We start from the raw sequence: 137,826 nt of genomic DNA, 5'->3' as shown, positions 1-137,826 counted from the left end.
TAGCCCTTGTGTGATCACTAATCTGAGTAGTCAGCGCTGCTTTGTTTAGGCCAGTGAGCTTCAGGAGAGCAGGGCTTTTGTCCACCACTGTATTTTTTAAAAATAAATATGGATCAGGTGATTGGCTGCCGGGCACTCAAGTGTCTAGGTCCCCAGCTGGGCAGGTGCCACATACTGGGCCCTGGCCTCCTCCTGTCTGCAGATCATTCACAGCCCCAGCTCTTGGGCTGTGACCCTCTGCACCGCCAGCTTGAGCAGAAGTGTCTGGGGATGAAGCATTTGTCATCCAACCTGTGTTCTACAGGTGGGACAGTGGGAATTCAGGGATCTTCACCCAGCCAGTGTTGGGTGCTCAAGAAGGGGATTATCTGGTATTACTGACCCTCTTCTTTGCTATTTCTTGTTCCTGCACTCCAACTTTCGCAGCCTCGCCCTACCTGCCACTGATCCCTCATCCGTCCATTCATTCTCTCACACACTGGCAGGAGTGCACAGTAACACTGTAGAATAGTCCACTTGGGCCAACAGTAAAGAACAGTCAGGGACATAGCCGCTGCCACCCTGGGCAGAAGCGAAGGACTAAAAAGGATCATCAAACGAGGTGTTCCTGAGCCACTCCCCAGGGACAAGGTCTGGCAGACCGAGGCATGAGGTCCAGGGTACAGTCTTTCCCATGTCTGTGCCCTTAGCTGGGCAGATGAGCCCTCAACCTGGTTGGCTCCTTCCAGACTTAGCTGAATTGTTTGTTACCTCCTCTTGGCAGTTGTCCTGACCCAAGGCTGACCCAAGTCTCTTACCCTGGGTTTCTATGGTTTCTTGGTCACTCTCCTTTTCTTGAGAGCCTGGCTTTTCTTGGTGCACTCCCCAGCCCTACAGTTCCTCAAGGACCAGAACCCTGACCTTTCTCCTTAGCCCTAAATCTCCTGAGTGCAGATTCCAGGAGAGTCAGGATGCTTTCTTGATAACAGAATCAGAGATGGTAAAGTCAGCATGCTGGGATACAACCATGGAAGGTGGTACCTGAATGTAGTCTCTGAAGACGGGGCCCTTGGGTGGAAAGGCACAGTGAGCGGCAGTCACATGTTCTTCTGCCCATTGATTCCACTGGACTGTCGGTGCTCGGGCTTGGGGCTGTCCAGCAGGAAGTGGAGGGAAGCCTTTCCCATGTGCTCAGATCCTTCCTGACCCATGCCAGTTGCAGGGAATAGTGAGGGGAGACAGAAATGCCACTGGCCTCACTAGCTCCCTCTGCTCCTGCAGATAGAGCCACAAATCCCCTGAACAAGGAGCTGAACTGGGCCAGCATCAACGGTTTCTGCGAGCAGCTCAACGAAGACTTTGAGGGGTAGGTGGCTCCTCTTGGTTTACACACTCAACACAGCACACTGTGTCCCTGTCAGGCAGACTCAGAACCTGGTCTTGGGCAGGCTAGAAGCCTAGTTCATATTCTATATGCAGTCACAGTTAACAAGGACAGTGGCACTTTTTGCTGGAGGCTACATATGTGCCACCCTCTTGAGGAAACCTTCCTGGACCTGTTTTATACATGAAGAAAGGCTAAGCTGTTTGCTCTTGACTCTCACCAGGACACTGGCAGTCCTAAGCTTGGTCAAATCTAAGCCTAATATGACTGATGATTTATTGGGGGCCTTTAAGAGGGCAGGCTACACTGTCCCTAGCAGGCCCTTCATGTAAGAAAGAACTAGAAATGTACATGTGACCGCCCCAAGGGCTTGGATTAGACATGCCTAGGTTCCCTGGTGCTGCTGGATCACAGCGACAGAGTCACAGTGCACTGCCTCTCTCTAGCAGCCCTTGGTTTGGGGTTCATGGGCATTGGGGCAAATGAGCCCCACCTCTGATTAGTCCTGGGGAAGTCATTTACCACTCTGAGCCTCGCTCTCCTCAGCTGGCACTGGGCCTGGCACTGGCAGTACTGCATATGCAGGGGTTACTGGGGGGTTTCCTGCCACTGAGGAAAGCAAGGAGTGGAGGTGCTTGTGAGCCACCTTGCATGGCCTTAGCTCTCAGGCTGCGGCCACCTGTTCTTCCCTTCCCTTCTGCAGGCCAAGGACTTAGCAGCTTTTGCTTTTGGTGATGAATTTGAGCTCAGGGTCTCACTCACCTATGCTGGGCAGGTGCTCTATCAATAAGCAACATCTCCAGTCCCATGTCATAGCTCTTAAAACCAAAAGGGGCTAAGTTTATACCTCTTAAAGGTCCCTGCCTACACTGGTTGCCTGGCACTGGCTGTCACCATCCCAGGTCCTGTTTGATCTGGAGAGAGATGGGCCTTTGTGCTTCACAGGGCCAGTAGAGTTTAAAACTACAGTGGTCCCGTCCACGCTACGGGAACGAGGCTGAGAATTTAAAATCATACACACACATAGACAAAGACAAACAATAGATGGGGCCACGGGGACATCCTTGAAGCAAGAATGCCCACTTGACTGCTCAGGGGCAGCTTATAAAGGGCTTTGGCCACGCCCCAGCTCTTGGGATCTTTCAGCGGCAGACTCATGTGAACCCACTCCCCTGCCATCAGGGTCTCTGCTCGGAGCAGCTGCAGGCTGAAACTCAGGGTCTGGTGGTCCACGGTCCCCAACAGCAGAGGGCTGAAGTGCTGCAGACTGACATGTGACTGTCCCTTTGAGTGAATCAGGTACCATGTCAGTCACGACTCTATTCCTTCCATCCAGGCCTCCGCTTGCCACCCGCTTGCTGGCCCACAAGATCCAGTCCCCACAGGAGTGGGAGGCCATCCAGGCTTTGACGGTAAGAAAAGATCCTGGGGTTCCATGAGCCTAGGGGAATTGTGACACGTGATCCAGGATATAGGTCTGGGCCGGCCCTCAGGGTTCCCAGCAGCAGACACTGGGCTAGCCTCCTGTCACAACTGGGCCTCTAATGGTGGTGGCAGGTATTCTCCACTTCAGCTGCCTAGTGGACCCCTCCCCAGGATACATGTTAAATACAGTCAAGGCCCGTAGCATGCATGGTTTTGGGTCTGTGTTTGTAAAGTTCCCGGGTTCTCTGCAAGGGTCACCCAGGCCACACAGGATCTGCAGACCCTGGGCAATACCATCCTCTTCAGTGAGAGCAAGGCTCAGGATTGAGATTTCATAGCTATACCAGGAACAAAAGAGGGGGGCTGCTGTCTGTGACTCCCTGCACAGCCCACATACCAGCTACCTTAGAATAAGCTTGTCTGAGGCCAGGTGAAAATTGCTCTAAGTAACTACACATGTTCCAACATGTTAGTTTTTGTTTGGGGTTTCTTCGTCAGGTATGCGAGGATCTTGTGATTTCACAGGTTTGGGAAAGGCCAGAGTAGTGCTAAATTGTTTTGTAAAAGAAGGAAAAATAGCCAGGCAGTGGTGGCACACACATTTAAGGCCAGCACTTGGGAGGCAGAGACAGGTGGATCTCTGTGAGTTCGAGGCCAGCCTGATCTACAGAGTGAGTTCCAGGACAGCCAGGGCTACAGAGTAAAACCCTGTTTCAGAAGAAGAAAAACAGTAAAAAGGCCATGTACAAGTGATACATGGCCCACGCCATGGAGGAGCCTGTGGTCATCCTGCAGCTTGAGCAGAGCTTGATGGTGGGGACTTCTGATACCGTGCTCTAGGGAGTGATGAGCAAGTGCAGAGACCTCTGAGCCTCTGCACCTGAGCCCTCAAGGGTCCTTCCCTTACTCTGGGCACTGACCAGGTCAGGAACTCCCTCACTCCTCCCTTCCCAGGTTCTGGACACATGCATGAAGAGCTGCGGCAAGCGGTTTCATGACGAGGTGGGCAAGTTCCGCTTCTTGAATGAGCTCATCAAGGTCGTGTCTCCCAAGGTGCGTCCTAGCCAAGGCTTGAAGTGCTGGATCTGATGGAGGCTGCAGAGAAAGGTCCCTGGGACCTTCCCTGTTAGGGACCTGGCTGAGTCAGGACAGCCTGGCTGCTGAGGAACCACTCAATACAGAAAGAGAGCCAATCCCAGGGCTTACACATGCTGTCATTGGGTGTGCCCAGCCCAGGTTTCTTAGGTGTTTGACATTTCTCTTTGTCCCCATCACCTAGATGTGGTTTTCTTGAGCCTCAGCATCTGAAGCCACAAACCTGAGTCAGTTATGTTAGCAAATGGGCCACACCCTGGCTACTGGCCTTTGGCCTGAGAAATCCTCTCATAGGTTGAGTGCATATTTGATGCCCACCCCCTTGCCTGTCCTCTGAACAGAGCTCCAAGTGGGCCGGGCAGCCCCATGTCTCCCAGTAGAGAACTGTGCAGTGAAAGTCTCTTGGCCTAGTTTGCTGCTGGAAATGCTGTGTGGGGGCTCATGGCTGCACATGAGCTTTCCCTCTACACCTGGAGCCCTGGGCCCCTTGCTGGGGTCACAAGGTTCAGGTCTATGTGCTCTGAGCAGGATTTCCTGCTCTGGGCCTTCAAGATCCGCATGCCCACAATGAGGAACCTGAGTCACAGACAGCTGACACAGCCAGTGGTGGTTCAGCCAAGAACTGATCTCAGTTTACACCAGGCTGGTTGCATGGCATTTGAAGGCATTGGTGGCACCTGGGAGGCATGGGGCTCGAGTGGGGCTGAGCAGTCTCAGACAGCTCCCCTTTTGTATGTCTCTGAAGTACTTGGGCTCCCGAACATCAGAGAAGGTGAAAAATAAGATCTTGGAACTGCTGTACAGCTGGACAGTCAGCCTGCCTGAGGAGGTGAAGATTGCAGAAGCCTACCAGATGCTGAAGAAGCAGGGTGAGCGTACTCCCACCCCAGGGTATCAGGAACCAGAAACATGCCACACCTGCAGTCTCAGGGGCTCTGTCAGCAAGGTCACGGGACTTCCCTTAATGTATCCAACACAAAACCAGCAACCAGCGGGGCTTCTCTGTGGCTATGCCCAAGGCCAACTTGAATGAAAAAAAAGGTGGTATGGGGTCAAGCTTACCTTCAGAGGGTGTCCTCAAAACATGGGTGCCCAGGAGCCAGGGATGTAGTTCAACTGGTAGAATGCTTGCCTAGCATATATGAAGCTCTGGGTTCCATCTGCAGCACCAAATACTCCAGGTGCAGTGGTACACAGCTGTTATCCCAACACTTAGGAAGAGGGCAGGAGGACCCGAGGGCCAAAGGCCACCCTGGCTGCATAGTGAGTTTGGAAGGATTACATGATAGCCTTTCACAAAATGTATGTATAGGGCTGGGAGACAGTTCAGTTAAGAGCACTTGCTGCTCTTCCAGAGGACCCAAGTTCAGTTTCCTGTACTCCTAACGTGGCTCACAAGCACTTACAACTCCAGCCCTAAGAGAGTTGACGCTTTTGTACTCCACATGCCCATACCCACATGGAGACACAGACATCAATCACATCATACATAATTAAAAATAAATCTTTGAAAACTAAAAAGGAACTATTATTTAAATTATATTTGTATAAATTACATATATATTAGTATATATTGGACCCAAACCATCTCTGATGGAGTTCACTGTGCAGGTCAGAGGTAGTCCCATTGCCAAGTGGTGGTGGTGTACGCCTTTAATCCAGCACTCAGATGGCAGAGGAAGGTGGACCTGTTTGAGTTCAAGGCCAGCCTAGTCTACAGAGCAAGTTACATGGGGGGCTACAGGGCCACACAGAGAAACCTTGTCTTGAAAAAGAAAATCAAAAATAAGGGGGGCTGGAGAGATGGCTCAGAGGTTAAGAGCACTGACTGCTCTTCCAGAGGTTCTGAGTTCAATTCCCAGCAACCACATGGTGACTCAACAGCCATCTAGAATGTGATCTGGTGCCCTCTTCTGGCATGCAAGCATACATGGAAGGAATGTTGTATACATAATAAATTAATAAATAAATCTAAAAAAAAACTTTATAAAAAAAAAGAAAATAAAAAAAAAAATTAAAAAAAAAAAAAGGTAGGGCTGGAGAGATGGCTCAGAGGTTAAGAGCACTGACTGCTCTTCCAAAGGTCCTGAGTTCAATTCCCAGCAACCACATGGGGACTCCCAACCATTTGTAGTGAGATCTGGGGCCCTTTCCTGGTGCTGCAAGCAGAATACTGTACACATAATAAATAAATATTTTTAAAAAAAAAAAAAAGGTAGTCCTGTCTATTAAAGTCCAGAGCCTGGACCCTGTCCCCACCCTGCAGAGTAAAAAGCCCCATCTCTGAAAACTAAACCCCACCAATCTCCACCCTGGAAATCTCCACCCTGCAAAGTTCCACCTGCTTCCCAAGAAACTCTGTATAAGTCCTGTATCCTGTTCAGTTTGCTGCTCTTTCTCACCTGAGCAGAGGCAGCCACCCTCCTGGTTCTTTCCCTCCCAATAAATCTCTTGTGTGAGGTTTGTTGTTCCATGTGACTTTGTGATATTCCTTGGCTCCTGGCTGCCAGGATACCTTTCCGTGCAAGCTGTAATGCTTACATTTGGTGCCGTGACTCAGACTCCCTTTGTTACACCTTTGACCTAGCCACCCTATTCTCATATCCCCCACCTACTACCCTTGGTCCTGACACCTACTGACAGCCTTCCTAACCCTGTCTTCCCCAGGCATTGTGAAGTCTGACCCCAAGCTTCCAGAGGATGCCATCTTTCCCGTTCCCCCTCCACGGCCCAAGAATGTGATCTTTGAAGATGAGGAGAAGTCCAAGGTAAGGCAGAGTGGCAGCCTGCGTGTCAAGGCTTCTGCCCTCTAGAGTAGAGGCTCATGCCAAATGTGATCCCTGTGGAGGTGACAGTGGGAGGAAGCAGCACTTAGTGCCTGCTGAATACACTGACCCATGCAAGCATCTGCATTCAGTAAGCACAGTTTATGATCCAGGGTTGGTTGAGGAGCTGCAGTGCTTTCTGTCTTTCTATACCAGTTGACTAGCTTTTAGCTAAAGAAGCATTTGTTTGGAGGGGAGCTGTTGAAATAAGGATTTCAGCCCTTCCCTACCCAGCTCCCAAGGCTACCACTGTGGTTTCTGGTGTGTCTGCCTGGAGGTTTCCAAAGCCACAGTGCTCTAGGGAGGGCCATGTGCTGAGGACATCCTTCAGTGCTCTGTGGGGAGTGTGTGCAGTATCTTGCTTATCTGAATGGACACCCATCAGATGTCAATCAGTTTTCACCATTTTACCCAGAGCTTTAGTATCATTCCCAGGTCCCACATACAGTCACTGAAGGGTCGGGTTGGCTGGTACTGCCCTCAGTCACTTGTTTGTCTCTGCAGATGCTGGCTCGCCTGCTGAAGAGCTCACACCCTGAGGATCTCCGGGCTGCCAACAAGCTTATTAAGGAGATGGTGCAGGAGGTGATGGCTGGCCTGGGGTACCAGGGAAGAAGGGATGGGTGTGGAGCTAGGCCACCAAGCAGGAGGAGCTGTGTGTGTGTTTACATATGAGGCCCCATAGTGGCCCAGCAGGACAGTTGCCACAGCAAAGAACCATCGGGTGCTAAAAGGCTGATGTTTAGTGGGAAGAACTGCCCAGTAGTCTGAGTGAATCTGCTATGCATGAGCTACTGGGGGCTAATATTTGTTAGTAATGAGGCCAAGAATTGGTGCTGTGCACTTGTATATAGTCCTGGAACTCCAGAGGCTGAGGCAGGAGGATCATGAGGTTGAGGCTAATCTGGGCCATGTAGCAAGACCCTGTCTCAGAAAAAAAGAAAAGAAAAAGAAATTTGAGAGCCAGCAAGATGGCACAGTAGGTATAGGTATCTGCTGTCAACCTGAGCTGGATACCTGAGGATACACGTGGTGCAAAGAAAGAAGCAACTCCCACAAGTTATCCTTACTTCCACATGCACACTAGGGCACATGTACTCCCACATATACACACATAAGTAAGTAAATGCACACATTTGAAGAAGTACTTTGGGAACATATTGGGCCTATAGCTTAGTAGTAGAACTCCTTTCTGACTTGGATGAGTTCCTGATGTCCATCCTCAGCATATACCCCCAAACAAATTGAATCATAAAGTATTTATTAAATATATATGTAAGTATGTATGTATGTATAAAGATGTGCATAAACAGAGCAAAACACAGATGTTAATATGATTAATGTGTAAATTATATATTTTGGAAGTGTACACTGAAACTTAATAAGGCCAGATCATCCAAAAAGATGTTCAAGACTGGGTGTGCTGGTGCACACCTTTAATCCTAGCACTTGGGGGGGCAGAGGCAGGTGGATTTCTGTGAGTTCAAGGTCTATATAGTTCCAAGACAGTCAGGGCTATATATAGAGAGACGAGACTCTCAAAACAGAAACAAAAAATTTAAAAAGTATTCAGGATGTTCAAGGTGACTCACACCTCTAGTCCCAACACTGGGAAGGTCAAGACAAGAAGGTAGCCTTGACTTGAATTCCAGGCCAGCCTGATCTACAGAATGAAACTTTGTCACAAACCAAACTAAAGATTTCAGATTAGCACTTAGTAGCACAAACAGAAGAGGCCAAATATAACACAGCTCTCTAGGCTAAGGATTGGCAGCTGGGAAATAAAGGCTCAAGGCCTCAAGGCAGATACCTCTGAGGCAGAGACAGCCCATCTTGTACCTAAGATGACTACTCACCTGCAGCCCTGTGTATCTAGATCATCGGGTGATTTTTTTTCTATGAAAATGTAGACTTCAAGCCAGGCATAGTAGCACAGGCCTTTAATCCCCGCACTCAGGAGACAGAGGCAGGCAGATCTCTGTGAGTTTGGGGCCAGCCTGGTCTACAGAGTGAGTTCTAGGGCTGTTACACAGAAAAACCCTGTCTCAAAAAACAAAAACAAAGAAGAAAATGCAGACTTCTACCTCAGGTCTCCCGGATCACTAATGACAGCAGCATAGAAATTTTCAAGGTGCTTTAAAAGTGTGTTCCTCACGGAAATTGCTAGTTCACTCTTCCTCAGAGGCAAGATCTAGTCATGCAAGTTAGTCAGGCTAAGCCTGGGTCCCAGATTGACTGTCAGGGGCTACTCTTTGGTCCCCTGCAGCAGGAGAAGGTGTCACAGGCTTATGTTCAGGTTGTGATAAAGGGGCAGGCCATGTGAGACCACCCTGAATGTCCTCACCCCCTGCAGCGGAGAGACATAGATGGTCTGGAGAGAGTGAGGTGGCCTCCTACAGCTGCCTTTAAAGGCTGTGTGTCCTCCACACTTGCCAGGCACCTACAGACACAAGGAAGGACACCATACTTGTTTCTAGGTTGTGAGTGCTGACCAGGACCCTTCGCTTTCACTGTCAAGTGTGGGAACGTGGTCTTCAAGAGACAGACATAAGGAGGGCAAGAACAGCCCAGGACCACAGGCATGAGTCTGGAAACTGTTGGGGTGATCTAGGGCCACCCCTGGATTGGAGACTCTGGCAGAAGAGTAGGCAGTGGCACAGTAGTGGTGGACTGCTTCTTGGACAGGTCTTAGCAGGACTTGGCCACACAGAGCTGAAATCCTGCCCATCCAGCTCTCCTCCCGCACTCACGTCCCATCTCCGGGGCCAGTGGCAGACCTGAAACAGCCTCTGACCATTTGCTGCTCCTCAGGACCAGAAGCGGATGGAGAAGATCTCAAAGCGGGTGAATGCCATTGAGGAGGTCAACAACAACGTGAAGCTGCTGACCGAGATGGTGATGAGCCACAGCCAGGGTGCCGCATCCAGCAGCAGTGAGGACCTCATGAAGGTGGGCCTGCTCCAGCCCCCTCCCAACCTGCTCCCGAGCCCCCTGAGTACCCTCATCCACTCACCCTGTTCCCCCAGGAACTGTATCAGCGCTGTGAGCGCATGCGGCCCACACTCTTCCGATTGGCCAGTGACACAGAAGACAATGATGAGGCCTTAGGTGAGTCCCCAGATCACTGAGAGCAGGTCCAGCCCTGTCCCTTCACCTCCTCCCACTTCAGGCCCTGCTAGACACCCGCAGTTGGATAGAGCCACCACGAGGGGGCCCCCTTTCTCCAGCACTGACTTGAAAAGGCCGCAGACAGCAGAGACTGCTCTTGCGGACTCCATGAACAAGGTCCTGAGCAGGCATCTCATCTCCTGCCCAGGAGGGGGAGCTCTCTCCATTTCCCAGCTGGGGTTCAACAAACAAAATGGCTAGCTCAGGTCTCAGAGCACCAGTGTGGCAGCTCATCCCCCCTCGGCCTCTCAGGCCCTCTGTTACCTTGCTGTCTCACTCTCCTCCCTGCCTGACAGTCCCCTGCACATTCTGGGTACATTTCCACCTATAAGCCTCAACACCAGCTCCGCTCTCTGGACCCCATAGATGCAGTGGATTGCATGGCTCTTCCCCCTCACATACCCTTTGGGGTGGATGTGGGAGGCTCCTCTTGCTTCTCCAGAGGCCCCACCACTTCTTCAGCCTGACCTCTCCCCTCCATTCCTATTCCAGCTGAGATCCTGCAGGCTAACGACAATCTCACCCAGGTGATCAACCTGTACAAGCAGCTGGTCAGGGGAGAGGAGGTCAATGGCGATGCCACAGCCAGCTCCATTCCTGGTGAGAAGAGAGGAGGGGTGCTGCAGGGGCCCAGAGTGCAGGGTGGCATGACCTTCAGTGTGACTCTGGCCCCTTAAGACCGTGAAGGTCCCAGGAAGGGTGCTGAGGCATTCTGTGGCAAGCCTAAAGCTGTTGGGGAAGGAAGCCCAAAGTTGTCATGGAGCAGAAGGAAGGTTTTCTTTGATATATCCGGTGCCAGCTGTGTGGAGCTGAATCATACCCTAGGCCTGATTGTAGAAAAGGAAAGAGCTTTAGACATAGACATGCAGACCACTCGAAAATGACAGCGTGGTATATGAGGGTGGGGCACAGGAGATGCTAGCGGTGAGTGGCCCTTGGAGGGTGGGAGGACCTTCCAGAGGCAGTCAAGCACGAGTGGAGCCTTCGGGTATGAGAGCAGCAGCGATCTAAGGCTGTGTGTGCCAGAGTCTCGGCTGCTCAGTTGGTATCACTGCATTCATGCTGATGGCACATTAGAGGCACATCCCTGACCTTCAGCCTAGCTGATTGCATTCTAAACACAAGTGCCATCTGCTAAAGAAAGGGCTTGGCAGGCCATTTGAACGGGGCTGGAGTGGCCACAAGGGCCCAGGAGGCCTGTGTAAGGAGTAGAGAATGAAGACAGCTGTCGCCACTCCTGCTGTGCTGAGTGGCCCCCAGCACTTGCCCGGCTCTCCTTTCCACTCAGGGAGTACTTCAGCCCTGCTGGACCTCTCAGGCCTGGACCTCCCTCCCTCGGGCACCACATACCCAGCCACGCCCACCCACCCTGGCAACCAGAGCAGTCCAGAGCAGCCCAGTGCCTCAGTGTCCCTGCTTGATGATGAACTCATGTCTCTGGGTAAGGAAGAGGGCAGTACAGGGGAAGAGGGCGGTGCAGGAGCAGCCTGTGGGCGCCAGCTCTGCTCTCCACTGGGAAGCTGGTGGAGGCCATGGGGCAATCAACCTGCCTTCCCTGTACGGGGTAAAGCCGAGGCTCACAGAGATTAAGAACAAGGTCAGCCTGGCAGAAGGCAACGCTGGCCAGCTCTGGCTGCCTGGCAGAGGAGGGTAATTTCTGAGTGGAGCTGTCCTGTGGAAGGATCAGCAGGTTCTCCAGACAGGAAGGACAGGAAGCTCCACTTTTGAGACACAGTTTCTATGTAGCCCTGGCTGTCCTACAACTCACTCTGTAGACCAGGCTGGCCTCCAACTCAGAGATCTGTCTGCCTCTGCCACCACAAACCCTTCTCTATGGTCTTAAAGGAATACCACAGGGAAGACCTGCCAGTTGCTGGAGACAGCTTGCTAAAAACAGCGCTTCTAATCTTTTCTAAGTCAAATACAGGGCAAGCATTGCTGAGGTGTTCAGGATAGACAGGGCTCATGCTGACTTTCCTGCCAGTCAAGGGATAGTCCCTAAGACCTCCAGCACCAGTTAATTAGCCTTGTTGACCTATGCCAGGAGACTTCAGAGTCTACCTGATCTGCCGTGCCATTGCCCACGTGGACACGGGCTCTCCCAGGGTAGCAGTGGACACGGGCTCTCCCAGGATAGCACTTGCCCATAGATGGGTCTCCTGGACCTGTGAGCTCAGAGACTCTTGCCCTCCTCACTACCTCAGTTCCCGCTCCTAGCTGCTGAGGGACAGAGGTTAAAGTTCCAACTTCTGCCCATAAGCTGGCTTCTGTGAGGCCTTGCCAGGAAGAGAGGAAATAAGTGTGGGCTGCAAGATGGCTGTTGGGACAATGGTTTCTATTTTTGCTTTGCCACTAGTTCCCTCTGAAAGCGTGGGTTTTACTCCTGAGCCTCTAAGAAAGGGAGGGATCAGACATTGTTAGTCTTTAGCTCGCCAGTCCAACCCCCTGTCTTGCTTTCTCCGCAGGCCTAAGTGACCCCACTCCACCTTCAGGCCCCAACTCAGATAATGTGGGATGGAACAGCTTCCAGGTAAGAATGCTGAAGCTGGCTCAGCCTGTGAGACACCCAGGGGTAGAGGGCTAGAGCCAGTAGCCTGAGGGGTGACCAACAGCCAGGTGGGTACCAGGCAAGGCTCTCTGGGGCAGGACAGTTCCACCCTAGGGAAGAGCCCAGCAGTCTCTTCTAACCTCCAACAGAGGTGCCTAGGCCTCAGTCTCTGGTCCCTGACAAGACCACAGCCCAGCCTTCAAGATTAAGCTGGGGGCTCTTCTTCCCTTAAAGGTGACACGGGGTCACACTGTGGGGGTTTCACAGGGTGGAGCTCCAGCCAGGCCCAGTGGTCTGCTGCAGCTTTCTCAATTGTCACCTGCAGGGAGGGGAGGGCATCAGGGCCCAGGTGGTAAATGAGAAACTAGAGAGGGTCTTACCCTGTCTCCTCCCTCAGTCATCAGATGGCGTGGAGCCCTCAGTCCCTCCTCCAGCCCAGGCCCTCAGCATGGACTGCCGACCTCCGGCACAGGCACCCCCACCAACAAGCAGCGGCTTGGACGACCTGGACCTCTTGGGGAAAACCCTCCTGCAACAGGCACTGCCCCCAGAGGCCCAGCAAGTGCGGTGGTGAGGGCTGCTGTTGCCAGTGCTCTCCCTCTCTCCACAAGCCAGCAGGGGATCCTCCATCACCCTAGTTCCTGGGATCCCAGCATGTTGGATCACCCACTGTGACAAGGGTTTCATGCCACAAAGTTGATGGGAATGGGGCACTGTGCCCGCCAACATGCCCCCTAGAGAAAGATAAAAGGGGGGTCGGTCAGCATGAGAGGATGGGGAGGCAAAGGTGCTCTCACTGCAGGTGAGGGCGCCCAAGGTGAGAGACACTGACCTGCAGCCACAGAGCTGCAGCTCGGTCCCCAGGGCCCCTACCAAGAGCACCAGAAAGTCACTAGCTAATGCACTGTTCCCATCAAGGGAGAAGCAGCAGCCAGCCCCCCGGCTCACCCTCCGTGACCTGCAGAGTAAGAGCAACTGTAGCTCGCCCAGTCTAGGAACCACCAACCTTCTCCACAACACATCCCCAGAGCCCCCTGGGCCTCCACCACAGCCAGCACCCACCGAGCTCTCTTTAGCCAACATCACTGTGCCCCTGGAGTCCATCAAACCCAGTGAGTGGGGATAGGTGGGGCGGGAGGGCCGGGCCGGGTCAGCTCTCGTCCCCAAGGCTTGCCACTGCTGACTCCATGCGACCCTGTACTAGGCCTCCCCTTCCTAGAGTGATGCGAGGCTACTTTCTAATCTCTGGGTCACAGAGGAGGGGACTCCTTAGAGTTGAACCCTGACCCTTCCTTCCTAGAGAAGGCAGGGGCCAGAACTAGAAGGTTCCTATAAGATTATAAAATGGAACCTCAAAGGAACATCCAGGCCTAAGCCCCAGGCATTTCTCACCCAGGAGCAGGTGGTAGCCCTGGCTGACACTTGGCCTGAGTTGACAACTAGCCAGGCTGCCTTGACATTCTCAGAAGTTGTGACCAAGGGCATCACACCTTCCCTATCCTCCTTACCAGTAGAACTGACCTGGAGCCCAAAGAGTGTATGACCCAGACTGTGACAGGAGCTCTTGACCCCAGCCTGGGAGGGAACCTTGCTGTGACTTGACTTGGCTCCAGGGTGGGCATCCTGCCTTCATTGTCTGATCCCAGTACACTTTCACCTCCAGTGGAGGCCAAACCCTGGGTGGGGGCAGATAGGCTCCACCCATTCATCACCCTCCAACCTTTCTCCCAACAGGCAGCATCTTGCCAGTGACCGTTTATGACCAGCATGGCTTCCGCGTCCTCTTCCACTTTGCTCGGGACCCTCTGCCAGGGCGCTCTGACGTGCTGGTGGTGGTGGTCTCCATGCTGAGCACCGCTCCCCAGCCCATCCGCAACATTGTTTTCCAGTCAGCTGTCCCTAAGGTGACAGGGCAGACCAGGCAGGCCTTCCTCCCTCAAGGCAGGGTGACCTGAGACTTGGTGGGCAGCCAGATGGCTGAGCATGGTGGGGGACAGGATCTCCCTCACTGGGAAGCTGGGGGAAGGGCGGTGGAAAGCCAGAGGGGAGATCCCTGGCAGGGGAGCTGGTTCCTCAGCAGCGGCAGCCTGACCAGCTGTACACTTCCTGCCCCCAGATCATGAAGGTGAGGCTGCAGCCACCTTCCGGCACAGAGCTGCCAGCATTTAACCCCATCGTCCACCCCTCAGCCATCACCCAGGTCCTGCTCCTTGCTAACCCCCAGAAGGTGAGGGCCCAGCCATGACAGGGCAGTGCCCCAGGGTGGTACTGACCTCTTTTTCCTGTTCTAACCCCTGTCCTTCTGCCATTTGTGCCCAGGAGAAGGTTCGCCTTCGCTACAAGCTCATCTTCACCATGGGCGACCAGACCTACAATGAGATGGGCGATGTGGATCAGTTCCCCCCACCAGAAACCTGGGGGAGCCTCTAGGACAGGGGGCCTGGAGAGAGGAGAGGCAGCAGGACCTATTCCTGTTCAGCCTGGTGCTTCTCTCCTTCCTGTGGCCCCCAGTGACTCTTCCTTCTCCCTAGGCCTCTTCTCCTGCTGAGCCCAACCCGACAGGAGGCTGGGCCTGGGCTTGCCATAGCTGCAGGGACCCCCATCACCAGTGGGAGCCTGGGACAGGGAGGGCCTCTGTGCCCTAGAAGGACTCTCGGGAGTGAGGGAAGAAGCATGGCCATTAGGCCCAGCCCTGACCCCAGCCTGAGGTGGGGTCTTTCCCACCTGTCTTTTATGCCTTATGGAAAGGCCCAGCCATAACTTGGAGGCCATGCTGGAGCTGGGGCCAGCCCAGGCCGCCTCTGTGGGAACCCAGTGACTGGGGGTGTTTCCCATGCCCCAGCTGTTTGCACTCGGTGTGTGGTTTGGCTCTTTGCTTTTCTTTTGGAATGGCCCTGTGGTCACAGAGCTGAAGGAGCTCCACTCAGCTCCCAGTCCCTGTGGAGGCCTCCTTTTGCTCTCGGGCCTCTATGGGGCAATGGCAACGTAAAAGCAAAGCCAGAGGACATGTCCCCCTGGAGGGCCATGGAGCTCCCAGAGTTCCATGCTTCATTTATCAGTGCTGGGGTCTCCTGTGAGCACCTCACATCTGCCCACCCATCTGTGGTCAAAAGTAGGGTCAGTATGGGTGACAGTGGGAGTATTTATGAATAAAATGACCTTTTCCTGAAGTAGCCGTTCTTGTCACCCCTGTGAGATTGAGGGAGGCAGGGAAGGTCCAGGAGTCGGGGGCCTAAGGACTGCCCTAAAGTCTTGTCCCCATCTCCCACCCGTCCTAGCCCCTTAGCTCTGCGCCAGAAGAGGCCCTGCTGGGGGCCTGTGGTTGCCGAGTCGCTCAGGAAGCCTTGGTCTGTGGTGACCCAGAGCCGTCCCGGCTGGAAATGAGGAGGCCACTAGGAGGTTCAGCTGCTGCAGAAGCTGCAGGAAAGCCCTGGCTGCTCACTTCCTCCTGCTGCAGATTCTCTTGCTAGGCTCTCGCAGCCCCAGGTGCTGCTCTGGGAAGCAGGACCCCAACAACAGAGCGTTCAGCCTAACCCAGGAACCCCGCACTACACCCACTCCTTGCTATCCTCACCTCTCCTGACTGGCGTGATAAAGGGCTGTACCCAAGTAGGGTGCTGAAGCCACATGGCTAGGAGAATCTGCCAGTGGGGTGCAGTGAGGAGCTGACGTAGAGCCCCAGAAACTGCAGGAAGAGAGCCCCTGCACAGTGCAGGCAGCCCACTCTCCTGTGAGCAGCTGATTGTTGCAGACTCCAGGAAGTCCCACATCTGAGAAAACACTTTCGCTTTGTCTCATCTGCCAGTTCCTAATCTGAAGTTGGCTACTAAAACCCTTTCCGTAGATCCTATGAAGACCTTCTGCATGTGACACAGCTCCCGAGTCCCACGGGAGGAACTCCTGGCAGGCCCACGCTGCACATACCCAGTGAAGGCATCTGGGGCGGACCGTACAGCAAAATGACAGGAGGCAACAGCCCCTCTGAGCCTCTTCCTACCAGACTCCAGTGCGTGACAAAGCTGATGGCCTGTCCTAGCACCTGCCCTTCCTGCAAAGGGCCTCAGAGTCATGTCCATTATAATCTTGTTAGATGATCCTGGATGGGTGAGGGTTAGCATGAGGTCATAGGACCGGGAATTGGTGTACTGGTTCCAAAGTCACTCACTGGCTTGTTCTCCCTTCTAGGTTCCTTGTGTAAAAGGGTCACAAGGTAGAGGCCCCTTTGAGGGATCTATAGGCCCAAGAGCCCAGGCTGTCGTAGGGGTATCCCTTCAATTTCCTGGCCCCACGCTACCTCTGACCTTGGCCTAGTTGTCTAGTGCACAGCTCTTGAGCAGTCCCATGCCTGATATGGCCTATCAAAATCTGGTAGGAACTGGAGAGACTGGAGCCCAGCATGGCACTCTCAGGGAGTGGGGGACAAGGGGCACCCCTGGAGGTCTGCATCTGTCTTAGCATGGGGACCCTGGGAAGCATCTCCTCTGTCTCTTAAAAGATGAACTCCATCACCACACCAAGCCAGCGGGACTTCCCAGACCTCAAAGCCACACTTCCACTTATGGGACACTAGCCAGAGCCAGCAGTTAATTCTTTAGTAACCACAATGCAGGCTGCTTATCTTTTAGCAGAAGCCAAGAGTGATGGAGAGGCTTCTGCTGCCCTAGGGCACCCTCTGTGGCCTCTACTCCCAGGGCAGGCGGAGGAGCCATCTACCCTGGCATGCTGCTGGGCCTGCTGCCTGCAGCCTCCCCTTCCCCCTGCCTTGAGTCCCTCAAAACTGTCTTGTGAGCCTGAGACTGGTCCAGCAGAGGAGGAGGTGGTCATCAAGACTGCAGATTTTCCGGCCACCTGGGCCTGCTCTCCAGCTTTGTCACCTGCTCTACTTTGCTCCCAGCTGCGGCCAAGAGCACACATTGCTCCAGGGCTAGCAGTGGCAGGTGGAGTCCTGCCCCAGCCCCACCCCAGGGTTCCTGGAAAGGCTTTTCAACCTGTGGGAGTTGGAGTGGGCAAGGGCGTTATCAGAGCCCCAGGAAATACACCTGTGCTGGCTGCTGTGGGCAGAAGCCTCTACTTGGAGGCTTTCTAGTATTGCCTCCATCAAGCCATGTGGCAAAGTGTCTCAGCTGGTAGGATGAAACCAACAGCCTCCACCCCAGCTTGCCTACTGGCTACCCTGACCACATCCGCTCAAGTAGTCTCACTAGCAGATGCCAGGCAGACTGTCACAGGGATGGCAGGCAAATGTGTGTGGAGGCTGGTCGGTCCTTCAGTGGCCACACTGAAGGCAGGAGCGAAGGCCTGAGGGAGTTTCCAGACAATGCCATGTGTGCCGCAGAACGGCTATGGCTCCTAGGCTTTAGGTCTGTCCTCTGACCTCGCCTCCACCACACAGCCAACTGGTGTGCACATCTGCTTGAAGAGCCTGGGTCTGCATGGCTGCCAAACAGAGGCAAAGACAGCATCCTTAGGGGAGGATGAACTCTGCTGTCTTAAGGCAGCTGGACGTATTTCAAGAGCGACTGAGGCAGGGATGGCCAAGGCTCTTGTCCCTCCTGACTTTCGGTGGTTGAATAATGACTAACAGCAGGTAGTGCCAGGCACTTTTCTGAGAATTTTACATGCTTAATTCTTGTAATCCTATTAAGCTTGTGCTGTTTGTGGCTGAGGGGTGAGCTGTCTTATCCATTCAGTTAGTGTGCTGCTGAGAGACATTCCCCCCAAGTCCCATGGCTGTTCTTTGGGGATCCAGGGAATCACTGATCTGATATCCTCCAAGTCAGTCATGACACCATACTGCTGAGCTACTGCGTCCCAGAGGACTCAGAGCCGTGAGCTGGACCAGACCACGCTGGGTGGCTCTCCACTTGAGTCAACAGGCCCATAGTTTAGGGAGGGGTTAGCTGGTGACCTTGGAAGTACTTCTTCTGTACTGGTCTAAAGTCTGTGGTCCTTTACAGTGGCTCCTGTCAGCCTATACCTGTAATACCTGCTAATGGGGAGATAAGAACATTGCAAGTTCAAGACCAACTGGGTAGTTTAGCAAAACTTTCTCCCAAAATGAAAGGCTGGCAAAGTGGCTCCGTGGGTAAAGGTAGCCACCATGAAGCATGAGGACCCAAGCTCGACCCCTGGCACCAACATGGTGGAAGAAGAGAAGTGACCTCTGACCTCCCCATGAGAATAATGTATGCACATGTGCACACATGCAGGCACTAAATTTAAAAATGTGGTTAAGGGAGCTGAGGTAAAGGTTGCTCTTCCAGAGAACCAGGTTCAATTCCCAGCAACCACATGGTGGCTCACAATGATCTGTAATTCCAGTTCCAGGGGATCCAACACCCTTTTCTGGCCTCCACAAGCACTGCACACTCACGATACATAGACATACATGCAGGAAAAACACCTGTTCACATAAAATGAAATTTAAATTTTTTTAAAATTTGCTTTTAAAATTTAAAAATTTGCCTTTAACCCCAGCATTCAGGAGGTAGAGGCAGGTGTATCTCTGAGCGTTTGAGGTCAACCTGGTCTACAGAGGAGTTCTGGAACAGCCAGGGCTATAAAAGAGAAACCCTGACTTGAAAAACAAAAATAATGAGTTCGAGGCCAGCCTGGTCTACAAAGGGAGTTCCAGGACAGGCTCCAAAACTACAGAGAAACCCTGTCTCGAAAAACCAAAAAAAAAAAAAAAAAAAGAAAGAAAAAAAAGAAAAACAAAAATAAATTAAAAAAAAATTTCTTTTAAGTAAAAAGAGATCTGAGGCTGGGACTCGGTGGTGGAGCCCTTGCCAAGCAGCACAAAGCCTTGGGTTTGATCCCTAGTACAAAAACCACAAAACCAAAACACTGAGCCAGGGGGTGATAGCACGTGCCTTTAATTCCAGCACTGGGGAGACCGAGGCAGGCAGATCTCTGTGAGTTCGAGGCCAGTGTCTACAGTGCAAGTTCCAGGACAGGTTCCAAAGCTACACAGAGAAATCTTGTCTCAAAAAAATAAAAACCACAAAAACCAAAATACCCACCCCCATGAAAGAGAAGCCATCCCGCCCATGATCTTGGCATTTACTAATCAAAACTTTCTGATTACAACACCCTTTGAAGGAATAGCCTATGGTCCAACCTCTGGGGCTTCCAACCGTCTATGATTCAACAGATGTGACACAGGAGGGCTTTATTACAAGGTGACCCGGCCAAGAAGCACAACGGCACATCTGGCTGGACCCAGAAGGGCCCTGGGTCTGGCTGCAGGGAAGTTAGAGCTGGGGACTGGGGGCTGGGCAAGAGTTTGAATGGCTAGGGACTCTGGTCATCTCTTTAAAACAAAACAACCTGCTTTCTAGCCCAGGGAGCTGTCCTGTCCCCAGGCTAGAGTTAGGACTAGGCCGGGACAAACCTAGGAGGCATAGGGTATAAGCCAGGCCTGCCCTCGGGAACTTCCAGACCAGTCAAGCCACCTGATAGCCTGACCAGCCCTGAACTCGAAGGCAGAAGCACCATGGAAGCATCATGGAGTTCAGAAACCTCCCTAGAGGCAAGAAGATGACACCTGGAGTCAAGTGCTCATTCACCTAGGGGGAGTGTGCCCATTGCCAAGTCAGAGAAAACTGAATCACAAGAATGTTCTGGAGCTGGGCAGTGATGGTACATGCTTTTAATTCTAGCACTCAGGAGGCAGAGGCAAGCAGATCTTTGTGAGTTCGAGGCCAGTCTGGTCTACAGAGTGAGTTCCAGGACAGACTCCAAAGTTACTCAGAGAAACGCTGTCTCTAAATTAAATAAATAAAATAAAAAGAATGTTCTGGGTAGGACCTGAATGGTGGGAAAGAAAAGGGGCCAGGATCAGAAGCTAAACATTCCAAGTCTCACATCAGGAGCCCAGGTCTATGCCACTCTGGTGTCTCCATCAGTGTACCCCAAGGCTGGACCCCTCTCAAGGGGTCTTCTGCCATTTCTTTTCCAAACACTGGTCAGCAGCCTTCCCACTGGAAAAAAAGAGGTCGAGAAGGAACCTGGCCTATCTCGCAGAGCCAGGATTCCAGGGAGGGGCGCTGTTCTTGCCAGCTGCTCTGGCCCTTGCAGCACTAGCTGCTGGGACCCCTGGGGCTCCTCCCAGCTTCAATAGGACTTCCTGAATGAATAAAGGGGCTGCCTGCTCCCAGGGAGTGCCCGAGTGCCCACCAGGCGCCAGGCCTGTGCTGGGGATAGGGTATGCAGAGGTGGCTGTCTTTGAGAAGCTCAGCGGCTGTGTACGCCCCACACAGTAGGTGCTCAAGCGGTATGGTCCTGAACTGAAACTAACAGAGCAAAGTGTAGTGTGGTGCTCAGGGCTTCCTGTAGCCTCCCTCCCGCCTCCCCATGGCTGAAGGGTTCACACGGGAGTCAGCCTACTGTTGCCCAAGGGCTCTCTTGCCGCGTAGAAACTACCAGTTATGAACACCTACTGTATGCGGCACGTTCCAAAGGGAAAGCTTCTATCGGGTTTGGGGGTTCAGAGCAGCACCCATATCAGTGCCTGACAAGAAGGAAGGTTAGGGAGCAGGAACATTTTCCAAGAGGGACGAGAAAGCTTTACAAATAAAGGAAACTATGCAAACTGAGGACCCTTAAAGTGGAGGACCTCTAAGGCCAAGAAGCAGATCGGGGTATCTTGTTTACCCTGTGGTATGGGCTGGTCCAGGACATTGTCCCATCAGGCCACTATACACAGTAAATGAGAAATTTTGGGGACCGGTCCAAAGACATTAGTCTCTGGTGGCCCCAGGCAGCCCAGGTTTCCCAGTCATGGTCTAGCAGGCCTAAGGGATGGCCACTGGATGGTATGGAGTAAGAAATCTCCAAGGAGCAATCCCTGGTTACTGGCCTGCACAGGTTCCTAAGGCTTGTCCCCCGCCTGTCTCTTCAAGGCACAGAGCCTTCTTTTCCCTTTAAGAGAGCAAAGGTTGCTTATGCCTAGGGCAGCCGTGGCAGGAGCGGCTTACCTGCTTCCCGCCACCCGTCGCCGCAGCGGGGCAGGGTGCGGGAAGAAGGATCCCGCACTCAACCTGCATACTGCAGAGAGACAGACCGACAGACACTCGCCAGGCGACCAGCCGGGGGTCGTTGGGGCCCGGAAGCCGCGAGAAAGCGAGACTCCAAACTTGGAGAGAGGAGTGACCTGGGGGCCGGGGGCGGAGTCGTGAGCGGGGGAGGAGAGCGCCAGCGCCAGCGCCAGCCAGAGGAGCGCGGCGGCCCAGGAAGCCAGAGCGCCGCCCACCCATCCGGGGCGAAGCGCGCGGAGAAGCAGGCTGGGCCGGGGGTTGCGAGCCTCGACCCCCCACGGTGACCCCTCGGCCCCCAATCCGGCCCCAAGATGATGAAGAGGCAGCTGCACCGCATGCGGCAGCTGGCCCACACGGGCAGCTTGGGACGGTGAGTGTCACCCCCTTCTAGCTCTGCTGTCTCCCCGCAAGACCTGTGCGGGCGCAGGAGAGTCGGGAACCGGTCAGAGAGGTCGGGGACATCTGGGCAGCGGCCCTCTAGCATGCCAGAGCCCCGACCTCGCTTCCTGGCGTCTGAAGCCACTGTGGTCGCACAGGCACTGCTGGCCTTTGAGGGGGGAAAAGGCACCTCCATTGGTTGGAAAGGCTGCGGGGAGCAGAATGCGCCCTGAGCCGGAACGCTGCCCGGAGCCTCATTTGTCCTCTCTGGACAATGGGAACAATTAACCACTTCTAACTGCTGGGTTGGGGAGGAACAGAGCCAATTGGGGGCCCCAGACCCTAGGGGAAGGGACTGGCAGTGTTCTAGCCTGGGGAGGAGGGGCCTGCTCTGAGCTGGGTGTCCGTCCCCTCCCCCAGCCTAGGGGCCTCCTGCAGCAAAGTCTTGCTTCTGCTTTTCGCAGGCTCAGGTAAAGGCACCCCCTGTTCTCCTCGGTCCCCAGCTCCGAGAACTAGGGGAGCGGAAGTTTGGGGAGTTTCTCGGAGCTTTTCTCTCTGCTCCTCTTCCCCAGCCTGGGAGTTCCCCATTCTTTGGGCCTTGGGAGGGAGTATCCAGAAACTTGATCCAGTCCTCCGGTGACATAGACACCTGCGTGTACCTACGAAGCCAGGCCACTATGCTCTGAACCCATGTCCCTATGTGTCCCTGGCCAGAGTCTCGGGACCTGCCCACCGCTGCAGCCCAATGTCGTGTGCTTGTGGGCCTGACCACCCCGGAGGCTAGCTTCCACACTTCCCGTTCTGGGGGCCAGCTTAGACCTCCTCTTTCCGGGGCAGGCAAACGATTTGGGGGATGGGAAGAAGAGAAACTTTTCCTCTGTGTCCCAAAGCTGAGCCCTGGGTAGCTCCCTCCTGCCCTTTCGGTGTCACGGGTCCACCCTTTCCCAGGGCACAGCCCTGGGTGGAGGAGGAAGCAGGCATGCATCCTCTAAAACCTAGGGAATGTGCTCCAACTGCGGTGGAGACCGGCCACCCAGACTTGGTGGGTCCTGGAAGGAACTGGGGCCCAAGTGCCATATGCTGGGGACAGAGGGAGGCGGTGGGTTTCCTAACCCAGACTGACTCAGCAGAAGCCCCCCTTCCCCCGCAGCACCTCAGAGACTGCCGAGTTCTTGGGTGAGGACCTGCTGCAGGTACGTGCCTGGGCGGGCTGGACTGGGAGGCAGGTCCGTGCAGGCTGTCAGTATAGAGGCTGACAGGTGGGGACAGCAGAGGAGGGCCTGGTTGAGTCATTCCCTGCTGGCCAGGGGCGCTCCAGGAGGGAAGAGAAAAGTGATTCTTGCTCTGGGAGAGACAACAGAGCAGTCACCCCTTACAGTCTACAGTGCCCCCCACACACACCCTCCCCTCTACCTCCCAGGTGGAGCAGCGCCTGGAACCTGCTAAGCGAGCAGCCCACAATGTTCACAAACGGCTGCAGGCCTGTCTACAGGGCCAAAGCGGGGCTGACATGGACAAGCGGGTGGTAAGTGGGGGTCTCCAGGAGGAGGGAGGGGCCTGAGCGATGAGGGATGGGGTGGCAATGAGGCCCTCTGGTTCGGCTGCAGCTTCTCCAGTTTGCTCCAAACCAGCACACCCCCAGGCGTTCTAGGTGGGCGGAGCACCGTGTGAGCTGGATGGAGGATGCTCACTGTTGTTACTCAACAGGCTGCGTTTATTGACTCCTGCCAGACTGTTGCTAAGACTGCCAGTGCATTGTCTCCCAACAGCGCTGGCAAGAGTCCCTTGTATAAGTCGCTCGTGTTTAATGGGAGACCAGGACCTAAATTTACTAACCTGAGATCACATAGCTAACAAGTGGCAAAACTGACCCTGTGGTCCCTCTGGCGTGTTCTCCGTAACTCCAGGTGGAAGTATGGGGATGATTAAAGATTCATGTGACTAGAGCTGGAGGCTTGGCTCAGGAAAAGGACTTGCTCTTGAAGAGACCTGGGTTGGGTTCCCACAACTATCTAGTCCCAATCTCAGGGATTCTGACACCCTGTCCAATGCCCTGAAGGCGTCAGTCATTCTTGGGCCTGGCTATAAGGCAATAGGCAGCCTTGGAGAGCTTGAACTAGATGGTGACCGGATTAAACCACCTACAACCCAAGGCAGGGAATGAGTTCAGGCCACCCTCCTCCCAGCCACAAGGCCAGCTCTCTCTTTGCTGTGGTGTGACCTTGGAACAGCTTCCAGCTCCCTTTTCCTGGGATTGATCATTCCTTCTTGCCTAGTCAAGTAACTGGAGAGGGAGGAAGGGAGAGAGGAAGGGAGAGGGGGACCCCAGGTAGGCTGGAGATCTTCACAAACACACACAAACCGTTTCCACGCTTTACCTGTGACTGTGGACTTGATTGGTTGGCTCCTCCCTCTGCTGGAGTGTGGGTGTGGCCGGGTGCTCTGGGCTCAGGTTGGGTGGAGGAGACTGGTAAACTCACGCTGGCTCACCCCTCCCTCCCTGCAGAAGAAGCTTCCTCTCATGGCTCTTTCCACCACGATGGCGGAAAGCTTCAAAGAACTGGACCCCGATTCTAGCATGGGGTGAGCATGGACGGGGGTCTGTGGGTCCCAATTCTAGCATGGGGTGAGCGTGAATGGGGACCTGGCCTTCACTAGATGCCAGCAAACAATGAGGGGACCATATCAGCCACAGTGTCTACCTCAAAAGGGTGGCCAAGCTGGCAGCACTGTCCAGGTCAGTAAGACCTGAGAAAGCAGGAAATGGAACGACAGGGACCTTCAAGTATTTCTAGGTGGAGGTGAGGGGCCAGGGAAGCCTTGACCTATTGTGTTCTCTGCACACAGGAAGGCCTTGGAGATGAGCTGCGCCATCCAGAACCAGCTGGCCCGAATCTTGGCTGAGTTCGAGATGACCCTGGAGAGAGATGTCCTGCAGCCGCTCAGCAGGCTGAGCGAGGTGACCCTGCCGGGCAGCCCCAGCCTCCCTGACCTCCTGCTCCCCCTGTCCCACCCACCCAGGCCCCTGAACCCTCCCTGTGCCTACCCTCAGGAGGAGCTGCCCGCCATCCTCAAACACAAGAAAAGCCTGCAGAAGCTGGTGTCCGACTGGAACACCCTCAAGAGCAGGTGAGTACCTGAACCTAGGCCAAGCCATAGTAGGGCTCTGCCAGGCCCGTTGGGTACTTGTGGCCATGTTGGTCCTTGGGAACACATGTGGGAAAGACATATATATGTGAAGGTGTGCATGTGCTCCCCTGTCCCACAGGTGACCCCAAAACTAAGAAAGCCACTCGTTTCCAAGATCCTTATATGGTTGTAGGGCTCCTATTCTGCATTCTGGAGCTGGATTGCTGTGATCACCAGGAACACCACCAGAGGGAGCCCTACAGCACTTTGGCTTAGTCTGGGCAGAGGCCCAAAGAATTTCTATTTTGCCTCTATAAACCCTAGAGTCCTGTGTGATTACGTGTATGGAGGGGACACTTAGCTCTGGCCATGCAATGGGGCCAGTGACCACCCACCTTGGGACCTTCCCCAGGCTCAGCCAGGCAGCCAAGAACTCAGGGAGCAGCCAAGGCCTGGGTGGCGGCCCAAGCAGTCACAGCCACACCACCACTGCCAACAAGATGGAGACCCTGAAGGAAGAAGAGGAGGAGCTAAAGAGAAAGGTGGAGCAGTGCAAGGTGAGGTCACTTGGGATCGCCCCACAAGGGGCAGGTGCGGGTAGCCTGTCCGTTTGACAGGTGGGAGAATTAAGCTCAGAGAAGGGACAAAGCTGGCCTCGGCAGCCCTGAGTTTTAGTTCCAGGCAGTTAGGGGTCAGCATCTACGTAGTGGAGCACAACCCAGAGCCCCTGCCATCCTTATCAAGTGCGTTAGCAGCTGGGATGTGGTTGTTGGGACTCTCGGTGTCTAGCGAGTGAATGAATGAATGAATGTGTTTGCCGAATGAAGAGCATTTGTACAAATGAAGAGCATTTGTATGATGAGTGATTGTTAGAGAGAGTTAGAGAGAGCGTTTGCTGGGTAAGTGAACAAAGCGAGTGGTGCTTGCCGAATGAATGAATGAATGAAATGAAATGAAGGGTGGGTGAAGGAATGATTGCACGGTGAATACGAACAGATTGTGCTAAGGATCTGAGGACCCAATGTAAAGAACTGGAAATCATAAAGAACAAAGTGTAGATCCTGGCCGAGCGAGAAAGCTGACTGGGACCTTCCATGCACCTCTGATCAGCTCTGGGCAGCTAATCTTCCAGTAGCTTCCCTGCCAGCCCCCAGCCTCACCTGCCCTCTCCCCTCTGTCTCTAAGGATGAGTACTTGGCCGACCTGTACCACTTTGCCACCAAGGAGGACTCGTACGCCAACTACTTCATTCATGTGAGCCCATGACCCAGCTCCAGCTACCTGAAATCAGGGCGAACGCCACAGGGAAGGAAGAGCCCTGGGGAATTCTCCACTTCCCTCATTTCACCGGGGGACGTCCTTTGTCCCCACAGCTCCTGGAAATTCAGGCTGATTACCATCGCAGGTCGCTGACCTCACTGGACACGGCCCTAGCGGAGCTGAGAGACAACCACAGCCAATCAGGTGGGGACATGAGTAAGCCAGCCTCACAACTCCTACCGTAGAATACTTAGGCAGGCATGGTCGCTAACACCTTTAGTACTGGTACTCGGGAGGCGGAGGCAGCTGGATCTCTGAGTTCAAAGCCAGCCTAGTTTACACAGAGAGTCCCTGGACAGCCCCGTCTGGAAAAACAAACAAAAAAAGTTTGCTCCTTACCCAGAAGGGCAGAAGGGAGCCATGGGTCAGGTGGGAGTTGGCAGAGGAGTGGATCCGGTCTTCGTGGGTGGGCTTCTGCTGTTATGGGGAAGGAAGAGGACAGGAACCAGGAGACCTTCTAGAAGGTTGGAATCTGGACAAGGTAGGGCAGTGGAAGTGGGCAGACTCAGGAGGTAGACTAGATGGCTATGTGTGCCATCTAGTAGGTTGGAAGGCAGATTCCTGGAGGTGCCCGGTCTGCCCTGGCCCCTACTGCATGGGGCGGGAAGACCCAGGCCGCTGATGTGTCTCATTTCCACAGATCTCTCCCCCTTGATGACGGCTACCCCCATCTCCAGGGTATATGGGGTATCCCTGAGAACCCACCTGCAAGAGCTGGGTCGTGACATTGCCCTGCCCATTGAGGCCTGTGTTCTAATGCTGCTATCAGAGGGCATGCAGGAGGAGGTGAGAGCTGAGGCATGGGGGTTGGCAAGGCCGCGTGCCTCCCCCTCGTTGCTATCCATAGTTCCCCTCTCAGGGGGGAGGCGTAACCTCCCATTGCCAAACTGACTCTGACTCATTGATTGACATTTCAGGGGCCTGGCACTGTGCCACAGGTAACTGAGCTGTCCTTACTCCACTTACTAATCCCAGTGGCCCTGGGTGTGAGTGGGGCTTCTCATTGGCTCTGTTTGGCAAGGGGGAGACAGAGGCAAAAAGTAAATGTGCTCAGAGTCACATGAGGAACTAGATGTCCCCAGTCCAGTCCTTGTTAGATGCTGGTCCTTTCCTGAAGATAGACTGCTGGGTGAAAAATTACCCAACAACGAGTAGATTGCAGGCTCCCCACCAATCATACTGAGCCTTCTCTCCCCCCCATGAGACTTCTGTTCCCTACTGTTCTCCCAGCCCCCGCTTCACACACACACACACACACACACTCACTCACTCTCACACACATACACACACACACCAAAAAAAAAAAAAAAAAAAAACCACTGCCATTTCCCAGCCCTGCCTTGTGCTCAGAATTCCAGACCTTGACATTGGGAGGTTGACCACAATGCCATCTCTGACCACCAGGGGTGTGAGATACTGAAGGTCAGCAGCCTGCACCTGCCCCCCTCTCTGTGACACACAGTATGTCCCTTCTTGCCCCCCAGGGCCTCTTCCGTCTGGCTGCTGGGGCCTCTGTGCTGAAGCGCCTCAAGCAAACAATGGCCTCAGATCCCCACAGCCTAGAGGAGTTCTGCTCGGACCCCCATGCTGTGGCAGGTACCTGATCCACTGGGAACTCTAGGCAGAAGGTGGGACTGGGCAGAGCTGCCTAAGGTAACACTGTCAGAGTTTGGCTTTAGGCCTGATATGCTACCAAAGAGACACCTTGGGGCATGTAGGAGTTCCCGATGCAGATCTGTGATGAACCCTTGAAATGTATGTGCATTTATTTTTAGGACAAGCTTTCTAATTACTGTGCTAAAAGGGCCTGTGACCCACAGAAACTATCAGACTTAGACATGTTAATAGTAAGAATACAGCTAGAGGTTCTTTCCAAGTGGAGAGCGCTGGGTCCTCGGGCACACAGAAGGGGAGTTGGGGGGTCTGCCTTACACCTTCCCCTGGCCTTGTTTCAGGTGCTCTCAAGTCCTATCTCCGGGAGCTGCCAGAGCCCCTGATGACCTCTGACCTCTATGATGACTGGATGAGAGCAGCCAGGTGAGGAGGTGGAGTTGAGGGGTATGGGGAGGTGAAAGCACCAAGAATGTGGCCCTGAGCTGGCTCACTGGTGAGTCTCCCTTTTCCAGCCTGAAGGAGCCTGGGGCTCGCCTGGAGGCCCTTCATGGTGTTTGCAGCCGCCTGCCCCAAGAGAACTTCAACAACCTCAGGTGAGCCTTGGCCCACCCCTGCACACCCAGCCCCACAAAGCTCTGGTTTCGACTCTAACCCTGTGTTGTGCCTGAGCACAGAACCTTACCTGTGATGTCCTGGTCCTTTGTTTTTTTTTTGTTTTTTTTTTTTTGTTTTTTTTTTAAATATTTATTTATTATGTATACAATATTCTGTCTGTATGCCATTTACAGATGGTTGTGAGCCACCATGTGGTTGCTGGGAATTGAACTCTGGACCTTTGGAAGAGCAGGCAGTGCTCTTAACCTCTGAGTCATCTCTCCAGCCCTGGTCCTTTGTTTTATATTAGACTGTATCCCACAAGACACAAATGTAGCCAGCTTGTGCCTATAGATGCTGGCACAAGGGAGGTTGAGTTTGAGGCCAGCCTGGGCTACAGAGTGAGACCCGATCTTAAGCAAAGATAATCTGACTAGGGATGTAGTTGTTGGTAGAGTACTTAACTAGTACACCTACAGTGTACGAAGCCCTGGGTGTACTCCTCAGCACGCTATAAACTGGAGGTATTGATGCATGCCTGCAGTTAGAGAAAGCGTAAGGATCAGAAAGAACTTCAGGGTCATCCTTGGCTGTAGAGAGTTCGAGGCCAAACTGGGTTAGGAGACCTTGTCTTAAAAGCCAAACAAAGAAGCCAAACCTCTTACACTTGTGAAGCTGTGTTGCCTGGCTTCAGACCCCACCCCTGCCACTCTCGGATCCTGGGCATTCAGTCCGGTATCAGCGCTGGAGACAGTCCCTACTGCCTGTGGCAGCCAGAAGATTCTCAGCTTAGCTTCTCCTTTCACATACTATGACCCTCAAAAAAATAGATCAGGGAACTTAGCTGGTAAAAACGTAACCATACCGTGTGTTATCTGTTCCCCTCTGGAAACTCAAGGGTATGAAGTTCTCAGGCCTTTAAGGGCATTGGTAAGCATTTCTGACCCTCTGCCACCCACCAACCCAGGTACCTGATGAAGTTTCTGGCACTGTTGGCAGAAGAGCAAGAAATGAACAAGATGACACCCAGCAACATCGCCATTGTCTTGGGGCCCAACCTGCTGTGGCCTCCTGAGAAAGAAGGGTGAGGGCCGTGAGCACAGGAACCTGTCCCCAGCTAGTCACCAGCCTCTAATTTCCCTAAGCCTCCATTCCCTATCTCTGTGGTGGGCTGAGAAGGTCTTATTCCTGAAGCTGCTGTGAGAAACAGCCTGAGGGACCAGGGTAATAGAAGTGATGGGGCACCTACGTGGTGACCTGGTGCGGGTGCTGGAAACCATGGAGGATGATGGAAGCCTTACTCCCAGCCCTCCACACATGGGCCTTGGAGGGCTTCTATGCATTCTAAGGGAGTTGCTGTAGGAATTAGATGGGCAATGCTTTACACACTGTAAGGTGTGGTGACTCAGGAGCATCATCATTGCTCTCCAGGCCACAGACAGATGACAAGATGTCATCCCGTGTGCTGAACTGTGGTTGCTCAATGGGGGCAATCAGTTCAAGAACTGTGGAGAGAGAGCCCAGAAGTGATGAGTGATGTCTGTCATAGGTGAAGGAGTGGGAGATGGGGAACAGGAGGTATACGTGTGCCGTCAGGCATGCCCAGCGGAGTCACATGATGCTAGGATCACTAAAACTCTTGCTTCTCTTTTGTGCCAGGGACCAGGCCCAGCTAGATGCAGCCTCTGTGTCCTCAATTCAGGTGGTGGGTGTGGTCGAGGCGCTGATACAGAGTACAGACACCCTCTTCCCTGGAGGTGACGTCCTTTCTTCATATCATCTCTAGGCGCCCCCACACCCCATTCTTGGACTCCATCCAACCCAGTCTCAGTCCTGTTTCCCCCGCAAACCCTCCTTGTGGCTTAGAAGAAGCTGCTTTTTCACACTGGGCCTCAGTTTCTCATCTGTGAAATGGGAACAGTCCTGCCTGGCCCATGGGACTGAGAAGGCCAAGAGCAATCCCGTCATTTCAGGGAAAGCGAGTAGCCTTGGGTTAGGCTGGCGAAAGCTCTGAACTTGACACCTGTTCATTCTGCCTCTAGATATCAACTTCAGTGTATCAGGCATCTTCTCAGCCCTGGCCCCCCAGGAAAAGGCCAGTAGCCAGCGGATCTCTGAGGAATTGCCACCTGCTGTACCTGTGCCAGCTGCCAACCCAGGTCCAGCCTCGATGCCCGTGAAAGAAAGGTAAGGGCTAAATAGAATGACTATCTTTTCCCTGGCCACGGGGACTTTCGCCTGGGGCACTGTCTCTGAGGACTTAGGGATGGAATGGCGGTATTTGTCCTGCAGATCTGGTCCCACTGGTTGGAGTAGATGAAAGGAGCCTGCCCTTAGCCTTCTTCGTTGCATGGCTATTTCTATACCACCTACTATGTGCCAGGCATTGTTCATGCCCTGGGAATTTAGGGAATTGGGAGGGGATGGTTGGGCTTTATAACTATCCTGTATCCAGTTCTCTAAGTCTAGAAGGGTTTTGTGGCACCGACAAGGACCTCAGTGGCTCACACCATGGCCATGTACTCCCTCAGATGAGGCAGACATATGCCACTCTCAACCCTTGACATGGGTGGGCAGGGAGAGTGGCCCTGTGATGATGCCAGGCTGGATGCATGCTCTGCTGTGGGATGAGGCAGTGTATGTGCACTGTGAAGAGCTGTAGCAGTTAGGGAGGAAAGGAAGGCCGCCCTGGAATCCAGGCTCTCATGGATTATTTCCTTCAGCTCGCATGCTCTCTGACTTCTGTTGGCAGAACATTCCCTAAAGATCGCATGGAGGTCTGGGGGTGCACCTTACCTGGTAGAGTGCTTGCCCAGTTCCAGCCCCAGCGTTGCATAGCATGGACTTGGTGCTAACCTATAAGCTCTCCCTGGAGAGGTGTAGACAGAAGGATCAGGAGCTCAGGATCACCTTTCCTACATGGAAAGTTCAAGGCCAGCCTGGGCTGCACAAGGCAAACTCAAAAAAGAGGAAAAGACCACCTGGGACGCCAAGGCAGGGAGGTCACCTGGCATTCCACCTCCCACTTCGTGGGTTGTCCGCCAGATTATAGCTCAGTCGTGGTGTTGTCCTAGATGCTCTCTGCTGCTGTGGTGAACAACTTGGGAAGAACAGGGCTTATTGGGCTTGCACCTCCAGGGAGCAGTCTGTGACAGGTCTCAACCAGGAGCAGGGTCAGGAGAATGTTGATCACTGCCTTGCTTGCCCTGACTGGTTCTCAGCCAGGTTGCTTGCTTGCTTCCTTCCTTCCTTTCTTTTTCTTTCTTTTTAAAAAGATTTATTTATTATGTATGCAGTGTTCTGTCTGCATGTATGCCTACATGCCAGAAGAGGGCACCATATCTCATTATATTATATATTATTCTTGTATTTTATTTTATTTTATTATTATATAGTTGTGAGTCACCATGTGACTGCTGGGAATTGAACTCAGAACCTCTGGAAGAGCAGCCAGTGCTCTTAACTGCTGATCCATCTCTCCAGCCCCAAAGTCAAAGTCTCCTGCTCTTTGGAGCTGTTTTGTTTTCTGGGTTTTTTGTTTTGTTTTGTTTTGTGGGGGCATGGTTCAAGACATGAGTTCTCTGTGTAGCCTTGACTGTCTTGGAGCTTTCTCTATAGTCCAGGCTGGCCTCGAATTTACAGAGTTCTGCCTGCCTCTGCCTCCCGAATGCTGGAATTAAAGGCTTGTACCACCACCTCCCGTCAGCCAGCTTTCTTATACAGCTCAGGACCATCAATCATCCAGGCACTGCACAGCCCACTGTGAGCTGGGCCCTCCCCCATCAGTTAGCAATGAATACAGTTCCCCACAGACATGGTCACAGGCCCATCTGATTTGGTCAGTCCCTAAGTAGAGACTCCTCCTTTGCATGTGACTCTTGGTTGTGTCAAGTTAGGACACAGACTCCCACCAATCCCAGAAGTATCTACCAAGGGACCGAGAGTGAGGACAGAGTCTCAATACAGCCATAGGCAGTGGGGAGCAAGTCCTTCTACCCACCAGTTTGGAATCATGCTGGACTCTAGAAGATTGCTAGGAGATGGCCAAGCTTGACTTTTGCCCCTCTCCTTCCCTTGACAGGACAGAGTCTGAACTGCCCAAGCCAGCTTCCCCCAAGGTCAGCAGGAGCACCACAGAAATGGCTGCTTCAGCAGAGGACATGACTCGGAGGAGTAAGTTGGGTGTGGGAGAGAAGAGCCGGAGAGCTGGCAATCCTAGTCCTCCCATGTCTTTGGACCACCAGAAAGGCCAGCAGTAGCCAGAGTGAGATGCTCTGGGTTTGCAGCCTGGCACTCTGGACCCAGCTCTTATCCCTTGAGCAGGTGATGCTCCCGTCTCAGCACCCTCCTGTGCGGTGTGGTAGAAACTATAATTGCCCTGACCCTGAAGAATTGCATGGACTGGGAGCTCAGGGAGCGTGCCGGGCTCCGGCACACAGAAAGGACAATAGAAAGCTAGCCAGTGTGAGCGTGATGGGTGTTCCAGCCCTCCAGAAGCCCAGAGGACTACAAAGCATGGGGCCAAAACTGTGTTTAAGGGTAGAGGGAAGAAAGGTTTGGAAGGAGTCCTGGAGGCTCCTGACTTATATGTCAACATGGTTGAGAATGGAGAGGTAAGAGAACAAGGATCCTTGTGGGGGCTGGATCACTGGGAGCCCCCACCCCAGGCCCTGAGGACAAGGGGGTGGAGCTGGCTGTATCAGCAGAGCTAGGAGAGCAGCAGCAGGAGCCTGCAGACCACATGGGGACCTGGAAGACAGGGATTGCTGGAGTCACCGGACCTGGCCCTGGCAGCTGTGGAAGGCTGGGGCTCTCAGCCCCTCTTACCAGTGAGGAAATGGGCCCCAGGAAGTAAATGAGTCACCCCAGACAGCCCAGTGTAGAGAGCCAGGGAGAGATTTGATCTTGACTCCACTTAGCCCCCAAGCTTCCTCACAAGGTCAAAGCTTACCTGAGGACCTGAGGCTTCTGAGAGGCACGCAGGACCCGTGTGTTAGCAGGGATGGGTGACATTTATCTAGTTAACAAATGTGTTCCCACGCTTGCTTGACACCTAGACTGTGATAACCAGTGGCCATGTTGGGTCTATGTTCGAAGGAGAGGCACAAGTAAGGGCCAAGTAAGATGAAAATGGACAAGATAGTTGCAGAGGTCAGTGAAACTGGGAATGGTGACGGCGTTACCGTGGTGGAGGCTGGGGCATCTTCTGTAAGCTGAGACATGGAGGACAGCAGAGGAGGAGTGAAGAGACATTTACTAAATGACAAGAACCCACTGGGGAAAGTGGCCCACCCCCACCACACAGGAGGAATACACACGAACCCATAACTTTCCTGTTTTCCTTCCTCCACAGCCAAGCGCCCCGCACCAGCGCGGCCTACCATGCCACCTCCACAGCCCTCCAGTGCACGCTCATCTCCTCCAGCTCCATCCCTGCCCCCTGGCTCTGGCAGCCCTGGCACTCCCCAAGCTCTGCCACGCCGTCTGGTGGGCACCAGCCTCCGGGCCCCCACCGTGCCTCCCCCATTACCCCCTGTTCCTCCACAGCCTGCCCGGCGCCAGAGCCGGCGTTTACCAGGCTCCCCCAGCCCAGCTTCCCCTGGCCTGGTCATTTCAAACATGCCTGCTCAGGTGGACCAGGGAGGGGTTACAGAGGACAGGGAAGGCCCTGAGACTGTAGGTGGGCATCCCACTCCCCCAGTTCTGCCACCCCAGCCCCGGCCCAGGGGTCTCACCTCAGAGACAGATTGAGCAGGCCTTCCTGCCTGAGGTATCCTCAGTGTGCCCTCCTTCCCTCTCTCTCTCCCTCTCCCTGCCTCCCTTGTCCTCCCGGGACAGCCCTTGCCCTGTGCCTGGGTGCCTGCTGGGTCGGTCCCCATGGCTAGGAGGGCTCAGGTCAGCCCTCTACTTTCTGACCTTTTCCTCTTCCACTTTGAGCTTGGGGGCTCCCACCTGACTCCCCACTCTCTGGCGGGGGTCTCAAGGGAGCTACCAGAAGGAAGGACGGACCTGCCCATTCCCTACACGACTTTTATTTTTCTCTTGCCAATGTATTTTTGTAAGGCTCGTAAATAAATTATTTTTAACAAAACTGGAGCAACTGGCCAAGCAATAGCTTTCTCTCCTGGAGATAAAGAATAATCTGCTTCAGCCGGGCAGTGGTGGCGCACGCCTTTAATCCCAGCACTTGGGAGGCAGAGGCAGGCGGATCTCTGTGAGTTCGAGACCAGCCTGGTCTACAAGAGCTAGTTCCAGGACAGGCTCCAAAGCCACAGAGAAACCCTGTCTCGAAAAACCAAAAAAAAAAAAAAAAAAAAATAATCTGCTTCCACAAGGAGGGATGGGGTCATAGTTTCTGCCTCCTTCCTTTCTCGGGCCATGTGCTTGCCACTTTCTCAGAGCTGCTTGTACGGTTCCCATATAATAGTTTCTCGTCAAGGTAATGGCACCATCGCCGGTGAAGTTACTGAGGCCAGTGAGCAGAGACTGCACAGATCACAGCTAGCAAAGCCTGGGCCTGAGATGAAATATCTAAGATTAGCTCTGAAGCCTGGACTCCTTCCTCCCACCCAGGACAGTTTGCTCAGCTTCTTAGGATCGTGGGTTCCTCCTCTGAGACAGTCGAGAAGTTTCACGCTCTGTTCTGAAGACCAAAGCACTTGTTGGCACACAGGGATCCGCCTTCCCATTACCTTCCTGAGTTGCTCTGTGCCAGACCCTGGGTAACGGCCCATTCAGCTCTGCGCCTGAGGAACTATTGGGAATGGGCAGGCAGAAATGACAGACTCGGTGGATTTCCCCTGGGCTCAGCTTCATTTTCTCTGGAGGTTGGACAGCTCTGCTTAGAACCACAGTATAGGTCCCGATTCATTCCTGGTCCCACACTTTGAATTACTGGTAATTCAGAGGCTCACCAGATTTTAAAGTCTCATCTACAAAATAGGTATCCAGGCGGCCGGGTCGCCCCATTAACAATATGAACGAACAACTAACACCTTGGCAACCAAAATAATGCCCAGGGTAGGTCCCACATAGACAAGCCATAAAATCAGATTGTGGGCTCCTTTCTTAGGGCCGTGTATTAGATTTCTTTTTAGCACTTATTTGAGTTGTCTACATGAGGATGCGCATGTGGAGGCCAGAAAACTTGCACGAGTATGTTCTTCACACCGTGAGGAGCTGTTAACCTGCTGACCCTCTCACTGACCCTGCATTCGTGTTTTGAAAAGCATTTATCTAAAGCCATCGAACTGTACATTAAAGATTACACATCTTACTGAATGTAAATTATACAAACAAACAAAACACCAAGCTCCCCCGGGGACTCTACAGCACAACCAGAGGGCCCCAAGAAGCACTGGCTTGGCCCAAGAGCTCAGAGTCTAAAAAGGCACGGGTACTGTGGCCTGGCTCCACCACAGCCACACGTTTCTCGGGACTGCATAGAACCACAGCGGCAATGGTTCCGAGGGCAAAGTCTCTCCGCCTGTTTTCCTCCTAGCAACTAGTTGGCCTATGCTTCTAATTGGCTGAGAAGCGCGCGGCGATTGGCTCCAGACCTGGCAGGCTCTCCATGTCCCGCCCCTTTCTCCGAGCTCCTTCGGGAACGGCTCGGGCCCTCGACTAGATTCTCGCCGCCATTGGCTGAGGCGTGCGGCCGTAGCCCCGCCCTCGGCCCTTCCTGCGCGCCAATTGGCAGAGCTGACCCGTGGCCGCGGAGGGAGCGCGGCGCGCGCGTGCGAGCGGCCAGCCGGCTGCATGGCGCGCTGCGAGCGGCTGCGCGGCGCGGCCCTGCGCGACGTGCTGGGCCAGGCGCAGGGCGTCTTGTTCGACTGCGACGGTGTGCTGTGGAACGGCGAGCGCATCGTGCCGGGCGCCCCCGAGTTGCTGCAGCGGCTGGCGCGGGCGGGCAAGACCACGCTTTTCGTGAGCAACAACAGCCGGCGCGCGCGGCCCGAGCTGGCGCTGCGCTTCGCCCGCCTGGGCTTCGCGGGGCTGCGCGCTGAGCAGCTCTTCAGCTCAGCGCTGTGTGCCGCGCGTCTGCTGCGCCAGCGTCTACCCGGGCCGCCCGACGCACCCGGCTCCGTATTTGTGCTGGGTGGTGAGGGGCTGCGCGCCGAGCTGCGTGCCGCGGGGCTGCGCCTGGCGGGGGACCCCGGCGACGACGGCTCGCGCGTGCGCGCCGTTCTCGTGGGCTACGACGAGCACTTCTCCTTCGCCAGGCTGAGCGAGGCGTGCGCGCACCTGCGCGACCCCGATTGCCTGCTCGTAGCCACCGATCGCGACCCTTGGCACCCGCTTAGCGACGGAAGCCGGACCCCCGGTGAGCGTGGGGCTGGGCGCGGGGACATGTGTGCAGGGCCCGACGTGCGTCTCACAATTCCTGCACCTGCCGCCCGTGGAGGGTAGTGACCGAGGCTCACTGTGGCTTAGGGAATTGCAAGTGGTATCCTAGTCTGGAACTGGCCTCCTGGGCCGGTTTGTCATTAGCCCTACCCACTTTGCAGGTGGGTTTGGAGAACCGCTCTGGAAGGATGATCCGAGTGGAGAGCTGGATCCTCGCGTGCAAAGGCAGGATGGAGGCCGATGTGGAGCCTGGAGGGTCGTGAAGCTTGACCTCACTTCTAGTTCTGAGCCCACTCGGTTAACCCTCTGGAGTTACATAACCTCGGAGCATCCCTGCCTGGGTGCGAGGGGGGCTCCTGACTGGAGGTTGATGTAGCCAACCTGCCAGTCCTTTGATCGCTTTCTGAAGCCACTTAATGCTGTTTTTAATTCTTCCTTTCCAGATTGCTCCAAAAATAAGAATGTTGGCCCATTTCTCAGTTACAGATATCGGGGCTCAGAGAGGGGAAGTGAGCTTCCAGAGTAGACACTCTGAGCATAGAGTAGGGGAACCTGAACGTGGCCCTGGGAACGCCCCACCCCACCCCATTCGTCCATCTAAGGGCACTCCTGGCTGTTGTTACCTGGGGATGCTCAGCCCTGCACCTAGGTCGGAGCAGTGAGGGTTGGAGTGAAGCAGCAGAGACTCTTGGGTAGTGAAGAATGGGGTAAGGATGGATTCGGTACTCCAGGATGTGGCGTGGACATACCTGCCACTCCACTCTGCCGGCCTTTGGCCCAAATAGTCCTTGATGCCAGATCCTGGGAGGCAGTGAGTGGGCTTCTGCAGGGTGGCATTGCAGAAAGTGAGGTGGACACAGCTTGGTGATGGGGCAGTGAGGCAGGTGTGTGTGGAGAGGACCTGGGGGCCTTCCTGGAGGAGGTGTGCTGCAGCGCAGGGTGACGGTGCACAAGGAGATATTGGCATCCTGTTAGGATGGTGTAGCCGAAAAGGATGCTAGGGCTTTTCCTGGTCTGCCTGAGACCTACGTGCCACCCAGTATGTGCGCCTTCTTCCTGTAAATCTGAGAGAGGTCACCGCTGCAGCATCCCTTCCCCCACCCCGCTACCATCAAGTCAGATTTCTTTCTGCTTGGGTTGAGGCTGTGGGACAAGGCTTCTCCAGGGTCTCAGAAAGTGGTGTGAGGAGCCTGAGACAGACTGGAGCTATCCCCCAGCCTCTGCTGGACCCCTCCTGACTTCTGTCTCCATACCTACCTAGCTGTGCTCACCCAACCTGCTGGTCACGCCTACTGCCTGGAGGGGGAGACAGATTAACACAGATTCACCACCACACTTGTGAGTGATGCAGCCTCCAAATCACGGGTTTTAACTGCTGGTCATGGCATATGCCTTTAATCCCAGCACTCGGGAGGCAGAGGCAGGTGGATCTCTGTGAGTTTGAGGCCAGCCTGGTCTACAGAGCTAGTTCCAGAATAGCCAGAGATACACAGAGAAACCCTGTCTTCGAAAAAAAAAAAAAGAAAAGAAAAACAAAAACCCTGCTGGTCGTGTGCTAGTAACCCAGGAGCAGGAAGCGCTATGCAAGCATAAAAATGAATGAATGTCCCCATCAGGCATCAGATTTTGCAATAATTGAAACCGCACCTCTCGCCCCTCATCACAGACCTCTTAAAGAATATTATTGTAAGGTGTATGACTTTGGTTGTGCTGCCTTTGTTTAACTCTGTGAAGCTGTGATTCTTTTTTTTTTTTTTGGTTTTTCGAGACAGGGTTTCTCTGTGGTTTTTGGAGCCTGTCCTGGAACTAGCTCTCATAGACCAGGGTGGTCTCGAACTCACAGAGATCCGCCTGCCTCTGCCTCCCGAGTGCTGGGATTAAAGGCGTGCGCCACCACCGTCCGGCAAAGCTGTGATTCTTGCCTGTCTAAAACACCTGATGGTCCTACTAAAGAGTTGAATGGCCAACATCGAGGCAGGAGAGGGATAGATGGGGCTGGCAGGCATGGAGAATAAAGAGAAAGAGAAACAAGGAAGAGGGTAGGAGCAAGAGAACGAGGAGAGGAGGATGTCAGGGGTCAGCCACCCAGCCAACCACAGAGTAAGAGTGAAAATAACATGTATAGAAATAAGAAAAGGAAAAAGCCCAGAAGCAAAATGTAGTCGGGATAATTTAAGAAAAGCTGGCAAGAAACAAGCCAAATTAAGGTCGGGCATTTATAACTAAGAATAAGCCTCCGTGTATGATTTATTTGGGTGGCACCCCCTAAGAAAAGTCAAAAAAGAGCAAAAACGTCAACACAGGCATATGAAATTGTGTGCATGTTTACTTGAGCTAGGAAGTAGAAATGGTCACAAATACAAGAATATGCCGTTGTACACAGCAGTCTTGAGTGAGGTGTTATCGTCATGGGCTTCCCTACTGGGATGCTTGCCCGGCTATCATGGTTACTGCAGGGAGACTCAGTAAAGCTTAGTTGAATGACTGGCATGAGATATGAGGACCAACAGGAACCAGCTCTGTCCTGGGAGCTGGGAAAAGAACAGACTCACAAGCTGGGGTCAATCTTTTTGTTTACTTTTGTGTTTTTGAGACAGGGTCTCAGCCTTGACATGCCTGCCAAGTGCTGGGATTAAAGGTATGGAACCACCCCCCCTCCAGCAAGACTGGATCCTAAGGTTACCTGTACTGGCTTTGAACTCTTGATCCTCCTGCCTCAACCTCCTGATCGGTGGGAATATGATTATATGCCACTGTGGCCAGCTTGGGCCTGTTGCACTGAGGAAGAAAAAAAAAAACATCTGAGGGTGACTCACAGAAGTCTCCCATTCTAGAAGGAACCTCTAACCAGGGACTGGGATGGTGGTAGACACATGTAAAGGAGGTGCCTGATTCTTTACCTGTGCCCTGATCTGATGGCTGGGGCATCTCCTTGTCTGAAGGCCTTGGGGCTGTGGCTCTTGCTGTCCTACCCACTCTCTGAGGCTGGCGGAGTGCAGTGATGGATCCGTGAGAGTAATGAGAGGTGGCCCCGAGTGTTTGGGGTCAGGCTGAGGTAAAGTAAGAGATTTTAGTCACAGGGAGGGCCTTGATTTATATCCCCAGAATGATATCTGGTAGAAACACTCCCTCATTGGCTGGTGTGCCAATTGCCACAGTCACCTCAAGAACACGGCAAAATTAGTGGAGGTCGCAGGTTTTCAGAAGATACTCTGTTGTAAATAATTCATCTGATTTGTTTTGTTTTTGAGACAGGGTCTCGCTGTGTATGTAGCCCAGCGTAGCCTCTCACTGAGCTCCTGCTCAGGCTCCAGAATGCGAGTCTTTGTGCTGCTCCCGAGTATGTTAGGTCCTTTTTTGTCACTGTGTGAGACACCGTGACCAAGGCAACTTACAGGGGTTACCAGACTGAGGGGTAATTTCATCCAAACCACCACACTGAGGAAGCTCAGCTCTGGCCAGTTCTTTTCTTTCCCTTTTTTTGGGAGTGGGTGGGGGTAGGGGTTTGAGACAGGGTTTCTCTGTATAGCCCTTGCTGCCCTGGAGCTCATTCTGTAGACTAAGCTTGCCTCAAACTCAGATATCCCCCTGCCTCTGCCTCCCAAGTGCTGGGATTAAAGGTGTGTGCCACCACCACCAGGCCCTCAGGGCAGGTTTAATGTCACAGCTTTCTTGTCCGAGAAATGGGCTTTCAGGGGTACACTGAGTAAGTGGTAGTGCTTCTCTTCGTTTAGTTATGGCTGTTGGTGTAAAGGCAGGATGTTCTGGCATGAGGACATGCCTGTGGGCAGGGATAGCAAGCTTGTGCCACCAGGATGGTGCTGAGGGTGCGGGTACCAGGACTGCTTTTCTAAACAGACCTCCCATTGTCGGGCTCCTGGGCTCCTTCCCCAGCTTTGGTTTCTTCCCGTGGTCACTGTGGTCGCAGACATCTTTAAGCGTGTAGCTTTTTGTCTCCAGCTGGAATTTTCTCTAGGGGATCATTTTCCCCTGTAGGGTTGACTGGGTCAGAGGTGTGAACGTTTCTGTGCCTTGGTGCATTCCAGGCGGGCTGTGCCAACTTTCCATGCCAGGATCGTGGCTTCTCAGAGCAGTAACCACCACGGCTCTCTAGATGCTTTTCCGTTTACAAAGTGCCTCCCTGTGAGGCCCACAGCATCCCTCCAGGGGAAGTGTTACTTGGTTCCCATCTTACCACAGTTCAGAGAAAGTCAAGGGAGGCTGATGGGATAGGCCCGTTCACACATAGACTATACACAGGAGGGGACGGCCATTGCTACCTTCATGTTAGACGGAGAGACCAAGCACACAGCGTACCCAGAACAGTGGTGATGGATTCTGAATTCAGGTGTCTGGCACAGGCGGCACCCAGCCTTTAGGTCAGACTTAGCCGCTACCCTCCTGTTGACCAAGTGTTCCCTCCCCGCAGGTACCGGAAGCCTGGCTGCAGCAGTGGAGACAGCCTCAGGACGCCAGGCCCTGGTGGTGGGCAAACCCAGCCCCTACATGTTCCAGTGCATCACTGAAGACTTCAGTGTGGACCCCACCCGCACACTGATGGTGGGTGATCGCCTGGAGACCGACATCCTCTTTGGCCACCACTGTGGCATGACCACCGTGCTCACACTCACAGGGGTCTCACGCCTCGAAGAAGCCCAGGCTTACCTGGCAGCTGGTCAGCATGACCTTGTGCCTCACTACTACGTGGAGAGCATTGCAGACTTGATGGAGGGGCTGGAGGACTGAACCCACCTCCCCCATTCCCCGCTCCCATAGATGGAGGCTGCAGGCCATGAGTCACATTCGGCAACATGAGCTGCCTGGCCCAAGTGTCTACCCCAGTGAAGGGAAGCTGGAATCCAGGAAGGTTTGTGGGCCCTCATACCCCTCCCAGCAGTGGCTGGACACTCTGCTATTCAGAAGCTGTCCCTCCACCTCTTGAAGGTTCACCCTGGCCTGACCCCACCAGGTAGCCTTATTTCCTGCCCTGTCACCTACCCTTTTTGAACTATATATATATATATGGGACCCAAAGCCAAATGAAAATTTTCTCCAACCCTGAGTACTTAATTAAGCTCCTTCCCTTCTCTGGGAGCTGTAATGCTCTGTCCTTAGGTCCTTGTTGACCAATCAGAAGTCTAGGGAACTCCAGCTATTCCTGGCCTGAACAGGCCTGTGGAAGGAAAGATACCAGTAGTGACTGGTATGTAGTGTCTCACAGTGGGCCCTCTGGACCAAGTAGGATCTTAAAGATCACCTTGCATATCCTGGAGCCCCAGAGCACCAGTCAGAAGGCTAAGTGACATTGACCTCTGGATGTCCATCAGGACAATGATCCACTGGCCTCTTAGATCCCAAACAGAACAATCTGCAAGTCTGCGACACAGTGGCTTTTCCATAATCCTGGGCTGACTGGATCAGCCAGGAGACCAGGTCCTAGCAGGACAGGATGATGAATGCCAGTACTTACAGCACTTGGGAGGCTGAGGCAGAAGGATTACTCTGAGTTTGATGACCCGGGTTGTAGAGTCAGACCTCATTTCAAAAAGACCAACTTGAAATTCAGCCTCCTCCAGGAACTGATCCGTGGGCCCTCTGTGACCCTGGGTGGGATGGAGAGGCTCGCACCATAGTACCGTCCAGTATTGATGATTGCCACAGCTTGGAAGGGGCCCTTGTGTCCCGCCCCTTGAAGTCAGTGTTTGCTGTGCCACCTCTCCAGCTGCTCATTCCCAGCTACTTGTTTATTTATTTATTGTGTGCCAGTGAAGATGGGGGCAGGGTGGGACCTTCCCACCACCTCCACCCTTGTAAGCAGTCCTTGAACTTAATAAAATATAAGTGGGAGTGTGTACCCCAGTCTGTGCAGTGGGGAGTCCTGCCCAAGCCTGAGCCTGCCTCCTTGAAGTACCGGCGCCTCCCACTTTTGTGTTCTCAGCACAGATGTACTTTGACTCTTGAGCTTTTAGCAACTCTGAGACCTTATGTGTCCATTTAAGTCCTTTAAAAGCCCAGTGTTGGGCGGGGGGGGGGGGGTTCATGCAGTTGGTAAAATGCTTACTTTACAAGCACAAGAGCCAAAATTGGCTCCCTAGAACCCACATGAAAATGCCAGGAGTGGTGGCATGTGCTTGTAATCCCAACATGGGAGGTGGAAACAGGTGGATCCTTGCGCTCGTTGGCCAACCCGTATAGACTACTACGGGATAGTGAGAGCCTGTCTCAAAAAGCAAAGTGTATGTTGCCTGAGGGGTGATACTGAAAGGTCTCTGGCCTCCACACACATGGGCATCCACAGGGACATGCATATACAGAGCTCAGTGCTTGCATTGCTCTTAGGAAATAGGTATGCGATGCTGAGGCCAGGGGTGTGGCTCTGGGAAATCAAAGGCCTCCCATGCCTCGGGTACAGCACCATCCAGCACCATAAAGAAGAAATGTGATGTGAACTCAGACCAGGGCGGACAGCTGATCTTGGCTTTGAACTAGATTGATGTTTGTGCAGAAGACCACAGCACCCTCTGGAGAGCGTAGGAACAAGAGGGCACTGGATGAAATCACCCTCGGGTTGTCCCGCCATGCCCCTCCTTAGCTTTTAGATAGTTTAGCATTATGTACTCCTTAAAAATGTGTCAGACTGCGATTTCTTTAAAGGATGACTCATTCCTGACTCCCTCTCATGGCTCTGCAGCCTTCAACCCTTCTATCACTGCAATTTATCAGAACAGACGCTATGAATCCACAATCCATTTGCTCTCTATCTCCCATGAATGATACATTTTTACACGCCACATATGACACCAGCATTCCTAGGGCACTGCAGGGATTTAGAGCTTTCTTCAATTTTTCAGGCAAAGTGCAGGACCTTAGGGGGGTGGGTGGGGCTCAAAACAGCTGGAGAGATGGCGCAGTTAAGAGCACCGACTGTTCCTGTACACATATTGACAACTCAAAGCCACCTGTAACTCCAGCTGCACAGGATCTGACACCCTGTTCTGGCCTCCGACAGACAACATTTAAAAAAAAAAAAGTAACATCTTTGAAGGTAAATGGAGCTCAACAGGAGAGAGATGATGTAGAACATGTGAAGACGCAGCATGTGAGGGAACTAAGAACTCCTTTATACTTTTGTTTACATGCTGTTGAGGGGCGAAAGAAAGAGTGTAGCCCTCAGGAGCCAGTGGGCTGACTCACCCCAGGAGTACTTGGAAATTCCGAGAAAGAAAAGCCTAACCTGCAATGCCACTTTCAAATGTAATGGAAGGTTTGAGACTAGTCCAGTTTGAATACAGTAAACAATTTCAGCAGTGCAGTAATTTTGCTTTTTACGTGTGTTTAACCCCAGCACTTGAGAGGCAGAGGCAGGTCTACAGAGGAAGTTCCAGGACAGCCAAGGCTGTTATACAGAGAAACCCTGTCTGGGGGTGAGGGGAAGACAAGTTTGTAGGCATTTTGCTTGAGTGTATATATTGTGTGTGATGTGCCTAGTGCTCATAGAGGTGAGAAAAAGGTATCGGGCTCGCCTGGAACTGGAGTTACAGGCAGTTGAGAGCCACTGTGGACGCTGGGAGGAAGACACAGCTTGGAGGATGTGTATGCCTGTCCAGACGTTTAACTAAAGAAGGAAAATCAACCCTGAATGTGGGCAGCACCATTCTACAGGCTGGAGACCCAGACTGAAGAAAAGGAAGGAAGAGAGCTGAGCCCAGCATTCATTCTCTCTGCTTGCTGAGAGCAAACACATGACCAACTGCCTCACACTTCTGCCGCCATGTCTTCTTCACCATGATGAACCAGACTGTTTCCCTTCAACCATGAGCCAAAGCACGCCATTCCTTCCTCCATTTGGTTACTTACCATGTAGTCACAGCAGCTAGAATCGGCACAGAAAAGTCTCTGTTGGAGGTGGGAACTGGTTTATGGGGCGCGGGGAATGTGGAAGAGTCTGGAGCTGCTGGCTAGAGAAGCTCAAATGCTATAAACAGCTTAATGGACCATTCTGGTCCTTTGAAGACCAAAATACAAAGAAAAAGATGAATAGTAAATACCATGCTCATAAGGTATTATAGGGGGATGTGGACTCCATCAGGAACTGGGCTAAAGGCCATTCGTGTTCTATTCTAGCCAAGAACTTAGCCATATGTCCTGAAAACTTGTAAGAGGCTGTATTCAAAAGCAATGGATGAGTCTGTTTAGAATATTCAAAACAGCACAACATCCAAGCTGTGGCATGGTTGTGGCTCACTGTTCTTGGGTCTAAAGTGAAAGCACAGAAAGTTGCAGAGAAGTTGGGTACGGAGAAAACAGTTACAATGGTTAAAAAATATTAGTGCCAGCCGGGCGGTGGTGGCGCACGCCTTTAATCCCAGCACTCGGGAGGCAGAGGCAGGCGGATCTCTGTGAGTTCGAGACCAGCCTGGTCTACAAGAGCTAGTTCCAGGACAGGCTCCAAAACCACAGAGAAACCCTGTCTCGAAAAACAAAAAAAAAAAAAAAATATTAGTGCCATGACAGAAGAGGAAAGATCTCTTGATACAACCTCTGAAAGAGATTCAACTTGTGAAAATGCTGTCTTGAACAAGGTAGTGGTGGCTCACACTTTTAGTCCCAGCACCCAGGAGGCGCAGAGGCCAGCCTGGTCTAAGGGAGTTCTAGGACAGCCAAGGCTACACAGAGAAGCCCTGTCTGGGGGGAGACGGGGGCTGGACCTTGAAGCGGCCCGACCGAGACTGCTGGAGGGATCTCCTGCTCAAATGCCACCCCTAGGGAAGGGTTTTCTAGGCCTATCCACCAGGGCACACAAAACACACTACACCTGTGATCCAGGGGCCCAGAGCATGCATCAGGCTGTCAGCAGAACCTCAGAGCATCTGCATGTACTAGCTTTACAAAAATACAAACTGCAGGTCGCCAAGTCATGGAGGCTCCATAAAACTATCAGGCAACGTGCAAGAGGCCATCCATGATCACTGGAAGCTATGAAAGCGAGGCTCCCATTAACTGGGGCTGTAGGGCCCAAAAGAGTTTCCGTGTGTGCTGTAGGCCACAGAATGGAATGGGTGGGGTGACTAAAGGACATGAGAGCCCAGGTGACACCGTTAAGAGCTCCAGATGCCAGACACGAAACTCCAGGGCTGGTATTTTCTCTGATGGGTTTCAGACTTGTTTGCATCTGATCCCATTCTTTGGGGATAAGAATGTTTAGTGTTGTATACTGGAAGCCGCTTGTTTTCCAGTTTTTCTGAGTTCATGGCTAAAATTGCCTTGAGTCTCAGGAGAGATTTTGGACTTTGGGCTTTCAAACAGTGTTAGAACTGTTTGGGCTTTTAGAGATGGACTAAATGCTTTTTGTGATAAGAGATAAATTGGAGACTTTGGAGCCAGAGGTGGAGTGTTGTGTATTCAAGCATTTGAGTATCAGGTTGACAAGAAATGGATTGTACCGGTTCATTTTCCCTGTCGACTGGACTTAAAAGCACCTAGGCGACACGTCTCTGTGCACACCTGTGAGGACGTTTCAAGAGAAGTCTTAACTGATGAAGCAAGTCCCATCCCGCACCATCCTCTGGGCTCGGAATACAGGAGACAGTGAGGTGAACATCAGCTCTCTCTCTCTCTCTTCCAGAGTGCAGACACCATGGGACTGGCTGCCTCCACTCCCCCACCATGACTTTCTTCATATGATGGATGGTGACTTCAACCATGAGTCAGACTCTCCTCCCTGAAGCTGCCTTTGTCAGAGCCATGAGAAAAGTAACGAATACAATCATTTCAAAGCAATATGCTGAAGCACATAGAAGGCTTAGGCCTGAGTCCTGGAGGTTGGGGCTTGTGATCAGAGAGGACGGACCCCAGGGACCCTAGGTGACTACATGGATGAGAAGGTGGCAGCCTGGAAAGGTGAAACAGTGGGCAGTAGCAAGGAAGTGTGTGTGTGTGTGTGGGGGGGGGGTGTACCAGCACAAGCTAGCAGAGTTGGAGACACCTTCCACACACACCCTCCTACCCTTCATGAAGCAGCTTTTAAAGTCAAAGTTCCCAGGTCCACACTGTTTTCTCAGCCCCAGCTCCCTGTGAGAGCAAAGCCAATCGTCCTCCCTCTCTAGTTTCCACATGCTTAACCTGCAGTAAAAGATGTGGGGGAAGCCGGGCAGTAGTGGCGCACGCCTTTAATCCCAGCACTCGGGAGGCAGAGGCAGGCGGGTCTCTGTGAGTTCAAGGCCAGCCTGGTCTACAAGAGCTAGTTCCAGGACAGGAACCAAAAAGCTACGGAGAAACCCTGTCTCGAAAAATAATAATAATAATAATAATAATAATAATAATAATAATAATAAAAAGATGTGGGGGAGCAGGTCAGGCACAGCATCTCTGGGGTCCCTCCCCGCTCTCTCTTCAAGGACTCCATGTGGGAGCCAGCTTGGTAGGTGCCGTGGATGGTACCCGTGTGCTCCATGGCTTGCTGCCAGCGCTGACTGAAGGAGGTACAGATTGTGTCAGGGCTGAGGAGGAGGGAAGGGCCCTGCTGGTTAGGATCTGTAAGGACAAGCTAAGCCCAGATCTGAGGGCTAGGCTGGCTGCTGCAGGACTTAACCTGAGGGAGAATCCCCAGGGCTGGGCTTTGGCCTTGGGAGAGGAGGAGGAGAAAACATTCAAACTCAATACCTGCAATCCTCAACTCGGCAGGAATGGCCGGCATCATTCTTGATTCCAGGATTGGAACATAATTGAGAGTATCCAAGGCCCTGGGCTACAGCCCCCCACTCCTTGCTCTCCACTGCCCCTCCTGCCTCTGCTTGGGGTCTGGGCACAGCTGCTGTTCCCTGGGCTGACATTCACCAGGTGGGCAGACACTACAGAGGAGATGTGCTCAGATGACATAGGCTATGAAAGCCAGGCGCCGGGCATTGAGCCTGACAGATAAGTGGGTGCCTTGGGTGCCACTACCAGGAAGCCCTGAGGACTCCGGGGAGGGCACAGAGGGGACTTTATCTCTGTCCACCCTACCTTAAAAGCCACAGTTGCCTATTACAAGAGATTTTAGCATCTGGCAAACCCACACTACAACCCAGGTGGGTGAGGCTCTGCCAGACCCCAAGGAAAGGTAACCTTGGGCATAGCGACTCACACCGACTCACACCTGTTATCCCAGGCAGGACTACTTCAAATTCCAGACCAGCCTGGGCTACTGAGTGAGATTGTCCCCAAACCCCCATGAGCTCCACTAAAAAAAAGGTCACCTATGCCTGAGTCCTGCCCTACATTACCCCCAGGCAGGAAAGCAGGGCTTCACAAATGGAGACCCTGAACAAGCAGAACCTGAGTCTCCAGTCCCCAGTCAGCAGACAGATATGGGGACCCTCATATCATGTTCCTTCATGGTCAGCCTGTGCAGACATCACCTACAGAGAAGAGTCCCCCCACTCAGACACTTCCTAGTACGGGTCCTTCCATAACCTGGCAGGGATAGCTCCCGGAGCCCTGAGCTCCCAGAACCTGGGTTGCCCTAGCGATTGCCTGCCTCATCTCTGGTCCTCTAGAACTGTGCCTGATGTGTCCTGTTATTGATGTGGCAGAGGGGCACACATTGGGAAGAGTGGAGGACCTGGGCAGGGCCCTGACAGTCCCTCCCTGTACCTGACGTCTACGGAGGCCCCAGAGGAAAGATGGAAGCTTCTGTGTTAGTTTCCCTGGTAGCTGCCTGAGGGTTGGGCTGGGGACTGGTGAGGCAGCCCAGCCTCACCAGATCTAACAGTATTTCGGGTTTCCCTCTCCTGGAAGAAGGAGCTATAGGTGAGCCTGGGAAGGCAAGGTGGATTGCTGGCCTGACCTCCAGACGTGACTCAGGGTTCCACATCTGCATCCCTCTTCCAAGATGGCAGCTTCAAAAGGGGAACGGCAACATGGACTCCCTGTACTCCTGATGCTCTCCCCACCTATTCCCTAGTGTGAACAGAGAACCCCTCTAACTAACCAGAGAGATTTTAGGGTACTAGAGTGAGTTCTGGGAGCCCCCAGGTGGGGCTTGGCCTCTACGTCAATTAAAGAGTTAAATAGTTGGTAAACTGCTTGCTTAACACATACAAAGGCCTGGGTTCAGTCCCCAACAAGACATAGACCAGGCATGATGTTCCAGGCCTGTAATTCCAGTACTTAGGAGGCAGGAGCAGGAGGATCAGAGATTTAAGGTCCTCCTTGGCATAGCAAGTTCGAGACCAGGCTGTACTGCATGAGACTCTCAAAAGAGGCTAAGAGGATAATGGGTAAAAAACACAGATTTATTCAATGTGGCCACACTGGGAAGAGTTACAGAAAAAGGGATCCAGTAACCCCAAGTCTACTTTTAGGGTGCTAATGTGTGTTGGTTTCTTGCGGGGGTCAGTTGTTGCTGCTGTATTATCTATTAATGTTTTATTTACTTATTTTTGTTTTTTCTTTTGAGACAGGGTTTCTTTGTGCAGTTCCACCTGTCCTGGAACTTGCTCTGTAAACCAGGCTGACTTCGAGCTCACAGAGATTTGCCTGCTGAATGCTGAATAGCTGTTTTTTTTTTTTTTTTTTTGAGCCACGGTCTCAAGTAGCCTGATGGTGGCCTTGAATTCCTAATCCTACTGCCTCAGCCTCCCAAGTGCTGGTATTACAGGCAAGAGCCATCATGCATTTTAACCTTAAATATTGTAAGAACTGGGGCAGGTAGCAGGAGGTATGCCTACTTGAGCAGACGGGCCCTGCAGGTGGTTCAAAGAAGTCCCATTGTGTAAGGGGACAGGCAGGTTCTCGGGAGAGGGCCACCCCTGTTTCAGGGTGTGCAGGCTCACCTCGGACTTGCCCTTACATGGGGAAGGGGCTGTCCTGAAAGACTTTGCTCTTTCCAGAATCCAAGGGGACTGCAGATTTGGGACAGCAAGTTGTCTCCGTGCCTTCAACTTAGGAGGCTGAGGTGGGTCTGGAAGGCTGAGTCAAGCAGGAGTCTGAGCCAAAGTAAAGGAGACAGTACAAGACAATGCAGAGCAGGCAGACTCATCCTGTCCGTAGGCTTCTGGGGTCCAGGCTTTCCAGCAAGAGCAGCTTCGAAGTGCCTGTTTTACCACTTAACCCTGTGCTCTGCTCACGACCCTCCCAAAGGCACACCTCACTCCATCACAATCTGAAGCTCCCTAAGACCCTCAGGCGAAATGACAATGAAACCCTTCACCTGCCCCACAAGGCCCTTCCTGATCCTTGATCCTATCTCTCTCCTAATGTTCATCGACTTGCTCCCCAGATGGAGCAAAGCCTTTGCCCACTTGGAATGCTGGGTCCTTCAAGACCCTGCTTCACATCCCACAGTCTTCATCCCCCCACACTGGGCGTCTGTGCCTTCCCCAGAGCCAGCGCAGCGTTATTGGATTAGACTTATGGTCAGATTCTAGCCAAACCGAGGATCCTGAGAGCAGGGCCTGAGAGCGGCTCACCTATGGACCCTGCGAGGCCAGCCCAGGGCTAGACACATAGTTGGTGCTCAGGAAAATACCCGCTAAATGGATGGCCATGTCTGGTATCCAAAAGGGAGAATGAGGCCAAGGGTGTAAAGTCGGCACTCCCTAGGCTGCCTCTCAGGCCCAGGGATGTCAGAGTCAGGCCACTCAGAACTCTCTGCAGGCCCTGCAGTGGGCTGAAGTCCAAGGTAAGAGCCAAGGACACCAGCGTCAGGCCTGGCGCCCAGCCCAGTCTTTCTTTAGCCCTAGTGAGCAGCGGCGCTGAGCTGTAGCCACAGAGCCACAGTCTAGTTCTTCCGGGGAAAGCGCGGGTGGGGCCTGGGCTTTGTGGTCCTTCTCAGCCCTCTACAGAGGTCCAAAGCTAGCCACAGCCGAAGCCACACCCCGGTCTGCCAGGGGGCAGCTTCTTCTAGCACTGCTCTAATTCTTTGCAGACCTCGACACACACACACACCCCCACCCGCGGCGCTGGGCCCCAGGGGCTCTCTGCCTGCTGGCCCCAGGCCCCTTCCCGCCAACTCTTGCGCCTAACTCATCCTCAAACTATTTTCCACTGGCTCCCCCCAATCTCTGCCACAGCACAAATCTTTTTTTAGTGGGAGGAGAGGGATGGGGAAGAATAAGGGGCGGCCGCTTGGACCCCGAGGGAGGGGCTAAGGAAAGGGCGCTCTCCTCTCTGACTGGTCACCTCTGCTCTAAAACTGGCTTTATAATCAATTGACTCCACCTCTGGTGCCCCTCCCCATCCCTGTCCTGATATTCAATTGGCTTAACCTACGGGGGGGCGGGACTCAGTGGGTCTGGTCCAGTTAAAAGGGTCGGAGAGGGCTTGGGGCCCGGTCACTCGGGTGGAGTCTTCAGACAGCTGGTGTACAGATCGCCGGAATCTTCGCTTCAGTCATGGCCTGTGTGAGTGCGAGACCCTCCACTGCAAGGTCTAGGGGACTGAGCAGACGCAGATGGGCATGGGAGAGTGGCCAGTTTGGGAGCTGCTTCTAGTCCCAGCCGTGCGGCCTCAGACAGGTGTTTTCTCTGACCCTCAGTAGCTACATCTGTAAAATGGGGGTGGGTGTCATAGTTTCCCCTAAAACCTTAAGCCTCTGTGGCTAAAGAGTATTCTGGATTTCTCCGAGTTCCGGCGGCATACTTATGTCTTGCAAGGTCCCAAACTGCCACTTTGCAGTTTTCTGAGAAGTGGGAGTGGGAAGGGTGTGGCCACCTGGGGAGGGGGAAGGAAGGGGGACATTTTGGCCAAGGCTTCTCACTGCTTCCCTCTACTCTAGAGGCTTCTGACACACACACACACACACACACACACACACACACACACACACACACACACACCGCAGCTGTCCCGTCACAGAGCCAGGGCCCAGTAGATCACCCTCTGCTCCAGAAAACCTCCTGGGCCCTAGATAAGTTGCAGGCCAGACTGGGGCTGTTCCTGGTTGCTGGTCAGATGGCGGCGTGCATTTGCACAAATAGACAGATATAGATTGAGGCCCGAATCCTCCACAGCCCTCAGGGAGAGGGTTCAAATGCCAAAGAAACCCCTCAGACAAATTAACTTCTGTCTACCCACCCAGGCAAGTGCCCAGCAATGCCCAGATTTATCTGCTGGGCTCTCTAGCTCGCTGGCTGCACTCTCCTGCCCAGCGACCCTGCGCCTCAGCTTCTCCACGCTTGTGTGCCTCTGGCAGAGGAGGGGAACTTAGAGGTCCAGGATGCTTTCTCTCTCCCAGAGACACCCTATCTTCCCCTTCATTCTGAGAAAAAAAAAATCTCCAAGCTGATGATGGGTGAATCTTCTACGCTGTCCTGTACGTAGGACAGCCATAAGTTTCAAACTAGCATACCCTAGGGAAAGGGGACTGTCCCTAACCACAGGGACAATCAAGACTAAAACTTACACCTTGTCCTGTCCATCCCACCCCACCCTTAGACTTCTAGAGCTAGTCAGGACACCGAGAGTGGGGTGACCCCATGCCCACACCCCAGGCTATTGCAGGTAGTGCAGACCATGTCCTAACTCCTAAATGCAGCTAGGTGTTCTTGTCTACACAGGGTCTGGTCGCAAGCAATCTGAATCTCAAACCTGGGGAGTGTCTCAGAGTTCGGGGCGAGGTGGCCCCCGACGCCAAGAGGTGAGAATGGAGCACGGGGTGGCAGGGGCGCGGTTCGCAGGCCTTGGGTCCCGAGGCTAGGGATGGGCGTGGCCGGCCAGAGCCGCTTCTCCCCCTGCCCGCCCGCAGGGGGTTAATGGCCAGCTGCAGACGCTGCGTTTTCTGGGTGAGTCACTTCCTCGCTCGATCTGGTCAACCTCACCGTGGTCTCCCTCTCCCTCCCGCCCCTCTCTCTGCGTTGGAGTTTGTTAAACTAAACCAGCTGCTGCCTCAACAGCTACCTCGGCTTGCTCCCTCCCCTTCCGCCTGGGGTGGGTAATGTGGGGCGTGGCAATGAGGGAGGGGACACCCACGTGCCTGCTGACGGGGAAGGGGGGTCGCAGGGGCTCGGTTTTTTCTTTCAATGCTTCTCTCTCAGTCGTACAGCCCCGCCGCCTATTTTCTCTGCAGCCCTGTGACCTTGGACCAGTCACCCAAGCTCAGGAAGCCTCGGCTTTTCTTTTTTTCTGGGATGACAGGGTCTCACTATGTAGCGGTGGCGAGCACGGAACTTATAATGTCTACCAGGCTAGCACCCACGGAGACCCACAGTGTTGGGATTCAAAGTGTGCACCGCCACACTCCACACCCGGAGGAGCCTGGGTTTCCTAATAAAGTCAGAGGGCAAGTTGTGGTGTGGAGAAAGCCGCGGGCCAGATTTATCAAAGCAGCTGGCTGACTGCTTGTAGTGGGTTCATTGGCCCTCTTCTCCTTCTTCCTTAAACCAGACCTTGGTGGCAAGTACTACTACCAGTCCCCATGCAACAAATCAAATCCCATCTTATTATTTACCTTTTTTTTTTTTTTTTTTTTTTGGTGGTTTTTTAAGACAGGTTTCTCTGTGTAACCGTCCTAGCAGTCCTGGAACTCATTCTGTAGAACAGGCTGGCCTCGAACTCAGAGACCCATCTGCCTCTGCCACCTGAGTACTGGGATTAAAAGCCTGTGCCGCCACCCCCCAGTTTATATACTCTTTTACTCCACAATGATGGAGCATCTGTGGCGTGTGCCTTGAGCAGTGCTGGGTACCAGGGGCTCAGAGATACACAAGACAGACAGGACTGCACCTGGAGAGTCACACTTGACCCCCTTGACCAAAGGGGCTGACACTAATCAATGTCTGGGAGAGAGATTCCTTCAGGGCAGCCCCCCATTGTACAGATAGGAAAAAACTGTGGCTCAGAGAGGAATGACAGGGTCTAGCTCAACTCACACAGCGAGGGGGCCTTGTGGGGCTCTGTCTTTTCTTGAAATAGCTGAAGGAACTGAGCCAAGGTTCTGGAAGGCTTAGAGTCCAGGTTCCTGGTCTTCCTGTTGACCGGGTTTCAACAAGGTACATTAATGTTTTCTCGGTGAGCTTTGGGTCTAGAGCTAGCCAACAAGGCCTCAAGCCTACCTGTCACTCCCTAGCTTTGTGCTGAACCTTGGGAAAGACAGCAACAACCTGTGCCTGCACTTCAACCCCCGCTTCGACGCCTATGGGGATGCCAACACTATCGTGTGCAACAGCAAGGATGGCGGAGCCTGGGGAACCGAGCAGCGGGAGCCTGCCTTCCCCTTCCAGCCTGGAAGCATCGTAGAGGTGGGCAGGACTGGAGCCGAGCGGGGCCCTGGGTGGGCTGGGCAGTGCTGGCTTTAGTGCAGAGACAGGCTGGCCCTGCCTGACTGTATGATTACCGATGTCATCCCATTCGGAACATGCACAGGGACTCACCTCTATAGGAGCTGTCGTCCAGGCTCTGAGATGCTCCTGGGTGTCACTCCTTGTTCTTCTCTACCCACCAGGTGTGCATCACCTTTGAACAGGCCGACCTGACCATCAAGCTGCCAGATGGGCATGAGTTCAAGTTCCCCAACCGCCTCAACATGGAGGCTATCAACTACATGGCAGCAGATGGCGACTTCAAGATCAAGTGTGTGTCCTTTGAGTGAAGCCAGCGAACCCATGGCTGTCAATAAAGGCAGCTGCCTCTGCTCCCCACACCCCGGACCTTCATGTGAAAGCGTTTGTGTCTGTCTATGTGAGGGGCCCTGCCTGGGCCTGATCAGTCTTCACTCCCATTCGTTCCTCCATGTGTCCCTTTTGGTCTCTCTTCTTCCCCCATATTCAAACAGAGTCCAGAGAATAAGGGGCTTAGTGTGAACCTGTCCCATCCCAAGGTGACAGAACTGGGGGAGGTGAAGGGGAAATGAACAACGGGACCCCATTTACCTTCACAAGGGCCAGAAAGCCCCTGGGCATGGTGGCACATACTTGAAACCTATGAGTTCGCCAAGTGTTCAAGATGAGTCTGGGGCCAGGTGATGGTGGCACACACCTTTAATCCCAGCACTCGGGAGGCAGAGGCAGGCGGATCTCTGTGAGTTTGAGGCCAGCCTGGTCTACAAGAGCTAATAAAAGACCAGACTGGACTAGTGTGTGGCCCTATACTACTAACTACTTGGGAGACCCAAGTCAGTGCTTTTAACCTCTGAGCCAACAGGTCCCCTCCCTAACTGTGGGAACCTGAGCTGCTGGAGTCACAGCCTCTTACTGTGATTGGGGGTTCTGCGTTGGCCCCTTCAGAGACTGCGATTGGGAGGCTGCCTGGAAGACCCACAAGCAGGTCTTCCTGAGGGCAGATAGCTCACTGACAGGCATGCCTGCCACTGTGGTCTCCTCTTGGCTTCCAGAGGCAGGTGTTTTCCCATCACTAGCCAGGTTCTGCTTCCTTGGGATGCCCTGCTCTTAGCTGAGCCCCATCACACCAGCACAGGTAACTGCAGTAGATCTGCGGGCCACCATTGTCCACCTCCACCACACACCACACTCAGGAAACAACTGAAGGAACTGAGCCAAGGTTCCGGAAGGCTTCAAATGTGAACCTTATTAGGCTCTCTGAAACTCTCAAATCCTGGGTATAACATCCTGCGTCTGGGGCAAGCACACGCGAGAGCAGCAGATCTTACTCTCTAGGACATCTGGCACCCACCTGGCAGGGTTTCTTGCATCTTCCAGTCTCAGTTTCCCCATCCATAGCAGGATGTTCTCATGTCGATGGGTTCCCTGGGATTTAGGAAGGGAGGTCATCCAAAGGGAAAGTTCAAAGAGAATAGAATGCACATGCCTTGGGCTCCCATGAGTCACCCCAGGGTCACTATGCTGCTCTGAGGCTCCTAAGTGGCCCCTAAAGAGAAAGCTTTGAAGTGTGGCTGTGGAAGAGGCGCCCTCTGCTGGGCTCCGAAGAAAACGTCTCTTAGACTGTCTGTCTTCCCGTCTTCACAATTCACCACGGGAGTCTCCCCATCAGAGATGAGCACTAACCTTGTGGGGGAGATGACCACAGAGCAGAGAGAGACCACTGGGCACAAAATCAGACAGACCCGAGTTCAAACACCAGCTCCACCGCTGTGTGTTCCTGAACCCGTTATACAGCATCGCTGTGGCTCAGCTTCCTTTTCTGGCAAATAGAGTTAACAGTGACTCATATTCTGTGTGGTTGCTGAGATTCCCCGAGCTGACATACAGAGATGTGTGGTGCCTGGCACCTGGTGGGGGCTCTGAAAATGCTGGTTCCCTTTAAGGGTCAGTGTCTCCCAAGAGCCTAGCAAACCTGTCTAGAGAAATTCAGCTACCTCAGCACCCACCCACCCCTCTGTCCAGTAGGCCTCAAGCTCCCTATGGAGCCAAGGATGATCTTGAACATCTGAGCCTCCTGCCTTAGCCTCCTGACCGCTGGACCAGCTCTCAGCTGTGTAGCCTCAGGCTGCAGCTGACTGAGCCTGTCTTCTCAGTGAAATGGGGACATCCAGACATCATGTAAAAATAGCTGAATAAACAGCCGTGGCTCTTGTCTTCCTCCCGTCCATGTGGCATCCCCAGCTGCCTCTGGCACTCATTAGATACTCAGTAAATGCAAAAAGAATTGCAGGCGGAAATCTCACCAGTACGAGTGGAGTGTGGGACAGCAGAGCCAACACAGGGAAACACATTTCACTCTCCCTGGGGAACTATCATGGAATTGCCATGGCCTTCCTAGGCCCTGCAGCACTCACAACTGGGTTGAGGGAGGGGCAATCTTGCAGGGCTTTCTCCTGAGGTCCCCAGCCAGCAGCCATCTCATTCCTCTCTCTGGAACAAACAAGAATTGTGGGAGGGTGGGACCGCACTGTGCACAGGGCTCTGGTCTCACCACCTACTGAGTGGCTTCAATCCAGTCACTTTTCCTCTTTAAGCCTTATCATCTGTACAGCTGGGATAAGAACCACACTGGCCTGACGGGAAGGCCCATAAGGACCGCCACAGGGCTGCAGCTGGAGAGATGGTTTAGTGATTAAGATCACTTACTGAGAACCAGGGGTCAATCCCCAGCACCTACATGGCAGCTCACAACCATCTACAACTATCTGTAACGCCAGGTACAGAGGACCAAACACTCTAATCTGACCTCCTCAGGCAAAACACCCACATAAGTACAATAAATTACAAATAATAGCAATAATAAAAGTGCACAGACGCCGGGCGGTGGCGCACGCCTTTAATCCCAGCACTCGGGAGGCAGAGGCAGGTGGATCTCTGGTGAGTTCGAGACCAGCCTGGTCTACAAGAGCTAGTTCCAGGACAGGCTCCAAAGCTACAGAGAAACCCTGTCTTGGAAAAAAAAAAAAAAGAGAGAGAGAGAGAGAAAACAAACAAACAAAAAAAAAAGTGCAAAAACTACCGAGCTAGATGGTACACACCTTTAATACTCACTCAGCAGCTAGAGTTCTGTGAATTCTAGGCCAGCCTGGTCTATATAGGGAGTTCCAGGATAGACAGGCATATAAAGAGAGACCCTGTTGGGCTGGAGAGATGGCTCAGCGGTTAAGAGCCCTGGCTGCTCTTCCAGAGGTCCTGAGTTCAATTCCCAGCAACCATATGGTGGCTCACAACCATCTGTAATGATACCTGGTACCCTCTTCTGGTGTGCGGGCATATATGCAGGCAGAATGTTGTATACATAATAAATAAATAAATGAGACCCTGTTTCAGAAAAGAGAAAGAAAAATAAAGAAAAGAAAAAGGAAAAAAAGAGCAGCACAGGCCACAGCCTCCACCCAGAAGGTATCAAGTGAATGATACAGATCGAGAGGAGTCTGAGGGAGGAGTCTGAGAAGGGGCTCGCAGGAGAAGTGGGCTTACCAAGTCAGGCCACAGAACGTCTGTTTAGTTAGCAGTCACAGGAGAGGAGGGAGCAGCAGGTGGGAGCCCTGCAGCAGAAGGCAGTTCAAGACTTCTCCAGGAGGTACAGTGTGGCTGGCTGATCGATGCCTCTTCCCCGAGGGGAGATGCCAAGGGCGGCAAGAGGGCTTGACCCTCAGGGAGCAGAAGTGGCCACTCAGAAGCACGTCTGTCTAGCACCCCGAAACCTTGTTCTTCAGATGAGGTCTCAAGTAGCCCAGGCTGGGCTTCAATTTTCTATGTATCAGAGAATGACCTTGAACTCCCAATCCTCCTGTCTCCACTTCCTAGAACTACAGCCCAGTTTGGGGACCCACACTTTGAAGATAACTTCTCAGCATCCAACATGGAGTCTCCAAATAGAGGACCCTTGTGGGAGGAACCCGACATCTATGGGGTGTCATGCCTACTGTAGGTGAGGCTCCTTCTGAAAACCACCCTCACAGTCTGCATCCTGCCTTCCAAATGCAGACACATCAGCTTCTGTGGGAGTGGCCAGGGAGCTGGGAAGGGAGACCAAAGACAGGCGGTCTGGCTCACCTTGGCTATCCTAGAACTCAGTCTGTAGACCAGGCTGACCTAGAACTCACAGAGCTCCACCTGCCTCTGCCTCCTGAGTGCTGGGATAAAATGTGTGCTCCACCAATACCCGGCAAGCACAGTCCTTTCTTAACTGACATCTTGCCTCTCTGTGTGCCTGGCATTCAGGAGGCTTTCAATATGTGTGGCTTACTGGCTCTCTGGGCTTCCATCTGGAAGAGGACTGGATCCTAAGAGTCTGGTTTTTGCCTGTTACCCTGTGTTCATCACCTGCTCTGGGCTCCTTCCTGCCCTCCATGTTGCTGGAGGCAATCCTGACCTCCAGCAGCCTCCCAGCTTCTTGCTGCAGAGGCCTCCTCCCCAGTACTCTCACGATCACCTACTTGGCCACAGGCCTTACAGAGTCAAGAGCATCAGCCGTGTCTTCAGCACCCGGCACAGGACTTGACAGGACCAAATGCACATAGTCTTGAGAATGGGGGAAGTCAACTGCACAACAGAGTCACTAAAAGCCCTGTCTGCTGTTATTTTACCCAGTGCCCCACATTCAAACGTGTGTGGTAGATAGTAGAAGGTGTGTTGTAAACTCCCTTTCCATAGTTGGGGAAACCGAGGCACATAGCTGGATGTGGTCTGTGCAGCAAACCTGAGTGTGGCAGAGCACTGTGTTACACACTCCTGACACAGCTCACTTGTGCCTCTACTGCCGTGGCTCTCAAAGTTTGTTGCGAGCAGGAGCAGTGTTTGGGCCATCCAAGAATGTGCTAGAAACGGATATTCTGTCCACATGTGCTGAACCACAAACCTTGGATCTGAATTTCATCAAGCCTTCTAGGACATCTAGTGCATTCCCAAGTTCCAGAACCCCTTCTTTGCAATAATGCCACAAAGTCCCTACAATTATCTGTACTTTATAGATGGGTCAATAAGGCACAAAGAAGAAGACAATGGGGAGATGACCCTGGAGAGATGGCTCAGTGCTTAGCAGCTCTTACTTCTCTTGCAGAGGACCTGGACTTGATTCCCAGCACCCACGTGATGACTCACAACATCTGTGAGTGACTCTAGTGTCAGGGGATCTGGTACCTTCATCCGGGCTTACAGGCACTCCACTCCTGTGGTACACATAAACTCACTCAGGCAGGTCGTTTTCCTTCTATTTTAAAAATCTTATTTATTTGTTTGTTTTTGAGGCAGGGTCTCTCTATTATGTAGTTCTGCTCTGGCTGTCCAAGAGCTTACTATGTAGCCGGGGATGGCTTTGAACTCATGACATCCGCCTGCCTCTGCCTGCCAGGTGCTGGGATCAAGGGTGTGTGCCACCACTGCCCGGCTATTTTAATCTTTTAAAGGCAAAAAGGCAATTGCTCTAGGGCCACACAGCTGGTAGATGAGTACCAGTGTTCGAATCCACATAGTTCCCTTATGGAAATCACTAAAGAATTGACATCAGAACTCAATTAGGATCTGTCCTCCCCCCCCCCTCCATTTTTTCGAGACAGGTTTTCTCTGTGTAACCTTGGCTATTCTGGAACTTGCTCTGTTGACCAGGCTAACTTACAGAGATCCGCCTGCCTCTGCCTCCTGAGTGCTGGGATTAAAAGTGTACACCACCGCCACCGCCCATCTAAGATCAGTAGTTTTTAGCCATTCATGAATAACTCCATATTAAGCGCCTGTTAGGGCCAGGCTAGGTGATGGAATTGGGGAGCCTAGTTCTCACTGAAGCCATTTTGGGAAAATTGCTCAGACCTGAATCAAAACTGTGAGACAGGATGGGAGGCTCCTTTAAAAGGCGGAGACAAATCGGCGGAACTATAGAAAAAGGCCACTAAGCGCGCTCTCCGGAAATCTGAAACTGCTACACACGGAAGTGTTTTAGGCTAGCGGCAGCCACGCTGCCGGAAGCTTCGCTGTAATGGGCCGCAACAAGAAGAAAAAGCGAGATGGAGATGACCGGCGGCCCCGGCTCGTCCTCAGCTTTGATGAAGAGAAGCGGCGGTGAGTGGCCGGGTCGAACCCGATTCCCGTCAGGCTGCCGGGAGAAGCCTAGCCAAGCCCAGGGTGCGCACGTTCACGCAGAGAGCTCTTCCGGCTCCGCCCCTGGACGTGCCTGAAGACCTCGTTCCGCTTTCCCCACATAGTGGGGTACAGACTCCCGCTCTATTCTCACAGGTCCCAGTCTGCGCAGAGCAGTGCCCTGGACCTCTCGAGTCCAGCCCGGTCCATGGTCGCGGCACACAGCCGGCTGCCGTAGACGAACGACGAGAGAATAAGATGAGAGAGGTTTATGTTCATTCATTCTCTCATCGTACTGTGTTCCGGCCAAGCTTGGGTCCCGGAGGCTGAAGCTCTGTGCTTCGGTGTCACCGTGGATAAATGGCACGTTGTAGTGGGTCTGCGGAAACCCTAGTGCAGAGCATCAAACGAAACCTCAGTTGCCAGACCTGGTGGTGAAGACCTATAATCCAAGCCACCCGGGATGCTGAGGCAGGAGAATTGCAAAGTCAAGGGCTACAGAGAGAGTTCAAAACCAGTCTGGGCGTTTGGGCGATGTGTAGAGTCCCTGTCCCCAAATCAATATAAAGTAATTAGTTTAGGTTTAACTCTCCAGTACAACCACAAAATCAGGAACAGCAGATACCAGATAGGAGGAAGCAAGAGTCGGGAAGGTGGGGGGCACCCCTAGGTCCCACCCCACTGGTGGATTCAGGGGTCGCATGTCGTTGAGGACTGGGTGTTGGTTCAGTGAAAGAGTTTTGGGGTCTGGGGGAAGGCGTTCTTGGAAAGCCCCACTAGGGACGACTCCTACCGGTGTGGATGCAGCATCCACCTGCTCTGTGTCTCGTCTGGACGACCTGGCATTGTGTGTACCCACCAAGGGGCAAGAAACGCAGGTGAAGTAGGTACCCAGGAGAAAGAAGCCTGGGAAAAGGCAGCATTCTCTGTCACACATTGTGTGGTGACATGTTCAGTGATAGTAAGAGTGTAGTAAGACTGTCGCTTCCAGCAAAGGTGTGTGGTAGGTTACACCACCTAGGATTACAAAAGTACTCTGTGATGGTCCAGCCAGGACTAGCAACTCATTTCTCTTAAGGTACTCTTGTCATCGAAGGACCCATAACTGCGTTCTCTGTGACACTGGATAAGTACCCTTGTCTCCCCTCAGTGTCCTTATCTGTAAAATAAGGACAGGCTGTTGAGAGGGTAGAGGGGGCTAATGGGTAGGCTAGAACCTGGCCCTATGGCACTGGAGGGTTTGTCTAGAGCCCTTCTTTCCTCGTGTCTCCTCCCGACTCTGCTCACTCCCCTGCTTCCTTCCTGCAGGGAGTACCTGACAGGCTTCCACAAACGGAAGGTGGAGCGGAAGAAGGCGGCCATTGAGGAGATAAAGCAGAGGCTGAAGCAGGAGCAGAAGAAGCTCCGGGAAGAGGTGCAGTACAGAGGAGGATGGAGAGTTGAAGGGGTGGGGGCTCATCTACCAGGGGAGGGACAGCAGAGCAGACGGCATGTGAGCGTGGCTGGAGCTGGAGCTGTCCCAGGAGTAGAGACCCTGGTGTGTGTGTGTGTGTGTGTGTGTGTGTGTGTGTGTGAGTGTGTGAAGGGTGAATCTTCTCTTGCGCTTACCCTAGGAACTGTGATCTCACACTGTGGAAGTGAGCAGGGCTGTTGCCCCGATGGGCTGAAAGGCCATTCTCACTGTGTTCATATTTATCTTAGTGTCTTTTTCTGTGGCTGTGATGAGATACTTTTGACAGAAACAGCTTATGGAAGAAAGGGCTTGTTCTGGCTCTGGGTTCAAGGGCATAGTCCATCAAGGCAGTCAAGTCAAGGTGGCAGGAGCTTGAACCGGCTGGTCCTGTCACATCCCCAGTCAGGAAGCAGAGTGATGAACACATGCTGCTGTTCGGCTCTTTCTCAGCCAAGGACTAGCACCACCCACAAGGTTCAGGTCTTCCCACCTCAAGATGATATCCCATAGGTGTGCTTAGAGGCCCATCTTCCGGGCCTTCCTAGATTCTGTCAGCTTAACAGTTAACACCATCACATCCTCCTGTCTGATTTCAGCGCCACCAGGAATACCTGAAGATGCTGGCAGAAAGAGAGGAGGCACTAGGTAAGCCCCCACCAAGATTTTCTGTGGAGAGCATCTAGTGAGCCTGGGCTTGTGTGTCCCCAGGTGGGGATAAGAAAGAATGGGGAGAAATCTGGATAGAGGGTGATTTCCTTAGCCACAGAGATCTTGGTAGTGACGTAGGGGCCAAGGGGCTCTAAGTGCATGTGGATCCGAGACCAGGAGACCCAGAACACATGGTAAACTGAGGCTGAACAGAGAGCCTGGAGATGGAGCAGCTCTTGCTGTCACTCAGTTTCTCCAAGGCAAGGACAAGCTGGAGCACAAAGGGAAGAGAGGGTCATTTCCAGCACTTACCTGTGGGTGGAACTCTGGACCACTCTGGAGGTACAGGAACAAAGGGTGGGCAGGGCTCTAGAGAAGCACACTGCATGCCAGTCCTCATCCCTCTGGGGCTCGGAGGGAGGCTGCAGAGGTGTGGTGGCTGAGCCAGGGCTGAAGACTGGTCTGTGTCCACCTTGCAGAGGAGGCAGATGAGCTGGAGCGGCTAGTGACAGCAAAGACGGAGTCGGTGCAGTATGACCACCCCAACCACACAGTCACCGTGACCACCATCAGTGACCTGGACCTCTCGGGGGCCCGGCTGCTAGGTCTGCCTCTGCCTGAGGTAGGTCCCAGGACAGCCCTGAGGAGGAAGGAGTATATTGGTCTGTGGGGGCTGCTCAGTGCCTGCCCATGTCAAGGGTATCCTGCAGGAAGTGTACCCCTGAAAGCTCAGTTCATCAGTCAGTTGAGTGTTGCCATGGTAGACCTCCCAGGATATGGGGGCGAGTAACCATGAGGATGCAGGGGTGAGCCCTTGTGGGGTCCTTGGTACTGAGTTCAGCTATGGTAAGTGCTCAGCAGACTACAACCCTTGCGTGATAAGCAATATACTGTGGCACATATATGCAAGGGCAGTGAGTTGGTAATGTGGGTCGTGCATCCTCATTGACTTGTTCAGTAATTGAAAACAACAGCATCCCAATAAGGAAAACATTCCTCTGCTCCACTTAAAACTGTGGCTGTGGCTTGTATGGGAATTTCTATAATCAGGGTCCTTCAGCTCTGCAAATGTTCAAGTCTTTTGAATAAAATGCTATGCTATTTACATAGAACCTACACAGGTCCTCCTTTGTCCTTTAAATCGTCCTCTCGTTACTTAGAAAACTGAATGCCTGGCCAGCGAGATAGCTTAGAGTAAAGGTGCTTCCACCACCAGAGTTCCATGGTCTGAGTTCAGTCCCCGGAGCTCTGGAACTGCACATAGTGGAAGCAGAGAGCTGGTTCCTACAGGTTCTCCTCTCCTCCTACACACACCCTGGGGTGTGCACATCACACCCCCATCCCAACATAAACACACTAATACCAGAACAAAATCCGAATACCCTGAAGGTCCTGGCTGAGTTATGATAGTGCAGTATTCAAAGGATAGCGAGAGTCTGGGTCCTGCAGATGAGGCTCAGTGGCTAAGAACACTTTCTGCTCTTGCAGAAGCCCCAGCTTCAATTCCTAGTACCCACATGGTGGCTCACTACCATCTATTACTCCAGTTCCAAGGGATGTGACACTTTCTGACCTCTGCAAGCACCAGGTGTGCCTGTGCTATACAGATATACGTGCAAGCAATATATTTATACACATAAATGGATTTAAAAATTAAAACAATTAAAAAGAAAAAAAAGACAAGAAATCTGGTCTCAGCACAGACACTGTTTCCTTCCAGATGTTTTATTTCTTTTCATTGTGCAGCTGGTCAACTCCAGCTGCCCAGAGGCTCAGTATAAAGTGCATTTCTGGGCTGAGGGTGCAGCCTGCCCAGAGTGTGAGACCCTAGGTCTAGTCACCAGGATCACAAAAACAACAGAGCAAAATCCCACCCATTGCTGAGGCCCAGGTGTGGAAGCACACAAGGGGGTGAAGGCAGGAGGATCCTTAGTTCGAGCCCAGCCTGGGGCCTGTCTCAAAGAGAAGTTCATTCTCTGAGTTGAAGTGTCTCCATCCTGGAAAGCCGCGGCCTGACTGACTTCCACTGCCTGCTTCATGCATGTCCTTTAAAGCCTGACCCAGAGTCTCGTTGTCATTGCGCAGATGTTGCTGTTGGTGAATGCTTGGATACAGGCTGTCCTTTGTCATTCTGGTTCTCAGATAGTGTCCTAGTTTCTTTTCTGCCAGTGTGACAAACACGAACCAAGACAACTTAAGGAGGGAAGGGTTTCTTCATCTTGTACTTCCACGTCACAGGTCATCATAGAAGGAAGTGAGGTCAGAAACTCAACACAGGAACCTGAGGTAGAAACTGTGTACTCGCTCACTAGCTCAGCTTAGCTAGCTTTTCTATAGCCCAGGACCACCTGCCTAAGGAATGATACCACCCTGTGTAGGCTTGGGCTTACATAGACCAACTTGATGTAGGCAGTTTCTCAATTGAGGTTCTCCCAGATGACTTTAGGGTGTGTCAGGTTGACAGTTGAGCCATCCATAGTGCACTACCCAGAGCCTTCTCTGGGCCCTGCTCAGACTTCTGAAGTTAGGACTGCTCGGTGCGCTGGTCCACTCCCTGTAACAGTCCCTGTCCTTTGTTTCTCTAGCAAGAGGACCAGGAGGAGGCGCCATCCACGGAGAAGCCAACTAAAGCCTTGCCCAGGAAGTCCAAAGATCCCTTGCTATCCCAGCGGTGAGCTCTGGCTTGTAGTTCCTGGTCCCATTCCTGTCTGCACTAGTGGCTAGACGTGTGGAGCTACCCTAGCCAGAGGGGTTGCAGGGGCAGGGGCGGGGGTCTGCCGGGCTCTGTGGAGCCAGACCAGGCAGAGTTTGAGATGTGTAGGGAGCTTGTCCCAGCTTCTCTCCCATTCTACTTAGCTGTGTCAACCTTTGGTAGTGATTGCCTCCGCCTCAAGGGTAAGCCAAGATGCTGGCCTCACCAGCCTCCACTTCCCCCGTAGCATCTCCTCCCTCACAGCCACGCTGCACGCGCACGGCCGGAAGAAGGTCAAGAGGAAACACCCTCGGCGGGCCCAGGACTCCACCAAGAAACCTCCTAGTGCCACTCGAACCAGCAAGACCCAGCGCCGCCGCCGGATGACTGGAAAAGCCAGGCACAGCGGGGAGTGAGCGCTCGAGAAGCCTGTGGGTCCCCAGCCGAAGTCCCTGGATGTCCCTGTAAGCCAGCTGTGTTGAGGAGGAACTACAGCCTAAGCCTGGAAAGCAGAACTTCTCCAGTCTGGGGCTGTCCCTGCTTGGAGCTGGTCCTGGCTTTGAGCCCAGAAGGAATGGACTTCCTAGAGCCCAGGTCCTGGAGCCTGCAGAGCACTGCCAGGGCCTCCTCACCAATGTACATCACCTGGGCCTCAGCAGTCCTTGAAACTACTCACTTGTGTGCTTGTGGTTTGTCCTGGCTTTGCCTTCTGGGGCGGTGGGAATGGCCAGGGGTCCACCTTCCACCTCGAGGTTTTCCTGAGGGTGTTACAAGATCCTGTCATATGTGGGTCCCCTAGTCATAGCTGGAGACCAGCGTGTTCCATGTAGACTCCAGAGCTGTGACCAGCTGTGGCTGTGTATGGTAATATCGCATCAAGGAGGCTGAGGCAGGAGACTCAATCCACAGTCATCTTCAGCTACATGGGGAGGTCTGTGCCATCTTGGGCTGGCTACCAGGTGGTATCTGAAGACTGAGGACTTGAGTTAGAGGCCACATTCAGGGATGGAAAGCTCAGCTCGGGCAGGGCCTTCCTGGGACTCAACCCCTTCTCTCCTTTCCTGCCCTCTCTACTTCGGGAGTGGTGACTTTACCATAGGCCTGGGCCTCATCCTCTAGACCACCGAGCAGAACGACAAGCCAGGAGATGCAGGGATTTGCTCCCCGTGTGAGCCTCAAGCAGCGCTGTCCTGCTGGGTGTGTTTCCCTGTGTGAACCTTCAGGGCCGCCCTGAGGCTCGAGTGTGAGGAATACAGGATTCTCTACATTACACCGGCTCACCCCTCACGGCTCACAGCGTGTCACTATCTTGTCAAACACAAGAAAAGGAATGATGACGCTATGAGGCCATGTTTGCAGTCCCTGCAGCTCAAGAGGCCTAGGTGGGAGACCCCCAAGTTCTAGGCCAGCTTGGGCTACATAGCATGTCTTAGGACAGTGAGGTTCAGCTCCACACATCAGAAGCATCATGTAGTAAGGGTGTAGTAAGGACTCTCAGGCTGACAAGAAGAAAGTTACCAGTCCGGAGCTGGGAAGGCTAGAAACTGGGGTGGCAGACTTTTAGATCTTCCTTTTATTTCTTTTTCTTTCTTTTTTAAATAACTTTGCCTCACAGCCCAAGATAGATGCATTTCAGTTAGCAGGGAAGAGAAAGCGATGAAGAAGGACATAATTATCCTTTTAAAAGGCCTACACACTTGCTGTGTTCTGCCAGCTAAATAGAAGGCAAAGGCCAGGGGCGTTGGGTGGGGAGGAGGGCGCTCCCTGCAGCCTGGAGCTTCAGCCCTGGCTGTTTTAGGAAGGCAAGTGCCCACAGGACTAGGGGTTGGTCTGCTAGACGCAGGAAGAGTCGTGGGGAGGCTGCCCAGCAGCACAAAGTGGGACAACAATGGGCAGTGACTCAGTCCAGGGAGGCAGCCGGCCGAGGCATCCAGAGCAGGACACGGGCGTCTGATCAGAGAAGTCCCTTCACGTATTTGGAGAGGCTCTTCCAGAACTGGGCGAAGGGAGAGAAGGTTGTGTAGTTCAACATCCCTGGAGAGCAAGGGGTTGTGGGTCGGGGAGGAGGAAGCCCTCACCCAGGCAGAATGGAACCAGAGTCCGGGCTTTGTATGTTAGCGAGGCCCCCTGGTGGCAGTGAGGGTGTGTGCAGACAGATCCGAAACAAATCCTGGATGAACCCGGGAGAGAAGGGAGGGCCTCCCCCTGCAGGCCTAAACTCTCTGCTAACCAGGTTCAGGACACTGCAGATAAGCCGTGAGCCAGGCAGCTCAAGTGCCATGAGCGTGCGATGGGGACTCCAAGGAGGGCACCCAGGAGAGATGGTAACTCCAACATCAGTGGCAAAGACCAAGTCACCAATCTGGCTGGCCCTACCCAAAGAAACCGGCCAAGGTTCGGGGCCTCCAGAGGGGGCCATTCAGGGGTTGCTGAGGTGAACCGCAGCCCTGCCCAGGATCTCAGCTGAGCACTCTTGCTCCAGGTGGGGGAGACAGAGCGGCTTTCCTGGAGGGAACTTGAGCCCTCACAATGCAGTGAAAATATGCTGTGGTTCACCGATTCAGAGACGGCACAGGAGAGGCCTCCAGCTTAGAGTGGCTTTAGTCACAGTGTAGAAAGCCAACTTGACGTCATAGCAACACTTGTGTTCCCTTGGATAGAAGCGAGCTTCCATCACCACAGTCTGATTGTGCCACCATGCCTTGGACTGCACCCGTGAGCCACAATCAGTGTTTAATTTTAACTCTGTTTTCCGAGGCAAGTAAACAGGTGAAAACAAGCCTGGCTGTGTGTGGTCCTCAAGAACAGCCCTGGCTGCAGCTCTGATGACCCCAGGGCAGTCATCCATCCTGCTCCGCTCTGTCAGGCCTCTACCTTGCCCACCCAGGCTCTGGCCCTCCATTGCCCATGGGAGGAAGAGGGCTGAGTGCTCCTTCCCCTGGCCGGGTGAAGACAGGTTCTGGGCTAGAACAGAAGTCATGGCACTCTCCAGCTCTCTGAGGGGTCTCAGCTAGGGCCGTGAGCCAAGCAAAGGCCCAGTGAAGTGATGAGCCAGGTAGAGTGTGGCTTAGTGTCATTTGTTGCTGTGATAAAATACTCTGACAAGGAGCTGGAGAGATGGCTCAGCAGTTAAGAGCACTGTCTGCTCTTCCAGAGATCCCGGGTTCAATTCCCAGCCCACATGACAACTCACAGCTGTCTGTAACTCCAGTTCCAGGAGATCTGACAGCTTCACACAAACATACATGCAGACAAAACACCAATGCACATAAAAGAAGAATAAATAAATAGTTTTAAAACCAGACTGCTCTTGAGCTTACTGAGATCCACCTACCTCTGACTCCAGAGTGCTGGGATTAAAGGCGTGTACCACCACTACCCAGTTTAAATTATTTTTAAAACATGTGAGTGTTAGTTTGGTGGTGGTGGCACACGCCTTTAATCCCAGCACTCGGGAGGCAGAGGCAGGCGGATCTCTCTGAGTTCGAGGCCAGCCTGGTCTAGAAGAGCTAGTTCCAGGACAGGCTCCAAAGCTACACAGAGAAACCCTGTCTCGAAAAACAAACAAGAGCCGGGCGGTGGTGGCGCACGCCTTTAATCCCAGCACTCGGGAGGCAGAGGCAGGTGGATCTCTGTGAGTTCGAGACCAGCCTGGTCTACAAGAGCTAGTTCCAGGACAAGCTCCAAAACCACAGAGAAACCCTGTCTCGAAAAAAACCAAAAAAAAGAAAAACAAACAAGCACAAATGGTCTTCACTGTTGTCATTTCTCTGCCCATAGGAGATCATAAAAGATCATTACACCAGGGCCTGTTGACTGTTGACAGAGAGGATCCTGGGACCCTCACCTGAGCATGTCAGCCCTCCCTGTCAGTAATATGCAATTCTGCACTAATAGCATGTAGCCTCAGGCTACAGGTGAGGAACTAGGGGTCTCCATCTATGCAACTCAGGGTAAGCCATAAATCATAATCCCTGCTCGGTAGAGACTTCCCAGTGCAGCCTTTGTGGGGGAACACCAACATTTCTGTAAGCAACCCCTCACTTATGCTCTGTAAGGAAGACCAATAAACTCATTGGTTCCCCAGCGGGAGCAGAGGTGGTTGTTGGGCCCTTAGATGGGTAGACACTGCTTACACCTTCCTCTGGGAAGGAATTTTAGCAACCACCATTCGGCAAAGTTGTCTTTTGAGTTCCACGAACATGCCCTTCACATGTCATACAATAAAATAATCAAATCGGTATGAAGCCAGCGAGTCCAGAGCTCAAGCAGGGGACAGGAGGATGAGTAGTGACAGGGGTGACTGCCCTGACTGCCTCCACGGTGCCCTTAATGGAACCCTCTGAACAGCTCACAGAGGCCGGGGATGTGATGTGGGACGTCCTCATGGGGCCACAGTACTAGAGTTTGGCTTCCCCCTGACAGGATGAGGTCGAGGAGGTTGGTGTGGTCTCTGTGCTCCAGACAGCATGGGGGAGGGCACAAACATCTCCGTGTAGGGGTGACTTCCTCTCCTGGCTGCCATTTCCTGGACTCTTGGGCTCCACCATCCTTATCACCCACCCTACAAGAGGGACCTCTTCCCACAGTTCCCTTTGCTCCCTGCCTTCTGCCGTCCTCTTGGGCAAACATCCAAAGCTAAGGTGAGTACTTACTCATGGTGCCCACCTGGTCCCCTCACCTGCTTTCTACTCCAGGTCCTGCCACCCTCAGCCTGTGACCTGTTCAGCTTCACTCCCTCTGGGTCTTTGCTGAGATGCACAAGCCACTTCTCTAAGACCTCGGTGACGACCTCCTTGGAAACACACCGCCCAGGCCTCGCGTGCCTCTCTCTGCTCTGCTTTCTTTTCTCCTGAGCACCAGTCATGCTTTGCTTGTTTCTCTTGCCCGGGTCGGTTTTCCTCCAACATACAGACACACAAAAGCAGCGCATGGGTCTCTTGTTCTTTGATGAATCCTCAGAAAACTTGACTGACAAAGGGCTCCATAAATGTTTCATGGGCTGGGTTGTCAGGCTCATCCGCCTCAATTGGTCCTAGGTTGCATTGCCTGGTAGGGCCAGAGGCTGGGACCTTGCTCAGTTCCAACTCAGAAATAGCCCTATTCCACCCCAGGCTCAGAGAGGTCAAGTAACTGTAACTGTCTCAAGATCATGCAGCCAAGAGTTCGAGTAAGCTGGGGTAGGGCTGTACATTCCACTTTGTTAGCTGGTTTCAGTTTTTGGTGTTTTTGCTTTTGTTTGACAGAGCCTCCAACTGATTCTGTAGCCAAATCTGGCCTTGACCTCCTGATCTTTTCTCCTCCCTCCCTCCCTCCCTCCCTCCCTCCCTCCCTCCCTCCCTCCCTCCCTCCCTCCCTCCCTCCCTTCCTTTCTTTCTTTTTTCAAGACAGGGTTTCTCTGTAGCTTTGGAGCCTGTCCTGGAACTCACTCTGTAGACCAGGCTCCGCCTGCCTCTGCCCCGAGTGCTGGGATTAAAGGCGTGCGCCACCGCCGCCCGGCCACCTCCTGATCTTGCTTTCACTACCAGATCACGGCTCTACTGTCTCCACCTCCCGATTGCAGGACTTTCAGATGTAGGTCATCAGCCTCTGGTTTGGCTTTCTGGAAGTGTCTCGCTCTTGCAGCCAGGCTGATCGAACTGTGGGCATCCATCCTCCTCTTAAGATTTTCAAGAGTTGGGTGACAAGTTTAGTTTGTGGCACCACCCCCAGCTAGCCACACTTTTTACTTTCCACGTATTAGTGCCCTTTTGAAGACCTTAGCCAGAATGAGCCAATGGGAAAGAGACAAGAGGCTACAGGGCCAGCATCAGCACTCAGGTCCCAGGGGAACCCGACTGGAGGAGGTTGCGGGTGGCGCAGGCAAAACGTGCTGAGCATCCCGCGCTCTGGGGCGCCTGGGCACCGCCCTCCTTCGCCCTGCCCCCAGTCCTCGCTGTGTCCAATCCCACACTGATCATGCAAATAAGGCTCTGAGGGCGAGCCTATTGGAGCGCGGCAAGGGTGTGGTCTTATGCGCACCTCCCGGGCAGCGTTTTGATTCATTGTTAAAATAGAGGCTGTGACCCTGGCACTAGCACCACCACCGCCCGGTAAGTGGAAACCCGAGCCCAGGTCAGAAACCCTCGCGGCTAGCGGAACCTAGAGGGCCAGGGCCGAAGGGGGAAATCAGTGGAGGGAGGATGAGGGACCCTGAGGAGCTGCCGGAGCGGCTGCTGGAAGAGGGCACTAAGGGTCCATTCTTCGGGCGGCGTGTGCAGATGCGCGACGGCTTTTTGTGGTTACATCCTTACCATCTAATGTACATTTTAGGGAAGATTCGTGGAGGACACTGGAGTCACAAAGAGCACACGAAGAGTCCTTGTCTAGACCCCTGGAAAAGGAGCCTCGTTCTTCTTCCAAGACGATGCTCCACTTGGTGGCTGAACCAGGAAAGAACAGCTCAGGTTGGTGGGGCATATCTATCTATCCACCATACAGAACAGGGACTAAATAGAGCAGATAGGTGGTCTCCCAGGGAGGAAACCAAGCCCCGTGGATCTTCCTGTGGGGGTTCCACTCTCCAAAGGAAGGACCTGGAGCCCCAGGGGAGGACCCAAAATTCCTCAACTCAGCTGAGATTGGCAACAAAGGTTTGATCTCCTGGGAACTCTGTCGTCACCAAGTAGGTCAGGTATGGGGTGACCCCCGTGGTGCCCAGAGGTACTTGGGCTTTGGGGGATGCTGGATACCCTCCCTTCCAATACCCTTCCAGGCTGTATCAGTCTCCTGACCCAGAGTCACTTCCTGGGTGTGACACTGTAGCCTCTAGGACAGAGAGGACTGGACTTGGTTTAAGACCCCCAGCTAGGATGGCGGTGTAGCTCAGTGGTAGAGCACTTGTCTAACACCTGCCAGGGCTTGGGTTTGATCTTCAGATCTAGGGTGGGGGGAGGTGTGTGTGGGGAGATACCAGTGGTCCCTTTTCGGCTGAGCTCAGTCACATATGTGCTTTGTGACCTTAGGTGGCTGTTCACTTGTCTAAGATTTGTCCTCAAGTCTGAAAATACCTGGCCAGCCCTTTGCATCACTCTGTGTTTGCCAAGGGACCTGGGTGACTTGGCAGTGTGATCCAGCACCCTCGCAGTCACCTCTGAGCTTTTGGAGACAGACAGGGGCCTCCAGCTGGACCAGTGCCACTTAAGTGTCAGGGAACCTCTCTGACCCTTGATTGTGCTTCTGAAACTGGCTTTAACTTTAGCAGAGTAAGAGGGGAGCTCTCAATTTACAAAGTTAGAGACTTTGGGATGAGTTAGGGATTCTCTTTTATGGTGTACCCCGGGACTCAGCGCTGGAGATTCTGACTGGATAGAGCAGCAGAGAAAACAGACTTATGGGGGTTCTGTTGTTGTTGGCTTCTTTATTTGGTGGGTGTGCAGGTGTCTACATGTTTGTGTATGTGCACATATGTGTGTACATATGTGTGTGCATATGTGTGCGCATATGTGTGTGAGACATGTGGAGGGAAGAGGATAATGCTGGGATTTCTTTCTTTTCCTTTCCTATTTTTTTTTGAGATTTGTTTATTTATCATGTATACAGTGTTCGGTCTGCATGTATGATCGCAGGCCAGAAGAGGGCACCAGGTTTCCCACAGATGGTTATGAGCCACCATGTGGTTGCTGGGAATTAAACTCAAGACCTCTGGACCTCTGGAAGAGCAGCCAGTGCTCTTAACCTCTGAGTCATCTCTCCAGTCCCCCTTTTTTTGTTTTTCAATACAGGGTTTCTCTGTGTAGCCCTAGATGTTCTGGAACTCACTCTATAGACCAGGGTAGCCTCCAACAGAGATCCACCTGCCTCTGCCTCCTAAGTGCTGGGATTAAACACACGTGCCACCACTGGCTGGTGGGCGATGCTAGGTTTCTTTTTCAGTCACTGTCTACCTAATTTTTGGAAATGAGGTCTCACCAAGCCTGGAGCTGAATGATTCAGCTAGACCAGCTTGTCAGTGAGCACGAGGAACACCCACCCCCCCGCACCTCCCTAATGTAAATAACATCTTACTTGGGTTTTGGGTGTTCAGATGCAGATCCTCACCTTGTTGCAGCTCTTTGGGTTTGTTTGTTTTTTCAAGAGATGGAGACTGTATATGTTGTCTACACTGATCCCAAACTTGCACTCACAGGATCCTCCTGCCTCACTGTTCTGCGTAGCTGGGATTGGGGTGCACATCACCACATATGGCCGGAAACTTGCCTTTATTGTTGATTTGGTTTGGTTTGTCTGTTTTTCCAGACAGAGTTTCTCTGTGTAGCTTTGGCTGTACTGGAACTTGATTTGTAGACCAGGCTGGCTTTGAACTCACAGATATCCGACTGCCTCTGCCTCTCGAGTGCTGGGATCGAAGGGGTGTGTGCCACCACTGCCCGACTTTATCAAACTGTTTTTCCCCCCTCAAGGAAACTTGCATTTTTATGAGCAGTACAGTAGAGTGCAATTCAGGATCCTTGGAACCTTGACCAACAATAAATATATATATCGTAAGGATTAGAAATCATATGTAAATGCTTGACAGTATGTTTGGAAACTTAGTTGTTACTGTCGACGAATACACGAACAGAAAAATGGATAGACAGCTTTGTCTGGCTTGGACAAATGAGACATAGGGTCTACACAGTGGCCCACCAGTTATTAGGTTCTTGTTCCCAAATCCTTCGCAGGCCCCACCTAGAGAGCCAGCCATTGGATCGCAGGAGCTGCCTGGTGTGACTCCCCTGCTATGGAGGAAGTGGCTATGAATGTCCCCAGTGTACATTCTGAAGCCAGCATATCTCCCAAGAACCGCTCTCCGAGCTGCTGCCACCCTGAGAAGGTTCATGGAGCAAGACAGCAGGTAGGCTGGCTTTCCGTTGTAGCGGGCAGTTTGGAATGTGGGGTCAGTGATGGGTTGGGCCACAAACTTGCATCTGAAGGAGGATGTTGCCTGCACTTTGTCCACTTTCCAGAGGTCTTATATTTATGTATTTGTTTATTTTTATGTATATGAGCAGCGCTCTATTTGCCTGTATGTCTGCATGACAGAAGAGAGCATCAGGCAAAAGAGGTCATCAGATCCCATTACAGATGGTTGTGAGCCACTGTGTGATTGCTGGGAATTGAACTCAGGACTCCTGGAAAAGCAGGCAGTGCTCTTAACTTCTAAGTCATCTCTTCAGTCCCCCCCCTTTTTTTTTTGAGACAAGATCTTACTGTGTAACCTTGACTGCCCTGGAATTCACCACGGAGACTAGAATATCCTTTAACTCAGAGATCTCAGACCCCCGAATACTGGGATTAAAGGCATGCACCACCATGTCTGACTTAGAAAAAAAAAAAAAGACAGGGTTTTTTTTGTTTGGTTGGTTTTGTATGTGTGTCTGTGTGTGTGTCTGTGTGTGTACAGCCCCGGGTGTCCTGGAACTTGCTTGGTAGACCAAGCTGGCCTCAATTTTTAAAAGAATTTTATTGATTTTTATTGAGCTCTACATTTTTCTCTGTTTCCCTCCCTACCTCTCCCCTCCCTTTTAACCTTCCCTAAGGTCCCCATGCTCCCAGTTTACTCAGGAGATCTTTCCGTTGTGTAAATGTACCACATTTGCCTTATTCATTCTTCGATCGAGGGGCATTTAGGTTGTTTCCAGGTTCTGGCTATGACAAACAAAGCTGCTATGAACATAGTTGAGCAGCGTGTCCTTGTGGCACGATTGAGCATCCTTTGGATATATACCCAAAAGTGGTATTACTGGGTCTTGAGGAAGGTTGTTTCCTAATTTTCTGAGGAATCGCCACACTGACATCCAAAGGGGCTGTACCAGCAATGCAGAAGTGTTCCCTTGTCCCCACAACCTCTCCAGCATAAGTTGTCATCAGTGTTTTTGATTTTGGCCATTCTTACAGGTGTAAGATGGAATCTCAGAGTTGTTTTGATTTGCATTTCTCTGATGACTAAGGATGTTGAACATTTCCTCAAGTGTCTTTTAGCCATTTTAGATTCTTCTGTTGAGAGTTCTCTGTTTAGGTCTGAACTCCATTTTTTTTTTTATTGGATTATGTGATCTTTGGTGTCCAATTTCTTGATTTTTTTTTTTTTGTATATTTTGGAGATCAGACCTCTATCTGAGGTGGGGTTAGTGAAGATCTTTTCCCATTCTGTAGGCTGTTGTTTTGTCTTGTTGACTGTGTCCTTTACTTTACAGAAGGTTTTCAGTTTCAGGAGGTCCCGTTTATTAATTGTTTCTCTCAGTGTCTGTGCTGCTGAGGTTATATTTAGGAAGTGGTTCCCTGTGCCAATGCGTTCAAGTGTACTTCCCACTTTCTCTTCTATAAGGTTCAGTGTGGCTGGCTTTATGTTGAGGTCTTTGATCCATTTGGACTTGAGTTTAGTGCATGGTGATAGATATGGGTCTATTTTCATTCTTCTACATGTTGATATCCAGTTATGCCATCACCACTTGTTAAATATGCTTTATTTTTTCCATTTGATATTTTTTGCTTCCTTGTCAAAAGTCAGGTGTTCGAAGATGTGTGGATTGATATCCGGGTCTTCTATTTGGTTCCATTGGTCCTCCTGTCTGTTCTTATGCTAATACCAGGCTGTTTTCAGTACTGTAGCTCTGTAGTAGAGTTTGAAGTCAGGGATTGTGATGCCTCCAGAAGTTCTTTTATTATACAGGATTGTTTTGGCTATCCTGTTTTGTTTTGTTTTTTTTCTTTTCCATATGAAGTTAAGTACCGTTCTTTCGATGTCTTTGAAGAATTTTGCTGGGATTTTGCTTTTTCAAGACAGGGTTTCTCTTGGGGCTGGAGAGATGGCTCAGAGGTTAAGAGCATTGCCTGCTCTTCCAAAGGTCCTGAGTTCAATTCCCAGCAACCACATGGTGGCTCATAACCATCTGTAATGGGGTCTGGTACCCTCTTCTGGTCAGCAGGCATATACACAGACAGAATATTATATACATAATAAATAAATATATAAAGACAGGGTTTCTCTGTGGTTTTTTGGAGCCTGTCCTGGAACTAGCTCTTGTAGACCAGGCTGGTCTCAAACTCACAGAGATCCGCCTGCCTCTGCCTCCCAAGTGCTGGGATTAAAGGTGTGAGCCACCACCGCCCGACTTTGCTGGGATTTTGATAGGCATTGCGTTGAATCTGCTTTCGGTAACTGAACTCTTACACAAATGATTGAGTCCTTCCTACCCGAGCAGAGCCGCTATGCAAATGATCTTCTCCCAGCTGAAGGGAGATGGAAGCGTGGACCAGAGGGTGGTGGACTCGGTCAGATCTGACATACAGCCTCGGTCCCACCATTTCCCAGCCAAGATTTCGGGTCAGCTTGTGCAGTCGTTTGGAATGAACAGTTGCTTGACCTGAGCCAGGCTTGCCCTGGCTGCTAAGGCAGTGATGTTAAGTGAGGCTGTCACATCTCTGGCTCCAGGGGACTGGTGGTCTAATCAAAACCATGGATAGGAAGAAAAGGAACCACAGAAATGGCTGTTTCATCATGCCTGTGATCCATGCTCTGAAGGAACAGGGGTTGTTAGGCCATGGGGAGGACTTACGGAGGCTTGATGAAGGATGAAGGCTTGCCACTGGCGCTAGGGAGAAAAGGAAAGGGAAGGGAACAGTATGGTGAGTACAAGGGTTTTAAGGCAGAAAGGATGAAGTGTGTCGGAGGGCTGAGGACTGGTCATTGAGAGGGAGAGTCACATAGATACAGGATGGAGAACTAGTTGGGGCCTGGCTTCCTCTGGCTTTGCTTGTTTGTTTTACTTCTTTTAAGATTTATTTATTTTATGTATACGAGTGCGCTACCTACTTGTGCATCTGTACACAAAAGAGGGCATCTGATCTCACCACAGATGGTTGTGAGCTACCATGTGGTTGCTGGGAATTGAACTAAGGTCCTCAGGAAAAGCTCTTAATGTCTGAGCCATCTCTCCAGCCTGTGTGGTTTTGTGGACATTTTGAGGACCTTAGACTGCATTTCAGTTGTCGTGATTTAAACAAGAGACTAAGGTGATCCCGTCTTCATTCTCTCTGTTGCTGTGATGCTGGCAAAGTGTGGGGTGGCGGGAGAGAAGGGAGCAGGGACAAGGGTGGAACTGCTTCCTCCAGAGATGATGGTAGCCTTGGGATGAGGACAAAGGACTGTCCAGCCCCCAGAGTCAGAGTCAGTTTTTACTACCATGTCCCATGCACAGAAACTTGTGTCCTTCCTGAATTTGGGTGTCAGGGCTTCCTCGGTGACCTTCCTGTACCTTCAGAGCTGAGCAGTTATCACTGAGGTTAGCTGGGTCGCCACTGAAGCCAATGGGGTCTGACTCCAGTGAAGAATCCCTCTAACCTCCTGGGAAGGAGGGCCACAGGGGAGCGTGTCTCCAGCCCTCCGGCTGCTCACCTCCATCTTCCGGGCCACCTCTACCTCCTGTTACTTGAAATTAAAAACTGGTGGCCAGCAAAGTAACTCAATAAGTAAGGGGTTCTGCCAGTTCTGATGATCTGAGTTCAGTCCTTGGGCCCATGTGGTAAGAGCTGAGAGCTGACTCTTGCAATTTGCTTCTGTCTTAGATACATTCATGCATGTGTGTGTGCGCGCACACACACACATTTAAAGAAGCTGGGAGCCGGGGCTGGAGAGATGGCTCAGAGGTTAAGAGCATTGCCTGCTCTTCCAAAGGTCCTGAGTTCAATTCCCAGCAACCACATGGTGGCTCACAACCATCTGTAATGAGGTCTGGTGCTCTCTTCTGGCCTGCAGGCATACACACAGACAAGATATTGTATACATAATAAATAAATATTAAAAAAAAAAAAAAAAGAAGCTGGGAGCCAGGTGTTGGTGGCAGGCACAAGCCTTTAATCCCCAGCACTCAGGAGACAAAGCCAGGCAAATGCATCTCTATGAGTTTGAAGCTAACCTGGTCTGCAAAGCAAGTTCCAGGACAGCCAGGGCTACACAGAGAAACCCTGTCTTGAAAATCAAAAACAAAAACAAAGAAGAAGCAGGTGCTGAAAAATGAGTCAGCCGTTAAGAGCGCTTGCTGCCCTTGCAGCTGAAGTTTGGTTCCCCAGCCACAGGTCAGGCAGCTTACAACTACCTGGACCTCCATTCCCGGGAATCTAATGCCCTCTTCTGGCCTCCATGGGCACCTGCGTAGGGCAGTGTGCATATATACACCCAGGTGCACGCACCCATGTGTAGAACATTGTAAGTATTTTAAAGGCTGACTGGGAGCTGGACAGCTGCTGGTGCTGGCAAAGAGCTGGCTCAATGAAGAGTCCTTGGCCTAGAACGTGATGCTCTGAGATCCAGCCCCAAGCCGGGCAGCAGTGGCGCACGCCTTTAATCCCAACGCTCAGGAGGCAGAGGCAGGTGGATCTCTGTGAGTCTGAGGCTAACCTGGTCTACAGAGCAAGTACAGTCAAGGCTACACAGAGATACCCTGTTTTGAAAAAAAAAAAAAAAAACCTTTGCCAGCAGAACCCAAAGGCACAGTGATTCCAGCCTCCATCTAGGGCCTTTTCTCACTCCGCAGTGCTCTGTGAATGTAGGCTACTTCATGCTGCCAGAGCCCCAAGCCGCTGTTCCTGCTGTGGTCCAGCCACTGAGCTGCAGCTCTGGATCATTTCCGCTGTGTCCTCTGGATGCTCACACTCACTGTGCCTGAGCAACCTCATCCCTTAGGAGTTAGCCACGGGCTTCACCTCTCCATCCCCAGTCTTACCAACTCCTATTCCACCAGCAAGCATGAGGACCTAAGTTCTATTCCAAGCACCTATATAAAAAGCAGTGGCTGCTCTTCCCCAGATCCTGAGTTCAATACCCAGCAACTACATGGTGGCTCACAACCATCTGTAATGAGATCTGCTGCCCTCTTCTGGCATGCAGATGTACATGCAGGAGGAACACTGCATATAAATAAATAAATCTAAAAAAGAAAAGCTGGGTGTAGCTGGGTGGTGGTGTCAGGCACCTTTATTCCCAGCAATCGGGAGGCAGAGGCGGGAGGATCTCTGTGAGGTTGAGGCCAGCCTGGTCTACAGAGCGAGTGCCAGTGCCACGACAGCCAGGGCTACTCAGAGAAACCCTTGATCTCCAGCCCCCTGAAAAAGGAATAGAGCAGTGGGAACTGCAGGTGAGGCTCAGTGTGTAAGAGCGTTTTGCTGCTCTTTGCAGAGGACTCAGTTCCCAGGACCCACATGGAGGCTCAGAACAAGCTGTGACCCAAGTCCAGAGGATCCAACACCTTTTCTGACCTCTGTGCACACCACATGCATGTGGTGCACGGACATACATGTACACAGCAACCATACACACAGACATAAACCTTTAAATCTCAGAACCTGGGAGGCAGAGGCAGGTGGATCTTTTTGTAGAATTCAAGTCCAGCCTGGGCTACAGAGTGAGTGAGTTTCAAGTCCAGCCTGGGCTACAGAGACTTTGCTTCAATAAATAAATAAAAGGTGAAAAATGATAGAGGCAGACACCTGTGCGGTGTCAATTCCCAGTCTCCATGTGCACATATGTTCATGTGTCCCTAACACACACACATATGCACGCACGCACACACGCATGCACTCCTGAGCTTAGTGTAGGAATGTAACTCAGAAATAGGACGCTTTCCTAACATAAATGATTGAGTCCATGACTTCCGTTCCCAATGTTACATAAAACAAGTCAAGGTTTTGTTTTTTAGAGGGATTTTTGTTGTTGTTGTTGTTGGGTTTTGTTTGTTTGTTTGTTTGTTTGTTTGAGACATGGTTTCTCTGTGGAGCCCAGGCTGTTCTGGAACTCATTCTATAGACCAGGCTGACCTGGAACTCAGAGATCTACCTCTGCCTCCCGAGTGCTGGGTTCAAGGTGTGTGCCACTCTGCTCTACTAACAAGCCAGGTTTTTATATGACCCTTATCAATCACCTCTTCTGGACCTTTCTGGCTGCCTCCCTGAACCCCATTCCGTGACACTCTGAGGATGGAGAATCTCTACTGCTTCCCAGGGAACCGGCATCTACCCAAGTGCGGCTGTGGGGTGCCCACTATCCCCAGCTCGCTCTGTCTATACTGCCTGCTATCTCTCCAGATGGTTATTACAGTGCATCTCCTAGGAACCAGAGGCAGCCAGTGCCCCACCTTGCCCCAAAGGACTCTGAAATCTTGGCCCCATTTGCTTCTACCTTTCAATCCAGACACATGGAGCACAAAGAGGTCTATATTTAAAAGCCTCACCGGCCCAAGTTGGGTAGTGCTGCCCCTAGCTAGGTCCCCGCCACATCTGCAACAGGAGATGGCCTAGGCTTCCCGGCTCATGGCTTCAGCTGCTCTAGGATATGTAAAAATGGCTCTGGTCACAAAGTGGAAATGATTAGTTTCTTGGCATCCCAGCTTCTGAACCCCCTGGGCTCCAGACACACCTGAGTCCACAGGCTGGGAGGCTGGTGAAAGTTGAGCCCTTGAAGTCACATGGTATTGAGCAGGCTATGGCTAGGTTTGGAGAGGGGAGGATATTTTGGGTGGAAGGGCCTTGATTTATGCTAGAGCCACAGAGATCTTTATAATTTATTTGCTATCGTTAGCACTCCCCCCCACCCTCTTCAGAATCTCTCTACATAGCCCAGGCTGGCCTTGAACTCACAATCCTCCCATCTTCGTGCTGCCATTGCAAGTGTACATCACTAGTTCTGGCTAATTTATTTATTCTTAATTGTATTTAATATTCTACTAATTTAACATTTATAAGATTCTACTTAATGTTCTCTCGGTTTTTTTGACCTTATGTCACGTCATGTAATTCTCCTCATGTCCCCTAGGGGGCGGATGTGGTTATCATGACTGTTTGATAGGTAAGGCAATTGAGGCCAAGTCACCTAGCCAAGGTCTTGGTCACACACCTCCTTTTCATAGTTAGGCTCAGAGCGGGGGGGGGGGGCGGGGAGCCACTGAGTGAGGTCATCCAGCTGGGGTGGGACTCAGGTCTGTCGTAGGCAGAGACTACGACACTGACTAGGCAGGAAATCAGAGCCGGAGACTGACCACCGGTCGCGGTCATGTGAACAGTGGGAGGGGATGGGGCTAAGGGTGAAGGCAAGAATCGGGTGCCATGTCAGCCTGGGGTTCATGCTGGGTGGGGCCTTTGGAAGTGCCGGGGTTGGGTTGAGAGTCGCCTCCCTCCTTCATGCCATGCTGTCCCCTGGGTAGCCACGGCGCCAAGCTGGGCTGTGGATCTGACACCTCCGGCTGCCTGGCTTTGATCAGAATCTGGCTTATGGGGCAGGTGTGAAACTGAATCCTGATTCGCCCTTTTTGGCCTGGATGTGGCTGCAGACCCCTAGGTCTTCCTTCACACAGCCTGGCCTTACTCATGGTGGCTTTCTTGAATTCTAGAGCACTTCTGCCCACCCAGGGCGCTGCCAGGGCTACAGCCACTGTCCCAGGCGCCGGGCTCCAGGGTCCCCAGGGAGACTCCCACCAGGCCTGCTCTCAGGTGAGCCGCCAGGATCGGGTTCCTCCGGTTTTATGTCCTGCATTGTTCTTGGCTGGGCCCCGGCTTATGAAACAGTAATGAGGGGCCCTGCTCCCGAGGCTGGCCCCTCTAAGGTTTCTGCAGCCTGGACTACTGCAGCCACCACGGCCCAGAGTCAGGGCCTGGGAGGGCGGCAGTGTGGGGGCCTGAGCCGGAGCCCCCCGGTAACGAGGGTGCTGACAGCCGCCAGCTGCCACTGCCGGAGCCCGCTGCCCAGGTAACCCGAGAGGAGGCGGGGCACAAGGTGCCATGGCCCTGTCTCCCACCACCAGGGGAGGGCCCTGCCATTCTGGGAGGTGGAGGAAATAGGGGGGGGCCTTCTTTGAGGGGAGCAGCCGTTCCTTCTGGCTGAGCCCAATATCAGTCTTTCCAGGGGTGGCCTTGCTGTGGGCAGTGCCAAGGGCGCACCTCTAGTTTGGGGCTGTGACCCTCTACTTGGGGCCTCTCGTGTAGTGGAACAGGCCCTTTGTTTCTTCTAGATCTTGCTAGAAGATCATGCTCGTCCCTCCACCTTCAGACCCCTTCTTCCATTTCAGACCAGGCCAAGCCTCTCCTTCCCTCTTGCTTTCTGGATGCAAGGGTGCTCTGGGGCCTTCGGTGCAGTTCCCATTCTCGGGCGTGCACACGTACATTTGTGTTTGCATGATCTTGCACACAAACATGCATTGGTGTAGCTGACAGGCCTGTACACATGCAGTTGGGTACATATCCCTCAACAATGATATACACATGGGTGCCCCAAACCACAGGTGTTTATACATGCACACATGCACATGTACCTGTCCTCAGACCCATGCATGTACACGTGTGCATGTGCCCTCCAGGCACCCTGCTGCCTCTGACCAGAGTCCCCAGGGTAGTCCAGCTGATGGAATGGCTGGTCTCCTTAAGTAGGGAGATTCCCAGGAGATGACTTCTAGAGACACCCACCAGTCTGAGCTGGGAGGGGCTGTCTGGGGGAGGGGGAAGGGGAGTCCCACGTGGGCCTGAGCTGTCTCCTCTCTCCAATGCGGGCCCAGGAGCCTCACAGTCCTTCCAGTGCCGAGGCACCTTACTGCGACCTGCACTGCTGCCCTCCAGCCCCTCAGGACCCACTCGGAACCACCACCTGTGCTGGCCACTCTGTGGAAGGCCTTGACCTCAGGCAGGGCCCTCAGAGGTGGGTAAAGCCCCAGGCTCCAGGGACCGGTTCCCTTGGGGAAGAATGCCCATACCTTCCCTACATGCAACTCTTTATGGTGGCAGTGTCCATCTACAACAGCTGGCATGGGTCATGTGGTCAGCCCTCAAAGTGGGCAGAGAGGGCTCTGACAGTGAATGTATTTCAGGGGTCCTTGGGAAACCCTGGAAAGCTCACATTGATCTGTCCTTGTTTTATCTGAGCCTCTGATCCAGACCCTGGGTATCTTTCCTGGTAGCCCTGACCATCCCATAATTCCATGGGGTAGGGGACAGTTATGTACTTCTTGTTCCTGTGTACGGTTTTAAGGGATTGAAGGAGCTGGGTGTGGTGGCAGATGGATGTAATACCAGCACCCAAGAAGTGGAGACAAGAGGATTTGGAGCTCAAAACTCGATGGGTTACATAGCTAGACTCTGTCCCCCAGTCCCCCAAAAGATTGAATGGGCCTCTCAGCCAGGGCACCTGCTGTTACCCCTGCTTGAGATTCCCTCCAGTCCAGGCCTGAACAGACCCAAAGTTCCCTGCTTGGGTCATGAGACCTTAGGAGGCCACGGCTTGAGGGTCCAAAGAGCTGGGTCCCAGTTTCCCATCTGCTGTGATGGGCTGTGGGACCTTTGGCCTGCTAGGCCATCTTTTATGTCTCGCTTTTCCCGTCTGCAGAACAAGGGCCGAGAGAGTAGCTCTGTGGCAGGCAGCGTGCCTAAGATCCTGGGTTTGATTCCCAATACTGCAGAAATACATTTGAAAAAGAGAGGCTGGGCCAAGCCCTTGTTTGAGGGCTTGTGTTCCTCTCAGGGGGGCGTTTAAGCAAATGGGAACAAGGAAAAGGGGGTTCTGATAGCCAGTGCATTTCAGACAGTCTAGGACAAATTACGAAGACTCTTTCCTGCAGAACTGGACAGAGCATTTGATTTGCTAACCTGCACTGCATGGTTTAGGCTTTAGGCGTGGAGGCTGGGACGTGTGCGGATGTGCCGCGGTTCCTTAGCTAGAGATCCCTCCTCTAGCATTGTCACATCTTGCTGGTTTATGGGCCTGTGGTGGGCCACTCTGGGAATGCCGTGAGCTGTGAGCCTCTGGAGCAGGGCCGCAGGGATTGCGTCTGTAAAGTGCCCTATTCTGTAGCTCCTGCCCTTGGCACTCGCTTCCCCTCACACTGCTAAACAGCCTTCATCTGCCAGTCTGGCTCAGTGAACCCACACCTCCTCACTGAAGCCAGTTCCCAGGGCTGCGGCCTTGCCCAGGCTCTTGACCCCTCAGAGCCTGGGTTTCTTCATCTATGTGGCGGAATCCTCTCCCTTGGGAGGCAGCTACAGCTCTAGGGGACCCATAGAGAGCCCGGACCAAATGCCCTTGGCACTGGCATCTTGATCCGTAGCTGCAGACCCCTGCACGGTGTGAGCAGACCCACATGTACCAGGGAGGGCGGCGGGCAGGTGGGACTCAGTCCCTGACTCTGTTACCCCTTAGGGGAAAATAATTGGTCTCTCTCTTCTCCCAGGGGCTGGTCCCCAACAGCAGCTCTCCCTGCGGAGGGCCCTGCAACGGCCCCAAGGAACAGGAACCAGGACCCTGAGGCATTACCCTATCTGGAGGGCCTGGCCTGTAGTAGCCGTGACAACGAGGGCGCCAACACTGATACCAGCTCCAGCCAGGACAGCAGTACCCCTCATGAGACCAGTAATTCTTCCTCTGTGGTGAGCTGAGGGCCAGGATCTGGGAGCAAGAACAGGATCAGCCAGTGTCCTCAGTCCTGGAGATAAGAGCTCTAAACTCCAGAGGAGGGCTGAGCTTCCTTCTCACAGAGAACTCTGGGCCAAGCTTGGCCATTGCCTTCCCTGACGGGAGGGTGGGGCTCCTGCTGGGCGGTGGCAGTGTGGGTAGGTGGAGGGAGGCTTTCCAGTTCAGTGGGGACTTGGGATGACTCACCAGCTGGCTCAGGTCTCAGGTCTCAGGACTGGGAATTAGGCATGGTGTCCAGAGCAAGGGAGAGGCTGACCCAGCTCTGCCCTGGCCACATGCTGCTGAGAATGAGCCCATAGCCGGTCCTGCTGTTGAGGCTCAAAGGCAGAGGGAAGGGAACAGGCTTGGGAGCTGGCAAAAGAGAGGAGCCAAGAGGCTGCCCCTTCGCCTTCACGCTTTCAGACTTGCCCCATTAGATCCTACCCCCACCTCCCAAAAGGAAACGACAAGAATGGGCTCCACATAAACAGCCTCGCCTGTTCACACGTGTGTGGGGGCTGTGCAAAGGTCTCAAAGGGTCTGAGCTCAAGCAAGGCTCTCCACCACCCTCTATGCCAGAAACCACTGTGCCCCTGCTAGGGGCTGAGGCCAAGAGCAGGGAAGTCCCTCACTTGAGACCACACAGTCGGGAAGCCGTGGACCTAGGACTTGAACCCATTTCTTCCATTTTTGTGACTTTGGCCCAGATTTTGATTTCAATGGCCGTACCTCTCTCTCAAAGCTCACAGAGGTCAACTGAGCGCCCCACTCAGGCGGCAGGTGTCCTTAGAACCCGTTTTTCTACCCTTCGTGCTGGGATGCAGGCCTAGGGCCCTCTTCTCCTCCCCAGCAAGCTCCTTCCTCCCCCAGCAGGATCGGGACACTGTTGAGAGGCCAGGGGTGGTCTCCAACGCGTACAGACTCAACGTGATGATTCCGAGGAGGCCTCAGGAGGGGTTGAGAGCTGACAGTGCTCGGAGGGTCACTAAGTCCCCTGCCAGAGGGGACACAGCGGGCCAGAGAAAGGAAGGTGAGTCTCACGATCACAACGTGGTTATGGCCTGGGGCCCCCACACAGCCATCTCACTGGCTCAGCTTCTTTCGAGGGGCAGGATTTCTCTCTTTTTGAATTTATTTATTTGTATTTTATGTTCATTGGTGCTTTGGCTGCATGTATATCTATGTGAGAGAGTATCAGATCCCCTGGAAATGGAGCTACAGACAGTTGTGATCTGCCATGTAGGTGATGGGAATTGAACCCTGATCTTCCGGAAGAGCAGCCAGTGCTCAAATCACTGAATCCGTCTTTCCAGCCCTGAGGGTCCGAATCTTAATAATAGAAGTTCTTATTTCATGTGCCGTGCTGCCTAGCTTAAGGATGCTTTCCCTCAGTTGAAAGATTAGGGCCTCTAAATTCTAAGAGACTGAAGCTGGCTGACTACAAGTGGAGCGCCCACATAAATAGAATGGAAAGTGACTTCAGGTGTGGCTGGGCCAGGTGTTCAGACAGTGCCCAAATCTCCTCTCCATTCTGAACTTCTGCTGGAGTGGCTCCATTCTTGTTGTTTTTTGAGTCAGTGTTTCACTGTGTAGCCCTAGCTGTCCTGGAACTCCCAGAGCTTCACCTGCCTCTGCCTCTCCAGTGCTGGGATTAAAGGCGTGCGCCACCACTGCCCAGAGTGGCCCCATTCTTAGTCAGACACTTCTCTAAAAATAGCATGCTGATCACTAGAGGGGCCAGCCTGCGTCCCACAGAAGAAGGGCACATCTTTTCTGTGACTACAGTCTCAGGAAGGTTTTCACGGGGACCACTGGGGGTCATCTTCATCACCCAGTTTGGCCTCCTATGCAAACCCCATAGCCTGAACTAGGAGGAGGGGAGGGTCCCCAGAGGAAGTCAGAGTGCTGTTCTGAGAAAGAGAGAGACACAGAGAGATGGGGGATGGGACTACTGTTATGCCAAGTCCATGGAGGTTGGAGAGCTTGGCCAGCATCTTGCTGGGATGTGAGTTCAGTATGGTGGGCACCCAATTCTGATCAGGCATCTCACTTCAGTGTGGTCAGGGGTTGGAGCTAGAATGCCAGAAGCCCCACCTCCTTCCCTGGTGGCAGTCCTGGCTTTCCATGGGCCTTGCAGGAGTCTCATCAATACATGTGACATTTGGGTAAAGATGCTAGGGGTCTCAGGTTGAGTTAGCATGGACCCTTGCCCGAGAAAGCTCAGCATCTGACAAAGCAGGCAGACAGGGACTAGCTCTGGTGGTCCAGGACAGAGGAGGAACAGACGCAGGCATGGGGAAAGAGAAGAGATCTTTTGTTTTGGTTTGTTTTTGCTTTTTGAGACAGGGTTTCTCCTTGTAGCCCAGACTGTCTTGGAACTCACTCTGTAAATCAGGCTGGCCTTGAACTCACAGAGATCCACCTGCCTCTGTCTCTTGAGTGCTAGGATTAAAGATGTGTGCCACCACAGATGGGTACAGGGCTGGCAGAGGAAAGCAGGGCAAAGAGGCAGGGCTATGTGGCCCATTAGCAGCTGCAGGTTAAATGTGGATGGGGTGCACACACGGGTAGGATGTGCTGGGCCTCCTCAGCCTTGCTAAGGAGTTGGAATTCTTTTCTCTAAGCACGGTTAGGGCAGGGGGTGAGGAGTGACGTTATCAAACCTATGGCTTGGGATGGTTCTGGGTGCAAAATCAGAATGCATTGGAGCAGAGTGAGGCAGCAGGATGAGAAGTCAGGTGAGCCACCTAGTAATTCCCAGTTTAGCCCGGAGTTGTCGCTGGCTAATGCCAATGCTGAATCCCAGGTCAAGAGGTTCCCTGCCAACAGGATGATCGAGGATGCTCTCAGTGTTCCTCAGACCACACTTGACCTGCAGGGAAAAGGCTCTCTGAGACTGGGGAGCTTTGCAGATGCTGCAGCAGCCAAGAGGCCACTCAGTGTCCCCATTGGATGCTTGAGGACAGGATAGCACACAGCACCTCATCCGTTCCCTTTCAAATCCTGACGCTAAATGCTCCGATTGGGTGTGGGGGGTACATGCCTGTGATCCTGGTTCAAATGAGCTTTGGATTCTGTAGCTGCAGCCGCTCTGGAATTCCTGACCCTCTTGTCTCTGCCTCCTCTGCTGGGATTACAGACTGGCCCCACACAGCCAGGCTTTGCTTCCTGGCTCTTGAAAGTCCCTAGGCAGTGCGTGGTGTCCTCCCTGTGACCTACTTAGCCAGACTCGGTGGCCACTGTCCACCTGGTGGCCACTTGCAGCATTGCAGTCAAGGACTGAGCCTCTGCTAGGCGTATTCTGGTTGGCACTGCTCACTGGGGAAGAGGGGGACGTAGGACACAGGTTACCCAAGCACAGCTGTGTACCTGCCTTGCATGGAGGCCTCATCCTGTGAGACAGGCGCCTGGGGCATCTTGATGGGTGGAGTGGCAGGAGACAGCTAAGCCAGTATATGGTACAAAGACTAGGACCACTTCAGGAGAGGGAGAAACAAAACCAGAGGGGGGGAGAATTGTATGAACTGCAAACCTACTGTGTGCTGCTCACCTACTGTGCGAACTGCAAACCTACTGTGTGCTGCTCACCTACTGTGCGAACTGCAAACCTACTGTGTGCTGCAAACCTACTGTGTGCTGCAAACCTACTGTGTGCTGCTCACCTACTGTGCAAACTGCAAACCTACTGTGTGCTGCTCACCTCTGCAAGTTCCAGAGGCACTATGGGATCGCAAGGCCCTGTCACACAGCACTGCTAGGGGAAGCACAGGTAATCAAGGAGATAGGCACAAGGAAGGTCCATGGAAGGCAGCCCTTGGCCAGGAAACAGATGCACTAGAGGGACCCTGTCCACTCCAGACAGAGGTAGCAGCAAGAGCAATGGCCCTGGGTGGTGCGGATCCTGTGTTGTGTTGGAGGACCTCAAAGAGTGGGTGCTGGACCCTGGCAGGTGGGCGAGGGTGGGATGGAGAAAGAAGACAACCCCTGCACAGCCTGGGTCTCATTCCAAATCTGGCAGGAAGCCCCTAGAGGGTATTTTCTTTCTTTTCGGTTTGAAATAATCTTAGATTTGCCAAGATGGTAGCTATAGTGACTATTGGACTCTTTGCCGAGGTCCCCGGATGTTAGCTTCATGAACAATTGCATGCAGAGGCTAGAGATAAGAAACATTATCCCAGGGCTGGAGAGATGGCTCAGAGGTTAAGAGCATTGCCTGCTCTTCCAAAGGTCCTGAGTTCAATTCCCAGCAACCATATGGTGGCTCACAACCATCTGTAATGGGGTCTGGTGCCCTCTTCTGGCCTGCAGGCATACATGGAAGAAATGCTCTGTATACATAATAAATAAATATAAAAAAAAAAGAAAGAAACTCCCAGCACTCTGTGAGTTCGAGGCCAGCCTGGTCTACAGAGTGAGTTCTAAGACAGCCAGGGCTATTATGCAGAGAAACCCTGTCTCAAAAATAAATAAATAAATACATACATACATACATACATACATGGGTGGGGGCTGGGTGTGTCTCAGCACTTGCCTAGCAATGAAACCCTAGGCCCATACTCATAAAGAACATCAAGACAACTGTAAACTGCAGGCCAATAAGATCCACCACTTTTCCTTCTATGGTCCCTTTGAGTTTCTTTGTTACAAGATCTTGTTATGCAGCCCTGGCTGGCTTCAAACTCTGGAGCCCTAGGCAGCCTCAACCTTGCAGCAATCAATCCTCCTGTACCTCCTGCACCCTCCATCTCTCAAGGCTAGTGCTAAGGTTATGGTCACCACCAGTCCCAAATCCCCTTCTGTCCTGGGACTTCATGCTGGATCTCCCATGGCATTTAGTCACCTGGTCTCCTCTGGTCCATCCTCCTGTGACAGGTTCCTAGCTGTTCCTTACCTGCCTGCCCCTCAAGGGTTGTGAGCAGGGCAGACTTACTCACCGTGCTTTGTTGTGGGGACGATGACTCTGGGAAAGGGGCATTCATGCTTTGGGGGAGCTACTGGGATTATCTGAGCAAAAATGATGGTGACCTTAGGTGTGGGACTGTGGACTGGAGATGACAGAAGCAAGTGGATTTAGGGGACATCTTAGGGGGCCCCAGGGCCACTCCAGTGTTGAGAGTTCAGACTTCAGGGACACCAGCTACCAGTGTAGCAAGATTGGAGGGATAGGGGATGCATCCCTATGTGAAAGGAGGCGTGTCCTCGTGAAGGCACTCATGGCTTGCTACTTCAAGAGAAGGGAAAGGAGCACACACAGCTGGTGGTTAAGGGATTGAAAGGGTGGTGGTTGACCCCCAGTTTATGGCAGCCAGGAGCCGTGACATGGTCACTGTTGAGGGCAGCACATTCACTCCTGAGGCCAGCACCCCTGTGAAGCCCTTGAGGTGCCTAAAGTGTTAGTTACTTTATACCTGGCAAAAGAAATTTAAGGACAGAAAGACAAGGCTACAGTCCAGCATGGCAGGGGAGGAATGGTGACTGGTCACCGTGAATCTGCAGTCAGGAGGCCTCTAGAGCAGTGGTTCTCAGACTGGTCACCGTGGATCTGCAGTCAGGAGGCCTCTAGAGCAGTGGTTCTCAGACTGGTCACCGTGGATCTGCAGTCAGGAGGCCTCTAGAGCAGTGGTTCTCAACCTTTCTCATGCAGTGACCCCCAACCATGATATTTTTGTTGCTACTTCATAACTGTAATTCTGCTACTGTTATGAATCATAATGTAAATATCTGTGTTTTCCTATAACCTTAGGTAACCCCTGTGAAAGGGTCATTCAACCTTCCAGCGGTCACGACCCACAGGTTGAGAACCACTGGCCTAGCTGAATGCTGGCACCCAGTGCAGACTCTCCTGCCCCTGTGTGTCCTCTCTTTTTAAAAATTTATTGCTGGACAGTGGTGGTGCACACCTTTAATCCCAGCACTCGGGAGGCAGAGGCAGGTGGATCTCTGTGAGTTCGAGGCCAGCCTGGTCTACAGAGTTAATTCTAGGACAGGCTCCAAAGCTACAGAGAAACCCTGTCTCGAAAAGCAAAACAAAAACAAACAAAGATTCATTCATTTATTCGTGCGTGGGTGTGAGTTTATACACATGCGTGTGCACATGTGCCGAGGAGCTTGCGTGAGGATCAGGAGACAGCCTCCTGGAGTCGGTTCTCCCCACCACGTGGGTCCTGGGGTCGAACACGCAGTATCAGGCTTAGCCACAACACATTCACCCGCTGAGCCCTCTCACTGACCCTCGCTTGTTTTCTCCTTCTTATCCACTCTGGGACCCAAGCACATGGGAAGATGCTCCCCATATTTCGGCCAGGCCTTCTTCAATTAACCCAGTCTAGAAACTCTCTCACAGACATGCCCAGGGGTTTGTCCCCTGGGCGAGTATATCCTGTTGACAATATTAACTGTCACATGCGATAGCTTGGTCAGGTACCGATTCTGCTCTGTGCAGACACACAGGTATCTATTCGTCAAGGGCGGCCTTAGCTGTGCACACTTCCAGTGTCTGGGATGAGCCTCTGGGGCAGGAGGGGTAGCAAGAGTCCTCAGGTGTAGGTATAGGCACGGGCCCTATGCTCTGGCACCCACAAAAGTGGTTCCTTAGAAGTTGGGATGATTTGTGGGCGTCTCATCTGAGAAGTAGAAGCGAGGAGTCAAGGTCATCAGACAAGTGCTCCTGGTCTACCTCTCCCTCTCTGGGGTCATTGCTCTCCATAGTTTTGGTCTCCTTTGACATATCCATGACCTTCTTGCCCTGGTACCTTTCCATGAGTGATTGTGAATTCCTGGCCTAGCAGCAGACTGGTGTCTAAGCTCGGTCTTAGCCTGAATGGCAAGGGTGTGTCTCTTAGACCAGACACTGATACCTATTAGAATCAGGCTGGGGGCTGCCTTGATTTTTCTGTCCTTCCTGGATCCCTCTCCTCACCTTAAACTTCCTCATTTCTCTCCAGATTCCGGCAGTGGGGGACCGAGTGCTGGCCAGCACTGGGCGAAGCTGCGGGCAGAAAGCGGCTACTTCTCCTTGGAGCGACGTCGCGCAGGGCAAACCCAGGCTTCTTCTGGGACACCACTGAGTGGGCCTCAGACCACCACCCAGGCTGCTTCTGTTCAAAGGGATGTCTTCCAGGATGCTTCTGCACCAGAAACCTCCCAAGCTCCCTCTCTATCCCGTAACACCCAAAGAGACACCCCCAGGAGCTTAGTCACACAGCGGAATAGCCCCAGAACGTCCTCTCCTTCAAGAGTTTCCCAAAGGGACATTCATAGAACCATGTCCACCCAGCAGAGCAGCACTCCACTTTCCTCTGCCCTCAGAGTCACTTCAGAGAGCCTCAAGACCTCTACACCCAAAGATGGCCCCCATATTGCATCATCTCCTTGTGCCCAAGCCTCCTCTGTCAACAGAACCACCCAATGGGACAACCCCAGGACTCCTTGTGCCCAACGGGACAACCCCAGAACCTCCTCTCCCAACAGAACCACCCAGCGGGACAACCCCAAGACTCTATGTGCCCAGAGGGACAACCCCAGAACCTCCTCTCCCAACAGAACCACCCAGCGGGACAACCCCAAGACTCTATGTGCCCAGAGGGACAACCCCAGAACCTCATCTCCCAACAGAACCACCCAGCGGGACAACCCCAGGACTCTATGTGCCCAGAAGGACAACCCCAGAACCTCATCTCCCAACAGAACCACCCAGCGGGACAACCCCAGGACTCCCTGTGCCCAGAAGGACAACCCCAGAACCTCATCTCCCAACAGAACCACCCAGCGGGACAACCCCAGGACTCCCTGTGCCCAGAGGGACAACCCCAGAACCTCATCTCCCAACAGAACCACCCAGCGGGACAACCCCAGGACTCCCTGCATACCACAGAACACCCCCAGGTCCCCTTCTACCCAAGGAGACAAGACTACAGCCTCCTGCAGTAGATGGGAGCATCTCCGAAGTGCCTGTACCCAAAAGGACAATCCAGGACCATCATCTCCCCGCCGTGCCACTCAGGGCAGTAGCTCCAGGAACCCTTCTTCCCACCGTACCAACAAAGATATCCCTTGGGCCTCCTTTCCCCTTCGGCCGACCCAGAGTGGTGGTCCTCGACCCTCATCTCCACCTCGCACCAAACAAACTCAGGTGCCTTGGGCATCCATTTCTCTCCGACCAACCCAAGTGGACAGGTCTCAGACTTCAGCTCCTACCAAACTAGCCCACCACGACCCTCCCCAACACTATTCCCCATCCCTAGCCACCTCCTCTCATAACCCAGGCCATCCCAGTGCCTCTCGGACTTCATTACCTCTGCACCCAGCACGAGGGGCTCCCCAGACTGCTTCAGAGCCCTTCCAGCCACCGTGCGCTGTGTGCATTGGGCACAGGGATGCACCTCGCGCCTCTTCGCCCCCTCGCTATTTTCAGTATGACCCTTTCCCCTTTTTTCCAGATCCCCGCTCCTCTGAGAGTGAATCGCCTCACCACGAACCCCCCTACATGCCACCTGCAGTGTGTATTGGGCACCGTGATGCCCCCTGGGCCACTTCACCACCTCGTCATGCCCAGTTCGATCCCTTCCCCTTCCTCCCAGACACGTCAGATGCTGAGAATGAGTCCCCTCAGCATGATCCCCCACAATTTCCCCCACCAGTGTGCATTGGGTACCGTGATGCCCCCCGGGCCTCTTCCCCACCGCGCCAGTTCCCAGAGCCCTCCTTCTTCCAGGATCTCCCCAGGGCCAGCACAGAGAGCCTGGTCCCTTCCACAGACTCTCTGCATGAGCCTCCCCACATCCCCACTCCTGTATGTATTGGACACAGAGATGCCCCCTCCTTTTCCTCCCCACCACGCCAGGCTCCTGAGCCTTCCCTCTTTTTCCAGGATCCTCCTGGGACCAGTATGGAGAGCCTTGCCCCTTCTATTGAGTCTCTGCATGGTTCCCCACTGCTGCCCCCCCAAGTATGCATCGGTTATCGGGATGCACCCAGAGCCTCCTCTCCTCCCCGTCACCCACCCAGTGATTTAGGTCTCCTGGCCCCCTCCCCTCCCCCAGGTAGCTCAGGTTCTCGGGGCTCAGCACCCCCAGGGGAAACCAGACACAACCTGGAAAGGGAGGAGTACACCATGCTGGCTGACCTGCCCCCACCCAGGAGGCTGGCCCAGCGGGGGCCAGAGCCCCAGGCACAGGGCAGCACCGAGGGCCGTACCCGCAGCCCTGGCCGGGCAGAGGTGGAGCGCCTCTTCGGGCAAGAGCGCAGGTGAGCCAGGGCAGGGGCAGTCAGGTGGGCTGGGGAGGAGAACAGCTGGAAAGTTTCCGAAGCGAGAGTTCAAGCCCTGCTGTGTGGTCTTGGGCAAGCCACCGTATCTTTCTGTTTATTAGGGTATTTTTTCTGAGGTTGAAGTAACACTATGTGTAGCCATGTAATCAAAACCAAACAAGCAAGCAAACAAGCAAAACTGGGTTCAAACCTGGGTTCAAAGCTACCCTGTATCCTGTGATATCTGCTTAAAGCAATTTAATCTACTTGGGCCTCAGTTTCTTCATCTGTCAAATGGGGAAGACTAAAAGCACATTGGTTTCTTTCTTTTTTCGAGACAGGGTTTCTCTGTGTTGCTTTGGAGCCTGTCCTGGAACTAGCTCTTGTAGACCAGGCTGGCCTTTAACTCACAGAGATCCGCCTGCCTCTGCCTCCCGAGGGCTGAGATTAAAGGCGTGCGCCACCACAGCCCGACTGAAATAGGATTTTGCAGTGTAGCCCAGGCTAGTCTTGAACCCTAGGTCCTTCTGCTCCAGGTTCCTGAGTGCTGGGATTACAAGTATACAGCACCACACTGGCTCACACAGTTACCTCTGTCCACTTCATTCCCCGTCCTAGTGCGTTGTCTTCCCACCTCAGTTAGGGTATTTCCTCTACTTAGTACTTTTCCAGGTGGAATTCCATTTGCCCTCTGAGGATAGCATGCATTTGCATAAGAGGCAGAATCCATAAGACTGGGGGATAGGGCTATGCAGGGCTGTATTTCCATTATCCCCTAGTTACTCCTCTGATGTATATATTTATTGAGCATCTACTTTGCCCAAGCATTGTTCTAAACCTGGAGCATTTTTCTAGAAGGATCATGTCAAAGACTTAGGCATTTGGCTGGTGTTTTAGCCCTTCCTCCCACCCGACTCCCTTAAATGCCTGAATTTTGAATGAGTCTTCCTTGGATCTACTGAACACAGTGTCTTTGTTTTGTTTTTAAGCAGGGTCTCACTATGTAGCCCTAGTTGGCCTGGAACTCATAGAGATCCGCTTGCCTCTGTCTCCCAGTGCTGGGATGAAAAGTGTGCGCCATCTGTCCTGTTGCTTCTTTGACACTGTTTGGAGGCCCATATACCCATCTGAGTATCCAGAGGAAATTCATTTCCTTGTCATCCACGATACAGTTGCAGTCACGTCAACCTCTGGGAACAGGTGGCTCTGGGTGTGTCCTATTGCCAAAGAGCTGGGTTCCCATGAGGGTGGCTCAGAATCTTCTAGGGTTCTTTAGCCCTATCTTTCAAAGCTTATGAGGGATGAGGGAAGACTTACTGGAAGGAATGACCACTGAACAAGCTAGAAAATGGACATTCGAAAGAGACCAAAAAATTTTGCACTCCCCTACTGGGTCCCCATCATGTTTGGAACTTTGGATTTTGGTACTTTCATTGAAGTTCCTAGATCTCAGTTCTGGGGGAAACTTGTTCAAAGGTCTTAAATTTGACTAAAAATGGAGCCTACTAAAAATAGCAGTAGTGGTGCATACCTAGGACTTGGGAGGCAGAGGCAGGCAGACCTCTGCATTCAAGGCCACCGTGGTCCACAGAGCAAGTTCCAGGACAGCCAGAGCTACACAGAGAAACCCTGTCTTGGAGCAGGGAGAGGGAGCCTCATTAGGGAGTCCTCAAGCTTAAAATCCAGGGACCTTAGGGCTTCTAAGGACCCCAACAGCTTCCAGATCGAATTCTAAGAACATCAGCAAAGACCACAGGACAACAAAGCCTGATACCACGCTTCAGTATGAGAGGCTGGTCTCCCACTCTCCATGTAGCCAGTGATGCCCCCGAATACCCGGCTTCCCTGTCCTATCTCCCGAGCACTGGGATCACGGGGGTTATCACCACCCAAGGTCCATTCCTTCTGCAAACCTCTACAGTGTTCTGCGTGGTTCTTCAACTGTGAGCAAACTTTAGAAAGACAGTCCCCACAGAGACCTGCACAGCCTCCCTCTTGTCTCCTTTGGGGACTCAACCCTGGGCTGCCTGAAAGCATCTTTCTTCCTGGTTCTGCTCAGCCAGCGGTGATGGCCCCACTGATTTGTGGGTTTGACTTATTTTTGCTGTGCTGGGAAGGGACCCTAGGGTCTTCCACAAGTCTCTCTCCATGGCCAGTTTAGATGAAGTCCGATAGTCAGACCCCACAGGAGGTATCTGCTCATGGAGGCTAAGTCTTTTGTCTCTTACTAGGAGAAGGGACAGACTGTGCCCAGAGTCTGTTAGCTCAGTAACGGTTATGCTATGTTGTATATAATCATAGCCACTCGTTGTTAACCCACACACATATCTGGAAGCGAGGATTTTGGCACAGGCTAAAGGTAATCTCTCTGTTGGGTATGGTGACCTTTGCTGGTGACCTTTCTGGGACTGTCAAGTTGGAGAGAGTGTCTCTTCACAGTCACAGGGCTAGGAGCTCTTTCACCCATGGCTAGCAGGGGCCAGGGTTTTCAAAGCTGAGTGCCGGAGTTCCATTAGCTCCCAGAGGCTTGAGAAATCCTCAGTTTGCAGATGGATGGAGAAGGGGAGAAAGAATGGGAAAAAGAGGCACCTAACAGCCACCTCTGTTGTCCCTGAAGTAGGTTGTGCAAGGCTGTGGGACTCAGCACACAGAAACTTGTCATCCAGAACATAGGAAGTGCTCAATAAATGCTTTCTTAAACATTGTCATTATTTTTTGCTCAGTGCCTGGTACACAATAGATGCTCAATAAATCTGAATTCCAGCATGCATTCATCACCAAAAATTAAAAAAAAGAAAAAACAACCCTGCATTGGCAGCATGCATAAAATTAAATAAATAAATAAATAAATAAATAAGTAAGTAAATCTGAATTCCCACAAGGACCAGTCTAACCTTTGTCAGGGGTAGCTGCCTGATGGCTGGTGAGTCATAGGAAGTGCCAAATGAGGCGGCAGGGAGCCATGGCCAAGAGCTGCCCCCTCCGTTCATTTGCCTGTGCCATCTTCATGGTCTTATGAGTCAGATTAGATGGTGCGGACTGTCCCCATTTTCCAGAAGAGGAAACTGAGGCCCCAAGAGGGTCATCCTCACTTTGGGACTTTCAATGAGTCTCTTTTCTGGGGTGGGATGGGAATGCTGGGTGCTGGCATGGAGTCCCAAAGGCCCTCTGGAACAGGTGCATTTGCTCTTAGGAAGTCGGAAGCACCAGGGGCCTTCCAAGCTCGGGATGAGGGACGGTCACAGCGGCCCGGCCAAGGTCAGAGCCAACTTCGAAGACAGTCCAGCCCCACCCCCAGCAGGCAGGTGAGCACTGCTAGCCACCAGCCCTCATGAGTGGTCACACAGCCTCTCTGTACACCCTCGGTTCCTGGCGGGTGTCCTGGGCAGGGAGGTCCTCTGTGGGAAAGCCAGGGCCACAGCATGGGATCAGACTCCACTTTCTCCAAGGGTTGGAAGCTCTTGGCAAGGTGTGAAGGACTCCATACAAACCCGTGAAGACAGCCCCTCTGAGCTGTCCCCATGGAGGTGTCTGCTATCTTGAGATCTCAGGGAGCCTCAGGTGCCTCGGGGGCTGCCTTGTCCAGCATAGGGATTGGATCTCAAGTGAAACTCAGAGGGTGATGCACACCCCAAGGGCACAGTTACCCATGGTGGAAATTCGGCACCTGATAGCTCAGCTCGGAAAGACTATCTTACGGAGGGGGAACCCAGAAAGTGAGCAGCTCTCTTTCTGGAACTGAGAAAATTGAGTGAGAGGAGAGAGAGTCGCAACTTTCCACCTGCTTTGGTCTAGGCTTCTAGGAAGATCCAGCCTCACCTCACAATCCCCATTTCTTCTGGGGCTTGGCTAAGACAGACAGCGCTACCCCGTGCAGTCCGGAGCCTCACCCACCCCTTCACTTCATCCACAGGTGATCAAGCCCTCTGCCAAGCAGGCTGAGCCAGCCCGGCGGAGCCGAACAGAGCCCCCACATCCTAAGAGCCCCGAGAAGCGACCTGAGGTAGACCGGCGATGCCAGAGTTCCTCAGCACCTGCCAGGACATCAGCCCAGTCTCCTGAGAGGAAGGCTCAGACAGAGAGACATCTAGAAAGTGGCTGCACTGGCCTAAGGCAGCCTCTGGGAGGGTGGCAGAGTCAGGAGGAGCTGTCAATACCCCAGAGTCCTAACAGACACCCAGAGAAGAGCTGGGGTAGCCAGGAGGGTCCAGGCCTGGGGGGCTGGCCAGAACTTGAGAATCCCAGCCTGGAGGGGATATGGAGGGGTCCTGCCCAGGAGCACAGGGAAAGGTGGGGGCAGTCAGAGGTCTGGGAGCAACCTCCCAGTAATGGGCAACAGGGGGGTTCTCCAAGGGGCCAAGGTAGCCTTCAGGAGTTGTCTAGTCCTCACCAGCCTACAACCCCCCCAGACAGTTCCTGGGCAGGCCCAGCAGAATGCTTGTGTGCCCGGCAGCCTGAGGCTCCCACTGCCACAGGCTGGAGGGCTGAGGGAGCATCCCCACATCAGTATAGCCCTGAGAAGCCACCCGACCTAGACTGGAGGGACCTGCTGGGCCTTCTCCGGGCACCTGAGGATGGAGCCTGGACCCGGCTCCCAAGTCTGGACTGGGAAGGCCTGTTGGAGCTCTTGCAGGCTCGGCTGCCCCAAAAGGACCCAACCAGGGCTTCAGGACCAGAACTGGGATCCCCAGAAACAGAGGACACCCTGAAGACAGAGCCACAGACCCAGCCTAAAGGATGGGCCAAGGTCGCCCAAGCCAATGGACGTAGCCCTGGGCAGCAGTCGGAGAGCCCAGCACAACTACCCAGCCCTGCCTGTACCTCCACCCATTGGCCAACAACCAAAGTGACAAGTGGACCAGAAACTTCAACTCTGGCTGCTCTGGAGCAAACAGATCACCTAGAGAGCCGCAGCCCACCTGACCTGGCAGTAAGTCTGTCCCATATCCGAAGGGGATCCAACAAAGGCGCCGTTCCAAACTGTGTGCACCCTGTCCCCTGACAGCATCTGGCAGTGGTATCACCAGCTCACAGGCAGTGTGTTAGGTCATAGGTCCCATGCACAGTGAAGAGGGAGCTGCCACTGTTCCCAGCCTACAGATGATAAAACTAAGACCCGTACTCAATAGAATTTCTTAGGGGCCATACCTGCAGAAGTTTTGATAAATGATATTAAAGTACCCACTCCGAAGCCTGTGCTTACCACACTATGAGACTCTCTCTCCCACTACCTTGTGGCTGTTCTCAGTTAACGATCTAATTCAGCACTAAGACACCAGGGGTGCAGGGTCAGATGACATAGCCCTACCCTCAAGTTGCCATCGGGCAATGTGGAGGCAGGGCCACCGCCTGATGCTCAGCAGAGGGTATGTGTGTGCAGTGCTGTGGCCCAGTGGCCGCTGTCAAAGGGGAGGTGGGAGGTCACAAAGATTGGGGTTCTTCTACTTGAGGCTCAGCATCCCTTGGAGACTAGGGGATGGTGACATGAAGGATGGAGAACCTCTGGCCACTTCAGTAGCTCGGGCGGGGAGAAGAGGCTGCAGAGTGCTCACTGGGTAAGTAAGCCTAGTATCCAGGATGGGTCCAGTGCTGTACCTGGTGATGCCTCCAATCCCAGAGCATAGATGGGGGCAGCGTGGGGCTGCCCTCAGGCTCTAGCTCTATAGAAACGCCACATGTGTTGTAAGTGTGTCAATCCGGCATGAGGGACATCTCCTGGATGGCAAAGCAGAGAGCTCACCAGATCCTGCTGGGGTTCCGGGTACTTCTCTAGTGATCCTTGTGTGTCATTCAAAGCCCCTTCCTCTTTCCTCCTCCCCATATCTTCCTCTCACTGTGCTGGCTGGAGGACTCTGCATAGGGTTTTGTACACGCTATTTCTGTTGCTGAGGATGACGCTACCTTCCTTTGTCACCTGCCAAATGTCTGCTCATCGTCTAATGTTCTGTCCTCCAATACTAACCCCATCCTGGGGCTGGTGACGGTCTCCTCGTGGGCCTCACGGTTTTGCTTCCATCCATCACATCGGACATCCACTTCCCCTTAGAACCATGGGCACAGGCTAGGGATACAGCTCAGTGGTAGAGCACTTGCATAACATTGCCCAAAGCCCTGGGTTCAACCTCCACATCATCAAACAAGCAAACATGAGTTCCATGGGGGCGAGGACCTCTGCCTCTCGGCCCAAGGCCTGATAGAGAAGAGGAATTCATCTCAGTGGATGGCCGATCGGTGAATCTACAGCTGCCTCATCGCACACAAGAGAGAGATTGGGTGGGACAGTAGCTAGGTTCAGGTGGGCAGTGAGTGGAGGATGGTCAGATGGTGGTGTTAGGTAGATGGTGGGGGTGATGGATAGTGGTGGTTGTTCCGTGATGGCTGAGTATATGGTTGGGTGGGTAAACATGAAGTGGAATATGATAGGTGGATGTAGCGGGGATGAATACATGGTCAGTCAGTAATGATGAATGACTGCTGGGAGGATGGAGAGATGAGTGGATGGATAAGTGGACACATGACAGTCAATAGACGGCTAGATGGTGCCTAAACAAAGGCAGGGTGCAGAGTGGGTGATGGATGTGCAGGGTGCCAGGAGGGTATGGAGGACAGAGGAGGGATGGCTGGGTTGGCAACGTGGTTCTAGTGATGTTGGGTATACAGAAAATAAATGGACAATTTAGAAGGTAGGTGGATGGGTGAATCGTGGGGGATACAGGCTAAGCTGTATTCTTTCTTTTCTTCGGTTCCAGGCAGAGGAGCCTGAGGCATCAGAACCAAGCAGAGGCGAAGACTCACTGGCTGACCAGAAGCAGGCTGACTCGGTAGTTGGGTCCTAGGCTTGGACACATGGGGAGGGAAAAGGACGGGAAATCAGGCTGGAGGTGGCATGAGCTCCTCCAAAGATCCCTGAAGCCATCCAGACCCAGGCTGACTCTGCTGAGGCCTTAAGGAGAGAAACTTTGGGGGAGGTGGTCAGCAGTGTTACCCATCGCGTGGGGACTTGGTTGGGGATGGTCCTGGAGTCAGAAGCCCAGGGCACAGCTTCCCACTTACTGGTACACTGTCTTTCCCTGAGCAAGTGGCAGCTTGGCCCCAGTAGTTCCCGAGGGCAATGTTCTTTTGGGTTTAGAGGGCTGGGCCAGGCTTCCTGGGTGGGGCTGGGCCATGCTTCCTGGAGCTGGGGTCAGGAGTGGTAAAGTGGGCTAAAGGAGGTGCTGCAGCAACCTGGAGGGCCCTGAAGGCTGGAGCTTTATGCAGGGGATGGACCAGGGAGGCTGCCTGGGGCCTGGCTGTAGCAGCATGACTGTGCCCTGATCCTCTCTGCAACTTGCAAACAGACCTTTCTCACCAGAAGCCTCTGGAGGTGTGAGGGCAGAGGCAGACAGCAGGTGGCAGGCAGCAGACAGCGTGAGCCCGGAGACTGTGGCTATGCTTTTCTCTTCCCCTGTGCTGCCTCCTGAAAAGCCAGAGGTGAAAGGCCACCTGAGTCTGGCCCTGCCACTGATCAGAGTCGTACACAGCCGTATGCTGTCCAACCCATTTTTACAGACAAGGAAACAGCCAATGTGTGGCTGGACCCAAATAGAACCCAGGACTCTGGTCCCCCTACCTGGCTCTGTACCACCAACCAGCTCCCAAATCATGACACAGAGACTTATTATTAGCTTTAAATGCTCCACCTAGCTTAGGCATATTTCTGGCTAGCTCTTTTAGCTTAAATTAACCTGTTTCTTTTTATCTACTGTTTGCCTCTGGGCTTACTACCTTTCTTACTTCTGTAGATCTTCCTTCCCCTGCTTCTCTATGTCTGACTGGATGGTGGCTGCCTGACTTCTTGCCCCAGGTGTGTGCCTCATTCTCTCCTCCTTCTTCTCTTGTTCTTCCCTCTCTTGAGCCTGGATTTCTTTTCTTTATTCTCTCTGCCCGCCAGCCTCACCTGTCCCTCCTCTGCCTAGCCATTGTCTGTTCAGCTCTTTATTAGACCAATCAGGTGCCTTACGCAGTCAAGGTTAAAAAAAAAAAAAAAAAGAAGTACATCTTTACATCATTAGACACATTCAGCATAAACAAAGTAGCACACCTTTCTATATTCTGTAGCACAATAGTCTGCAGCATAGACATATGTAACACATCTTTGCCTAGTTAAAAAATGTTCCACAACAAGCATCCAGCATCCCTGGGCTCCCCATGCCCACCCTTGTCCACGCTGCTTCCTGGCTCTGTCCCATCTATGCGCCTCGATCTACTTGGTGGCCGGTCTTCCCTCCTGTGAAGTGGGGAGGGGACAGAGGACTCCCATTGCTAACAGGGGCACTGTCAACTTTACTCTTCCTCTTTCGGGCTGATTTCTTCATGCTTCCTGAAGCCTGGGCTTTGTGAGCAAAAAGGAAATTAGCAATGTGGAAAGCCTCCCCCCCCCCCCGACACACACCCCTGCCTCCTCTACTGAACAGAGTGTTAACTACTCATTCATTCAGTCAGTCAGTCATTCCCACTCACAGCACTTAGTGAACACCTTCTGTGTGGTGGTATGAGTTGAGGTGAGCTACAATGGGGCCGTGTGGTGGTCAGGGCTGTGGGCTGTGATGGATTGTGATCCCGGGATGCTCTCCTTTCCTCAGTTCTCTCGGGTTCCTGGCTTCAGACTCCACTTCCAGAGGCTTGCAGATTCCAGTTAGAGGACAGGAGGTTCTGGCCCCGTCCTCAGTCTGGAGCCTGCTGTGTGGCTTCGGGCTTCTGCTTTGCTAGTGACTCAGTTGCCCCAACAAAGGTGACTTCAAAATGGAAGCACTGGGGCTCTGAGACAGGCATCTGTATAAGTCTGTGTCCATTCCTTTCATGTTAATGCCCTGAAGGCCAGGCAGGTAACCAAGGTGATTGGAACAGGAACTGGGGTCACATGCATGACCCCTTGTCTCCAGGTGGTTGCTGCTGAGATACAGTGGACCTAGAGTCTCCACATTTTCCCCACATTTCAAGAGAAATCAGATAGATGTATTTAACCTTTTGGTTTTTTTTTTTTTTTTTTTTTTTTTTTTTTTTTTTTTTTTTTTTTGCTTTTTCGGGACAGGGTTTCTCTGTGGTTTTTTGGAGCCTGTCCTGGAACTAGCTCTTGTAGACCGGGCTGGTCTCGAACTCACAGAGATCCGCCTGCCTCTGCCTCCCGAGTGCTGGGATTAAAGGCGTGCGCCACCACCGCCCGGCTGTTTTTGTTTTTTGAGACACACTTTCTCTGTGTAAATGCTCTGGCTGCCCCGGAACTCTCTGTAGACCAGGCTGGCTTTGAACTCAGAGATCCATCTGCCTCTGCCTCCTGAGTGCTGGAATTAAAGGCATGGGACACTTATTGTCCCGCTTTTCTTTTTTTTTTAATTTTTTAAAATGTGGTTTTAATTTGGGCTTCATGTAGCTCAGGCAGGCCTCAAACTTTCTCTGTTGCTGAAGCTGAACTCCTGATCCTCCTGCCTCCACCTCTGGAGTGCTGGGATTACAAGTGTGCACCACCACACCTGGCCCAGACTTCTTGGTTATTAATGTTAGAACCAAATGCAAGATGATGGATGCATGCCATGTGAGCTAAACATCTGTGATCTATAACTTTCTTCTTTGCAGCCTGCAGTTTGACCTAGGCTTTTGGACACAAATCCCAAGGATGCATGGAGTCCTAGAGACCCTGTTGGTCAAACACTATGCAGTGCGAGCAAGATAACCAGTTTTTTTCTTTTGTAGCTCTGAACGGGGGAGGTAGGTGGGAGCCCCGGGCCTTTGCAGTACCAGAATGGTCAGGGGAGGCTATAACCAGGGGATACCCCATCCCATCAGGGACCTACAGCCAACACTGGACCCTGTTTGACAGGCAGCCAAGAGGCCAGCAGAGGGCAAGGCTGAGAGCCCGCTCAAGGGCCGACTGGTGACTTCATGGCGGATGCCCGGGGACCGGCCCGCGCTGTTCAATCCATACCTGCTGTCTCTGGGGGTCCTCAGGTGGCAAAGGGTAGGCTGGCCGCTGAGGGGTTGGAGGGGAGAGGGTGGATAGACAAGGGAAGCGGGGAGGAGGCTGGTCCTAGCCAAGAAAAAATGGGAGCTGAAAGGGAGGAGTGGGAGAACCTCATGGAAGGAGAGGACGCTACAAAGCTCTGTCAGGCTCTGGACGGTGGGCTTTTCTGCCTCCAGTGCAGGGCACAGATCCTGAAAGCTTTTAGAATGAAGGATGTTTGGGTACTATCCAGTCAGCAACTGTTGGCCTGAGCCAGGGAGCCAGGTGGTGGGAGGGAAAGAGGAGGAGGGCCAGAAGGGGTTCTGGATTACAGAGTGTGTCTCAGGCCTGGGCCTGGGCCAGTTTCACAAACATCTGGCCTTACGTAACCCATCCCCTGCCCAGAGAGGCCTGTAAACACTGGAGCCTCTGGTTGGGGCTTCCTCCAGGGTGGGGCGAGGAGGTAGCTACAACTTGACCCCTCCTGCCCCTTCACAGCAAGCAAGAAACAACCAAGGGCTGACTTTAGGGGTTAACTGTTGGTGACTAGGTGACTCTTGGACTTTCCTGTTGGTGCGGGGCCCTGACGCTGCAGGGTCCTTGGCGGCGCATGCCGATTTTACAGAGGGTGGGCACAGACATGAGCCGACAGTCAGGATATCACAGGGCTGGATCTCTCACAGTCTCAAGCGAGAGTGTTTCAGAGAAAGTCAGAGTACTGGATGTCATGCCTATCACATCTGTCTGCTGGAGTAACTGCTGGAGCTGCCCAGGGCTAAGGGGAAGGTACCAGAAGCTTAGAATGCCTAGAGGCTTGGGGACCAGGGCTGCCCTAGTACTGCTTCCTGTCTGTGTTATGATTCCTCCCTGCCATTCCCTACAGGCAGGGGCACCCAAGGCAGTCAAGCAAACTTGGCTATCTGGGTGCAGTGGTCCATCAAGTCTTGGGCAGGATTTGCCTTATCAAACTAACTAAAGGTCACCAACACACAGCAGGGCTGGGAGGAGCTGCTGGGAAGGCCTTGGTCGAGAGAGGATAAGAGAAGCGGGGATTATGATAATATATGTGCTTCTGGACTTCTGGAACCCCCTGGAAGGACAGATCTTTGTAGTCTAGACTCCCACGTCTGTGCGCAGTGTCTACACTACCAGTCGTTACTGTGTATCTACTATATTCCCCTGTTCCATAGCCCATGCAGGACGTGCGTGACTATATTCGGTCCTCTTCTTAAGGACGATTAGATTCATGTTGTCCACATACTAAGGAGGAAGTGAAGTCTCTTGTTCCATGTCACACATGGGTGCAACTGAGATGCAAACCCTGCTCTGGCCGATCTGAGCATTGAATACTTACAAACCCACCCCTGCATTGCTGGCCTCCCAGAGCCGCCTGGCAGCTCTTAGTTACCATCGTGTTCCCTACCAGCCCCATCGTGTGGCAGCCGAGGCTTGGTGAGTCCGGGGCAATGATCTTTTTCTCTGGGGACTAGAATTGTAAGTACCAGAGATGGAACTGCCTGGGGCCTCTCTGAGGATTGCTGAAGAGCCAGAAAACTAGCAGGAATTCTATCTCTGTCCATACCGGGCTGTGTGCTCTGGTCCACTCCCCTTCCTTGAGTCATACCTTAGAGTCCTCAGGAGAGATGTGGCTCCGCGCTGAATATCACTGAAGTCTGGTGGCTCCAGTCTTTGCCAGCATAAGTCACTTCCGGGCCTCTGAAGTCCCGCATCTCTCTTGTGCTAGGGTGATCTGTGATCCCTTCGTTTGTGTACTCATTCAGTTAGCCAGTGTTTACTTAGGGTATACTGTAGGCTAAGGCCCTGGGCTGGCCTCCAAGATAGAGAAAGACATGCTCCCTTATTGCCCACAGAGAGCACATAGAGGCAAATACCACGACAGGCTCCTGGGTCAGTGACACTGTAGCAGAGGGACAGGCAGAAGTAGGGAACATTAACAAGGGGTCAGATACAGGGAGCACTTGACAAAGATATGGATTCAGGGAGTATGGAGCATGGAACCACATATTGGGAGCACAGAGTGAGGAACAAGAGGTAGGAAGACAAGGGAAAGGGGAGACATAAATAGGGAGTATCAGGCAAAGCAATGGGCATAAGAGATATGGGCAAGGAATCAGATGCAGGGGCACAGGATGCGGGGCCAGATGCGGGGAGTATAAGGCAAAACATTTCCCCCCAGTGTTGGAGATGGAACCCAGAACTTTGTGGGTGCCAGGCTATATCATGTAGCTATGCCCCTGGCCCTGCTGGGGAAGGTGCTTGGATGAAAGGCGCACTAGGCGAGGAATGGGAGCATTAGGCAGTGAGGGCTAAGTCTGCTGGGATATGTGGCTCTGTTATACTGGGGCTCCAGGGGTGAAGGGAATTTTCCGTGCATCTTTTTGTGAGGTAGTAGGAAAGAAAACTCTCTCTCTCTCTCTCTCTCTCTCTCTCTCTCTCTCTCTCTGTGTGTGTGTGTGTGCGTGCGTGCGTGCGTGCGCATGCACACACGCATACAGAAGGCAGCTGTCTAGAGTCCAAAGGTCTGCCCTTCCACAGGGCTCCAGGAGTTCCACATTGTGTCCGTCATATGGAAGAGGCATGTAGAAAATTTAGTGCGGTCCCAGGCAGGTTATAAAGGAAGCTGACTGGGCAGAATCCAGTGTACTGAGCTGGTCACCGTCACTCTTGGTTCTTGGGTTGAGCTTACCAGTAGGCGACTGACTCTCAGGGCCAAGAGCCAGGAAGCTGGTGCTTTCTGTTCCTAGGCACCCAGTGGGAGGCGGTTTCTCTTCTTACTCACTTTCCAAGGGCTGACAACCTTTAAGGAGTGCATGGGGAGGGTGGGAAGCAGATGGGCATCAAAAGACTAGTGTCTAGAGGAAGTGAACTTAATGTGTGTGTCGTTGCCAGGAGACTTCAACAGAGAGGCTCCCTGGGCCTCCGGCTCCTTATCTGTGAAATGGGCAAAGAATCAGAGTGCCATAGTAATTACAGTATACAATACACTTTCATTTATTTCTTTATTTTTGAGACAGGGTTTGATATGTAGCCTTCAACTCATTACTTGTGGTGATCCTCCTGCCTCTGTCTCCAAGTGCTGGGATTATAGGGATATACTCCCATGTTTGTATCTTTCTTTGTTTGGGGTCTTCCTATTTAGCGCAGGCTCAGGTTAGCCTAGAATTACATACTTTGCTCAGGCTGGATTGGAACTCTTGAGCTCCCTGTCTCACCCTCTTCCTCAGCCTATACCAGTATGCCCAGCAAGAGCAATGCTTTTGAGCTCCAAATCGAGTTGGCAGAGTATCCTAAACTGCAAGTAACCCAGGCTCCCTGGCCCACACCTAAGTAAGGGTGGCTAACTAGAGATGGAGAAGTTGTTATAGTTGCTTGACTTGGTTAAGCACGGGTCATTGCATCAACTCATTTACCCACAGTGAGATTAAGGCAGAGAACTCAAGTACCTTGCTTGCTTAAGCTAACAGGGTTAAATGACTACTGCCACACAAACTTCCGGTGCAATCAGCAACAAATTCCACCAACGTCCCTCCTCACCTAAAGGACCACGATGGGCTTCCTTCCATAGGCAAAGAAAGCACAACATATTGACAAGGGAGCTGGGAACACGGGCAACAGGTGCACACCCACACCCGGTAACCCCGCACTTCTTAATGGAAAGTCCCACTTGGGAGATTTCGAGAAAGCTTTCTCTTTCTATCTACCAACTTCTGATAAATAAGCTGCGCTCGTTTTGTGCGCAATTTACTTGTTAGGATCCTCTCTGCCCCATTACTCTCACCCCCACCCCGTGAGAACTCGGGCAAGTAGATCCATCTTTGAACCACTGCGTTCTCGTGGGTAAAACACAAACAAATGAGCCCCAGGTCCGTGGGAAGCACGAATGCCGACTCCGTAGATAACGAGTGGGTCTCGCTGAGTCGTTAGTATTGGGTGTTGTACTCCGTCTTGCGACCCAGGCGCCAAGGCCGGGTGCATCCATCATTCGGACGGGGTTGGGGGACTCAGGCTCTCGCCCCAGCCGTGGAGAGCAAACTGCCCCGCCCCTGCGCCGTCGCCCGCAGTCACCTGCAGGTTGGCCCTTCCTTCCTGCAGGCCGCCGGCCCGAACCCGGCCCTCCCTGCCCGCCGCCCCATCCGCCCGCCCCGTCGCGCAGGCCCCGCCCCCGGCCCGGCCCTCGCTCCCATTGGTTCTCTCATCGCCCCCGCCGCTGTTTGCCGCGGCTTCCAGGCCTCCCATTGGACCACCCGGGTCCTCCCAGGAAGTTTGAAAAAAAAAAAAAAGTTTTATGGGCGGATGGAAGGGGCTGAGGCAGCTCCGGGGAAGGGAAGGGCTGGAGCTGAGGCGGCCGGTGGCCGAGAGGGGCGGCAGGCTGGGTGCGCCGCGGAGCCCGGCCCGAGAGTCCCGAGCAGCGTCCCGGGGCGCCGCCATGACGGTGAGTGGCCCCAGCCCGGACCCGGCGAGGCCGGGAGCTGAGTGCGGGGCAGCTCGATACAGACTTTTCTCCCTGGTCCCCTGCCCTCCTCCCCGCCGTGGAGCCCGTGCGGTGGAGGGTACTAGTCACTGACAGACTCAGGGAGACACTTGCCCCGCCTGCCAGCCCCCTGGTGGAAGTCCCACTCCCCCCAGGCTACTAGGCTTGGGCCTGGGAAGAGGTGCTCCGGGCCTTGATGGGTCGTGTGATAGCTGTCCAGCCCATGTGGGCTCTAGTCAGAGTTTGGGGGGTCCGGCCCCGCCCACCCCCACGGTTGGGAGCCCCCTCCTGGAGCGGCTGAAACTGAGTCCTCTAGGCGTTGGGCGCTGGGGACCTTGGGCGGGGTCAGAAGTTTCAGTTTCTCTTGGAGGTGGGCTCTACCAAGATTTGTCAATCAATGGCTATGTTCTGATAATTCTATCGAATTTCACAGCTGAGAGCACTGTTCTCCCCATTTCACAGCCAAGTGAGTTGAGGCTTGGGGAGGGGCGCTGGTGAGGTGTAAAAGAACAAACAGCCTGTTTTCCAGGACGGTTTGACCACCTGGCCACGGTGTTCTGGAATGGAGGGGTGGGGCTGCTTTTGATTTCTGCCTGGTGACCCAGACTGGCCCTCCTGGGGTTGGGAGGAGGATGAACAGGGTGTGTATGCACATGCGCAAGGGTAGGCCTGGAGGGGTGGGCTCTGCTGCTGGGGGTGTGGCCTGTGGGGTCCCTGCCGTGTGTGTGTGTGTGTGTGTGTGTGTGTGTGTGTGTGTGTGTGTGTGTGTGTGATGACCTGGCTCTGTTGCCTGGATTTCCTCGGCCTCCGCACATCCTGCCACCTCCCTACTGGCCTTTCCTGGCGTCAGCAGCCTCCCCTTCCCTGTTACTGAACGGAGGGATGTTGGGGGAGGAGTTGAGTCAGTGTCCTGGGTTAGGGGGAGGTGGTTGCCTGGCCCACTGGGTGCCTGCCAGATACTTTGATAGTACCAGATTGATCCTCTCAAGGTTGATGATAGCATCTCTGTCATTTAGTTAGGGAAACTGAGGTGCACCAGAGAAAAGTATAGCCCTGGTGATGAAGTTTGGCCTTTTACTGGACCAAAATTTATACCCTGGTCTGTCTCAGTTTGCTTTCTGGGGAGAGATAAGAAATGTACACAGTTGCCACTCCCAGGAAGCACGTGCTAAGCAGGGTGAGTCTGCTAAGCGCCACATGTGTGCCTGTATCCTGAAAGAGGGGTGCCAGGGGGCGGGGCAGCGCATCCCTGCTGGTGGGAGGAGGGCTTCCTGCAGGAGTTGTCCTCTGATTATGTGACCGTCAGATGGCGATGGACTGTGGAGGAAGGGGCGTGTCAGTAAAGGGGCGTGTCAGTAAAGGGGCGTGGCTAATGACCATCTCAGGGATGCTGGAAACTTAGGGAAGGGGTCTGAGAAAGGGCTTGAGCCAGGAGCAGTGGGAGCCACGAGTGGTTTGGAGCCGGGAACAGGCTTGTGGTCACCGTCCATAGTGCTCCCCGAGCTCATCCTAGGCACCATTCAGACTTGAGCCTGTCCCAGGTCCTCCTTGTTCATGGAGCCCATCCCCCTGACATACAGGCCTTGCTACCAGCTGAGTGTTCTGTACAGAGCAAGTGACCAAGGAAGGCTTCAGGGAGCTGGTAGATCCGGGCTGACCTGGACTCCAGAGCTCTTTCTCATTTCTCCTTCGCCGGGGAAGCTTTATGAAGGAGCCTCAGTCTGCAGTCACCGCTGGGCATCAAATTATATACTTGTTCTGCGTGTTTACAGTCTGTCTCCTAAACTCCCCGCCAGGGCAGGGACCACAGCTCCTATTCACAGCTGATAGCTTGCCCTAGAACAGGACCCGGTGCCTTCGAAAGAGTTTTGTTGTGCTTTTTGTTTGGTTTGGTTTTGGTTTTTTGAGACAGGGTTTTTCTGTGTAGCCCTGGCTGTCCTGGAACTTGCTCTGTAGACCAGGCTGGCCTCGAGTTCACAGAGATCCACCTGTCTCTGCCTCCTGAGTGCTGGGATTAAAGGTGTGTGTACTGCCGCTCCCCCCATCTTAATCAGCCCACCTGGAGGGAAAACCAAAGTGCTTACAGCAATCTTAATGCAGCAGAGGCCTCTTGGGGTTATGGGAGGTGGCTGTGGGCAGCAGGTGGGTGGCGTGGAGTAAGCAAGCCCTGAGAAGAGACCTCAGATGACGCAGTTAGGCAGGTCTGAAGGTTTGGTGGGTGGAGAAGGACATTTAGTATTTCAGGTTGAGGACATAGCGGATGTAAAGGCCTTGGGGAATTGTCGCCGTGTGTTGGGATCTGTGCACACTGTGGTGGAATTGTTGGGATAAATAGGTGGGGGCAGGCCAGGCTGGCATGGGAGATTAAGGCATTAGATGACCCCTTGAAGGTGTGTGCTTAGAAGGGGCTGCAGCGGTGGCTGAGGTGACGGGCAGGAATGACTTGTGGTACTGGTTGGGGAGGAGGGCATGAGAGCCTCTGGGTGTTCCTGCTTTGCTGGTAGAGAATGGGCAGCTGAGCCTGAGGAGCTGGGGAGGTGGTGGCTTTCTGGATGCAGCTTGTCAGATTCAGCTTTATTTGTGTGTGCGTACGTGTATGTGCACACATGCATGCGTGAGTGCACACACCTAACTCTGGCAGAACCTAAAGGATGACTTTGGGTATGTTGCACTCCACTTTATTTTTCAGACAGGATCTCTCAGTGAATCTGGAACTTTCTAGTTTAGCTAGATTGGCTGGCAGCAAACCCCAGAGCTCCTCCACCTTCCTGAACTAGGATTATAGGCATGTACCATCGCACCCAGGCTTTTATGTGGGTGCTGGTGTCTAGCCTCAGCTCCTCATGTTTGTGTGGCACATGCTTCTCTTACTGAGCCTTCCTTGCTCTTATCAGCAAGGTCCCCCCACCCAGAAGGATTAAGCCTCACTCTGCTGCTCTTTGCTCCTTGAAGTTGTCATGCTAGGTCACACCAGACCTGCCGTGCCTCGGTTGGTACTGGTCTTGGGAGTCATCTGGGAGCTGTCCTGACTACAGTACATTCGATACAGCCCTTGGAAGACTGGGACTGGGGCAGAACCCCTAGTCACTGCCACACATGAGCCAGAGCCTAGAGGGGGCTGCACACGTGGCAGGGGGGGGGTGGTCACTGCCACTTCGCTTCTAATGCAGCACTCTGGGTCCCTGTCTGTCATTGTGCCCGGGGGCCTTCCTTCTTGGGTCAGCCTCACTGAGGGTGCCAACTGCATAGACCTAGCCCTGACTTTTGACTCCTTGGGGCCAGTTTGGGGTCAGGGGATCTACCCCAAAGCACAGGAATTTATGATGGGAAGGTGGACGATATTTATACACTGTTTCTCCTGAGACCTGTTGTGACTAGGCCTCTCTTCCAGGTCCTGGGGCTGTGGGGGTGGGCGGACCATGCTGAAAGGAAGTGAAGCCAGCTATGGTTGGTTACTGTCTTCAGTGTTAGTTGGGGGTCATCCTGGGTTGCCTTGTCACAGATGGGAAACTGACAGAATAGGGAACAAACAGGGCGAGCACAGCCCCGGGGTTTCCGGGTTTGGAGCATAGCCCGCCTCCTCCCTCAGACAGGTATGCAGGGTGAGGGAGCCCCAACCTTGGCTGTGGATGGTTCTAGGTGTTCAGACTGCTGGCCTGGGGCTCTCTCAGCACGCTTACTCTACCTGAGGAAAATGGGGTTCTCTAGCGGAGAGCAAGCCCACAGAGATGGCCAGGTCAGGTGGCTCTGGTTCCCAGCTGCCACCACCCTTCTGCACTATGTCACTGACTCCTGTCACGCAACCAGACACCTTGGCCTGGTGAGGCTCACTTGCTGCAGACTCTGATAGGTGGGCTCAGAGCCATGGCAACAGGTGGCCACCTCCTCCCTGCCAGCCTGTTTGGCCAGCCCAGTTCTCTTCCCTGCCAGTGGGCAGGAGCTGAGGCTACTGAACATCGGGGATCTAGATCGGTGAGGGCCCCAGTGGTCAGGGAGGGTCTGGGGGATGATGCCCTCCAGATGGGCAGTTCAGGACGAGCAGCTTCATGTAGGCCTGGGCAGAGAGAGCTAGCTCACAGCCTCCCTCTGGGACATGCTGCAGCTGGGAGCCCCCAACTCCAGGGTTCTATCTCCCTGAGTAGGACCTGCGAGGTAAGGCTTGCCAGGATTGAGGTGCCATGGCCTATCCAAGGAGACCTAGGGGAAAGAGGCCATCTGGTCCTCAGCCTGGGCCTGGCTCGACCCTTAGGGTCTCAGGCTTGGTGGGAGGATGAACAGAGGCTTGGGTAGAGCATTGGGTTGTGTTCTGCATAGTCCACCTGGATCCCGTTGAAGAGGTCGTGGACATCTGCTAGGCTGTTTCTCAAGGTTACTCTCTGGACTCCCTAAAGCTCTCTTCATAGGTGAACTTCTTCTGTCTCCTCTCTCTCCATCTTGGGTGGGGCCAGGGAGCTTGAACATCTGGGGTGTGTTCTCTTAGCCACTCAGCCCAACCTCTTGGCTCTCAGAGAATGGTGAAGAAAAGAGCCAAGGCTGTCTCTGTGGCTGGGAGCCTGCTTGGTTCTGCTTGGTTGGGGAAAGTTCCCTGAGTCCCTTGCCCTCTTCCTTGGTCTCTCAGGACCAGTGTCACAGGACCAGGGCAAGATGACTGTCACGTTCCCTCCTAGCAGCCTGCTTGGCTTTCCTCCTGAGTCTGACCGTTTGCCTTTCCATCTCCCTGCAGCCTGACCTGCTCAACTTCAAGAAGGGATGGATGTCGATCTTGGATGAGCCTGGAGAGGTAGGAGGCTGGACTGGATAGGAGAGTTTGGCTGGGTTGATGCAGAGCTTCTATGGAAAGGCCCTTGGAGTAGGCATGGGGGTCCGAGGTGAGGGCCAGGTGAAAAACCCTAAAAGGAGTCAAACTTCTGGTCCAGGGAAAGGGAGGCCAGCTATGAGCTTCCTCGTTGGTTTTAACACACAAGTCACAGGGTGGAGCCTCCCTGCCATGCACACTCTGGGTGCTAGCCCCAGTTCTCACCAGGAGCATCTTGGCTCGCCTTCCTTGTGACAACATCAGCTAGGAATCCGAGGGTCTTTGGCGGAGGTGTCACAGAAGCCTGAGTTGTACAGATTGCCAGACACTGGGGTATAGAGTGGGGCACTCTCAAATCTGGGGCTCTTGGTGAAATCACAGCCTCAGTCACGAGGTCTGTGACGTGCAAATGATGGACAAAGTGGAGAACAGAGTCACAGAGGTTGCCGTGTGAGGGGCCAGAAGCCTCTACTGCCTGCTGGGAGCTCAACATATCACCTTCCATCTATCTAGTCTAACGTGTCTGTCCTTGGAAATGTCTGAGGCAGGCCGGTCACTAGCTCTGCTCTGTCAGCTCCAGGCAGGCTGGAGGCTGGGAGCTAAGCTGGCCCCCTGCCTACTCCGCCTGCATGTGCCTGTGGCTCAGATCTGCGTGCGGCCCGCATGCCAGGCAGGTCTCCGAGCCAAGGGGAATCGCATTGTGTTTCCTGCCCACGCGCTTTATTCCCCGCAGCCAGCAGCCTTCTGTCCCTGCTGCCTGCTCAACGTCCCTTAGTGGCTGCTCTCCAGGCTCACACAAGACCTGGCACCCTGCCAGTGACCCCTTCCTGGCCTCCCTACCCAAGGTCCCTGGAAGGCAGAGGGATTAAGGGCCCCACCCAGAACTGGCTGTTACTCATAGGATTTTGGAATGTCCAAACTGGAAGGGCTTTGGGAGTGTAGCCAGCCCGGCTCCTTGTGCACAGATGGGAATCAGGCCCCCAAGAGTGAGACCTCTTTTGGGCAAAGTGATGTCTTGGGCAGCCCAAGCCTAGACCCTGGAACCTTAGGTCCTCAGAGCTCCATCTAGCTTCTATTGCAAACAGTGACAGAGTAGGCCTAGAGGGCCGAGACGCCGTTTTCCACAGAACCCACCCACTTTGCAGAGACAGTTGTGGTCCCAAGTGTTACCTGAGTCCACTCCAGGGGCAAGATTGTTCTAAGAGGCTGACCTCTTTGAACTATTCCCAAGATCAAGTACCACATGCCATGAGAGACACATGAGGAGGAATGGATATCTCCAACCTGACTCAAAGCCTGGGGACTTCTTATCATCCCCACTGTCCATCGGAACACTAAAGACTGGAGAAGTGGAACACTGACTGGCAGGCACACAGCAAGGCAACAGTCATACTCTGGGTTTTGGGTGCTAAACCCTATTTCTCCGGGGAGAGCACATAGAAAGAAGTAGAAAGACTCACCCTCAAATGCTAGAAACCCTATCATGTCTTTAGGGAACAAAAGCAAAAAACAGCACCGACAGGGATGGGGTGTCCAGGAGGGCTGGACAGGGAAACACTCATCCTGGCAGTGGGCTGACCCCAACTGACATTCCAATAAAGTGGCAAGAGCCCAGAGGGAGGCTGAGGTTGGCACATGGAATGCCAGGTTTGTCTGCCTGTCCCTTGCCCACCTGGCTTGGTGGCCTAACCTTGGCCTCCTAAAAGGCACAGCAGGGACACTTGAACTGCAGCTCACAAATGTTAGGGTTCACCAGTGCACTCTCACAGTGGAATCTGTGCGTAATCGGCCCACAGCACAGATGGGGAAGCAGAACATAGTTGCCTGCCCCAGGCTTCTTTCTAGTCCTTCTGTCTGAGAGATCTTTGTTCTTGACCCTATGTCAATCCAGTGGGCATGTGGAAAAAGACTGGCAGAGGTCTGGCCCAACTTAGTCACTGACTTGCTAAGCATTTAACCTCTCAGAGCCCTGCCCCTTCCCTCGTCTGGCTGGAGGAAGGCACATGCTGAGCTTTGATGTCTTCTGAGGGGTCTGGAATGGCCTGAGAATCCTTCAGTTGACAGAATGGTTGCCTACGAGGCATGACTGTTGGATTCAATCCCCATCCTCACACAGTCCAGGCATGACGACGCATGCCTGTAATTCTAGGACTCAGGAGGTGAAGGCTGGATGATCAGAGTTCAGGGTCGGGCCAACAAGACAGTTTAGCTGGTAAAGCACTTGCCACGGCAAGCCTAGTGACCTGAGTTGATTCCTAGAATCCAGGACGGGTAGCGGTAAAGGAAAGGGAAGCCTTTCCACGGTTGTCTTCTTGGCTTCAGATCTGCCTTTCTAAGCTGTGACTCCCGTCACACCCCTCAACTGTAAGGATGGGAGTAAGGGATGGGACAAGCGCACACAGGCTCCTTCCTTGCCCCTGCCTTTTCCTCACCATCTCCTCCTTCACAGTGGAAAAAGCATTGGTTTGTGCTGACGGATTCAAGCCTCAAATATTACAGGGACTCCACCGCCGAGGAGGTGAGGTGCCTGGGTGGGTGGGTCCTGGAAAGGGCTGGGACTCATGGTTAGGGTCTGTGGAGTGGGGCTCCACAGGGCCCATGTAGACCATGGTGGATCCTCTTGCTTTAGGCAGATGAATTGGATGGTGAGATCGACCTGCGCTCCTGCACAGATGTCACGGAGTATGCGGTACAGCGCAACTATGGCTTCCAGATCCATGTAAGGCCGCATGCACACGGGCCTGGGCAGGTGTCGGTCTGACTCACTCGCTCATTTACCCTCAGACCTTCCTCCACCGGTCAGCAGTGCTGATGCCCATACTTAGCATATTTAGGGAGACTTGGAGCGAGGCTGGCAGAAGGGTTTTGTATCTTCTACCTACCTGACCTCATACACCCTCCTGGGAAGGAAGGGCCACCTCCACAAGGGGAGGGGACATGGGGCTGGCCATGTGGCAAACTACATGTAGATTGCCCTTGCAGACCAAAGACGCCATTTATACCTTGTCGGCCATGACCTCGGGCATCAGGAGGAACTGGATTGAGGCTCTCAGGAAGACTGTGCGTCCAACTTCAGCCCCAGATGTCACCAAGTATGTGTTGGGCTGGGCCCTAGGGTTGGGATGATGCTATGTTCCTGTGTGGGGCTCTGCACACTCACCTGAGGGCCCTGTGGCAGTGCCTTCTGGGGCTCAGTTCCTCCAGCAACCAACTGTGAAAGAGCAGTGCATGCCTTTGGCCATCAGGAATCCATTGAGAACCTAGGTGTGACCCGCTGTCTCATTAGGTCCCCTTACATTCTAAAAGCTGGAGAAGGTCTTGGTGATTTAGAGAGGAGGCTCAGGAGGCAAAGTGGGTTCTTCTGTCTGCTAGGTACTGTGGCTTCTGCACATGGCCCCTCTGGCTGCTGTGGTAGAGGGCAGGGGTCTGTCTGTTACAGTGTGTGGGGAGTTGAGGTGGCTGCAGGACAGAAGGAAGGTGCGCAGCTTGAGTCCCCAAGCCTGGCTGCACCGTGGTTATTCAGCCCTAGACCAGAGGCTTCTCCATCTGCACTTCAGGTTCCTCACCTGGCACGTTAGGTATCATGTCTGCACCCATGTAGGCATGTATCCGGGGCCTTGGTGAATTCTGCAGAAGCGTGCTGTTGAACTGTTTAGTGTGCAGGCTGGAATGCTCTGCAGGACTGACCCAGATGTGTTAGTAGAGACCCGGTGCACAGCTCAGCAGCCCTTAGCTTACTGCTTGGTCGTCAGGTCAGAGGGCACAGCTGAAGTGCTGAGTTGCTTCTACCTGCCCACCCCATGCCAGAATGTAGTCACATGATTACAGGGCTGCAGAAGATGCTGGGAAGTATAGTTTGGAGCTGAATGGCAATGAACACTGCTAGACTGAACTGCAGCTGTCACCTGGCGTCTCAACCACCTGTGCTCTGTTCATTCAGGTGTCAGTGTCTCCCCTCATCAGCATCGCCTACCCTGAGCCTGACCCGAAACCCAGGGCCTAGCCTTATGCATTTTGTGTGTGTGTGTGTGGCCTGTATATGCATCATGTCATGCAGGGCTCTTGGAGGTCAGAAGCAGGTGTCAGATCCCCTGGGTTGTGAACCACCATGTGAGTTCCTGGAACCAAACCTCTTAACTGCAGAGCCATCTCTTCAGCTCCTCGTGCAGCCGCGTTACTGTTTTATGCCTGTAATAACACAGGCATTGGCACTTGTAAAGACTCTCCCGTTTACTTTGCACACTGAGCCCCCACACCCGTGCCATGTGAGGCCTAGCTGCCCCGTGTCCCAGATACGGTAGAGGAGACTATGAGAGGGAATCTGCCGGCAGATGCCCTTGCTAGGGTCCTCCCAGGGTCTGATAATGCGGCGGAAGGTCTCCACCTCTAGTCAGAACTGCCTGCTCCCTGGAGTCCCTGTCCAGTCCCTGGCCTGGACCCCTCTCAAAGGGCTCCATGAGCTGGAGTGGGCAAAGACTGCCCCCTGACGCGGCTCCACTGGTGTCCTAGGCTCTCAGACTGCAATAAGGAAAACACGCTGCGTGGCTATGGCACCCAGAAGGGCTCCCTGAAGATAGGCGAGCAGCGGACAGGCTCTGAAGTTATCGGCCGCAGTGGCCCTCGCAAAGTGGATGGACCACGACAGTCGCTGGACTACGTGGAGCTCTCTCCATTAACGCCAAGCTCCCCACAGCACGTGCGCACTCTGTCCCGCTCCACTCCTGAGCGCCCAACCAAACATGAGGATCTGGAGCGGGACCTGGCTCAACGTTCTGAGGAAAGACGAAAGTGGTTTGAGTCCACGGACAGCAGGACCCCAGAGACGCCCAGTGGCGATGGGCCTCGGAGGGGCCTGGGAGCCCCCCTAACTGATGACCAGCAGAGCCGCCTCAGCGAAGAGATTGAAAAGAAGTGGCAGGAATTGGAAAAGCTGCCCCTGCGGGAGAACAAAAGAGTGCCACTCACTGCCCTGCTCAACCAAGGACACAGCGAGCGACGGGGGTCCCCGAGTGACAGCCATGAAGCCCTGGAGAAGGAGGTAGGCCTCTCTCCCCATCAGGACCCCTCTGGTACCAGTGTGCATGGCCTTGCAGCCCTATAGTGGCTAGGATCTCACCCCATATCTGACCTGCCGACTGACATCTTAGGCACCTCACAGGCGACTATTTCCCCCAGCCCTTAGAGCTGACTTTGTTTTGTATGGCTTTGTCTTCGTTCTGTCCTTAACTACAGGAAAGACACATGAAGAGAGGCAAAGAACAGGCCCTTTGCTTTGCGAGGTGCCTCTTTGTTCTCCGTGACTTCTGTCCTGCTAGGCTCCACTCCTTTCTCACACATGGAAAGTGAGGCGCAGGGATGTCCCCCCATTACAATCATGGATGATAGCTACATCCATGATTGTGTGCTGTTCCCCAAACTTGTCTGGGTCAAAGCTCACCCAGGTCATTGACCTAGCCATCCTAGGCCCAGCCACAAAGTCCCTTTGTCTGCACCTCTCTCTGGGGCTGCCTCCCCTTCTGCAAACCAGAGCTGTTACTAAGCTTGCCGAGGAAACTGGGCTCCCTGCCTCCCACCAGCACCCTTCCTCTTTTCAGAACACCTGTTGACCTAGTCTTCCTGTGTCCCAGGTCCAGTCTCTCCGTGCCCAGCTGGAGGCATGGCGTCTCCGAGGAGAAGCGCCTCAGAATGCCCCCAGACCCCAGGACGACAGCCATATCCCTCCAGGATACATCTCACAGGTAAGCTGAGGACATGCTCTGTGGGGTGGGGGCAGGTTTCCAGCTGCTGTGTTGTCAGAGAGCAGCTGTGTTTGGGGAACCCTCTCTGTGTGTAAGAATCGTGCCAGCCATTTGCTACACAGCATGTCATTTAATCTCCCCACAGCTGGTGGGCATGATCACTGTGCCCATTTTACAGACAAGGCCACTGAGCTCTGAGAGGGTATGTGACCTGCCCGAGGTCCCCCAGCCTGCAGGTGTCAGAGGTGGGATTTGAGCATGGGTCCGGCTGACTGCAGAGCCTATGTGTGAGTTCCCGTGCAACACTCTGCACTTGGATCTCTTCCCACCTCAATGGGGAAGCGGGGAGCCAGTGGCCCTGGGTGTCACTCTCTACGTGCGAGGAGGTCTGTGGGACTTGGGAGTCTCTTTTGTGTCCTCTGGAGTTTGCTTGAGACAGCAGTTCTCAACAAGGGAGGGTGACTTTCTCCCTCTAGGGCAACTTTGTCCTCCCTGGGAAATGACTTTGTCCCCTGGAGACATTTGTCTCTGTCTGGGAATGATTTTGCTTCTCACAACTGGACAGCTAGTTCACCAGAAATAAACTGTGTGTGTATGCATACATTTATTATAAATTATAAAAGGTTGTTTAGTATATAATGTATGTAATGTGCAAATAAAGTGTACAATCCTTTTTATTGTGAATTCCATATAGAGATGGGTATTTCTCAGGCTGCTTTAATGATTTCTCCTTATCCTTGTAGCCACAGTTGATTAACAAACATGGGTGGTTCTCTGTGTCTTGATTGATGTTTTTATGCTAATGAGCAAGATGAAAGGACGTCAGAACTTCTCAAGATCAGTGTTGTAAGCATATTCTTTGCTGAGCTGCATGACTGCTTTCTGTGGAGACTGAGAACATTCTAGTCAGAAGAGTTCACCTTTTCCGCCTGTATAAATGTAATTCTAGACGTGGTGACACCCGTGCGAGGCGAATCTGCATTCCTAGCATTTTCTCAGCGCTGGCTTAGCTCCTGACAGCGTAGAAACAATAAACTGAGTCCCAGTGTGTGGCCTTGAGCAGTGTCCAGAGTGTGCCTCCCCCTGAGTAGGCCCTGAGCACTCCGCTGCTGTCCAGGTGAAGGTCAGGGTGCACACACAATATAAACGCATTGTAGCAGGGGGGTGGACACGTGTTGGGTACCAGTCATGGCATTTTTTGTCTTGTTGCTTTCTATTTCTGTGATAAAATATCCTGGCCAAAGCGACCTGAGGGAGAAAGGGTCCGTCGGCAGGAAGCTGTGGCTGCAGGAGTCTGAGGTAGCCGCCCCATCGCCTTCACAGCAGGAGAGAGAGATGAGTGCTTGTGCTCAGACACTGTTCTACGTTTCGTGCAGCCTGGGCTCCCAGCCCATGACGGGTCTCCTTTACAGTGGCCTCTCCATCTCAGATGAATTCGAGACAGTTTTGCACAGGCACGACCAGAGGCTAGCCGTAAATAATCCCTCTATGTGTCTGGAGACTTGTTGCCTAGGTGACTCTAGATTCGTCTAGTTAATAATTAACACCAACCTTCATAACCTCTCTTTTTGTGTGTGTGTGTGTAATTCATTGTAAGCATATGTGTTTAATTTTTTAAAAGTACTTTTGCTTAATCGCCGAGTCACAGAATTCTGAATAATTTGGCAGTCAGCTGTCTGTACCATACCTACGACTGCCAGGAGGAGAAGAGAGCGCTGGGGTTCCAGGGGTGTGTGTGTGTGTATGTGTGTGTGTGTGAGAGACAGAGAGAGAGAGAGAGAGACACGTGAGGAGGTTCTTGGAAAGTACCCTGAGGGTCACAACCGATCAGAGCTTTAGTGGTGAGTGGGTGGGGATATTCGCTGTGGCGAGGGTAGAAGGCCGGTTGGTGCCAACAGTACAGCCCCAAGGGCAAGCTGAAGAGCCAGTTCCCTGCAGAGGCCAAGAGTTCTGCAGTGACACACGGGTGATCTTGGGGTACTGCGGATAAGGAGAGGACAAGGCCCAAGCCTAAAGGGCCAGGACAGTGCTGGCAGAGGTCTGAAGGAAGATCTGCGGCCCTGGTGCCTAGGGTCTGGGAGGACAAGGGCACCCTTGAGGTCCCAGGCTGGACCACCACACTAGCGGGGGCTGGCTACCACTGGTTTGTGAGTAGGGAGATCAGCTGAAGAAGCCAAGGTTTGGAAAACTGTTGAGGAGGCTATCCTGGGCTACCTGGGCTAAGGGAGGGTGGAAGTGGCCCAGCCCAGTGTTGTCAGGTCCTGCCCTGGGTGGGGCCTGGCATGCAGGCTGAGTCAATTCTACAGTCTGGGGTCACTGAGTGGAACTGGGGACTCCTCTCTGGGAGGGTCTGCTCGCTGGGATCAGAGCAGCTGTGTGCGCTGTTTGCTATGAAAGCCAGCTGCAGATTTCACCTGAGAACAAGCTTGCTTTACTCAACTGAAAACTTCAAAGTGCGGCTGTGGCACCTAAGCATCTCAGTGAGAAAACTGGGACTCAGAAGTGTGGTGTGACCTTTGAACTGTAGGCAGGCCTGGAGCCCTTGCTTACTGGTTCTCTCCTGCCCCATTGGCGCTGCCAGCACTCCATCTCAGTAAGTCGGGGCAGGCGTAGGGCAGTAGAGCTGAGGTGCTAAGAGGTGAGACGGAAACCCTCAGGAAACGGTGTCTGGGATGGCAGTCTCTGAAGAAAAGAAGGGCTGAGTCACTCGTCCCTCTCAAGTGCAGGAGGAGGTGGTTAGAAGCTTAGCTGATCCTGGAGAGGTGACTTCCAGGAGTGATCCCAGTCTGATCTCTCAGGCTGAGTGGATGCCCCTCTCAAAGGGTCGGGGATGGGCAGGGGTGGGACTTCAGCGGCGAGCCTGCTGCAGCATGCAGTAGCTATAGGACAGTCTAGCTAATGCAATGAGGTCACCAGCACTTCTCCCTCTGCCGTGATGTCATGGCAGAGACAGGCCAGTGTCAGGACACCTCGGGCACTAAGGAAGGTAGGTCACAGTTGGCACCTGGCTGACCCTCAGCCCCTTGCTGCTGAGCTCTCCACAGATTTGGAGTGCTGTGCCCAGAGAGCCTCACAGGAGGCCCTTGTGAGACTTGTATGGTGGAGCCTGAGGCTCACAGGTGAAGCGTGGGGTATAGTTGGCTCATCTCTACTCCCGAGGTGGCCTGGTCTGTAAGGGACAGTCAGAGGACAGGAGCAAAGGCCCAGCAGGACAGGTATCCTTCTCCTGAATATCTGGATCCAGCCTCTCTCTGCTGTAAACCTGAGGTCCCAGGAGTAGCTGCAGGAGAAGTGGGTGGGGTCTTGATGGGGGAAGAACTATATTCCTTCATGTGGCTGTCTATGTCTTGATTTCTTCCCTGTCCCAGCCCTTTTTAGTGATCTTAAATGTGTTTATTTTCCTTTGTGTTTATGCATGTGGCGTGCATGCTAATGTGGAAATATGGAGAATGGAAGTGAATTGTGGCTGCTGTTGCTTTTGTTTTTTTTGTTTTTTTGTTTTTTTTTTTGAGACAGGGTCTCTGTAGCCCCGACTGTCCTGGAACTCACAGAGATCTACCTGCCTTGCCTCTTGAGTGCTAGGATTAAAAGCATGCACCACTACACCTCCCTTGTCTCTTTACTTTTTTTAAATTTTTGTGTGCGTGTTTTGTATGTGTGGATACCTACCAAGGTTAGAAAAGAGTTTCAGAACCTCTGGAACTGAAGTTCCAGGGGACTGGGCCACCTGACCTGGGTCCCCTGGAAGAGCAGGAAATATTAACCACTGATCCATCTCTCTAGACATTCCCTCCTCTTCCTTTTTTGAGACCCAAGTTTCACTACATAGCCTTGGCTGGCCTGCAAATTGGTATGTAGACAGACTAACCTCAGATTCTCAGAGATTCGCCTGCTTCTCCCTCCCAAGTGCAGGGATTAAAAGTGTGTGCCACCATGCCTGGTTTATGTTTTTCAGAGAGGTCTCTCACTGAAGCTAGAGCTGGCTGTGTGGCTGGGGATTTGTCTGTTTTGCACCCAGCACTGAGGTTACTAGTGTGTTTTTATGAGGGTGCTAAGGCTCTGAACTCAGGTTCTTACGCACAGAAAGTAGCTTGCCCATCCAACTATCTCTTCACCTCCCAGGCATTTTTGTAATTATACGTGAAACATAGCCTGGCGTGATGGTGCACACCTTTAATTCGAGCACTCAGGAGGCAGAAGCAGGTGGATCTCCATGAGTTCAAAGACAGCCTGGTTTACATAGCGAGTTTCAGGGTAGCCAGAGCTACACAGTGAGACCCTGATTCGGAAAACCAAAAATTTGCCTGGTGGTGGTGGTGCACGCTTTTAATCCCAAGCACTCAGGAGGTAGAGGCAAGTGGATCTCCATGAGTTCAAGGTTAACCTGGTCTACAGAGATATACAGAACAGCCAGAGATATACAGAGAAACCCTGTCTCAACAAAACAAAACAAAAAATAATTAAAAACAAATTATACAAGAACCACATTTACATTTTTTTTTTTTTTTTTTTTGGTTTTTCGAGACAGGGTTTCTCTGCTTGATTTTTTTTTTTTTGGCACATTTACATTTTTTAAAGTAATGCAGATGCCAGGCATTGGTGGTGCAGAATCCCAGCATTTGGGAAGCTGAGGCCAGATAGCAAACACAAGGCCAAACTTAATTGGAGGCTGCAGTCTTAGGCCAAGACTTCGCCTAAAAAAAAAAAAAATCAAGTGAAGGTCTGGGACTGTCGCTCAGTGGTAGAGCTAGCACACTCAAGGGTTCGGGTTCCACTGCAAAATTTATCTAAATTAAAAGGTTAGAAATGAGCCCTCAAGGGCCGTCAAGATGACTCTGGGTAAAGATACTTTCCTCCAAGTCTGAAGACCTGAGTTCCATCCCAGGCACCCACACAATAGAAGGAAGGAAAGAATCTTTGACCTCCATCAGTATACTGTGGCATTCAGGAGCTGCCCCCAGCCCCATCTGTACCTCTGTCCACCATTGACGTGTCTAGATCAGCTTCCTGTGGCCAAGGCGACAAACCCCGCCGACAGCTGGGTCAGGGACACAGACTTTCTAGTTCTCTTGCTATAGCCCAGTGCAGGCTAAGTGGGGTGGGGGTGGGGCCTGGATTATGCTCCTCTCCTAGGCTGCAGGTGGGACGTGGGCTCTGCAGCCCTGCCTGTGTTCCCTTCCTTCATTTCAGAACTTTTCCCTCATAGCCTCTGTCCTCTCCTGGTCTAGATGCTTATCTTCTGTGCCGCTCTCTGCCCCCATCTGTCGGTCTGTTCCTCAGACCCAGATTGTCTAGGACAGTCTTCTGCTTCTAGGGTCAGCTGGCTAGAAGCCCTAGTTCCTTTCCTCACGGACCAAGGCAGTCCCAGGTCATATATGGATATCCTTGGAGAGCTGTTATTCAGCCTGCCACAATATCCTTCCAGCATTTTCTGTTTTCGCATACCTGGACTAGGGCAGGCCGTGGCCTGTTCTGCACCCGTGAATATTGTCCGGAGTCAGCTTTCATTCCACAGCAGTCCGCATGGCATCTCTGCCTTCCAGCAGCTGCCGATTGCCCTTTGCAGGTTTAGACCCCACCGCTGTCCCCTGGTCTTTGTACGCAGGTAACTTCCTGTAGCGTGTCCCTAGGAGTGGACCTGCCCAGGCAAGGGCTAGAGTTGCAAAAAAACACAAGGATGCCGGTAATCCTAAACACTCAGAGGGCTGAGGCAGGAATGTTGTGAATTCAAGGCCAGCCTGGCTAAGTAGCAAGACCCTGTCTCAAAAGGACGGTGATGACAGCAGTCTGCCCATACTCATCGACCGCAGTGGGCACTCCAGCAGCAGACATGGGTCTACCTACATCTTGTCTACAAAGCCATTTTTTATGGCATCAACAGTGCCAGCTCACTTGCTCAGCCCCTGCCATGTGACTTACCCTGGCCTGCACCCCAGGCCTAAGCTAGGTCAGGTGTTCCTTGTCACCAGGCTGTAAGTTCCCGGAGAAGCAGGACCTTGGGAGACAGGGGAGAGGCTGCCCAGAGGCAGAACTAGTAAAGATGTTTAAGATAGGCTGTGGGGAGCCAGGTGGTGGTGGTGTGCACCTTTAGTCCCAGCAGGCAGATCTCTCCTCTGTACCTCTATTTGTTCAAGGCCAGGCCAGTCTGGTCTACAAGAGCTAGTTCCAGGACAGGCTCCAAAGTTACAGGAAAACTCTGTCTCGGAAACAAAAAAAAAAAAAAAAAAAATGGACTGTGGGGAATGTGAGATATCCAGGAAGGAGAGCAGTTCCCACTGCAGGCAGACAGCGTTGCTTTTTCTAAGTTGTTATTATTGCGGTGGGGGGGGGGGTGGACACATGCATGCCACGGCATGTGGAAATCAGAACACAACTCCATGGAATCAGTTCTCCTTGCATTCTCAGACTTACCCAGCAAGTGCCTTTGCCCACGGAGCCGTTTCACCCTCCCAAGAATTGGTTTTATAGCTGTGAGGTTGCTTAGCTGTGGGCTGGACAGAGATGGAGCCAGGGAAACCAGATTTTGTCTTGCAGCTGGGGAATCATTGCAAGACTCGAAGCAGAAAGGGAGCGAGTGAAGTCTGTGGGTGAGGAGTGGGATGGCAGTGGGAATGGTGTGGATGCATGGGGCATCATTCCAGAGGAGTGGATGTCAGTGGGAACTGTGTGGACACGTGGTGCTGCATCCCAGAGGGGTGGATGGCAGTGGGAACCGTGTGGACACGTGGTGCTGCATTCCAGAGGGGTGGATGGCAGTGGGAACCGTGTGGACACGTAGTGCTGCATTCCAGAGCAGGGTCATGAGCCTGGCCCTGGGCAGGCATGCACTGAGGCTTGGAGCCTGGAAGGACTTCTAGCCCAGGTACTGGGGACAGCCCCGTGACCTCCCTGGCCTCTGACCCACAGGAAGCCTGTGAGCGCAGCCTGGCAGAGATGGAGTCCTCACACCAGCAGGTGATGGAGCAGCTGCAGCGGCACCATGAGAGAGAGCTGCAGCGACTGCAGCAAGAGAAGGAATGGCTACTAGCCGAGGAGACGGCGGCCACAGCCTCAGGTGAGGACCAAGGATGCACCATGGCAGGGCCTGTGCTTCCACATTGAGCTGGGAAGCCCCTTGAGGAAGAATTTGGGGTAAGAAGTCAGTAGGGGTTGGAAGCCCCAGGAGTGATCTGTGGTCCAGCTTGAACCAGGGAAAGTGAGGCAGTAAAAGACCTCCCCTCCCATGGGTTGGGACTTTGCTTCCTTGAGTTCTATAGACATTGAGGGGTACCTCAAGCCACATACTACTTCCATGCTAGGGGATCGACACTGATCCGCTACAGTCAGTTCTGGCAGAGTGTCACCTGCCTAGGTACTTGGGTCAGACCCTGGGATGTTCAAAGAATGGTCGTGACCTTTGCTGTACTGGCAGTGTGTCCCTCTCTGTGCCCACACATTCCTCACAGGAGCACCCTGCGTGTTTATGGTTTCCAGGGAGGGGGAAGCTGGACCTCAGAGAGGTTAGTGACTTGTCCAGATGGCCCAGCTTGGAAATGACAGGGCAGTGCTTTGAGCCAAGAGTAGCGACTCTGATTGCAAAGCTAGGCTCTAAACAGCCCCTCACTCCTCCCAAACCAAAAACAGGAAACACCCGAGACAGACAAATTCCATCCCCCTCCTCTGTCTACTGCACACCTGCTGTGTGTGCATGGCATATTCTGAGCAGCCCCTCTGACTTTGTAGAGTCATGAGTGAGGTCATGTGACCTCGAGCTTGCATCCTGCCGATACTGGCCAAGTGTTTCCTGCAGTCAAGTCCACGTGGTCATTTCTCCCAGCCTTGGGCCATGTTCATGTTTTAGGGCAGACCCACCCGGCAGGCAGCCTAGAGTAGCCACCCTCCCCACCAGGATGCAGGCATCGCCCAGTGATCCAGCCCCACAGTTTCCACAGTGGACTTGAACCTGATGCAAGTGATGCTGTGTTGAATAGCAGGCCACCAACAGCCTTGTGTCCCTGCGCGGCAGGGACTGCCACCAAGGAGGAATGAGATCCTCCCCATGTTCAGAGGTGTTGCATTTTGGAATTGTGGATAAACTTAAGGCTGGAGGCTTGCATACTCCTTACCCCGCCCTGTGCAGTATGGGAAAATGCTGGGTTCTCGGCAGCTCCCCGTTAGAAGCAGCCAGCAGGAGCCAGCACTTGGGCCTTACTCTCCTTGGCTGGCCTTGCTCTAGTTACCTCTGGAGAAGGAGAAACCATGGTTAAACACCTTCCAGAAAGGGTCCTGAGGCAGAGGATTGAGTCAGAGTTACACAGCTTTGTAGTGACCACAGGCCAGGCAGGGCAGATAGGCCTTGATGGATGGCCTCCAGGCTATGGGGATGGTGTGAAGCACTGTGCAAGGCTAGCCAGAGACTGCTGGTAGGAGGTGTCAGTGGTTAGATACCAACATGTCACCCCAGGAGAGCCCTTCCCACAGGATTACTTCGAGCAGGACCCAGAGGGTTGACCCACTCACCCAAAGCCACTGGGTTCGGGACACAGCTTCGGCCCTGTCTGCACCAGTACAAATGGAATTGTATGGATCCCCTTCCAACCTGTCCTTTGCCTGTCTGTTCTGCTCTTAGCCATTGAAGCTATGAAGAAGGCGTATCAAGAAGAGCTGAGCCGGGAGCTGAGCAAAACACGGAGTCTCCAGCAGGGTCCAGATGGCCTTCGGAAGCAACACCAGTAAGACAGCAGCAGGGTCTGGGGTGGGTCTGCCTCTGCGCCAGGAGCACCACTCGCCCTGATAAATGTGACTGGGGATTTGCTCAGGGTCCTGGGCAGAGGGTGCATGGGTTGTTGGTGCCCAGGTACTGGCCTCTGTGCCCTTTTAGTGTGACTCCTAGAGCTGGGTTGCAGTGTTGCCCTTGGCCGCTAGGGTGCCTCCCTGCCTCAGCGCAGTTCAGGCGTCTGGACTATGGTGGTGTGAGAGGTAGTCCCTGAACTCACCCTCTCACAGAGAGAGGAGGAAATGTTACTAGCCCACAGCCACAGTGGGCTGAGTTCAAAACCACAAGGTACCTAGAACCAACAATGTTGAGACGTGACTCCAGGCCAAGCAGTGGCAAGAGGGCCCGCAAGGTCCATCTCTGTCCCATCCTGTGCTGGCTAGGTTGGACATGGAGGCACTGAAGCAGGAGCTGCAGGTGCTGTCTGAGAGGTACTCCCAGAAGTGCCTGGAGATCGGGGCCCTGACACAGCAGGCGGAGGAGCGCGAGCACACCCTGAGGCGCTGCCAGCAAGAGGGCCAGGAGCTGCTGCGCCACAACCAGGTAGGCTGGCCCCTGGGAGGCTGTGAGTAGGCAGTAGGGGGCTGGTATCCCCACCCTGACCATCCTGTTCTCTCAGGAGCTACACGCCCACCTGTCGGAGGAGATTGACCGTCTGCGCAGCTTCATCGCCTCACAGGGCACGCCTCACAGCTGCGGGCGCAGCAATGCGAGGAGCTCCTGTGAGCTGGAGGTAGATGTCCTCCTCTCCCCTCCCCTCTCCTGCCTTGTTCCAGGGAACCCTGGCTCTGGGACCTGTGTGGAAGCTCCCTAGCAGGCTGGGTGGCACTTGCAGGTATCACTCAAAATTCCTGGGTCTTCCAGGCTAAGTCAGAATTCTAGACTCTGATCTGATCCTGTCATCTACCTGCTGTGTGACCATGCTCACCCTGCTTTTGTGAGTCCCAGTGACTTAAATATAAGTTGGGCATAGTGGTGCACACCTGTAATCCCAGGACTCCAGGAGCAGAGGCAGGCAGGTCTCTGTGAGTTCAAGGCCAGCCTGGTCTACAAAGATAATTTCAGGACAGCCAGGGATACACAGAGAAACTCTGTCTCAAAAGACCAAAAATAAATTAGAAAATTAAAAAAACAAAACAAAACAAAAAACTAAGGTGGCAAGGGCAGCTATCACTCTGCTTACAGGGGGAGTTGAAAGGAAAAAGTGAGGGATTCCAGGATTACCCAGTTTTTTGTTTCATTTCTTAGCAAACCTGTAAGGCAGTGGTTCCCAGCCTTCCTACTGCTGCAACCCTTTAACACAGCTCCTCATGCTGGGCTTGGTGGTTAATCGAGTTCCAGGACAGTCAGAGAAACAATGTCTTGAAAAAAAAAAAACCAAACCAAAACCCAAAACAGTACCTATTGTTGTGGGGACCCTTAACCATAAAATTATTTTTTTAATATGTATTTATTATGGATACAATACTCTGTTTGCATATATGCCTGAAGGTTAGAAGAGGACACCAGACCTCATTACAGATGGTTGTGAGCCACCATGTGGTTGCTGGGAATTGAACTCAGGTCCTTTGGAAGAGCAGGCAGTGCTCTTAACCACTGAGCCATCTCTCCAGCCCCCCATAAAATTATTTTTGTTGCTACTTGCTACTGTTAGGAATTGTAATGCAGACATCTGCTATGTAGGATAGATAGTCTTAGGCGGCCCCTGTGACAGGGTCATTCAACCCTCAAAGGGGTCGTGACCCACAGGTTGAGAGTCAATGCTATGAGAATTGCCTCTGTGCCTAGAAGGCCTAAGCCCTTTGAGTGTTCCCTTCTGTCAAGCTCATTAGTCAAGCCCTGTTACTGTCTGCATTAAATTGATGGAGGAACAGGAGTTAATGACCTTCCTGAAGGTCACACAGCTATTGGTGTGAAAGCTGGGTCGGGAGCCAGGCAGTAGATCACCAGTCTGATGTTTAAGGCTTTCCTGCCCCACTGAGCTTATGTACCCCACATGTCAATAGCACGGCCCCTTAGAGTTCAGTGGGAGTGCTCCTGCTGTAGACACATGGCTACAGTTTGTAGTTGGGCCACAACACAGCCTCCTGTCCACCCCCTCGACCCTAGCACCCAAGCCCGGCACTGTGTCCAGCTGCCGCTAAGTTGCAGGGAGAGTCCCACTCAAAATATACATGGGTTAAGAGTGAGGAAAAAGACAGCAGGGGCATAGGACTTCCTGGGGCAGTAGGCTAGAGGATGCAGGGGCTCTCAGTGGGGGTGCAGGCTGCACAGGGAGCCTTGAGTCACCAAGGTGCCAGACTGCAGGGCGGTGTGAATCTGGTCGCCTTGGCCGAGGGCCCTGGCTCAGCCCAGCATATGTGTCCCTAGGTGCTACTGCGAGTCAAGGAGAATGAACTCCAGTACCTGAAAAAGGAGGTGCAGTGCCTCCGGGATGAGCTCCAGGTGATGCACAAGGTAGGTAGCGGCTGGAGGGGGGCTGGGGGTGCTCCAGGTGCCTGCCCGCACCGTCCACTCTGGGCCCTATCCTCCCCTTGGGCCTGCCACATAGGTCTCACCATCCCATTACAGACTAGCAGGAGAAGGGAGAGGGGTGTGACTCACCCAAGGTCACACGCTTTTGGGCATTCAGGGTTGTTTGACTTTATTATTATTGAACACCTGCTGGGTGCCAGGAATAAACAGAACAGGTCACTACCCAGCCTGCCTGTGGGTTCACTCCAAGTGTTGCTAGAAATTGGGATGCCCATCCAGTTGTGTACAGCCATTGGCTCATTTCTGCCCTCATCGAGTCACGGATGTATGTATAAGCCAGCAGTGCCCTGGATGTGCTTGGAGAATCGGCAGAGAAAAGTCACTGAAAGACCAAAACCCCTGGCCACGCCCTCCTAGGGCTCATCCTGCCACTCATTGTGATTGTGGGCAAAGGCTACACCTCTCAGGGCCCTAACTGCTACCCCTCTAATGGGACAAGGAAGGACAATGAAGCCCCATCACTGGCCTTCTGTGCTACCAGCAGGGGCAAGGTGGGTGTGTGGCAGGGCTCAAGATCTGAGGCTCAGTGCTTGCTCGGTGGCCCTAGGACAAGCGCTTCACGGGGAAGTACCAGGATGTGTACGTGGAGCTGAACCACATCAAGACGCGCTCAGAGCGCGAGATCGAGCAGCTGAAGGAGCACCTGCGCCTGGCCAAGGCTGCCCTGCAGGAGAAGGAGGCTGTGAGAAACAGCTTGGCTGAGTAGAGGTGGGTAGGGACCTGCAGTGCAAATGCGTGGTCACTTACATGCAGCTTAACGGGCCAGGGAAAGGAAATGCTGAAAGTGGCACATTGTGGTACTGGCTACAAAGGGTTGTGGCCCTACGACAGTCCAGAGTCTGCTATGTCAGCCTGTGCACGTTCGTCCCCAGGTGATGACACAAGCCTGGGTCAGGACCTCACAGCCCTGCATCTTAGCCACTGTCATGTTCACCACCCTCATAGTCTGCCTTTCCATGGGCTAGTGGGGACCCTGAGTGCATTCCGAGCTCCGCACTACAGCCAGCACTGACCATAGAGCCCTAGAGATGCCTCCTCTAGAGGGCTTGAAATACTGCCATGTGATAGATATTATAAGATATGATATTATATATGATGTGTGATATGATGTGACATGACATGGCCTGTCTGCATCTTCATCCAGACCAGACTAGACTTCCTCAGGCTCATCAGTCAGGCCACCCCAGGCCATGTGCAGAGCAGCTTCAGGGTCAGCAACCATGGGCAGTTTTGCCTGTACTTCGGCTTGGCCCACACTGGTAGGCCAGAGCCTGAGGCCCGCCTTTCCCAATGCTCAGGAATCACTCTTGCCTTCCAGGTCCCTGTGGTTCAGCTCAGCTGAGAACCCTCCGGCCCCAGGGGACCAGCCACCCTCCTCCTCTACAGAAGTCGGAAGCCAAGCTTTCTCCCCACCCTGAGTCACATGTGCACTCACACCTGCCACACATACACACACACACACATACACATGCGCACACACACATACACGTACACACACTGCGGATCTGAGCTCGTCCCTCGCACTGGGTCTTACCTTGCACCTTCTTCAGGATTTTATATGTGAAGAGATTTTTATATAGAACTTTTGCCTTTTTTTTTTTTTCTAAAACACTTTAAACTTTTTTTAAAAGGCATCTCTTGGTGGCGTGTGCCTCTAGCACTGGCTCCTGTCCCCTCCAGTCCCCTGTTTGGGCCTCCTTCCTACCCTGGGCGTCTTGCGAAGGCCCAAGCAGGGCCAGGGTGAGTTGCCCAGAGGGAAAAGGCCGGGAGCAGCCCTCTCTTCCTGCCCTACCTTTGCTAACTACTTCTGCCCTGGCCAGGTCCACATCCTGGCCTCTGGACTGGGGAACAAGTGGACAGAGAGAGGAGCCTGTAGCTGTCTCCAAAGCTCCACTCCTCTGAGGGGCGCTGGGTGTGGCCTCCTAGCGCTACCCATGAAGACGTATCTCTCCTGTTCCATGAGTCATCCTAACTTAATAAAACCTTCCAGCAACTCTGGCTTTGTGGATGGCTGGGCAGGATAGGAAGTAACAACCAGGTTCTGAATGGCTTCTGTATTCCACCTTACCTCAAGCAGGGGTCTGTGGGTTTCTGAGGATGGAGCTGAGTCCAGTTCATCCCCTGGGCCTTGGACATGTGAGTGGTTTGAGGGGCACTAAGCCAGCAGTGGTGGAGGACCAGTCTCTACCCTGGCAACAACAGAAGTTGCTCTCTAGCCTGGCTTGCTGGTGGATCACCAGTGACTCGTTTCAGGCCTACCTATCAACTCATTATTTGAGAATCTGTGGAGTTGCAAAAAGAGGGAGGTGCCTAGACTGTGCTGACCCACACAACTGTAACATCCTCTCCCGAGACTCAGTTTGCTGCTCCAGAAAATGGATGTTTTCTATCATTCCCTACACTGGGCTGGGGGTTCTACCCAGAGGTTCCCCAGCCCTGGACAGAGGTGGAGTGGGAACAGTGAATGTGCCCCTCATGGTAGTCTGTACCCACGGTCACCAAGATCCGGAAACCACATTGGGTTGAGTCCCAGGAGCCTGGGATCCCACAGGAGACACTGGCTTGAACTGATGCTGGTTCAAGAACAGCTTCAGGATCAGTTTTCCCAAATGGAAAATTCAAGAAGGGTATTCCAAGCAGAGCTGTCAGCAGGAAGAATTGCTCTTTGAACATCCCTGGTGTGTTTTGGGAAGGACACAGCCCCCAGGGACCCTCATAGAGCGATGATTCTCAACCTGTGGGTCACAACCTTCTGGGTGGAGTCCGTCAAACAACCCTCGACAGGGGTTGCACATTAGACATCCTGCATATTGGATATTTACATTATGATTCAGAACAGTAGCAATAAAAATAACTTTATGGTTGGGGTCACCACAACGTAAGGAACTGTAGTAAAGGGTCACAGCATTAGGAAGGTTGAGAACCATTGTTAAAGAGTATCTCTGTGACTGTCTCTATCCTTCCCTGTGATTGGTTCAGAATCCACGGATGGCAGGCAGTTCCACCGATGAGATGCAAGGGAGGTCTGTGAGGTGTGACTCTGCACGGGCTTCCTTTATTCCTATTCTCCCAGGGTTTCCTAGAGATGATGGCCATCTGTGGCTGGCAGCTCTGGCATCCACACACAGGATTGAGAGCCCAAGCCCACTCTCTCATCATCCTTCACCGCCTTCCTTGAAAGCCCTTGCTCCTGTGGTTAGGGCCACAAGTCACCAGGCACTCCACAGTAGTCGTGGCAAACAAAGTCTTCACTTCCCAGCTCTAGAATAGCTCAAAAGACCCAGCAGTACCAAGTGTCAGGTAGCCAAGACTGGGACACCAAGGATTGTCACGCTCTGCTAACAGGAACATACTTGGTACACCGTGGCAGCTTTGGGGCAGTTTCTTCCTGGGATAAACTTTCTTCTCCCCTCCAATTCAGCGCTTCCCTCCCTGTATAGGCACCAGGAGCATCAAGGGCCAGCCTACTGCACCACTAGACATTGGCGTTCAAGGTCATTCACACCTCAGCTGCCCCTCCATGGTAGCGTAAGTGACTGGGAATGTGGCTTAGTTGGTAGAGTGCCATCCCAGCAAGGATGAAGCCCTGGGTTCAGTCCCTAGCTCTGCGTAAGCTGGGGTGGTGGTGGTACACACCTATTAATACTGGCACTTGGGTTATGGAGGCAGGAAGATCAGAAGTTCAAAGTCACCCTCAGCTATATCGCCAGCTCCAGGACAACCGGGACTACATGTGACCCAATTTCCCATCCCTCCAAAAGAACAATTGTGGTCTGTTTGTACATGATGATATATATAGTGTGGCAAGAAACCATAACTGCTACATACAAAAAACATGGGTGAATCTTCAGACTTAATGATTAAGCAGAAGCCATGAAGATCACATGCTACAAGAGTTCATTCACATGAAGTTCAAAAGTGGCAAAACAGTGGGGCCCTGAGTGGGGAAAGAAGAGATACTGCCCAGCAGTAGGCACATGGTTCTGTGGGGTGGCAGGTGTGTTCTGACTCAGTATGGGTAGTGGTGACAGGGCATATACCCATGTAAGAGGTACCACACTGCACACTTAGGTCTGTGCGTCTTATGATATACAAATCTTAGTTGGTAAGCTTTTAAAAATATTTTTTAATTTACGTGTATGCGTGTTTTGCCTGCATGTGTGTCTGTGCACCATGCAGTGCCTGGTCCTCACAGAAGAGGGAATCGGATCCCCTGGAACTGGAGTAACAGACAGTGGTTTGCTGCCTTGTGGATGCTGGCAGTCAAACCTAGGGAGAGCAGCCAATTCTCTGAGCAATGTCTCCAGCCCAGTAAACTGGCTTTTAAAGGAACAAACCAGGTTTCCAGCAGGTATCAGGCTAGCCACATCACGTGGGAGAAGAGCTCAGCCCTCTCCGTCACTGGACATTTGGCCTGAAGCACAGCCGTCTGGCTGTTCAGTCTGGTTATGGCCTCAGGCATCAAGCCGTTGCTCTAGAAGCAACCTGGACCAGCCTCACTGACTCATACTTCACTACTGCCTCCTGAAGTCATCTCGGCTTCTGGGCTTAGTTTCTTCACCTGTTAAATGGGGCAATAATGCTCATCCCAGGAGGGTGTGGGTGTTAAACAACTAACCTTCGGGTATCTATGCCTTTGTAACTTGACAGCTGAGAATGGCAATGTTCTGATCACTCTCCCGGACTTACAGGAGGCCTGGGCCAGTCTCTTTTGTCCTTCCTCAGCTACATCAGGTGGTCAGAGTGCAAGCCACCTGAGGTTCCCCGTGGGTGTCTGTCACAGCCTCTCCCTTCTAGGTGCTCCACCTTAGCGGGATGCCTGCTTCACTGTGGCTCTCCCTCTACTTCCTGGATGCACAGTGGTCTCGGGACAGTGGATGGCTAACTCCTTTAGAAAGGGCTGTGGAATCCATGCTGCATATGAGCAGCGTTTGGAAATGCTATAACGTCACTTCTTGGTCAAAAACAAATCAGGGCCAGCCCAGGCTCAAGGGTAGTAGCAGGGCCTGATCAGGCCAGCTCTCTTCCCAGCCTCCTGTTCCTCTGGGATGGGATCCTCTGTAGGGTCCTCGTTGGGGTCTGCCCTCAGCTCCTCTGTGTTTGTGCTGATCTTGGCCACTTGTCCTTGGCTTCTCAACTTCCAGCCACTGACCAGTCTCCAGCCTGTTCTCAGAAACTCAGCTGGAAGCCGGGCGGTGGTGGCGCACGCCTTTAATCCCAGCACTCGGGAGGCAGAGGCAGGCGGATCTCTGTGAGTTCGAGACCAGCCTGGTCTACAAGAGCTAGTTCCAGGACAGGCTCCAAAACCACAGAGAAACCCTGTCTCGAAAAAACCAAAAAAAAAAAAAAAAAAAAGAAAGAAACTCAGCTGGGGAATCTCCATCCCAAGGTCAACACGGAGTGGATCTTCCTTCTAATCTGTGCCTTAGTAGCTCCTCCTTGTGCTGGGGGCAGCTTCTGGATGAGGCCCGAGGAACCAGCCGCTCATCCTGGGGTTGCCTTGGCCTATGAAGGATGTTGGGAAGTTGGAGGCAGGCTGTTCTTCCAAGAAGCCACAGTCAGCACAGACCCATATGGGGAGATCAGGGGAGGCTTCCTGAAGGAAGAGGTGCTGGAGCTGAGCAGGCATCAGCCAGGCCAGGGTTTGGAATGGGTCTGCCTCCGAGCATGGTGTTTGAGTCTAGAGAGATTCTCATTCCAGGAAAGTGCTGCTGCTACAGCCTGGAGCTCAGTCTGCAGAGGGGAGGGGCAGCAGACTGCAGCGGGGAGAGTGGGGCCCGTGTCCTGAAGGGGCTCTAGGACTTGGGGAGCTTCTGGGGTGCAAAAACTTCCTGGCTCGGGCGGAGCCTGATGCACTGATAAGCTACTTAAGACCCTAGCCAAGGAGGCGGGCAAAGAGAGGTGCCAGGTACAGTAGATCCCAGAGGCAGTCAAGGGCACAGGGAAATGGGACACATGGGCGCCCTGCAGTGGGGAACAGGTGGCCAGCAGTGCTGGGACCAAAAGGCCACAGAGGATGCTGGACTTCCCAGGGCCTGTGAGGTGGGGAAGGAGGGTTGATGACTTAGTAGTACTACTCTGATCCTGCCTGTCCCTCAATGTCCCTGGTTCCCCACACTCTCATTGATTCCTGGAGGTTCCTGCCAAGCCCCACCCCCTCCTTGTAGTGACACTTCCTATTACCAGAGGCTGGCCTGTCCTTCTCCATGTTTCACGGGAGCACTCGAGTCCTCTTCCCTACCAAGGAGACTCTGTGACCCCACTCTTGGCTCTGGGGACCTGCAGGGAAGGAGGAATGTTGCACTTAGCCTGGCAGAAATGAAGTGTGGTGTTTTGTTTTTGTTTTTTGTTTTTTTAAGACAGTTTCTCTGTGTAACACCCTTAGCTGTCCTGGAACTAGCTCTGTAGACCAGGCTGGCCTCAAACTCACGAAATGAAGATGGCCAAAAGAGACACTTGTGTCTCCTAATCTGACTCTCAGACTGTTGAAACTCAGACCCCAGAGAAATGGGGGCTTCCCCAGGAATCTCATGCTAGGAGGAGGAAGGCACAGCCAGGGGGATTTCAACTCTGACGTCTTGCCAGAGCCGCTTACAGAAGAGAGGTCAGACAGTTATGGGTGGAGGGGGCCACCCTAGAGCCGCTGACAGAAGGGAGGTCAGACAGCTATGGGTCAGTGTGGAGGGGCCACCCCAGGATTGCCTAAAGATGCAAATCCTTGGCTCTCTATGTCAACTTATCTCACTTCAGTACCCAGAAAATGGGTCTGCGCCTCTTCCCGTCGAGGCCACATTAAACAAATCTTGTTCTGTTCTCCACTATTCATTTGGCTCTTTTAATTGTCTTATTGAAAATGGGGGTCTGAACCTGGCCTAGGGCAGAGGCTGTGATCCCCAAGTTCAATAGCAATATTCCCTCAGGAAGCAGGTTCCTCTCCTCCTTACTACCCTTCAATCTCTCCCCTCACCCAGCACAGATGCTGTGGGAGGTCTGAGAAACAAGTAGCCCTCCATCTTGTTCCCAGCTCTGCAACCCTGGGCAGGTTATATACAGCGTCTCCGAGCCTGTTTCCTCAACTGTACGATAGTGGCCACCTTGCTAAGTGTTGTGAAGGTGAAGACAGCTAATGACAGGCAGGACCTACTGAGGAGAGTGCCTGGTGCCTCATAAAACACAAGGCAAACATGAGTTGTTGCCACTGAGGTAGCTGTGGCTCATCACACCAGTAGGGGCTGTGGCTCACCAGTCAGCCCCAGGTCACATTAAAGCCAAGCGGCCTCTGAGACTCCAGACCCGCCCTTCCATCTGGGCAAAGCCCCATGAATCACTCTTTAGGGATTCCTGGGGCTCCACTGACATTAGTGCCAACAACTGCACAAAGGCACATTAGGCACAAAGCCAAATGGTCCCTAATTGTGATGACTGAACTTGGGGTGCTTCGAGTTTACAATGCTGACGTGGCTCACGCTCAGTGGTAAAGCTGTGACTTCGGATCTCTGTCCGGGCAGGATGACTGTGACTGGTGCTTTCTGCATAGTCAGCCTCGGGTCATGGAGGCGTCCAGACAGGGAAGTGGGGTGAGTTTGTATGTACCAGCGCATGCATGCCATGGCATGCGTGTGTGCATGGCGTGTGTGTAGGTTAGAGAACAAGTTTATGGAGTTGGTTCTCTCCTCCTACTGTGGGTTCCTGGAACTGCACTCAGGTGTCAGGCTTGGGCACGCTGGATTTTCAAAGCAATGATGTCCACGCTGTTTCTTCTCATGAGGCCCTGCTCTGCCCTCCATTGCCTTTGGCTGACTCTAGGTAC

At 53.0% G+C, this 137,826-nt stretch overlaps 6 protein-coding genes across 10 annotated transcripts in view; all 6 read left to right on the top strand.

The window, feature by feature from the left end:
* Positions 1 to 15,584, top strand: part of Gga1 (golgi associated, gamma adaptin ear containing, ARF binding protein 1) — a 17,650-nt gene extending 2,066 nt beyond the window's left edge. The window contains exons 2-17 of the mRNA XM_057792265.1: positions 1,261 to 1,345; positions 2,700 to 2,775; positions 3,743 to 3,841; positions 4,629 to 4,752; positions 6,551 to 6,651; positions 7,213 to 7,293; positions 9,520 to 9,657; positions 9,735 to 9,816; positions 10,369 to 10,476; positions 11,165 to 11,317; positions 12,342 to 12,406; positions 12,822 to 12,994; positions 13,343 to 13,536; positions 14,159 to 14,328; positions 14,541 to 14,651; positions 14,744 to 15,584. Of these exons, the coding sequence (XP_057648248.1) occupies positions 1,261 to 1,345; positions 2,700 to 2,775; positions 3,743 to 3,841; positions 4,629 to 4,752; positions 6,551 to 6,651; positions 7,213 to 7,293; positions 9,520 to 9,657; positions 9,735 to 9,816; positions 10,369 to 10,476; positions 11,165 to 11,317; positions 12,342 to 12,406; positions 12,822 to 12,994; positions 13,343 to 13,536; positions 14,159 to 14,328; positions 14,541 to 14,651; positions 14,744 to 14,854 (1,871 nt within the window). The 3' untranslated portion in view covers positions 14,855 to 15,584. The remainder of the gene's footprint in view (positions 1 to 1,260; positions 1,346 to 2,699; positions 2,776 to 3,742; positions 3,842 to 4,628; positions 4,753 to 6,550; positions 6,652 to 7,212; positions 7,294 to 9,519; positions 9,658 to 9,734; positions 9,817 to 10,368; positions 10,477 to 11,164; positions 11,318 to 12,341; positions 12,407 to 12,821; positions 12,995 to 13,342; positions 13,537 to 14,158; positions 14,329 to 14,540; positions 14,652 to 14,743) is intronic.
* Positions 15,585 to 21,658: 6,074 nt separating this feature from the next.
* Positions 21,659 to 34,593, top strand: Sh3bp1 (SH3 domain binding protein 1). The gene is made up of 18 exons (XM_057792685.1): positions 21,659 to 21,832; positions 22,991 to 23,033; positions 23,261 to 23,365; positions 24,347 to 24,423; positions 24,688 to 24,799; positions 24,893 to 24,969; positions 25,382 to 25,526; positions 26,155 to 26,223; positions 26,343 to 26,433; positions 26,930 to 27,075; positions 27,774 to 27,885; positions 28,245 to 28,326; positions 28,416 to 28,496; positions 29,465 to 29,581; positions 30,157 to 30,254; positions 30,540 to 30,684; positions 32,579 to 32,670; positions 33,851 to 34,593. Exons 1-18 carry the CDS (start codon positions 21,774 to 21,776, stop codon positions 34,246 to 34,248), a joined length of 2,049 nt encoding a protein of 682 aa, XP_057648668.1. The 5' UTR covers positions 21,659 to 21,773; the 3' UTR covers positions 34,249 to 34,593.
* A 1,629-nt stretch (positions 34,594 to 36,222) lies between these two features.
* On the top strand, positions 36,223 to 42,697 carry Pdxp (pyridoxal phosphatase). The gene is made up of 2 exons (XM_057792778.1): positions 36,223 to 36,820; positions 41,273 to 42,697. The coding sequence occupies exons 1-2, from the start codon at positions 36,256 to 36,258 to the stop codon at positions 41,587 to 41,589; spliced, it is 882 nt and encodes a 293-aa protein (XP_057648761.1). The 5' UTR covers positions 36,223 to 36,255; the 3' UTR covers positions 41,590 to 42,697.
* Positions 42,698 to 51,142: 8,445 nt separating this feature from the next.
* On the top strand, positions 51,143 to 54,488 carry Lgals1 (galectin 1). Its single transcript, XM_057792198.1, has 4 exons — positions 51,143 to 51,227; positions 52,383 to 52,462; positions 53,891 to 54,062; positions 54,266 to 54,488. The coding sequence occupies exons 1-4, from the start codon at positions 51,219 to 51,221 to the stop codon at positions 54,410 to 54,412; spliced, it is 408 nt and encodes a 135-aa protein (XP_057648181.1). The 5' UTR covers positions 51,143 to 51,218; the 3' UTR covers positions 54,413 to 54,488.
* Positions 54,489 to 60,092: 5,604 nt separating this feature from the next.
* On the top strand, positions 60,093 to 65,682 carry Nol12 (nucleolar protein 12). 2 transcript variants are annotated; one of them, XM_057792179.1, is made up of 6 exons: positions 60,093 to 60,221; positions 61,548 to 61,653; positions 62,289 to 62,337; positions 62,820 to 62,962; positions 64,926 to 65,011; positions 65,280 to 65,682. In XM_057792179.1, the coding sequence occupies exons 1-6, from the start codon at positions 60,139 to 60,141 to the stop codon at positions 65,446 to 65,448; spliced, it is 636 nt and encodes a 211-aa protein (XP_057648162.1). In that variant the 5' UTR covers positions 60,093 to 60,138; the 3' UTR covers positions 65,449 to 65,682. The 2 variants fall into 2 exon arrangements, with proteins under 2 accessions (XP_057648162.1, XP_057648163.1); XM_057792180.1 differs by lacking the exon at positions 60,093 to 60,221 and adding an exon at positions 60,360 to 60,506.
* An 8,120-nt stretch (positions 65,683 to 73,802) lies between these two features.
* On the top strand, positions 73,803 to 132,001 carry Triobp (TRIO and F-actin binding protein). 4 transcript variants are annotated; one of them, XM_057792465.1, is made up of 23 exons: positions 73,803 to 73,907; positions 81,436 to 81,535; positions 82,594 to 82,733; positions 84,259 to 84,454; positions 85,353 to 85,509; positions 91,424 to 93,725; positions 96,919 to 97,030; positions 97,639 to 98,648; positions 100,462 to 100,546; positions 103,582 to 103,719; positions 112,917 to 112,973; positions 115,438 to 115,506; positions 115,618 to 115,707; positions 115,971 to 116,080; positions 117,498 to 118,026; positions 118,616 to 118,726; positions 125,633 to 125,780; positions 127,335 to 127,437; positions 127,865 to 128,024; positions 128,101 to 128,214; positions 129,852 to 129,938; positions 130,564 to 130,724; positions 131,335 to 132,001. In XM_057792465.1, the coding sequence occupies exons 1-22, from the start codon at positions 73,813 to 73,815 to the stop codon at positions 130,720 to 130,722; spliced, it is 6,072 nt and encodes a 2,023-aa protein (XP_057648448.1). In that variant the 5' UTR covers positions 73,803 to 73,812; the 3' UTR covers positions 130,723 to 130,724; positions 131,335 to 132,001. The 4 variants fall into 4 exon arrangements, with proteins under 4 accessions (XP_057648448.1, XP_057648449.1, XP_057648450.1 ...); XM_057792466.1 differs by lacking the exon at positions 103,582 to 103,719 and having other exon boundaries at positions 97,639 to 98,655; positions 100,475 to 100,546; XM_057792467.1 differs by lacking the exons at positions 73,803 to 73,907; positions 81,436 to 81,535; positions 82,594 to 82,733; ... (5 more) ...; positions 100,462 to 100,546; positions 103,582 to 103,719 and adding an exon at positions 108,008 to 108,154.
* Positions 132,002 to 137,826: the final 5,825 nt, after the last annotated feature.

Source organism: Chionomys nivalis, chromosome 17, assembly GCF_950005125.1.
Source record: "Chionomys nivalis chromosome 17, mChiNiv1.1, whole genome shotgun sequence".
In the NCBI taxonomy this organism is placed as follows: Eukaryota; Metazoa; Chordata; class Mammalia; order Rodentia; family Cricetidae; genus Chionomys; species Chionomys nivalis.
This window is presented reverse-complemented; position numbering and strand designations above follow the sequence as displayed.

What these genes read in the sequence shown, in the direction of transcription:
- Sh3bp1 (XM_057792685.1), top strand. Translation starts at nt 21,774, where the DNA reads ATGATGAAGAGGCAGCTGCACCGCATGCGGCAGCTGGCCCACACGGGC. An exon ending in ACGCCAACTACTTCATTCAT is followed by an intron (nt 26,224 to 26,342) that starts GTGAGCCCATGA and finishes TTGTCCCCACAG; the next exon opens with CTCCTGGAAATTCAGGCTGA. An exon ending in CAGAGGGCATGCAGGAGGAG is followed by an intron (nt 27,076 to 27,773) that starts GTGAGAGCTGAG and finishes CTTGCCCCCCAG; the next exon opens with GGCCTCTTCCGTCTGGCTGC.
- Pdxp (XM_057792778.1), top strand. Translation starts at nt 36,256, where the DNA reads ATGGCGCGCTGCGAGCGGCTGCGCGGCGCGGCCCTGCGCGACGTGCTG. An exon ending in CGACGGAAGCCGGACCCCCG is followed by an intron (nt 36,821 to 41,272) that starts GTGAGCGTGGGG and finishes CCCTCCCCGCAG; the next exon opens with GTACCGGAAGCCTGGCTGCA.
- Lgals1 (XM_057792198.1), top strand. An exon ending in GTGGCCCCCGACGCCAAGAG is followed by an intron (nt 52,463 to 53,890) that starts GTGAGAATGGAG and finishes GTCACTCCCTAG; the next exon opens with CTTTGTGCTGAACCTTGGGA. An exon ending in AGCCTGGAAGCATCGTAGAG is followed by an intron (nt 54,063 to 54,265) that starts GTGGGCAGGACT and finishes TCTACCCACCAG; the next exon opens with GTGTGCATCACCTTTGAACA.
- Nol12 (XM_057792179.1), top strand. Translation starts at nt 60,139, where the DNA reads ATGGGCCGCAACAAGAAGAAAAAGCGAGATGGAGATGACCGGCGGCCC. An exon ending in TTTGATGAAGAGAAGCGGCG is followed by an intron (nt 60,222 to 61,547) that starts GTGAGTGGCCGG and finishes TCCTTCCTGCAG; the next exon opens with GGAGTACCTGACAGGCTTCC. An exon ending in AGAAAGAGAGGAGGCACTAG is followed by an intron (nt 62,338 to 62,819) that starts GTAAGCCCCCAC and finishes TCCACCTTGCAG; the next exon opens with AGGAGGCAGATGAGCTGGAG.
- Triobp (XM_057792465.1), top strand. Translation starts at nt 73,813, where the DNA reads ATGTCCCCAGTGTACATTCTGAAGCCAGCATATCTCCCAAGAACCGCT. An exon ending in AGCGGGCCAGAGAAAGGAAG is followed by an intron (nt 85,510 to 91,423) that starts GTGAGTCTCACG and finishes ATTTCTCTCCAG; the next exon opens with ATTCCGGCAGTGGGGGACCG. An exon ending in AGCTCCAGGTGATGCACAAG is followed by an intron (nt 129,939 to 130,563) that starts GTAGGTAGCGGC and finishes CGGTGGCCCTAG; the next exon opens with GACAAGCGCTTCACGGGGAA.